Below are 140,491 nucleotides of genomic sequence, written 5' to 3'. Positions count from 1 at the left end.
TGGCTATGGTCTTCAAGGCTTGATCTCATACAATGAGGACCATTGCTAGAAGGGAAGAATAGCTTACAGTTTGGTTTTTTTCCAGCTAAGCCTCTCTGTGTTAAGATTAAAGCCTAACTTTATGGGTTGGAGTAAAGTTAAAATTTTAGTATGTAGAACTATATACATTTAGTATATAGGACTAGCCTTAGCCAAAGTCTTGTCAATGAGTCTTGTAAAACACTCAAATTTAGAATGAATAGTAGAGAGGAACTATTTCCGCACCACTGTTGTCCACTAGCCACGTGTTAACCACATTCCTAGTGCAAGTTTTACCAAAAGACACGTCCCAGTAGCAGATGTATTCATAAGGAGTTTGCTTCCTCATCCTAATCTGCTAGGCCTGACAAGATCCAAGTCTTGCAGTCGCTGCTTTCTATAACCCAACTTTAACTACAAACATAACCACAACCCTAGCCACAGGCTTAATAATAATAAACAACTTATCCAAACAAGAAGAAAAATCATACTTTCCTATTGGTGGTAGTCCAGTCCACAGGCATTTCAGTATCTGTAAATCAAACTAGCTCTTCAATTGAATCTTGGCTTAATTACATAGCCCAGAGCTTCCTCTCCTCTTTAGTTCTCCCTTGAACTTAGAGTAACAAAGAAACCATTCTCGCACATGCCCCACATCTGATCCTCTGTAACTGAACCTTGCACCACTAAATTGAGATCTTCAGCCTGTTTTCCGTAACTCTCATCCCCTTTCCAGTCTTAATCTTGGGTGTAAATAATTGTTCAAGAGACATAAAAATCAGTTTAGCTACTGAAATGGACTTGCCATGACTAGCCTTAAGGCATTTTCTCTTTTCAGTATGAATCTCCGTCCCACTCTGGACATGACACATTCATGACAAAGCTGGTCCTGCTTTCAGTAATTGTAACCCTATGGAGTACCCTAGCCTTTCTTCACAAGTGTTCCACAAGTCTGAAACTAAAGGAAAAACAAGCAGGATCCAGCAAATGTCCTAGCAATTTGACCCTTCCAGTCCAGAGCCTTACGTCTAAGCCCATCCTGAACTTAGACTTGCCTAGGGCTGGGGAGATGCCTGTTACAGCAAGAAGAATTTAATTTCAGCATTGGTCCTTATTCCCACTAAGAGCGCCTTGTATTTTACTTTGACCTTCAGTTGCCTGCTCTTTGCAACCCTGACTCCAGCACCAATTCTAGCTGTAAAGATAACAGTAGCCCGGAAATATCTACCTGGACAAGAAAAAGAACATGTAAGCTATTCTGCCCTTCTCTTGATCACATTTGCTTTCCATATCAGTGGACCATGCAGAAATGAGCCTTGCCTCCACTGCTGCATATGTTCTTGCCTTATCTCTGTTCTGGCTCCTCTTTTCCTGCCCTACAAGTGACACCACGGTTGCTGCCCCACCTTTGAGTTTGGTCTTTGGCCAAAGACACTGTGTGGGAGAATGGTGGGTTTAGTCTTCCAAATACAGCAGCTGTTGCAGGAAGACACCCCAGATGAACTGCTTCCAGGCCTCCTGGACATCCTTTTGTTTCAGGAAGAAGACATGAACAATGGGTTCCTGGGAGTCTCGGTGTTAAAGTTGTGTTAAAGATACCTGAAGCTATTGTCCAAACTCTCTACTTCTGGGTAATGAGAGTGGGAAATGAGTATGAATGCATCCAGGCATTTGCTTTCCTCGAGTTCTTGGAAAATACTGTTGCTTTTCATGGGATCCGGTCCAGCCAGCACCAGGCTGGGGGCAGGCAGAGCTGCATCAGCCTCCAGATGTGCTGCAGCCTCCATGGCTCACCAGCTGAGCCAGCCAGACGAGGAGAGAGCTGCCAGCTCTTCAGGGAGGGGGCAAGCGAATCCCTACAGTGGAAGAATAGCTGTTGCGCTCTGCCATCACTCTTCAAAGTGCAAATACAGTGACACACAGTCGCCAGTCAGCCAGGGTGTAACTTCATTATCAGCAGCTATAGGACATGTTAGATTAACATTGTATCTGTTACAAATAAGCAAAACTGTAGTTAAATTATTTCTGATCAGATTTTACACATCACCATAGAGCATCCCCAGTTCTTGCGTGGTTTCTCAGGTCCTAGCAATGCTCCTTGATGTTGGATCCTGATCTCTCCTTAGTTTTCTTCTCCACTTGTCTCTCCTCAGCAATCACTCTTTACAAGCTCCTATGTGCTATGCAAAACTGCTTTTTTACATCCAGAGGTTTTATCACATCTGTTATGGATATCTCACATTGACTCGGCATTTCTTTTAACTTTCTACAGTCTCCAAACTGCCTCTATCCAGTTTACATTCTTAATGAGCTACATTAAATACAAGCAAGACCTTTTCTGTGACAAAGTCAGCTTTTTCTCAGGTCCTTGCATAGCAGTTTATCTGGCCAGGATGTTTTGGGACCCACAATACTATCTGAATAACAATGCCTCCCCTTGCAGCTTGTGATGTCCTGCTAAAACCTGTTTAGGAATCTCCAAGAACAGACTGTCCTGCAGACCTTGGTGCATTAGCAAGACAGAATTACAGACCCACATGTCTGCTTCAAGCGTGGGAGTACACTTGGAGGGGGCCTTTCGGGTTTGTTTTTTGTGCAAGGATTCTATTTACATGCACCAAAGCTGCATGCAGTACAGCCCAGTGCATTGTAAGTGGGAATGATTAGATGATTAAATTTAAAAGCACATTGTAGGTCTGATTTAAAAAGGTATTGTAGACTCACACGGTAATATCCTCAGACCTGCTCCAGTAAGCCCTACCCAGACCAATACAAATATAAGCCATTCTCCATCCTGATAATGCTGCTACTTTAGGACAGCAGGCAATACACCTACCTCCTCCATCTTCCACACTTCACATTTTGAACCTTCCCTAATCCATTCGCAAGAGGGGAGCAGCAGCCCTCTCATCCCTCCTGTGAACAGCAGCAGTTTTCTCTGCTTCTCGTTCTAACTGTCCATGTCCCTGCTGTCCAGCCCCTGTTACCTCACGCCAACCCACAGGCAAATGAGCCCTGCTCACACCTGAACCAAACTTTAGTCCTCACACACAGGTCTTACCATAGTCCTTGCAACTTTCAGATCTGGCTTGCAATTTTCACATCAAAATTTGGACCCTACTGTCAGTAACCCTAAACCCTGCTCAACCTAAAAGCTAAAGTTAAACCTTCCAACCCATAGGCTATTCATATTGCCTTCTCCTTACCATAAATCAAACTCTTCACTGGCTGCTTTCCTTAATACTAAGTCTCAGCCTAGCCCTAATCCCAGTGCAAGCAGTAATCCTGTTACCCTGGCATGATCTGGTGCTGGCTTTATGCCAAATGACTGTGAATCTTTTTGGAGCCTGGTGCTTAATTTTTTTTTTTTTTAAGTGCATTGTAGGTTATTGTATTCAGCATCATTTCTTTTCTTTTGTTTCCAATTCTCTTATTGATGCTAACGAGTAAATAAAGAACACATGTAGCCTAGGCTAGCACTCAGGTATGATCATGGCAGGCACTAAGTGTTGGGGTGTTTTATCATTCAAGGTCAACAGAACTAGAATTTGGGGGTAGAATTAGGTATCAAAGGAGGGCAGAAAGGTTTGGTTTTAACACTGGTTGTACAGGTGTCTCTGGGCAATGCTGAGGGTATCAGAACATTCAGATTCGGAGTTAGAGATTGGTTTTGCTGCTGGATCCCACAGAACCTGCAGGGGTGGTCCAGAAAGGGCTCTCCCTGCAAAGACACTGCCCACACCAGCACCCGGTGCTCTCCTGTGAGTAACGAAGGGATCTCCTGTTTCCTTCCTTTGGTCTAGCTTGGGGGGCAGTTTGGTCAGAGACGTGCTGTGCCTGGCATACCCCAGGGCACTGGGGTGGACCGTTGGGACCGGTGGCAGCGAGCAGCGTATGGATTGAGAACCCGCTACAAATCCCACTGCAGTGTTTCTATTGCAGAAGCGTGTCTGAGAGCAGACAAGGTGAACACCTCCTTCGAGAGACAGGGTAACCAAGATTTTAACTCACAGAGAATTAATGTTTATGCCGTGGTGGTGTCACCAGAGAAATGCAGGCTCTAATAGTCTTACTCCCAGAAGGGCTGGAGGGAGTTAAGGTACAAGTGCCTCCTTCGTCATCCCTGCTAATTTAAGTGAGCACCTGAAACTCACATACCATGCCAGCAGACCTGAGCCAGCATAACAGGTTCTACTTGGTTTCCATAGCATCTTGTTTAACCTAAAAAACAACAGAACCTGAAATTTTCTTGATGTGGCAAGAGGCTAATTTTGCTGAACCAAAGGGCCTGCGGATAAGCAGGGGTCCCATGACAAAGATAAAGTGGCATTTGCAATGATGGAGGTCCTTAAAAATGGTCCCCGTCTCTGCTGGGATTTGTGTAAGAAAAAAATTATACAAACATATTAACATGATACCTTCAAAAACTGAATGTAAGTCTTGTTGAAACATGTCATATTGGCAAGCCTAGAAAATGAATTAACCGGTTATGTACAGCTAGCAGCAATTTATTTACCACAATTTACAACATAGGCCTGTGTGAAGGCTGAATTCATCATGGTGGGCTTAAAGGGAGACTGCATACATCTCACGAGCAGTTGGCTTTTTCTGAGCGGTGACGAAATAGAGGATTTAAAAGGCAACTTCCGTTTGTTCACTTTTTTTTAAATTTTAATATTTGTATTTCCGAATCTCTCAGCGGCTGATGGAGAGAGGGTAGAAGGGCTGTGCTGTGTGGCTGCGTTTCAGCCATGTGCGGGTGTGTGGCTGCGTCTCAGCCTGAGACATTACATACAGTGTCTAATCCCGTAAACCATAAAATCTCATGTGAATAGTGCCATTGATGAAGATTGCAGGTAAGGGCTGCTTGTGTGAATGACTGCTTGAAGGACGCAGCCCTTTAATTTCAGTCTGTAGGAAACTTTCCTAGCTGTGTTTTGTGTAAAAACACCTAAAAATCAGATCCTAATAACATTCCTGGCAGACGTGCTGCTGTGGTGTGGAAGGTATTGCTGATATTTAGCTGACTGCTATGACCATGAAAAACGATGAACGGATTAAGGCCCTGGCTAGGGTCCCAGCGGAGCTGATCGGTTGCACCGGGAGCAGAAGCCGCTCCCAAATGTTGGTGAGGCTGAACTCTGGGTCTGGGGATAGAAGACAGAGACGGTGCCTGAAAACACTGTGAACCGCAGTGAAGCTGATCTTCCAGTCTTAGTCTTATGCCCAAAGGAGAAGGAGGTGGGAGGCGGGGAAGGGGGAAAGACTGTAGTTAATAAACTTGTGTTAATGACATGAGTCATTCCTCCAGTGTCTGCAAAGAAGCAGTTAATTTATCTGCCAGGAATAAATTAACAGTGTAACTGCTTTGCCAGTCTAATTACCTTGCAAGCTGAAAGGAAATGAAGGCTTGTTGTTCCTTAATAGCTTTTTCTTCAATGAACTGCTTCAAACATTTGCACTAAAAATAATGGAGATGAGGAGGTGTGCATGGAGCGAGATTTGTGTTTTGCTCTAAGTAGCAGGGTTTGTTCACTCTTACAGCAACTGGAGGGAGGAAAGTTTTACACCCTAACCTAACCAGATACATTAGATATATGTGGCAGACAAATGTCTCAAGGTAAGATAGTTGGAGAGAGAGTCTTCTTCCTTGCCAAGGCTGCTCTGTTCCATACAGGGAAGATTTCACTCTCCTAAATATTTAACACAAATATGAACTATTGAACATTCAAGCCAACAGATATATAGTCTTTTTTTTTTTTTTTTATATACCATTCAATATTCTCTTCTACGCAAGACATAAGCAGAGAGGTAATTCACTTCACATAATCATTTGGACTCATTCCAATATAGTACTAAATTTTTCATCATTAAACACTTTTTTGAGTGCGCCTAAGGAATGGAATTTTAAAAACAATATATTCCTGAGAAAGTGAATTTGATGGTTCCAGATATCCAAACCTCAAATTCTGTGTCTATTTGCTCTTCTTGGGAAGTTTCAAATAATGCCACAAGTGTGGTTGTGGGCACTAGCTGTGGAATACGTCACTGGCTATAGCATATGTGATTTGATTGGAGGAAAATTGACAGGTAGTCATTTATCACACAATAACTATTCCTAGGCACTTCTCTGGGCAGAATCAAACACTTTAGTATGATTATAAAGACCTGTGAATGATGAGTGATTATAAAGACCTCTGTAGGCAAGTGTTGTGGGATTTAATATTTTAAGCTGAAAATCTCACAGGATGAAAATGTCACAGAACTAAAATGTTGCAACGTACGTAAAGGAGAGATGAGCTTATTTGGAGGCAATAGTTGAGGAAGAAAGAATCAAGGAACTCACACTGGGAATATTTGTACCTGCAACTCCCCACTCAAAACCAGTATTTACTGTGAACAGGCTTTCAGAGACTGTCTAATGTGGCAGTTGGCTGGATTAAGTGCCAATTATTCATTACTTAGTCACCGAAATGTCTGACAGTGCATCAGTTTCTTAGCAATTGTACAGCTGGTTAGGAAAAAAAATAATCAATAGAACACCTACTCAGCAGAATTTATTGATTTTTGTCAAAATTAAAATGTTATGTGGAGATGGTTCTGATTCAGTGGAAGCCACAAACAGATATTTTCTCCCAGGACCGCTGTGCTTGATGACAGGAGTTGTTGCTGCTCCTCTGCCATAGGCTGCCTCCCGGGGTGAGCTCCTGGCCAAATGCTCCCTAATGCCCATCCTGCAACATCAATCCTGGCAAATCAAAGGGGTGGATGGGGAATAACAGGCTTGATTGTTTAAATTTGGTTTAAATGAATGAGGGGTGCTCAGGTAGGAAAATCCTGGGCAACAATAACCTTTTCCACCTGTACGGCTGGGTCTGGAGAGGACACCCAGAAGCCTGACTTGCCTGTGACACTTGGGTCCCCATGAATCGGGTTTCCTCTTGTCCTTCTTTTGACTCCAGACAGCTTGTTTTCCTGGTTCCTCTGGCAGGTATCCAGCGGTAGGGCTTGCGGGTTTCCAACCCTGACAGGTCTGGGGCATGGGGCCAAGCAGAGGCTCTTTGGTGGTGTTTCATGGAGATATTAAGTATTTTTATACTGACAGAGTTTTGAATTCTGCTGGGGATAAAACTGTTGTGAAACACTGAAGCTGTCTGCACAGAGGAGCTTCATCTCTTAAGATGCCTCTGACTGCTTCAAAATTACAATGATGTTTTGACTGAAAGTATGTGAAAAAGCAGGCTTAAAAAGTGCTGAAGACTGAGATACGAAGGTGGTTCTTGTGCAAAATGGGCAATTCTACTAGCTGACGTGGGGTTGCAAGAAACTGAAAGGATGGTGAAATGAGTTTGGAAACTCTCTTCAGGGAGAAATAGTTTCAGCAGGCTTTTGGAAATCTTATGGACATTTAGAGTAGCCTCTATCACCTCCCTTCTTCCCTTGTTATGTCTCCAAAGTAGAAATAGTAGAAGAAGATTTGGTATGCAGTAATCTTCACAAAACCTGCATGAAGACTGTACTTTGGGGCAAAGAATTCAATGGAAGCAGTAGAACACTAATTTGCCACAAAATGGCTGGAAATATAGTCATGGTACTTCTCTGTATTGCTTTCTTACTGAAGAGTCTGTTTGAAATATGGAGCCTTCCTATGTCATGGTAGCGAGGCAATGGGTCTCCCACATTGTGGTCCTATAGGGTCAAGATGCTGCTCAGGAAAGCTGCCCAGTTTCTTGTGTGTCTGTGAAGCATACGGATTCTATATGAAGACAGTGGTATGTCACAAATAAGGTATTTTGCAGATCTTAAACTTTTGTCAGAAAACAATAAGGCCAACAGAAGATTATTTTATCCTCAAGTCTTTTACTGGTGGCACTAATTCAGAAGATTAGATATTAAAATTTTGAAATGCAGATTTAACTGACTGCAAAATTTATGAGTTTTGGGGTAAAATTACTTGGATCTTGTAAAGAATTGCAGAAAGAACTATGTAACTGAGTGTTTACTTAAGACTGTTTTCAGTCTGTTTAAAACCATTAAAAGCTGTCACCTAAGAAAACACGTTAGTCTCATAATTGTGTATTTTCAGTAAAATTGTGGTCTTATTAAATATGTTTTGCTTTCATTAAATTCTCTTTCCAATTCTTGATTTATGTTCCTATGAAATGGGTTTTTGTATACTTTCTAAAACAATGGTTTTTGATTTCGAATCGGTTGGCCAGGAGAGAGTAAGGAATTACAGGAATAGTAAGAGGGTTTTGATGGAGAAGAAATTTGTCTGCTTTTTTTTTTATTAGAGAACCAAAACTGCCCAAGAAAGCAGGGGACTTTGCTTTGTAGTTAGAATTTCAACAACAATGTTCTTGTGCATTGGTTTTTAGCTTCCTGGCAAATCTTACATTGGTTAGATAAGACCCAAAGTATCTCCTGTTGATTTTGAATTTGCTAGAGATTTTTATAATCATCCCTACATTGGGTGAGAGAGGGAGAAGAAGTTGGAGTGCTAGAGAGTTAAATTATAACTGAGTATGATTGATTATATCTGTATTTTTTTCTCTTTGTTTAGAATGTGTTTTTCTCTTAGCATAGTTTGTCTTATGTGTCAAGATGTCAGGAAGATGTTTGTGTAGTAGTTATAAATCTTATTTTAAGCCTAGAAAAGGAGATGAGTAAGTAATACAAAATCTGTCTTTACTTTTTATATACTTTCTCAGTTACTGAGGACTTCCATACAAGGTTAGATCTTTTCATACCTCCAGGGTACATTGGTGTGTTATACTTTTAACCTTGCTATGTGTCTCTAGTACAGGAGTAGGTGTTCAGTAGTTCATATGCACAAACATTTTGAAGATTGCAAGTATTAGACATTCTACTCATCTGTGGAGCTGCTTTTTGTGTATATTCAGCACCTTGTTTCTTAAAAGACAGGAATAGTCACAGCCTCCAGAGTGTAACAGGAGAACCACTGAATTGACTGCTTGGTGTCACTGAAATCCAGGGTTTCTGAATACAAGCAGGAATGAAGATATGTCTGCATGTGTGTGTGTATTTTATTTTTATTTACTAGAATCTGAAGATCTCTGGATAGATATACTGGGTTCATAAAGTGGTATATTTATGGGGCGAATCATTAAATTTTGGATGCCAGAAAAAATATTCTTTCTTTGGCTGCAGCTTCACACAAGTTAAAATGAATATATAGGCTTGAAAGAGAGTAGAGACTGACATGTAGGTCTCTTACTAGGCATGACATAGAAGCAAAAAGCCCAGGGTGAGTTTCTATGACTCCCTTGTGATGACCTCCAAGAGCTATCACTGTTGCGTGCAGGCAGAATTCTGTCACCAAAAGACATTTGCCACTAAACCAGGGCAAAGAAGCTCTGGAGAACCTCATCTGGGTGTTGTGCTGGGAGCTGAGCAGTATCTCCTCATCCTTATTGGAAGAGGAGGTTGTCCTCCAGGCAACAGCAAGGGATCTCCATGAGCTCTGCAGTAGCTCCCTTCCATCAGGAGATACTGCCGGAGGAAACCTTTGTATCTGCTTTAAGAGAAGGGCCAAGATGTACATCAACTGATCAGTGCTCTTGGGAGAATGGGGCAAGTAAACCAAAAATTGAATGAAACTAGAAGATAATGTTAATAAAGTTGATCAAAACTCAGTTATTCATTACTACTATCTACAATATTAGTGGCATGGCACCTGGCACACTGGTTTTAACAAGTGTGCTGTCCAGAAACTTTCATTATCTGGTGGACACAAGTGTTGTTATAATAGAGAGTTCTTCAGCCTACTAGGTGGTCATAAGAAAGTTTAGTGCTGAAACTAGAAGAATTATACCAGAAACAAAATGCATAAGGCCATTGAAAATGCTTACATAAGCATGAGTCGTTATTCAGTTATAAAAAGCCTTTAATTTAGTAAAATATCTGCTGTTTAGGAAAGGCTGGAATTCATATAAAGGTTTCTTTGGGATTTAAAAATCTATTAAAAAGACTTGTGAATAATTACTTGCAGTAAATGTTACTGACCTGAACTCATAACGCTTAATGTTCCTAATAACAGGTCTTAAAATCCAGATTCTTCTACTTTCAAATGTCCGTAATATCCTGAGAAAGAAAGTCTTAGATTAAGACTTTGTTGGATTAAGATAATCCAATACATGTTTAGAATCTGCATAACTCTTAGATAAGAGGTCCGCTGTGTTCTTCCAGAAAAGCACTGAAGAAATAAATAAAAAACGTTGAAAATGAATGATGCATTTTGGAAGACAGAAATAATTTGGAGTCTCGCTTTTTCATGACCTCTGAAAAATGGATTTGCTTGTCTTCTTTTGGCTTTTCCTTTCTTCTTGTAGCATCATTCCTTCTTTGCTCATAGAATCAATGTTGCGGTGCAAAGATGGGTGCGGGGTATTTGTGTGTCTTTAGCTCAGAACATGGACAACAGCTGTTGTGGTGCATGGAGAGAGCAGAGCAGGAGAACTGGCTGCAAGGGCTCAGACATACCCTGGGATGGAGGGCTGCCACTGCCAACCAGGCTTCATGAGTATGTGGCTCTTCCTCTGTAACACAGAGAGGGGAAAATGAAAGACAAACCTCATAGAAAAAGATTGTAGTGCTAACTGCCAATGCGATTGTCCTGCATGAGGAGCGCAGCATTACACAGAGGTCCTCGGTGCAGCGAGCATGGGGAAGGTCCTTCACACGTAGATGGCAGGTGACAGGTCAACAAAGAGGCTATATCTGCACCTCATAGGCAAGCGAGTTGACCGACTCGTACACACAGCTGAACAAACGACAGAGCTGCACGACGGGTCGGCTTTGCAGAGTCTGTTTGGGCCCATCTGAGCTCAGTGGGAGAAGGTACTTCCATGCACTGAGGGTGTGTGATCAGCCACTGCTTATTTTCAGGAGCATCCCTTGCTCCACTCTTTTGTTGTGTGAGAGTGGTAGTTACGGGTTAAAGATCTATCTTCAGTGTGATCTGTCTTCTCTGAAGGCACGTGTCTTTCTTTAGTGTGAGGAGCCCCAGTCTTGGATAAAACCAAGAAAATCTGTCTTCTAAAGAAAAAGCTATTAAGCCATAGCCGAGGATAACAGACTTTACCCATGAAATTATTGTATTACACTATGCATCAAGTTGTGTACCTGTACCCCAGGTAAAGAAATCTTCTGTGAAGAGGAGAACTTCTGAGAAGTTAATGTTAGTGGCTATGTAAATATAATATACTTTATTGCAAAAGCCAGTTCAGCACTTCATGAAGTGTGTTGCGCTAGAGTGTGACGGTACACCAATTCACTCGGACATGGCATGGAAACTTCTGCGCAAAAGACATAACAAGGCCCTCTGGAAATGTTCATCTCACAGCCTATAAATAGGTGAGGCTCTCAGCCCATAACAAGTTACTACGTTACTGGCACTTTCTGAGCAGGGAGGGAAGTGGTAAAATGAGGGTTTCATGACTTGGTCATGGAACTGGAAAGAGAAAAACATTGTTTTCAGAGCTGGGGCAAAGAACTGAGCAAGTGTTCAGAAGAGACATGAGGAGGAGGACTCCTTCAGAAGACCTGGAGTGGAGGCTCCATGGACATTGTCCGAAGGCTTGTGCTTGAAGGCTGAAGAGCCTGGCTGGGTGAAAGACAGAGAAGGGTTTTACTTCTCTAGAAAGGTTCTCTGACTTTCTCTCACAGACAGCACCAGAAGGCCAGGTGCCCACTACTTGTTAAGACACCAAGTCTTTTGAATTTGATCAAACAACAGTTTACATTGCCAAGTATCTGAAACACCATTAATTCCACACCAAAATGAGCTTTAAATTTACTTTCATCTCTAAAATTACTATAGCCTATGTAAAGGACTATGTAAATAACTTGTGGTTATGCTTAAATGCTGGAGCTTCTGGGATCTAGGGGTGACTTTAATCCCATTTTTCATGACTTAAATATTGACTAAACAGAGTATATTCCTGGCCTGCAGGCTGATTGTAAAACAAGACCAATTTGAAATACTGATGATGTGTCTTTGGTCTCCATGGATCATGACCATGAGTATGATGGTAGCATTCCCCCCAACATGGCTGCTCCTGCTTGTGTTGGAAGAAATGCTCTGCATTACCTTCCTGAGCAGAGGAATGACTTTGCATGGATCAGTTTAGGGGCATGGACACAAGGCTTATCAGCACATGCAGAAAATATTTCTTTATGGCTGATGGGGTACTGTCAGATGTAAGAGAGGAGGAAAACAGAATAGATTAGAAAAAATAATTATAATATAGCTTCTACAATAAAAACTGAATAGGTTTTTAGAGAGAACAACAAAAATTAGCATTGTAAAAGTGGCAAACAGCAATTGTTCTCTCTGCAGTCATTCACATAAATCTCTTGACTATGACAGCAAATTCAATAACATTTTATACCCATTTCTGAAGCAGCCTAGCTATTTAGAGTGAGAGCTTCATTCACTGTGAATGACAGGATCCTCTTTCAATTTAGAAAACAATTACAGATCATGGCTACTGATGCCTTAAAACCCTGGAAGTATCCAAATGTTTCCAAAGTTTATGTTGGGTAGGTAGAAAAGAACAGTGTGCTCTCTAAATGAATATTTTCAAGACATCAGTGAAACAGCATTATGAATATCTAAAAACGTAACAAATGCACTACAAACAGATGATTTGGGCTTTACTGATGTACCTCTGCTTGCAGTTGCTGCAGGTAATGTTATTATTTAGACCATTTTGTCTGCACAGTAGTAGACAATCAGAAGCAATACTTGCTTCCAGCTGCCTTTCTAGATCATAGGTAGCTTAAATCAGGGGACAAATATACTCCTGAAATTGATATGGCAAAAACTTTTGATTGCTTTTCTGCAGATCCTAAGAAAAAATTTGGGAATCATTCTGTCCGCTCTCCAAGCATGAAAATGTTGAAGTACACCCTAATAAGATGTTTATCTCTCTAACCTGCAGTGAACAGGATCTTAAAATATTTTACAGCTCCTATAATTTATTTCTGCGCATTAGGTAAGGCTACAATAATTAAACTTTGTTTATTAAGGATGATGAAGAGACTCTTTCAGTAATTGCATAATGCTTCTCTTTAACAGCATACCAAATGTTTTCTGATAGCCTTAAAATAAAAATAGTCACATCTTGACTGCAATATGTTGGAAGAACTGCTATAAATACATTAGACCATTAAAAAACAGATGATAAATATTTTGGTTATAAGTGTACCCATGCAAAAACACACCATTGCCCAGTAAGATACAAACACATTTTGTGTGATAGTCTGTAGCAGCTCTGAAATACCTGACCTCCTTCTGATTTCAGAAAACAATTGTCTTTTAGTTTAATTCAACCACTTTCTCTGGAAAACTAGTGTAGAGTTCGGGCAATTTTACTGTTTACTAGTGCTTACAGACTTGACAGAAGGTTGGACACTGTGTTTGTGTGAGGGATATTATGTACTGAGAGACCAATGAGCATGTGTTTACATGCTGTGGGAGTATTGATTTTGGAAATGGTATAATCTTCTATCTGTAAAAGCTCATTTTCTTGGTTACTCAATAAAGTCTATAAATACTACATTCATATCTACTCCTGATTTAACAGCTGAAAGACTACTTCCCTTGGGTAAACTGACCTGGAAATACTGTGGAAAACTGACAAATAATGATTGTACTGAGGCTAACTTCGAACTAAGTTATACTGCATGTCTAAGGAATGGATTTTTTAAAAATCTAAAACGTATAAATGTTACTTCAAGTAAGAGATAATTGTATTTGAGTGCGTAAAATGTGCACTTGCCAGAAAAGTACCTGACCTGTTGAGAAACGTTTTCCTAAAATCCCTCTTAAGTTAAACTTTGTCAATGAAAAAGACTTTTGCAAAGAGGAATGAATAGTTTATTCTGTCTGGAGGTGGATATGACAAGAAAGACGTCTCACCTCACAGCAAGGTTAGGCAATGGGAAAAGCTTTCCAATGGTAAATCTAGTGAAGTAGTGGAGCAGTTTACCTGTGAAGTCCATCAAAGTTTCTAGAATTCCAGCTGTGTAGTGCAGATTAGACAAGTATCAGGAATTAAATGCATGTACTGGGTTTAACTCTGGAGGAGAGCTGGTAAATTATTTCCTGGGTTCCTTTTAGCTTTGTTTTCTTTTTTGTCGTGTCCCCCCCCACCCCACCCCACCCGCCCCCCGCCCCCAATAGGTTGGTCTTTAGTCCTTTTCAAAAAAAGAGTGAGCCTTCATAGACATCACTGAAAAGTCTGTGCCACTTGGGTTACAGCCCTGAGGTTTCTGTATCACTAGCAATGAGTCAGCTATTAAACCATGCGCTGAGGCACCTCAGGGACCCGGTGCTGGTCAAGGCCTTTGTTTGTGGACGTGCTTTCCTCTCACTCTCAGACTGAGCGTGGCAATCCCCAAATGTGGGCTTTCCTCTGCGGCCCGACTATGGAGTCAAAGCAACTCTAACTCCAGAGCAACCCCCTGGAGGCAAATTGGACAATCACTACTGGCTTACTCCCAGGGAAAGTAGATTCATAAAACCAGCCTCTAATGGCCATCTGGATTAGAGGTGGGCCAGACTAACCAAGATTAATTCAGCGACCTCTTAAATATCAACATAAATACGTATGCCACAGAGTTACATGGAGTCTGACATGCCCTTCTTAAAGCAAGTTGTCTCCGTGTGATTTTCATTTCCAGCAGAGAAGTGCCCGTGGCTGACAGTCAATGTCTCGTATTGAGATGTTCACCATCTTTGGCAAGATGTCATTCTTAGAGTCATGGCCTTCCACCTCAGGACCAGGTTTTAATCCATTGCAAAAAAAGATGGGGGAACCGGGGCAAGCACATTAATTTTGAGTGGCCTATAATTTTCTCAGGTCATACCTAGTAGCTGCCTTTGGCAATCAGGTAACTCACTTGGTTTCTATGTGTTTGCTAAAGGTTTTGAGATTGCTTTGAACTTTTTTAAACAATGATATCTTGATGTTCCTCAGACTTTGTTTTAGTGCTTGGTGCAATTTATGTTGCATTCAACCAGTGACAACTGCAAGATTGTTTTTGTTCCTTTACACTGTAAGTTAATTCCCAATAACACTACTTATAATAATAACTAGCTTGCAAAGACAGAAAAAGAACAATCTCTTTGAAAACACCAGAATAAGTGAGAATGAATGAAAGTTTACTGATTGATTTATAAATGGGGAAATTAAAGTTAATTTATAATGGTTTATTTAATCTCTAACCATAGGCAGTAAATTTCTAATGAGAACAAATATGCATATTAATATAAAAGTTAAAAAATGCAGTACAGATGTGTAGAGATTTGTTGGTCGACCAGTCTGGCCTTTTTAACCAGTGGCTCAAAACTAGTAACAAAATAAGGATGCTATACAATGTTACAGCTGTAGGACTTTTAATGCTGGCGGGGGAGTGCTAAAAGAGATGAAGGAAGAAGTTGCTTTTTCCTTCAAACTGGCTGCAGGCTGTAGTGTGGGTAACACAAGGACTTCGGCAACTGCTGCCAGTGCGGTCTTAATGGGAGGCTATGCTGAAGCAGAAATTCAATTCAGTTTGGGTTTATATTGTATTTTCTCTCCCTCCTGAACATTCACACTGGAATCTGGCACTGCGCCTGAGGGGACAGACTCTGTCCGAAGGACTGAAGATACGTATAGGGATCAACCAGATAAAATATAGGATGCAGAAACAATTCACGGAAAATTAGCTATTTGAACCACAGCCACATCAAGCCTTTCCCCTTCTTATAGGCAACTGTAAATCTATAAAGATTAAACTATCCTTCCCTTCTAGACTTTTGCCAAGACGTTACACAAAACTTCCTGATCAGCATTTTTCTTGATGCTTTTTGCAAAGCCTGGTGTTATAACTCATCTTTATTTAAGCCTGGCATGGTGCCAGAAGAATTGCACCTCAGTCATTTCAGGAGGCGATGTCTGACTCTTGCCCGGTGCAAAAGGAAAACTTCCAGAAACATTTATTTGCAATGACTGGATAGTTAGTTCCTTGAGACTGCAGCCCTCTCCCACTGGAGAACGCGGAGCCTGCTTCCTCCCGGTGCCTCCGGGAGGGCACACCATCCCAAAGGTGCGGGCAGGGGGGGCGGAGGTGTGTGGCACTGGGTCCCGCAGCATTAACCCAGGGTGCTGGCCGCCCTGCAAGGGAGGGCGTAAGGCATGACTGGAGCAGATGGCAAAGCCCAGCTTCTCCTGCTCCGCGCCTCTGCACCTCCTGCAGGTATACCGGCATTCTTTGGTATCCTTAAAATCAAAGGGAGCTGCTGAAAAGTCTGCCTAGGTCTTTCTGAAATCCTCATCAGCAGTCCTTGCAGGACAGGTGAGATTGATAGGTGGGTATGCCCCTAGTCTCATCTTTTTTTGATCAATACAATTGCATCAGAGGCTGCTGGTGCCCGGAGGAGGGGAGCTGGGTGCAGTACAGCACACACTCACGCATCTGAATGAGCTGTGTGACCAGAATACAACAGCGCGGTGTGTTTGGGATACACAAACCCATAGAAACAAAGACTAACGGTGTTGAAAAGGATCTAATTGTTGAGAAGTACAAGCCAAACAGCTCTGCAGCTTTTTGGAGGTTATGTTTTCAAGCCCTTATGTTTTATGAGTGATGCTTAGGCACGGCAGAAGTGGCCAGGATGTGAAAAGAACAAACAGTTCAATGTCAAGAGCAAATCATGTGGCTGCAAGTCAGCCTGCTCGCTCGCCGCACTAAAGGTGCAGCCAAGTTACGGCTGGAAATTCCCACTGAGGACATTAAATTGGAAACTGTTTTGTGCTGAAAACAGCGGGGCGTGGGGGAGACGGCCATCCGTCTACTACAGCAGGGAAACTCCTGTGCTCTCAAGACAGTTTCAAGAAGCCGGAAAATCAGATTTCAGGAGGAAGGTGAAGCAGCAAAGGTACCTCGGGACTTCGCTGCAGTCCACTGAAAACCTTGAGTTGGAGCCAGCTCTTGACCGTGCCGCCCTGCCGCGCCTGCCTCCAGGCTTCCCCCGGCAGCAGCTGCTCTCCCGTTCAGGCACCCCAGTCCTGCCGGCTGTGCCCGCTGCTCCGCCGCCTCCGGTCAGCCGCCCGCATGCAGGGGACAGTCACAGCGGGTCCCGGTCAGGCAAAATCAGCAAGTCTGATTTTGCTGCCGAAGCCTGATTCGCGCAGGCACACGCTGGCAGAAGAAAGCCCAAAAGGCCTAGGGAGGGTTTTTTTCTGTAGTAGTACTCTCGCCCTTCTTGTCGCTTAATTTTGGCAAAGGTATCCCCTGCGCTTGCTTTCGCAGAGGATTGACGATATGTAGCAATCCCTTTTTGACGTTATGCTGTTCTCGGGGCAGTAGGACTCGCCTCTGCTTTCTCTCCCTGTTTAACAGTTAATGATCTGGAAAAAGAAACAAGGGGTAAGGTGACATTGGCAGTGCTGCCGCTCCCGGGAGAGACGGGTGCTCTGTGGGAGCTCATGCCCTATCTGAATGTCGGTGGCCAGTCGTGCCACACGGTGTGTGTGCCGGGGAGGCACATCTCTCCCTAGGGCCACCTAACCAAGGTCTGCGCTGGCCCCGCAGCACCCTGGCAGCTTGGCTGGGACAGCTCAGGGATGGTGGGGTGCTGGCGCAACCCAACTGGCAGGGCACAGGCTGGACATCCTGGGCAGAAGGGGCTGCAGCCAGAGAAGAAGGCAGAGGGACCTCTATGAGTGGGTAGCAAATTGGGAACAGAGTTCAGGTGGTGCCAAATGTGGGGGGAGATGCAAAGGGAATTTGAACTATGCATGTTGTAAATGTAAGCCTGTAAGAGCAGCCACACTGAGAGGTCAGCATTGCCCCAGGTGGCCCCGAACCAGGGTCAACACCTTTGTATTAGTTGTGGCCAAACTTTTCTTCCAGGAATGTGTCCTGTTGCAGTAATGGGCTGGTAAAACCACAGCGCACTGTTAGGAGGTTTCATAAGCCTGCATTGCATGCTCAGAAAAGACAAAGGCTAATAAGATACCATGGCCACTGTCTGAGCAGGGACTGAAAACACTCCAACCAGGAAGGTATCGTCTTGTTGGCAGCACTGCGCGTGTTTGACACAGCCCAGCCTGCCAGCCCATTTAGTGGCAGTGGTCACAACACCAGTGTATATATGCTCCCCCTTTCCTGTGGTCACAAATGCCCTTTTTGCCATAGCAACTGCTTTAAATGAAAGTCAAAATGTTTTCATGGTGGGAGCTCATGGTAGGGACAGCAAAAGCTAATGGTTGTTTCCTGACAAATACACATGCGTGTGTGACACATTGTGTGTGTGTACGTGTGTGTGTGGGCATCATCATGTTGCAAGGAAGGGGCTGGTGCCCCAGGGCCCCGTGGGGGTGTTTGCCCTTCAGCAGGGCTCTTGAGTGCGGGGCTCGTCCTGGAGCCCCCCAGGAGGAAACTCCAGCCCAAAAAGGGTAGGTGCGTCTGCACGTTTCCAGCCTTTGCCGTGCGAGCTTTAGCATGTCTCGCCTCACAGAGCAGCCCCATTGTTCACTATGGAGGTATGGCTTCCACAAACAGCACGTCTGCACACGCTGGCCTGGGCTCGAGGCACGAGAGAGGCAGACAAAAGATTTTGAAGGCTGAAACAGTAGAGGCTGGTGATGGAGAGAGCAGCCCTCATGCAGGACACAGGCAGAGGCAGCTTTCCTGTGAAAATGGCCTTTTCCTGCCAGTGGTGCAGCAGCACGTGTGGCAATGGGTGTGTTGAGGACCTCAAGAAAGCAGCAAATGGTGACTGTTGAACTCGCTGCAGCAGCTAGTAATTACCAATGAAGTGCTAATTCAAATGAAATTAAGATATGCTTGACGTAGTTGCTTGGTGAAGTTGCTTTCCATTTCATGGAGAGTCAAAGCTGCCTCAGCACCTGCAGGGAGAGCTGTCAGAAGCATGCTGGGTCTAGCAGCGAAACTCAAATCTGGAACTGGGGTGCAAGAGGAAAGTCTTACAGTGTGGTATCAGGGGTTCAAGACAGCATCTCTCTTGCCCAAAACAAATGTCAAAACTTTCAAACTCAGGAGCCTAAACCTGAGGTCTAAAATCCAAGCTTTAGCATGTGAAAAGGGACCTGACTGAATTTTTAGGAAGAGTAGCTAGTAGCTCCTAATGGATTTATTTAATTACTCACTTTTCTATATCTATGCTGTCACCTTAAAGCTGGTGTTCCCTAAAAGCAGCCTGTTCTCATTGCACCTCTTATCCTTGAGACTGGAATGGGAAGGCAGTACTGGCAACTGCAGAACATCTTCTTTAAAGACCATTGCTGGACCAGGATTGACTTTATTCGCCATCCTGGACTTTGAGAAGATGCATTTTCAGAGAGAAAACTGTGTATGTTCATGAGATATAAACAGCCAGTTGCTGTTTTAAAATTGGCAATATGTCACAGCTGCTAAGGATCAAGAATGTCAACAATACAGTAAGGTGATGGGAGCAAGGGACTTTGCCTCCTACCCTGGATAAAAATACGGTAATCATAGTCATAATATTCTGATTCTTCGGTTTGTAGCTGGAAACAGAATCAGAGGTGGCAAGGAAGCATATTTCAGTTTTACACTCTCAAAAATATTTCCAGTATATTTATATCTTTTCGTTGGGTGAACTGGTGGAAGATTAAATGCTTTATTTCTTCCCTGAATCCAAGTAAATGTGAAGCATTGATTTAAGAATAAATAAGCATTAATGCCTTTAGTCATTGTCACTTTAAAACTCACAGTGGCAGTGCTATTCAGAGAAGGTGAACAATGTATTTTGTTGGCTTTTCAGTTGCACAGCAGAGAAGATGAAGCTCTTCCTGCTCAAATTCTTGATGGTGCACTGCAAAATGATATGATAATTACATTACACCAAGTGCACGTTCACAAAGTCAGCAGCTCAGTTTTGCTTAGCTTGCAGTGTGCAGTGGGTGCTTAGGGATGCTTTTCCATTCGCCAGTGGAATGGGATGTTTTGCATGGCAGCCTGGCTTTGGGACATTAATCTGGAGATAATCAGAAGATATCTGCATGGTATTTTCAGTTAGACCACCTCCTTCTGCTCCTTCAGCCTCATCATATGTGTATGCTCTCAATACTAGTATTTCTGTTTTGGTGTCGGTCTTTTCTGTTCTCGGTTTGTTTCTGTGAAGAAACTGCATTCTACTGCATTTTTTCGGAAGGATGATCAAAAAGCGCAGGTCCCCAGGCTTCAGAAGCATAAAAATGTTGTTGGTTCAGGTGCTTCACTTGAGAAAGGTGAAACCACAGCAATTCAGGCTTCTCGATTTCCCTGCATCCTATCATGTGAGACACCTTAGGTCAGGTTACTTGATCTGGAAGGGCAAAACGCTTGCACAACCGATCATGTGCAGGAGAATGCGATGAGGACTGCCCGGGCACAAGGATGCACGGGCTGGTATGTCTGCACCCCTGCAGCCCCGGGGAAGGACCTGGGGCTCAGTGCTGAGCGATGCTGCAGTGGGGCACAGAGAGGCTGAGACGCAGCGCTGCTGCCGGGGGTACCGGCGGTGCTGGAAGAGGAGTACAGAGCTGCACCCGTCAGGCAGGTCCGATCCCTGAACGAGGAGCTGAGCGGGCCTGGGGGATTCGGTGTCACATTCGGAGTAAAAATTTCCTTACAGCACGTGTGGTACGTGCTAAGCGATGAGCTCTTTGCTTGCTAAGCGGAGTAATTCATTCCAAATAATCATCATCCCAGTTCAGGAATAGGGTCCGTGGAGGCTGCTGGGAACTGGCTGCATCCTCACCACCTATGCCAGCAGGTTTCCTCATGTGAGTAGTGCCTGGTAGTTTTGGTGAAGGATGTGGGCAAGGCAGGCTGATCAGAGCAGCTCGTTGGAAACCATTGAAACCTTTAGGAAAGGAATTGCCCTGCCTATGAGCCGGCCACGGAGGAGGCAGGGAGTAACTGTTGCTTAAAATACAGCTCCAAAATGCAGGAACCTGTTCTAGGTTCACTTTTCATGCTCCTTAGGACATGCCTACAGGGCATGGCTTATTCTGCTATGGCCTGTCAGGGAAGGTAAAGTGGTACAAGCTCATTAATGTGCGTACAGTATAAAGCAAGCAAGGTTTGCAAAGAAAAGTAATAGCCCTTGTTAGGCCCAACAAGGGCCAACAAGGCCTTGTTAGAGCCAGCGAGTAATAGCCCAGAGCAACCAGTGCACTGGAAAAAACAGAGAAGATTTCAGGTACTTGGGCCTTTTTCCCCGTTGTCGGCTCCTTACACAACCACAGATACAGACATGGTTACTACAACACTGTGTAGGTGCTCCGTAATACATAGCTGTTCCCGTGTGGAAAAGGAAATACACACAAACTTATGTAAAACAGGTAACAAGCCCTGCAGCGGGTCAGTGGGTTGTTGTATTCCCCCCCGCCCCCCCCCCCCCCCCCCCAATAAATCACACTAACTAAAACAACTAAACCCTTCCCAAGTCAGTTTGGATTTAAATCAGTCTTTAAATCCATTAAGTTCATTCTGCTACATATTACTAACACGTGACACTGCAAACAAGTCCAGGTTCCCTGTCTCCACTCCTGCGCAACAGACAAGAGCGGAAGCTTTTTCATTAAAATGTAAAGCTGATCATTTCTTTTGCTGACACACCAATTTACACAAGGCGGTTACACCTGGATACTTGGTGACAAGCAAGATCTGAAGGTTCCTTCAAGGCTCCCAGCTGCCGTGACATGAGGTCAAGGCAGGCTGGAAAGTCCAAGCAGCCACTCGGAAAACTAATGAGTTTCTGCACAGTTGTGAGCAATACGTTCATACATTTGCTTTCCTGATGCTTCTTGTATATTCAATGTTTTATGCCATGTCTGGGCTTCATACTATCTAAAAGGTCCATATTGCCAGTTCATTGATATGCCATAGGAATTGCAAAGGATGAACCTGAAGCGTTTTGATGACTGGCAGAGGGAGAGGAATATGTCTTCTCAATGGTTTTGGTAGCACAATCAGTGATGAAACAGCTAAAAAACTCATTATCCAAATGGTTGTCCACAATTTGGTGACCAAGCAACCCATTGAAATGCTTGAGGCAATTCACGCTTTCCAAACACCATTGATTTCGTCTGGCTGCCAACTTTGGGAATAAATGCTGTAGCAGTTTGCACTTATTTCAAGTTTTCATAGCCATAGATCTAGAGACATGGATCCAAAACCAAAACCAAGCCCTTAAATTTTGGAGGACTGGGGATCCTGAGCTCCATAGAGTATTGATGAAAGAGTTTAAAATCCTGGATGTCATTCAGCCATGCTTGTTAACACAGCCTGTACCTTTGTTCTGGGTGGCTATTTTCTAGTCTGTTTTTTTTTTATTTATTTTTTTTTCTTTCTTCCAACCGACTTGCAAGGAAATCTTTTAGACCTACAATAGCCTTGCAGTGGTATTGGCTTTGAATCGAATCAAGTTTCTCTAGGCATTTGAAATAATAAGGAGGTCATTAAATGTGAGTTTTGTATTGGGCTAAGCAAACTTGAGTAAGAATTGGTTACAGAGAATGCAACAAACGTCTAAGTAAGAACACACTTCAAATGTGGGAGGAAAAAAGTCCTGGCTTTTAAAGTGGTTGTATAGACAATAGTTCCTTTAGGACACTCAACTGAAAAGTTGCTTATTTGATCTCCTAAGAAGATGTAAGATCTCTCAGCACAAAATGCTGAGCCATTAGGACTTTTGGATTAGGAAGGAATAATTTCTGTTCTGAGAGTAAGGGAATACTGCAGCTGAAATTTTTATTCTACAAAGGCATATAAAGGGCTAGCAGCAGAACATTGTGCTACTGTACTGGCAAGATGACAAGAATTGAAAGTGGCAAACATTAAATAAATAGGTGGAAGTGCAATTACTTTGAATAAATTGCTTTTTCTCTGTTTTTCTTTCACTATTTTTCTCACTTTCTTTCATTATTGCTGTTAAGTACTAATTACGCTACAATTTGTATTACAATCTGTAAGAATAATTGGTCCTGTTTTAAAGCACATCCTGTAAAGGGACCATTTTACAAGGCGTTGACAGGAGATTGCTAAAGCTGTTCTCATTTGGTGTCCAATACATCTCTGGTAAGATGCAGCACTGATTTCAAGAACGGGCTTCTGAGGTTTTGATTATTTGTGCAGGATAACCATCCTGATGAAATTTTGTCCCATATTAAAAACCAAAGGACAGGACTGCATCATTAATGCCTGAAGTTATGCACAATAAAACAATTTCAACCTTTACCTGACCTCTGATAGTTTTAATGCCACATTTCCTATAAAACAATGAAAGCTAAGAGCAAGGATACGGATATACAAAAAGAATGACTTCTGCTTTAAAGGTTCATTCCTGTCTACCCTCCTCTGAGGTTCAAAACTACTCACAGGGCAATGTTTTGTTTTGTTTTTTTAAGGGGGGAGAGAGAGGCAGAGCAACACACGGTCAAATATTAACTGGAGTAACAGAAACCAGTTGTGCATGCTGAAGAAAGGCTGCAGGCATAAATTTCTCTAATGTCTCCTGGCTTTGGCTGCAGGGGAGAAGGAAGGCTCCTCTTCTTGGAGGGTTTCTGGTGACTGGGCAGCCCCTGAGCCAGGTGGGGGGAAACTCCACTGCTTCTGCCCCTTTGTGAGAAAGTGGAGAGTGTGGGACCTCCGGCAGGCCTGGCATTAGGAAAAAGTGAAGAAGGGAAACAAATAAGCACCTGTTTAACCCCAAGCCATGCTATGGTGAATAAACCCAACCCAAACGCCCAAGGACATGATAAGGAGAAATTATTTAGCTGCTTAAACCAATGCGAGGGTCCTAGATAATAAACAGAGGAACTGGAATTGCTCATTTATGAGCATAAATTCAATAGAGATGGCATTGCTGGAACTTGATGGGAAATTTCTGGTGACTGAAGTCTTTAAATCACTGGTTATAATTTCTTAAGAAAGGTTTAGTGGACAGAAGGGGATGAGAAATGGCACACTATGACCAAAAAAAAAAAAAGGGCATGATTTATTTACTAGTGACAAATGGCAAAGAAATGATCTCATGGATTGATTTTGCACTGCGAAAAGTGCAAAATGGAGTATGAGTTGCTGTCTGTGAGAGCAGCCATTTTTATGGAGGAACAGATGAGTGGCTCCTTCAGTTACTATCTATAATGTATAGGAGGAAAAAGAAAGTTGCATTTTTGTGGGAGACGTTAATCCAAATGACATATGCTGGCAGTACCACGTTGCCAGCCCTGAAGCATCTTCAGAATTAGTAATAACATCCTTAATTTTCTTGCTTAAAAAGGATTGCACCAGATACCAGGGAAACTAGACCAGACTTTTGCCTCAGCAGAGGGGAGTAACCACAGTACTAATAATTAGCAGTACAATAAATAAATAAAAATGTTCATAACTTGATTACATTTGTTGGAGGCAAACAAAATGCAAATCAGTAGCTTTAGCTGATACAATTTCACAAAGTGGAAAACAATTCTGCACTAAGCCAGTTGGGGGGAAAATGTGAATGATAATTGGAAAACATCTAAGAATATTTTACAGGTTGCCTAATAAGCCATAACTGGGAAAAAATAAGGGTACATTAGTTTCAAGAAAAACAACATCCTGTCTGAGAGGGAGCTGTTAAAACAATAATCCTCCTCTGAATGAATACATAATAAATAGAAGAATGAGGAAGCTGAGAGTGACAAATACAAGACAGAAACTTCTAACTGGAAAAGCTGATACAGCTCTTTCCAATAGGGTAAGATACTGAACACTTGAGATAAGGTAAGATATTAAACACTTGAGCCCTAAGCTTTCTTAAGAATAAAAATCGACCTTCCCTTCTCAGCCCAGCTGTGTTCCTGGTCACCTACCGGTGCCATTGGTGAAACAAAAGCTTTGTCACTAACAGCAGAGAAAGGACTTAAAAGATATTTACAGGTACAAAGCAGGGATCTTATAGCTGTGTCATACAACTGTGAGATATCTTCCCCTCTGGTAATAATTTGGGAGAATGCTAAATTGCAGCTAAAGGTTTGAAAATGCTTAACTTCCCTCCAGGAAACTGAGGGGGGCTGAGAGGCTGTCGTGAGCGTTGGCGTGGCCACTGGGGAAGCCCCAAGGAAGGAGGGGAGGACAGTAACGTGTTAGACCTGCTAGCGTTTCAATGGACACAACCAATCATAAGTCTGTTGGGTCTTAGTGACAGGAAAAATAATAGAAACTGTGATGGGGGTACCGGACTGGTAACGCTTTGAAGACAATACAGTAAGTCTCAACAGACTGATAGAAAAATGCTTCCCATCAAACCAGCCTGGGAGCTTTGTAACGTCATTATAAGAGGTGGCTGATAAAAATAATGTTGTTATCATATATTTAGAGCTGTAGAGTGATTTTTTTTCTTGGATGGGACTTGATACTTGTGTAGAAAGTGGGGGTGATACAAAGTCAGCATAGAACACTGAAGTAAATATGGCCAGCAGAATAGTAAGAAAAATTATTTATTGCAAAGTGATGCAAGTGCAGTCTCTGGGTATTGGCCTTGCCCTTGTAACATTTCATCAGGCTCCTGGAAGGCAACCTCAAGTCTGATGGCTGATCAAGCTTTCAGAAGGGGTGAAATGAGTACAGACCTAAGTAACTTCTGAAAAAGATCAGCTTGAAAACTATATCTTCAGTTTCTCTGTGCAGCTGCTCTCCCTTGGTAAAGCGGAGGAAACCAGTGCCTCCTACCTATTGGTAAAGGTTAATATATTGAAAAATAGAAAAATATTACGGATGTTATAAGAGTGGTATATGGGTAAGGACCTGACAATGTCAGCGTTATAGAAACAGTTGGATATCTCCAAAGGCTATTCATGAATAATGAAACTCATTTTCAGATTACATCTTCATGTTCAGAGAGTTCATAATTTTTCAGGACTGTTTCTTGCAATGTTCTTTAATGGTAATTACATTAGGTTAGTGCTTGCAGCAGGTCCTAGAAAAAAGAATTAAAAATGGAATAGATCAACAGAATAATTAAGTGGTGTTTAGTCTTCCTGTCCCCCACCCATCCACTGTGCTAACTGATATTTAAGGCAGTGACATAAATTTCAGACTGTAAGAACTGGAGTTTGAGATGAGTTAAATTCTTGTATCTTAAATAAGATTGAAATACGCTCTAAAATGGCTTCAAAGTGTTGTTACTTCAATAGCACATTCACTCTGGTAATACTAGACTGCACGGAAATGTGACATTTGTTTAGTGAGTTTGCTCACGAAAGCCACAGGCAATGTTTTAGGGAATGTCTGTGCTTTCAGAGTGAAGAATGGCAAGAGAAGGAAGTTTTGGACACCTTTGTTAGGCAAGCATGCACATTACTGTGTTTACTGATGTTTCTTCTTGACAACAGCACATCGTTCCATTTACAGCAAGTAGAACCAGTTTTCTTCTCACTTTTGAAAGGTTTCCTCCACCATCTCTGGTCTATCAATGAATTCCATGTTTATTAGCCAAGTTTGCCAGGAAATCTTGTTTTTAAATGGAATAAATTTAGTGGCAATGAAGTGTCAAACTGGAAGAGCAGGAGTCAGAGGTGCTCAACATGAAGAGCGCAAAGGTAGCACAGAGAAAAGCAATAGTTCCCTGAAGTTCCTCTATGCTGTAACTTGTCTTAGGGTCTCACTCTTAAAGAAGAAAGGGAAATAATTATCTTCTTTATTTTCAGTTAGGGTGCTAGTTCAGTGCAGGTTCAGCTGAAGTCTGTTTTTGACCAGGTTCAAAGCACGTTAGATCAAGTCCTAATCCTTCAGCACTCCAATTTGGTCTTGCTGAGATGATGGAACTGGGGCAGCGCACCTCCCTTTCATCAGGCTGTTTGCAAAAGTAACTGTGCTTGAAGAGCAAATGCGTTAGAACGTTTTGCTGACTTGCTTGCAAAAATAATTTTCTCCTTTGGTATTCCATTTCAACTCTCTCTATTTTTTAAGGCACACTACAAGTTCCCCACCACCATCCTTTCCTCTTGTAGCATGTACTAGAAAAAGGAGAATTTGATTTTCAAGGAAAACATGCCAGGTGGGAGAAATACACTTGGCACCTGCAATGTCTGACTATATATTCTGGGGACAAAACAAAACAAAGAGTATTTTTGTCTAAGAATAGTGTGTTTCACTGAGTTCCTCCCTGGGGAGGGATACTAGGAGTTATAATCTCCTCTCCCTTTGGCTGAAGATCAGCATGCCCCGCTTGCTTGCTGTGTGAGGGAGTCCCTCCTGCCAGGATGTGCTGCACTCCGGCTGGGCTGCCCTCAAGTGAGAAGGTCTCGTGGTAAAGGTGCGCAGCAGTGTTGGCTACAACACCGAGTGAATGTTTTTTGGCTTTGAGGGTGATTCTGTCAGCTGGACGCCTTCGGTCCCAGATCAAACAAGCATGAGCAGAGCTGGGTCCTTATTACCCTCTGAGGATGTTTAGGCACATTCCCCAGGGCAGACCTCATGCCTTGGGATGTGTTACTGCCTCGACTGCATAGTCAGTGTTTCACACAGCCCTTGTGGCTTTTTCATATGTTCCTCACACTCACTGTGTGCATGCTAACTGTGGGTGCTTTGAACCTTGTGATTGATGCAAGCTTCAAGTCTGGGATGGGAAATGAAGAAACGCAAAGTTATCAAGTCCTTGGAAGCCAAGAAGTCGAATAATTATTGTCATTACTATGCTTGAAAATTGTAAGTACAGATGTATTAAGAAACAGTCCTGAGAAATGCCCCTCTCCTAAACGTATTAGCTTTCCTATAGGCCAGCGCTTGTGGAGGGGCACCAGGTCTGCCCTTTTGTCTCCCCAAAGACAGCCTTTGCCCTGGTGTAATGGGCAGACATCTCAGGGGCAGCTTTTCCTCCTAAACACGTTCTCTGACTTGTTGTGTAACCAAGCTGATGGAACACAACACCTTCCCACCACCACTCACCTGCACAGCAGGCAAGCTGCTGTCCCTGGGAGCGGGCAGATTGACCCAGAGCCGATGCCTCTCTCTCAAAGTCTTTTTGAGGTATTCCGTTCTCTCCCTGAGCCAGGCTGTATTGGCAAATTGGCAGTGTGGTTGTGTAGCACAGGGGGACGGTCACAAATACTACCTGAAATGGAAGACCCAGAATAAAAGTGTAGCTTACAGCTCAGTTCAACAATGTGGACAACCCTCCGCCTGTTGCATTCCTGACCAGGGCTGCAATTTCGTTGCTTGTGTGTTTAAATACTGTGAAGTTAGACGTCTTCTTCTATAAAAGAAATGACATTGTTTATATGCTATATGAAAAAAGCATAGCACAAACTTTGCAACACACTTGTGCTTTCCCCCCCGTTTTTTTGAGTTAGTAACTGCCAAAGTGCTGTCACTACAATATCTTTTTAAAGTAGTAACATCTTCCCTGTTTAAGTGATGCCATTTTCCTTCATGGTTTATCCTGTCCACTCCTCTGGGGGTAAGCCTTAATTTTAAGCATTAAACAATATTTTACATTCTGTATATGAACAAGAAAGTAACATAATGGCCCCTCCCTCTAGCCTCAGTTGCAGTGACCATCTGGAGCCTTCCCTGTTCAACTTTGGATGAACTTCAGCTGAAGTATGAGAGCCAGTTTGGCTCCATACAAGCTGTTCCAAGTGTCATTGTTGCTATTAGCAGTTTGTCTTAGTGACAAGGCTGCATTTTGACTATTGAAGGTTTGGTTTTAGTGATTCAGCGTGTTTCCATTGTTCACAATTGAGAGATCATTCAGGCTCTTACATTTCCAGTGCTGTGGATACAAAGCAAAAAGGCAGCCCTTGCTCACAATAGCTTATTATCCTGGGGCAGTTTTTTTGTTGTTGTTTTTATGGGGGTTTTTGGATAGATGCACAATAGATGCAAGGTCTTTTGAGGAGCAGGTTCTTTTCTTGATATCCTTGCACAGTGTTTATCGCAACAGGGCTCTGTTTGCTTGTAGCCTTCAAAGCAAGCCAGCTGTGGAATAGAGTAAGGACCCAAACCCCATGTTTTTGTTAAGGCTGGCTGCAGCTCCTCAGCCTGTATCTAAGGCTGGCTGCAGCTCCTCAGCCTGTATCTAGCTGTTGTCAATACGCAATTCATCAGGGCAGAGGTGAGACTTACAGAGGCCACACAGGAGAAGCTGGATTTTATTGTCCTCTAAGTCCATTGGCAACAACAGTTTGGAAAATTATTGCAGTGAGGGTAAAGTTATGGGAATAAGTAGTTATTCGAAGGACACATTTTTTGTTTCTGATGACATGAAGCTGTGAGTTACTGTCAAAACAGCAGAGAGTGGAACTCTACAGGAAAAACTGGAGAGCACTGATAATTTGAATAGCAGTAACAAGAAGTGGTGCAGGGTCATGAACCTAGAGGCTTAATAATGAGCTCTCAGCTCATACCAGAAATGCTTATCCTTTGAAAGCAATGGAGACAGAGAAAGCCCCGAGTGCACTGGTTAATCACAAATTGGCTTTGAGCTACCGTTGTGGTGTAATGTGGCTGAGTAAAAGACAAGCGTGATTCCAGAGTGTTCTGCAGAGAAGTTTTTCAGGAGTGGTGGGGAAATATTAATGCTGTTGCGCTTGTAAAACTGCACCTGGAATTGTCTTTACAATACTCATCATCCATGTTGGAAGACAGATGGATTCAGCTGGAGCAGGTGCAGCAAATGGCTACAGGGATTAGCACAGGGCACTCTAATATACGGGAGTAAACTGGAAGAGCTTGACTTATTCATCCTAGCAGAATAAAGGCTAAGGAAGAATGCAACTGTGCTCTATAAATACAAGAGTGAATTAAACACAAGGAGTGAGAAGGCATATTTAAACAAAAGAACAATACTGCCTTGAGCAAATAGGTGTGTGTGGCTTGGCTGTGATTAAAGTTTCTAACAAAATGTTCTGGAATATTAATAGAAGAAAGAAACCAAAACACTCTTTAGATAGATTTTAATAAATTTATGGAGATGACTGTATGAAATAGTTACCTACGAAGAGAAATCAAGCCCACAAGGTCCCTTTTGCAGTGTGTTCCTAGGCTTCCTGAAGTATATTGTTAGTAACATGTTTTCCTTTTGATCTTTGTTAAGAACATATTAGTGCCAGGCACTATGTGTGCCTGAATAGCACTCATTTTTGGGACTAAAAGCTTGCAAATGCAAGTCTTAAACCCTCTGGTCTTGGACTAAATCAAGCAGACTCTCTAGTTCAGAGAGGTACAATTCACAAAGTTATCCCCCTTCGAAGATTTCAACTTAGGAACATGAAGTTGGGGCCCCTCCTTCACCAGAATACTACTTCTTCCTCATCCCCGTGTCCTTTATCTCTTCAATTTTCTTCTCCTAAGTCTCTGGCTTCTTGAATGAGTTACCAGCTTCCATGACACTTAATCCTTCCCCTCTTACATGTGTTTTCTACCTCCTGGTGTTTCACAGCCTGCTTAGACAACCTTTCTGTGCTTCCCTGTGTCTCTTCCCAAGCTGAAACATCCCCTCTAGGATGGCCCAATGAAGTGCCTAGTGCTTTTAGTCCATACACTGCAGTGCGGGAGCTTGTTTCCCCGTTGGGATTAGTGTTGGCAAACAGCGGTTGCAAGCCAGCAGCTGTCCCAATTCACAGTACAGTGCAGGTGGGTGCCCAGTTGCTGCCAGCCAGTACTGACCACCTACCACCTCTGCTCGTGCTCCCTTATCGCTGCATCTTTTAGACCTGCCTGCAGCAGCCTTTCAGCCAGTCTCTCCTCCCCTGTAGCTCTAACCTCTTTTCCTCTCCCATCACTATGTACCCTCCCATGAAGAGGGGCATCTAAACCAGGAGTCTCCGTTGCTGCCCTCGGGTGTCTGAGCTGGCACCCGTGACAGCAACCTGTCCATCATACGTCACGATCGGTGCGGCAAGGCAGGCCACACAAATCCATTCACCAACCAACACAGTGACATAAAAAAACAGTACCTCTAGCTAAAAAAAAAATTCAGTTCCCAGCGCTTTGAAGTCCATTTCATGGCATATTGTGCTGCAACATTTGTTTGCAGCTCTCAACAGCACTTACACCCTTATTGTACCGGTACCAGACCATAGCCCAGGCTATAAAAAGGGACACAGGACCAGGCAAAGCCGCCTGGCTAGGTTCCTGCTGCTTCCTCTGAATGCCCTGCACTGCTGAGCTAAAGACAGCTTTTATTGCTGTTCAACAGCGAGCATGGGAGGATGCCCATGCTGGGTGGGAAAAATCTTCCTCCTGTTTACAAAAAAAAAAGGTTAGCTTGGAATCCTTTAATTACATCTGGACATTAGTCAAGCAAAGGTGTGGTGAGCTAATTAAGACGATGGTGAGTGTTTTTGATTCCCTGCCTCTTTCTAACATTCCTGTAATTGCATATCTTCTGCTTTATTTGAGAGAAACATACTGAAAAATAATAAACTTAAATAAACCTTTTTTGCTCCTCTTTTTTTCTTGTTTCCTGCTCTCTCTAGTGGCATTGTGGGCACCAGTTTAACATGAAGTATGACTGCCGTATAACCCTAGCAATGATTTTTAGACACGCTGTGCACACCTCTTCATCCTTTTCCAGTTGGTAATCTCCTGTACGAGTCCAGTGGCATTGCTCTCAGTATTCTGTGGGGCAGAGCTGAAGGGGGGGCCCCTGCGACGCCCCAGGTAGGCTACAAAGCCTATTCCCCATAGCAGCTTTCCAGACAGATTAGTTCCTAGGTGAATCATGAAAGTGATGACAAAGTGACTAGCACTATGTAAGGAAAAGCTACAATGACATCATAGTAACTATTATGTGCCTGATGCCTGAAAACTGAGAAATGCAGGAATAGAGAAGTAGCAGCAGTCAGGTTAAAGTTAACTTTGAATTTCTCCTTACTATGAGTCTGTTAAGGAGGGGGAGGGAAAAACACATATATGCAAACTGCACAAACGGCAACATCGGATTGCAGTTGTATTAAAAAAACATCTTACAGCAAAAGCTCTTAAAAATTTTCTTCTCAAAAGTAACTTTTCCACTATACAGTGTTCTTCAGTTTCTCTTTACCTGAAGAAAAAATTTTGCACCACCAAACATTTAAGCAGATTTAAGCTCATATGCTAAAGCTCCAGCTTTTGTTTCATTCAGGAAACACTGAAGTTATCTGGACTCACTGTGTGCTAAGGTTACACCTACCCCCTGCTGTGGCTATGCTGCAATGCCATAAAACTTTCAACTCTATCATTTCAGCAAATTGTTTTTCAAGGCAGCTGTACAAAATGTTTGTATAGGCAGGGGTTTTTTTTCCTTTTTTTTTTTTTTTTTTTTTTTTCTCCCCTTTTTTTTTAATCTCTAGACCTTCCCGCTCCCTGGAATTCCTCTACTTCTGTAACAAGGGGTTTTGAGGATCTAATTATCCGTCATAGAAACTTTACTGTTTATAGCTCTGGAGCCATGACTTGGCACTGGTAGCAGCTGCACAAAGCTCTGCTTAGAGACACCCCTCACAACTGCTGTATCTACAGGTAAGCTAGGGTGTTAAGCTACTTCACGAATTGCTGAGGGGCCCAGAGTCAGCTACTTCAAAGTGGTTTTCTAATATGAAGACAGCAGAAGTCTCTTAGATACCCTCTTGCAAAGCTTGAGGCACTCTTGCTTACATCCTGAAGCTGCCTGACCACGCTGGTTCCCAAGCTCTCACCTCTAGCTTGGTGAAATTCCAGCCTTAGTTAAGAGGAGGGCAGAAAGAGCATCAGGTATATGGTCCCCCAAAAAGCAAAACAGCTGGGAGTAGGAGCAGGGCAGAAGCCTTGTTGGGCCTGTCTTGAACCTAGTAAGCCAGAAATTTAAGTATCTGCCTAGGAGTTTTGTTTTCAAGTCTTTACAACCTTTTCAAAGATGGGTCTCAACTACTAACATAAAGTTATAAATGCCATGCAGAATCGATGTCCACTTGTCTGGTTTGTACCTCCTCTATTGTTTATTTCACTGCATAGTTATTCTACGCTCAGGAATCTACCAACAGAAGAAACTCTGAAGGACCTGCGTCAGAACAGTCAGTTGCTCTGATCATCTGAATGCTCATTTAAAGGATGCTGGAGACTGGAATCAGAGTCCTGCTTTAAAAAAAAGTAGTGCAGGTGTAAGGACAATTCCCCTTAATCTACCCCTCCTCTAGCTGCTTAGGAAACATGGAGTGGGTACCTTTGCTTTGATCCAGTTTTTCCATCAGATTTCTCTTAACGTCAGGGGAAATTTTAAGAGAAAGATTGCCAAGCATAAGCAGGGATCTTCCTGTGGGCCAGAAGTCAGTCCAGATTAATCTCCAAGGGAGAGCGAAATTCTCTGCTCCTTCTCTTCTGTGAGTAACACTCCAAGGCTCTTCGTGTCCCTCCAGGAATGCTCTCCATAGTCAGGATTTTATCTCAAACTCTGGGCAAAATACACGGACCTTTACTTTTAGAAACAGCAAGTGGTAGGTCTGGGTTCGGGATGTGACTGCAAGTCAAAGAGCAGGTATTCCAAGTACATATCCAGGTATTCCAACTTGGATAATGGATAACCTCACTGAGAGCTCTGGTCAGCAAGCTGCTGTAAGACAAGATGCGCATAGTGCCAGTATGATTAGAGCACACCTAAATTATTGAACGAGACAACGGTGAAAATAGCCTGTTAGGATCTCCACTTCATCATCACCCACTAACAGAAAAAGCAACTTCCTTGAAGACTGTTCTATGAAAAAAAACCCATATAGCATCAGACTAGAAACAAGCTGTGCCTTGATTTTCAATATTTAAATTAAAAAAATTCATTTTACTTTTAGAATTTTAGTTGTGCCATTTTTAATTGTGTACCATTTTAATCGTGTGGGAAAGGTTTTGGAATAGTTCGCCTCGGCGTGTAGAAAATTCACCAATTCATTTGCAATTTTTAGTAATAAGGTGATTTTTTTTATATAGGTGACAGTACAGTCTAAAGACAACATGTAATTGAGGAAGATTCTGTATGTTACCATATCAGACTACATCTCACTCACTTTCCCCACCCTACACTTTTTACATCTGTGTACGCTGTAGACTATGACTGAAAGCGAACGTGATGCAAAAACAAATCTACAAACTTAATCTTTCATACTTTTTCAACTTTCGAAAAATGGAAAATACAACATTCAAAACAGGTTATTTGTTGTTTAGTAGGTCTTCCAGTCTACCAACATTATGGTTTGGAAATTTGTTTCAAATTACTATTCTGTTGCATGACTGTCCACGAAGGAATGGGTGGTATTACTCTTATGAGAGTTACACTGAAGAAGATAATTTCTTACTTAGTAAGTATTCATTTTAAGTGTTGATTATAAAGAACAGTGATGAAGGAAGAAGAAAATAACTACTCAAGGACTACTAGGCACCTTTCCCCAGAAGAAATCTGGAATTCATTATTCTTAAAATGGATGTAACCAGAGTAATCTGCATGATTTGTAGATCTGGAGGTTATTTCACTTCCTGCATCAGTTTACTAGAAGTAAGGATTTTTTATTTATTTTTTTTTAAATGAACTATCTATATGTTACTCCTTTGTTTCCTTTTGTATTTACCTGTTGGTAAACAGATCCTTGATACCTTTGTTCCATTACAGCTTGTCTGATTGTTGCCATTACAAAAGTCTACACTCCAGAAGGAAACAAAGCCCTTCAGCAGCCATGCAATTTTCACATGGAAGTTCAGGTTAGTTCTTTAATGGGCCAGATACCTTCTACACCCTCTGGGGAAGGAAGAAAGCAGCTCCACAGGCATAAGATACGTAATTTCAACTTAGTGTTTTTAATATCAGTTAGAAATGGTTCTTAATAACACAGACATGTTTACTTAATCATTCACTTTGCCTTAATTATACAGCAACAAGCTGTCGTGATTCCATCCTGCGTAACTGCATATGGCCTTCTTAAAATGGATTGTTATTTTTGCAAAATAGAATTAACTGCAGGAATACATTTTTAGACCAACCCCACAGCCTTCTTGCTTTAACTGACTAGCAAGTCCTGTGTTATGAGAAAGAAGCAGATTTCTGATGCTGAAAGACACCATGATCGTGCCTCTTCACTTCTTCTAGCTGGATCATTGGGAATTTTACTTGGTTTTCAAACCATTTGGCTACAGTGAGAAGCTGCTTCTCCTGGAATGAACGTCCAATGAACTGAAGCCCAACTGGCAAGCCTCTCTCTGAAAGAGCTGTAGGAACATTTATGGCTGGCAGTCCTGAAAGAAAAAAAGATACACATGCAAAGAATTACTATTAAACAAATCCAATTGGAGTGATTTTTGTAACAATTCTAAGAGAAACAGAAAAAAAATTACGCGGAGGAAAAAGACTAGCTAAAATAATTTGAGTCAATGAACTAAGGATACTGCTAGGTGATCACCTATCTAATTACAGTGATTTAAGGAGTCAGCATCCTCTGAAAAGATAAACAACTCTCCCTAAAAAGAGACTTCAGTCTCTGGAACTTGAATGGATTCATCTTATCTGCAGCCCGCACGCAGCTCCAAGGTGCCCCACTTTAAAATCTAGTCTTACATTTTAAAGCATTTAATAAATAAACTATCCTTATACCTGCTTATCATTGTAAGACTTACAACACAGGGGTGAAATATTTTGATTCCTGAAGAGAATGGACATTAAAAATGACTAGGCAGGGGAAAACATAGTTGAATTCCTGTCCGTACTCACCAGCCATGTTTGCAGCCTGTGTCAGGATGTCATCTTGCGTGCTGCGGGTTCTGTTGTCTTCTTTGATGAATTCCATATATGGTACTGCATCACTCAGAGTGGTAGGAGTGAGTAAAATATCAACACCACTCCTGAAAACCTTCACAAAGTCATTGGCAATGAGACGTCTGACTTTCTGTGCCTTGATAAAGTAATTCTCATAGTTCCTAAAACGAAATATGGACATGAGGGCCTGACACTTTAATTTCAAAAATACAGAACTTTATTTCTTAATTACTGTAAAAAAGACAAGGCCAGTATTTCTTCTGGTTAAAAGACTAACACTGGTACTTGAGTTTTTGATATACTGGAAGCTTAGTCATCAAACATGGTGTTTATGCTCTCATAGCAACGAAGATGTCAGCGAAGGAAGAGGTGAGAGCATACTGCTGAAGAAAGGTGAAGGGAAAACAAAACCCTAGTTTACAATAATTAACTAAAAATCAAAACAACACTTTTATGACTGTTCTGAAACTAACCAGTGTATTAAATTTCACTGCAGGGCAGCACAGCAAAGCCTAGAAACAATACAGAACTAAGCAGGCCTGGAAAATAGGCATTAATCGTTTAGGATTCAACCCAGCAAGATACTTAAAGCATGTGAAAAAACTCTCATCATCTATGGAGGACTCAAAATGGACTTAAAATTATGTATGTGTTTGTAGTATGTTTCTCTGTAGAATACTATAAAGACCTTATATTTCTGTAACCTTTTTTTCCTCAGGTAAACATGTGGTCTATGGATTTGTAAACAGTTTTAACACAACCCTGAAGCAGAAACAAATTAGTCAACTTTATGTCTACTGTTCCTTTTAACTTCATATGCAGAACTGGTAAATGTGGAATCCTTAAATTCAGAGAAGTTCAGTTTCAAAAGTAATTACCGTGTAAACCCACAGTTATTAAAAAAAAGGGGGGGATGGAGGTATTAAAAACTGCTACATGCCAAAATGTTTGTAGATAAACCAACTGAAACTGCCCCAAAGCCACTTTGTTAGAGTAATCTAAAGATTTAAGTTTCTGAAAAACTGCAGTGAAAATGGTTATAATCAATAATAGACTGCAGATTCAAGTTAAGAATTTATGTCATGGGAATTACCCCTTTTTCTACAATCATTTCTGAAATCATCCTAAGTGTTAATTTCAGAAAGTCCCTAAGCACCACATCTACACATCTTTTAAATACCTCCACAGGTGGTGACTCAACCACTTCCCTGGGCAGCCTGTTCCAATGCTTGACAACCCTTTCAGTGAAGAAATTTTTCCTAATATCCAACCTAAACCTCCCCTGGTGCAACTTGAGGCCATTTCCTCTTGTCCTATCACTAGTTACTTGTGGGAAGAGACCGACCCCCACCTCACTACAACCTCCTTTCAGGTAGTTGTAGAGAGCGACCAGGTCTCCCCTCAGCCTCCTCTTCTCCAGGCTGAACAACCCCAGTTCCCTCAGCCGCTCCTCGTAGGACTTGTGCTCTAGACCCTTCACCAACTTGGTTGCCCTTCTCTGGACACGCTCCAGCACCTCCATGTCTTTCTTGTAGCGAGGGGTCCAAAACTGAACACAGCATTCGAGGTGCAGCCTCACCAGTACCGAGTACAGGGGGACAATCACCTCCCTGCTCCTGCTGGCCACACTATTTCTGATACAGGCCAGGATGTCGTTGGCCTTCTTGGCCACCTGGGCACACTGCTGGCTCATATTCAGCCGGCTGTTGACCAACACCCCCAGGTCCTTTTCTGCTGGGCATCTTTCCAGCCACTCTTCCCCAAACCTGTAGCGCTGCATGGGGTTGTTGTGACCCAAGTGCAGGACCCGGCACTTGGCCTTGTTGAACCTCATTCAGTTGGCCTTGGCCCATGGATCCAGCCTGTCCAGATCCCTCTGTAGAGCCTCCCTACCCTCGAGCAGATCAACACCTCTGCTCAACCTGGTGTCACCTGCAAACTTACTGAGGGTGCACTCGATCCCCTCATCCAGGTCATTGACAAAGATATTAAACAGAACTTCTGAAAAATCACCTAGTTATTTTACAGATTCTGAAAGCAAGTTAAAAATAATCTGCAAAATGAAAAATTTGCAGGAGACACAGATGGTTTTTCTCTACTATTTATTCTAAGAATGCTTTCTGAGCCCTAGGTTTTGTTCTTCAAAAGTAATTTACTGTGGACAGGAACAGGACTCTCTGTTTAATCTTAATGGAAGCCAATTGTATATTCCTTCACAGAAGGCTGAACTACATGAATTTTAAGGCAGCATTAGGAAAGCTGATCTGGAGAATTGTAACCAGAAGGAGCACACTTGGCAGTAATATCGGCATTCCACAAAAGCTGGTTGTTACATACTGACTGACAACATTCCTGTCTCTGAGAGCAACTAGAAGTCACATCTGATGAATACTCTTACTGACAGAGCTCTTTCTGTAGTGCACTTGCTTCAAGACTGATTACACGACTAATATTTCTGTTAGTATCTGAACAAATCAAGATAGAGAAAAACAGCACTTTTACTAACATAAACTAGGACTGTTGCATTAGGACTGAAAACTAAGAAAAAAAGTCAAATTGATCCATCCACCAGCTTCTCTACATGAGCCGGATAAAAACTTGTCTTCTGTAAAGATACCAGTTCAGTACCTTTGCCAATGCCTTCCTCTCCCTGTATACTGAGGCAAAGAGCTGTAGTTAATTTAATTGCCCTATCTTCTGGTTTTCTCTAGAAGACCTCACTAGAATGTACCAGCAGCTTTTCTATGCGGTTTTAATGAGATTAACAGCTACAGAACTTTTAACACTACAACAGTAATGGCTTCAGTATGATTTCAATGTCATACCATAGGATAGTTGTTTTGCTTAATTTAACTAATGGGTGCCAATAATACTCTGGTAGAGGGGGGAAAAAAATCACCAAGTTGTCTTACTTATTTAATTCAGGAGGCTCACTGGTAAGACTAAGGGAAAACACTTTCATCCACTATTAACAGTTCACTCGGTATTATATAGCTAAAGCAATAATAAGAATACAAGTAGCTACCAGGGTAAGGACAAATTTTTTTTCATGCCATGATGAACAGTTAATCACCATTTGCTTAAGGAATTGCTAACTTGGCAAATTTGAGTTTCAAGATGTTCTGCTTACTGTTTCAACAAGAAATAGTTTCCTGATAGAATTCTTCCTCTTACAACATCATTAAAGCCTTCTCGTCGTGTTGCAGCATACATACTTTCTGTGGACTTGTTCATGTTGGAACGGTGTCCTGAAAAGAAAAAGCAATTTGGAAATTAATATTTTTTGTAATCCCTAAGATTTAACAGCATAAGTTAATGTTATACATAGTAATACAAATAGGCCACCAATTGCTGGAGTCTGACATGTTACTGTTCTGGGAAAAACAACACAGCATATTCTTGTTTAATTATAGAATATTAAACAGATTTTAAGCCCAGACACTCACATGTCTAGAAGTGAAATATACAAAATATGTACTTATTTAGACATTTTTATTTGGTCAGGGTTTTTACTCTATTCCATCTTGGAGAAACAACGCTGAGTATTCAACCATATCTATTAAAACTAATACTTTTTAATCGCATCCAGCAATGTTTCTGTTGTCTGACAAAAAGGTTTTTTCAAAGTGCTTACCATATTCCAGTCCATCAAACCTGGCCATATTTGATGCCACTTCTGCTGTGCACAGCACATGATAGCAGACAATTGAGTAACGAGTGTGTGGTAGACTCACTTCAATTACTTTAGCACCTGCATTCTTAAAGAGGTCAGCAGCCTTTGACCAGAGTGCCAGAATTTCACTAGAAAGCCCTGGTGCATGATATTCCTTAGAGAAAAACAAGAAGGGGAGTGATTTTACATACTGTTTTACTTCTAGTGACAACCACAGTGCAAATACTCCTGTCTAAAAATACACTGAAACTATTACCTCACCATCATACGACTTAAAGTACTTATTAAAGCTTCTTGCATCTACTAACTACTATACAATCAAGCAGTATTAAATTAACAGGACTCAGCCTTCTTACGAATATTATGTTCATATCAGTAGGATAAACCCACATACCACAGACCATGGAATTTCAGCAATTTCTTATGGAGAAATTGCCCAGTTATCCACTTATTTGTCTATTCATGGAAACTATACTGCACTGCTCTGCAGTTCGTGGGTAGAAACTCTTCAGGTCTAAATCCTAATACTGGGGCTACTGTGAGTAGGAAAGGTAAAAAGAAATTATGGCCACAGCCTATCAGTGGCAATTGGCATGAAACAAACAAAACAACCTGTCAAAGAAGAACTACAATCAAGAGGTTGGGAGGAGACTTAGAAAAGCTACATTCCTGTTTAAGAGCTAAGTTAAAGATATTCTATTAAAACTCTCTGTTTTTGAAGATACTTGCTTTAGTTCTAACCCACAATATCAGGGTCATAATACTGTCTGATTTCTGAGTAGCTATGACCCATGTTTAATATATGCATGTATCTGTTTAGGATAATCTGTAGCAGTAGAAAACAATTTCCCAAAGGATATGAATAATTAACAAATACCACTATTTTAGATTTATCAAAATCTAAACAGTAGGCAACTAGTTAATTTTCTAGGCACACTTTTTCGGCATTTCACAGATCTTGAATAATTAATTGGTCAGTGGACATCTGTTTACCAAATTAAATCTTTTGGTATACCTGTTCTAGCACAGGTTCAAATACTGATAATCAAACCAATAAGTGTTATACGCATTGTCTCTTTGAAGGAAGAGCCTTTGCTAAATTATAATAGGCAATTAAAAATAGGCTGAAGTCCCAAATGTTGTGCCTAAATGACAAGTAACCTTATAGTTACAAACACGATTGAATTGCATGCATCAGAAGCCAGATTACAGTTGTCTTTAATACCTATTAGAGTTCTGCGAATCACAGCTCCTTGTGCCCCTCAATTGCCTTTAAAATTCTGCTTCATATTAACACAGTGCCATTTAGACAAGTATCTCAAAGCACTGCACAAACCAGTACTAACCTCATCGTATGAGAAGGCACTAAAAGCAACTTGCTTGAGACTATTCAGGTGACTGATGAAAGAGCAACAGAGAGAACCAAGAATTGAAGTTCCCTGTTTCCCCTGGAACTTCCCAACAGTGCTTCCCACAACGACAACAAAATATTTGAGATGAAGCATTAGCATATGCTCACTCCCAGTCACCTGCACAGGCAACAGAGCACATACTGCTCTTTTCCAGGAGCTGCTTGTACTATTTTTGCTGTTTTAAATCATGAGAGATGGGGAGGTGATGGGCAAAACACAAATATTTTTTGGTAGTTGTCGTATTTGCTGTTCCTGTCCAGAATTGTTGACAGGATTTAAATGTTACCTTCGGAATTCCTATCGAGAACTTGCTGACATCAGGCAAATTGGGTAGTTCAAATGGCTTAAAGTTGTCCTGAATTGTGGTAGAGTCTTTAGGATCATGTCCAGCAAGTGAACCTGAAATATGACATAACATATGAAGAACAGGAAAATGTACATTGGGTAGCCAGAATTCAATTTGTTTTGAGACAATGTTGTAAACAGAGATATGTTGTATACAAAGACATACGAAGTAGTAATACCTAACACAACTGCTGCGTCATCCACACATCTGGTTAGGATTCCAGGCACATCCATGGAGTTCACTAGAGGAATGAGACCATGGCGAGAGATCAGTCCATACGTTGGCTTTAAACCTACTACACCACAGTGAGCAGCAGGGTTTCGGGTAGATCCTCCTGTGTCTGACCCTAAAGCTCTATGATTTCAAAAGGATTATCATTAGTACAATAATTCAGAACATTTCAAATAATAAAAATGTATGGTTTTAAGATGCAAGGATTTAAAAATGTGTGAATTCTTCCAGATTAGAAGTCATAATGGCACAGCCTAAATTTCAGTCTGCTCCCTCTGACGGCTATTTTTTATATGTTCCTTTCTTTTTCTTAGGTCCTCTGAATTAGGCATCAGGAGAACCCAGTTCTCTCCACAAAGCAGAAGTACATAGGTAGAATTTAGGCCCTCCAAATACAGCCCTGAATATCTACTTCCGCCTTCTCTGTTGGTCTGTTCCAATTCTGTGGACTCTGAAAGATATGTCTCGTGATTTACAGTATGATTTTCAGACATTGGTATCTTATTCAGTAGCCAATACACTATGAAGCAGCATTTTCCAGTATACAAATAAATAGCAACACAGCACACATTTTGCCCCTAACAATAAGGCATACTTTTCAAAGTCTAGGATGTTTTTGCTGTTTCCAAACCTACAAAGCATAGCATCAGAACTCCCAGTTTAGAGTAGCTTAGGTGCATTTTTAGAACACAGTATTTTTTTTTTAAGTTGACTTCTTTTTTTTATTCTTTCACGCGTGAAACCTTTTTCTTTCTAAACTAAACTTTTTATTTCAAAAATTGTAATGGAATTGGAAATGCATATTGAAATGAAACCTGCTCTCCTCTTGTTTTTAATAACTTTAAGTCAAGCACCATTTAAAAAATAAGACAGCTTTCATCCAAATCTTTGCCAAAAATAAATTAAGCTTCAGAGAGAGGTATAATTTTTATTGAAGTGGGTATGTGACGTTTCCCATGGGCATCTGTTTCTGAGATGGCTGAACCAATTAAATTACTTTGCTGAAGTGGAATTTTTTCAAAGCTTTTGTGTTGATACAAAACATCTTCAATTTTGTAGCATTTCTGTACATCCAAATCTCAAATTGAAAAGACAAAGACTGGCAGCATTCCTGATGCTTGAAAGAAACTAATAGAGTGGATATACAATAGGTTGTAGGCAATAAAATAGCTGGACGAAAAGTATGCCCAATCTGATAAAGTGCTGAGCAGTGCAAAATGGGAGTTCAGCCCACCCAGCAACATAAGAGAAGGTGCCAGACCACATCAGTATCAGGCCATTGTGGCTCAGGACAACACCAGCAGTCCTTGGGAAGGGCTGCACTGAGCTCAGTTTCAACAGTATTAAAATGTTGAGTATACTACATCCTAGCAAAGGGCAACGAGATGAAGAGAGGTATCATTAAACAAAAAATGATCATAAAATAAATTGGGTTTTGTATATAAAAACATAATGTTTTTTAAAAGAAGCTGTAATCAACAATAGCAAAAATATTTTAACAGTAAAATTGACACTTATAATATAGTCTATGGGTAAACAAGGACAGAGTAACTAAAGAGCATTCTTAAACATCTTCCAGTTAAGAGCACAACTGAAATTATCTTCTATAAAATGTGCTGCACTATGTAGCTCTAAAACCTGCATAAAATGAAAGTTGTAAAGTTTTAAGAATAAGATTTCTTTTAACAGTTGGACGAGGAAGATAGTTTAGACAACTGATTTGTTAGTGTGTTGCTATTACATGCAGATAATAATTGTCGTAAAAAAAAAATAAATTCTGGCTTGTTTAAAATCCTTTTTAAAAAACAAAGCAAAACAAACCCCAAAAACCTAAAACTGTCTTCTAACTTTTTAAACCAGACAAGACTGTAAGTATCTGTGCATCCTTTTGTTAAGTCAGGGATTTGAAAGCTTTTAGATGCAAAGTCTCATGTATTATTACATAACCCTACTATGAAAACAAAGGAGGGGAGGAAAGATTACTATACTGTTACAAATTAAGGGATCTCCTCATCTGCTGACTTACATTTTCAGCATATGTTTGTGTAATGCCTTTAGTGAGCAAAAGGATGTGTCTGTCACAAACCCCATGTTAATTTTAAGAGAGTACGTGGGAATAACAATAAAACTGTAGTTCCTTTCCTGCCATTATCATTTCATTTCATGCAGTGCAAAGTGGTCATATTAGTACAGTCAAAATGAATAAGCCTAAATTTGCCTACATGGATTCATTCTGCCTTCATGATATGCCACAGATAAACTAGGGATGCTGAAATAAATTCTTACATGCTGGTGCAAGTAATCCTCCCATTTCAAATTAGATTATGAGAAAATTATAAAATTAAAACCTTGCAACATATTTTGAGACATTTAATAAAAAACAATTTTAAAAAGCCTCTTACGCAAAACATGTGAAAGATGACACAGCAGCCGCGCTGCCTCCTGAGCTCCCTCCCGTTATTACCCAGTTAGCATCTTTGTCCTCAGAATGGGATTTTGGGACAGATTTTTCCTTGTACTGTCTTGAATAACTCCAGGGATTTCTGACTGGTCCAAATACCCCATCTGTACTCCCAGATCTAAGATAATCAGACAGAACAAATACAGACAGAAGTGACAGATGACACACTGCATTTACCAAGTTTTTTTTCTTTATCCAATTCCTCATCCTTCATACTAGCAAAATCATTTTCCACACAAAAAGACTGGTGTACATATATCCTTGTGCAGTCAACTTCAACAATGTTATACAGAATTGTAAAGTTTATAGGCCTTCATCTCTTTCTGACACAGAATCTGAACTTGTACCTCTATCTAACTTCCGCTAATACCACTGAAAAGAATGTAATCACAAAAACATAAAACTGATTTACACTACATAACAGTAAAGCTGCACAACTGCTTCAAGACAAAGGTCTTCTGGTCTCCTAACCCTGCATTTGGAAAAGGCAAAAGAAGAAGACTGCAGCCTTGCGGAAACCCATGCTGCTGGGGCTGGTGCAGAAAAAGCCCTGCAATAGCAGGAACAAGCACTTCTCTGTAAATAACACGCTATTACTCACTCTGTAGCCCTCTCCTGAAGCCACAGTTTGCTGGTTCAGAGCACTAGACTGCCTTCTCAGGAAACTGTTTTCAGTCAGCTTGTGGTCAGCTAAGTGTGAACTGCCACCAGAAGGAGGGGATGGGGGTACTTTCCTCCTTCCTCACAACCTCCACCCCACGTTCCCCCTGACTCCAGGGTGCCGGTGTTATTAGCAAAATCATCAGACAGAGCGGGCATTTGACACAGCAGTTGAAAACTAACCTTATTGAGACATCGTTACTTTTGAGCTGGATCAGCTCCCTGATCAAGCTCACAGTGCAGCCGTGTTGGCGCTAGCACTGAGACCATGCAAATACACAGACCAGAGATGAGAGGCCAGGGGTGGGACAAGACTTTTTAAGAGAATCCTGTGCTTTAATGAGCTTAAACCACTTGTAACACTGCATAATCAGTTTTTTCTGTGCTTTTTCCCTGCTTTTCCTCTGAAGAGCGTCTCTTTGACACAGAAATTACTTTATCCAAAACAATACAGTCAAGGTATTTCCACTCCGTCCATGTGAATTCCCAATCAAACCTCTGTCTTCGGTTTAGGTAAAACAAAAACAAAACGAAATCACAACACTTATTGTTTCTCATAGGTAACTAAAATCCCAGACATTCCTTTCCAGACCCCGCAGTTGTGGTGACAGAGACTCCCATCCATAACGGCCCAATGTTGTTCCCTGCTATAGCTTGGCTGCCTTCACTTATTTGCTGGAGAATCAATTTGTGAGAGCATTTTCCAACGTGCTCCTGACAAAAAGTCACTAACATTAGCTTAGGCAATTTAAAGTGTTGCTCTAGATTAGCCTGTTTGCAGCAAATCAGGGAATACTCATACAAATTACTCCAGTGGCTGACTGGCAGAGGTAGCAACTGCCATCGGGGGCCTGATAATGAGCTAAGGCCAAAAACCACCAGTAAGAAGAAAGAAAAAGGCAGCAATTAACTGGTGGTATAACCAATTCTACTAATACACTACTGGATCTGGAAGAAGTCTGCTTGTCCTTGTCCTTCTGCAAAGGCTTCCTCCCCCTCAAACACAACTATAATCAAACACTATGTTCATAAAACTCAGCATTTATATAATTTACACAATAATATAAATGCTCAGTGAGAAATTTACACAACTCAATATACTCTTCATGGGCAAGCATTCATTATTGTCTAACCTCACAGAAAGAGGAGTTAAGGATTACAGGTAGGTTAGAACAGATGGTGTGTATTCCATTTAATGTGCAATCACACATTAAAAATAATAAACCTCACTCACCCCATTGCAAATTCATCTAGGTTTGTTTTTCCTAGAAGCACAGCTCCCTGATCCAGTAATTTCTGAACTACTGTAGCATTGTAAGGAGAAACATAACCTGAAAGCAATCAGAACAATTAAAAGAGTGATTGGTGGGATACAGCTGATTTTTCTACGTAGCTACTCTGAACACTTCAAAGTTGTCATTATTTGTGCGTAAGAATTGTCAGTTCACAGTGCCAAAGTTTTGCTTCAAGATAACATGAGTAATTTTCAAAATTCAGCGAAAGCAAACCAAATGCTGTACTGTTTGCAATGTCTTTTTTTTTTTTCTCCACAACTTACCATCCAGTAATTATGAATTATACATTTCTAGAGTGTGGACTTCACACAAACAAGTTACCACAAGGGTAGCAAATTACTGCATTCAGCCAATTTGCAGGAACTGTCTAAAATTAGAAGAAATAAGAAACAGCTCTTTACAGAAAAGTGCTAAGCTATCTTGAATTATCTCCCATGGCCACGAGATAAAGGAGCATATGGTTAACCACAAGCTGAAATACTAACTGGCTATCCTGTGTGCACTCTTCACCACTTAGACCTTAGAAAAACTAGGATGAGACCCATGACACTTGCATGAAATCCTAGGTAGCAACCAATTCCTTTTGTGAATATTGACAGGGGTTCCTCTACCTCCACCCTCAATCACAATGGATCTGAGAATGTGCTTTAAGGAAAAGCATTTCAGGTAGTACCACATATTTCAAAATGGCAAAATCATATTTTGTTTCTTCTGCTATTAAAAAAAACCATAATCAGATTAGGGTTCTGCTAATTTACTTGAGCTATCTTCCAGAAAACTTTTCAGTTTTACTTTGTGCAGAATAAAACAGATAAAAGAAATGTTTTCTACTTTTCCTTTTACTATGAAAACATTCTAATGCCTTGAAAATGTTCATGGCATGTTAATAGAAACAATGAGCTTAGGAAAACTCAAAAAATTAAAAAAGCCTTACAGAACATGTCTGTATATCAGGAATACAGAGAAAAGAATTGTTAATGTTTACTCTTCCTACAGCCGTATGAAAAAACTACTTAAGTCAACAATTGTCAACAGGACATAAAAAAAAAAAAGACTGTCTTTGGATTTTGCTAGAGAACAGCAGCAAACAGTACTGACTGCTCTCCTGTAGACCTAAAAGTAACGTGAAGCAATATGTGAACTATAGAACAATTCTTTTTTAGTGTATGGGCTATAATAAACACTGTGTTGTCAAAAGCATGTATCTATATGAATAAGGTAGATAATGTGCTTACACAAGAAAAAGATGCATTTGTAATACCAGATGACCTTGGCAGAAGAAATTAGATAAACATATTTTCTCAAATGAGTTCAGATCATTTTCTGAAAACGTTTAGATTTCTGTAAGACTCTACTCCATAAACCCTCTAAAGAGAAAAGCAAGAGCTCTGAAATGAGATCTGATTTTACTTTAAAAGCTCTACTGTACCTTTTAGCATGTTTGATGCACATGTTGTCTCAATGCCAGCTGTATTAAAGTTGTCCTTTACTGCAATAGGAATTCCATCTAAAACACCTAGTGGCTGACCTGCATTAGGAATTATTGCAAAGACAAGAGCGATTAAAGCAAAGCGTGCTACATGTAGCGTTTTCTTCATCAATTACAATTTATTTTACATGTCCCTTCAGGTATTCATTGGAAGCAAAACTGCTATCCACTTAGCATTTGATGATTGCCAGTTACATTTTCAAGAACGATCTGCCATTCTAACTCGAGCATTGAGCATTCTGCCCAGACCAGACTTGACCCTGCAGAGCAGAGCTCTGCAAACATGTCTAAGCCCATGAGACAGGCAGCTGCTTTCATATAGGTTAGCGATCCCAAAGGAGTGCTTACCTCTTCCAATGTGACCATGTGATGCTTATTTCAGGCATAGGTGCTGCCTAAATCCACTCCATCCCTAGGCTGGGAGCTATAAATTCTGCCTACCTCACATACACAACAGATATGATCTAAAAAAACTACTGAAGCAGAGAAAGTCTTCCCTATGTGATTGATTATCCACCATCCAGCAAAAAAAAAAAAAAAAAAAAAATTTAAAATGCTTATGTCAGAAAGCAAAACACTCTGGCTAGCAATTTTCTTAAGCGGTCAAGAGGACATCAAGTGTCACCCAGGAAGGAAAAAAAGTACCCTACCATGTGAAAATTTCCCTTTTCTGTCTTTCAGGAAATGGAAAGGAAAATGAGGATAGTCAGTTTCTAAATGCTGCGGATGACAGGATTTAATGCTGTTTTGTTCACCAACTCATAACTGCAATTAACAGAGTTGCTTTGTTTTCACTTGCTTTCTTAGTTTAAAACTTGAAGGTTTTAAACACAGCTGGATGTTTGTCCACCTCAGTCACCAGGCCCGCAGAAGACCACTGCACCTCCCTGCGCACGGTGACTGTTGGCTACCCAATTAAAATAAGCTGCTGAGGGAAAGAAGAAGCAACCAGTAGCGGTGCTGTTCAAGAAGCACAGAGCCTATTTAATCTGCAGCGCCGGCCTAGTTTGGTCCAGGTTTTGCTTTTGATTTTCGAACTGAACACGCTACCGAGTGCCAAGGATGTACCCGAGAGCACACACCCACTGAAGCCGCAGCCGCAGCCCTCATCCCCTCGTAGTCAAACGCGCAGCGCGTCCACCTGCTTCAGACGGAAAAGTTGCTTCACCTGACACAAAGAGCTCCTCCCCAACAGCTTTTTAAGGACTAATATCAAGTGGGAGCAAACATACCTCTTCGGTATCTTTTCTCCGATTCTTCCGCCTGCTTCAGAGCGGTTTCTTCCGCTACGGTAACGTAAGCGTTAAGAAACTTGGTGCTTTTGATGAGGGAAAGGCACCTCTGGCAGAGCTCCGTCGGAGTGACCTGTCCCTCCTTCAAGGCTGCCGAAACCTGAAAGCGCAATCCCCCTTTCCAGGCGGCCAGGTGACAGAGCCCGCTTCGGGCCGTGAAGGGGGTAAAGCCCGGTCCCCGCGGCCGCGTCGGGAAAGAGCCCGCGGGAAGGGCTCCCCCGGGCCCCGCCGCGCCTGATCCCCCGCCGCCCCGGGGAGGGGGAACGCGAGGGGATCACCGCGGCGGGACCGCTCGGCCCGGTCACCCTGCGAGCCCGCCCCGCCGCCGCCACCCCGCTCCTTGGGGGCTCGGCGCCACTCACCTCGCGGAGGGAGGCGCGCAGCATAGCGGCCCGCTCGCCGCCGCCGCCGCCGCTACACGCCCGCCGCCGCCACCCTTCTCCCGACGCGGCGGCTGGGCGCCGCCATCTTGCCGCAACACCGAGCGGCACCATTGGCAGGGCCGCCAAGAAGGCGGCCGCCCATTGGCCGCGGGTGCCGCCGGGGCGAGGGAGGAGGGTAGGCAGGCAGGCGGGCCGGCCGGCCGGCGCCGGGCCTCCGGGACTGAAAGCAAGAGGCGAGGCGGGAGCGCCGCGTCCCAGCCCGATCCCGCGGGGCGCCGGCTGCGCGGCCCGGCCCGGCTCGGCTCCCCCGGCCATGCTGTCGCGGGGGGCGGCGAGCGGTGGGGCGCTGCGCGGGGCGGTGCGGGCGGGCGGGCAGCCGCCGGTCCGCGGCCTCCGCGCCTCTCCGCGGGCGCGGTGCGCCATGCCCTCCTGGGTCATAGACCGGTACGGCCGCAACGACGTGCTGCGCTTCACCAGGGACATGGTGTTCCCCACCATACACTTCCCGAACGAGGTCATCATTAAGGTTCACGCCGCAAGCCTGAACCCCATCGACCTTAGCATGAGAAGTAAGTGCCGAGCCCGAGCGGCCGGGGCCGGGCCGGCGTGATGGCAGGCAGGGGTTGGCCTGAGCCCTGTGGGAAACCGCCTCTCCGAAACTTATATTTTTTCACGTTCTTGGGGAAGAACAGTACAAAAAGCCATTGCTTTTCTGAAGACGAGAGTGCGGGGGTAAGCTTTTAATCCCAGTGACTGATTGCTGTCCTCCGTCGGCTTGCGGCTCCCCAGTCAGCTTAATTCCATTAGCAGCATAACCGAGGTGGGGTTTATTTCGTGGCCTTCTCCCCCGTCCCCACCGTCTGGGTGGTGGCACTCCCTTGGCCAAGAGACTTGCCCTTCCAAGGAGCAGCGTTCCCCCGAGAGGTGCTGGATTCTCTTACCCCCTTTGAGGTGAACGGGGCTGAAGGTCAAAGTTGCCGCAAAGTCGGCACGTGCGACCTAATCCAAACCATGTCGTTCCTTCTTCCTGAACTGGCTTCTGGGTACCTGCTGTCATCTTGCCCGGGAAGTCTGTATCTTTCTTTCACTGACCAACTCTTTATTTGACACATTTTAATCAGGTTTTTTTTCCTCGGTTTCAAGATTCAGAACCCATGGAGGAAGTTGTGGTAGTAGAAGACCTTACATTTCAGGTGGAGAAGTGATCTTGCCTATCAAATCAGATTCAGTAGCACATGCAGAGATATCTGTAGGAAGCCTGCCTACAGAGTTGTAATTTGTGTTTGGGGTCTCTAATAAATTAATTAAAAAAATAATCTTTGTATATGGTTGTGGGTTTGATTATGGGACACTTGCTGTCTGAGGATTGCTGTTGAATGACCCACTTGAACTGCTGGGCTGCAACTAGTACTTTGAGTCAGTGTAAAAGTATTTGGAAGAAAATACATTTTCATCCTACTTTTGAGGTGCCTGCTTTTGTGTCTGTTTCTTTTCTTTTCAGTATCAAAACACTTTCTAGCATAACAGGGCACCTAGGCAGACTTGTCCAAAGACTCAAAAGGGCATACACGCCCAAATGCAAACTCTTTTTTAGGATGAGCAGAGTTATTAGATGGGTAATTCTGAGGGTTCACAGCATTTAGCTGTTGCTTACTGAATAGAAGCTCAGGTTACTCATCTTAGGAGGTGTGCCTTAATATTTTTTACAGTGATGTTCATGTTGCTTTTTACAGTACTTTATTTGAAAAGACAAATGGAAAGCTTGGAGTTCTTTTGGATTTGTAACTACATGATGCTGTTGGAAAATGGAGCGTTTCCAGGGGACTTCTTAGAATTTCTGATAGTGTTATCACATACTAAATATTTTTATAATGGAGAGCCATTTCATGGACAAATAAGCCAGAATAAGATTTACTCTTTCTTTCTAAAATGTGTGAAAGTATAAAATATTGAAGATTTTTTGCATGCTTAAGTTATAACAGAAATGAGGCACATTAGGTACAGACAATGCTTTCTAATTGGAATTGTCCAGTTTATAAATGAAAACTCATTATGGTATGTCATGGTTATTTTCATGTTTTGCAGGTGGTTATGGTGCAACTGCATTAAATATGAAGCGGGATCCCCTGAAACTCAAAACCATGGAGACTGAATTTCCACTAACACTTGGTCGAGATGTCTCTGGTGTTGTTATGGAATGCGGACTGAGTGTGTCTTATTTCAAACCTGGAGATGAGGTGATACCACCAATCTCTTTTGTTCTAAAATATATAGTTAAAATATACTGTGAGATGTTCAGCTTTTGTTTCCCTCTTCAAAAATTTTTTGGTTTTATGTTGTTGCACTCTGAATGAGAGCTATCTGGCAGTAAATTCCTAGAATGCTTTCTTCCCTACTGTTTTTTCTCTGAAAAACATGGTCTTTCTCAGACTTGCTTCTGCAAGTTTCCCTTCTGTTTTTTAACTTTTGATCCATTTCAGTGGTAGCAAGAGAGGGATTTATTTATTTATAAGTGCACTCTCGAGATGCTGCTTCATTTTTGACTGAAGATAGAATTCTAACAGAAAGGTATTAGTTGGTCTTTTTTCTTCAATAACTTAGGATAGGAGCTCTTGCACAACCCAAGAACCTCTTTGTGATTCCCCATATAAATACTGGTATTGTTTGCTTTCACCTTCACTAGTTGCTTTCACATTTCACCAGTTTTAGTATAGCAAATTCTGATTCCTCCCAGCCCCATCCCCTCCAGTCTGGGCTTTCCTGGCATGGAAATAGTTTGAGTTTTTTGAAAAATTATGTCTTATACACACAGTATGGCACAATTTACTTACAAAGCTCTGCAGTCCTTCATTTAGTCAGTCTTGTGATTTTTTGTGTGTAAAGAGTAAGCTAAACTGGTTTCTGATAAGCAATAGTGAAGACATTCTGCAAATTGGAAAAAAAATTTCTTCAATGAAGAAAACTTTTCTGTGTAGGTACAGTCATGTGCAAAGTCACAAGAATTGATAGTTGCTTTCTGTTTGGTTTTAGGTGTGGGCAGCAATTCCTCCATGGAAACAGGGCACTCTGTCAGAATTTGTGGTGGCTAGTGGAAACGAGGTAAACTTTAAAAAATGTGGCTAACAGGCAAAACCCCAAAATCGTAAAGACTGGCTTTTTTTTTTTCTTTGGTGTCTAAGTAACTGTTTCTTGGTGCTTGGATTGATTTAGACTCCAGCTAGTTACGAAAACAGTTGAAAATGTGGAATACACGATCTGCAATTCAGGAAAGCTTGTTTAAATATTTCATAGGATCTGCTGTGTGACTTAGATATGATTGCTTTTATTTCAGGTGTCTTTTAAGCCAAAGTGTCTCAGTCACACAGAAGCTGCCTCCTTACCATATGTAGGTCTCACAGCCTGGTCTGCAGTTAACCAAGTTGGAGGACTGAACCAAAGTAATTGCAGTGGGAAAAGGTAAGTAAATAGTTCTGGTGCTAAAACTTAGTGTTCCATTTTTATACTGATGAGCTGCTTCTAAGACAAGTCCAACAGTGATGAAGACTGTTACACCATGACATTCACAAAGACCAGCTGGCTTGAAGGTGCTACATTCGATCAACACAGCTGCTGAGAGAGGCTTCTTTAGAGGGAGGCTCAGATGAGGACCCTAACTGAAGTGTACCTAATCACTTGCTGCTCGCTTCCTCTATATAGTGACTATATAGAGGTAGTCCAATATATATCTAATGTATAGGACTATATAGAGAATTTAAGGATTGTATCTCTAGGAATTTATAGGGACTTTGCCTTTCTGCCTGCTAGGACAGCTATCCAAATGTAACATCCTCTTTCTGAGTTACTTTGGCAACTCACAAAAGGCCTTCTCAGCCACAGAGGTGTGGTTCACGCAGTTCCTGCATGTGTGGGCCATTTGGAACTGACTGGTTTTCCAGCTTTTAGAAAAAAATGAGCAGGTGACTGGGTGTCATCTGACCCATAGGCCAGAACTTTGATGAGGTCAGGAATGCAGAAGAGAAGAGGAAAACGTGCAAGACGAGCAGCCAAATCAAAGAGAAAAATTGGCTTTGTTTATCAACCTGTTAATCTGACAATGGCAGATGGAGGACAGAAGAGAAAAAATGCATTGAAAGATTGGAGCAGATACCATTTTTCTCCTGATAATTGAAATTTGCTGTTACTTTGGCCTTTGGATGTTTGTGTAAAGAGATAGCAAAATGTTCAGAATGGAGAGAAGGACAAAAGTAAAAAAACTGGAATTGAAAAATAATCATTAAAATTACTATGCTGCACCAAAAATTTAGGTCATAAAGTAGTTATTGGGCAGTAGGAGTCTAGAGGCCTGACCTCCTCTTATCTTGGGTGTTACTGTTGTAATGCAACACATGGCAAAAGACACTAGATGTATTGAAATTCTTCACCCACATCTTTAGAAGATAATTGAGTGAGTGGTTGTTCGTGTGTCGTGGTAAATTTCATCATGACAGTATAAAGTAATTGCTTGTTCTAAAGATAATGTTTTGAGAAAATGAAATTGCGAAATTTAAAGCAATTTCAAAGAGATGTCATTGAAATTAACTTCTAGCTAGCGGTAAAATTCTAGATATGTTGCCTTCCTTTTTATTTTTCAGTATTTAGACTTTTTTATTATCTTAACTTTTACATGTAAATAGAATTAACCTAAAGATATGTTGATAAGCTAGCCTTTTTTTAAAGTATCTTTCCAATCTTCAGGTAAGTGTTTAGATTGTTAAAAGTGGAATTCAAACTGCATTTATATCATGTCTTTATATTTAACATTTACTTTTATGTTCCAAATATTTAATTACTCTGTCAGCAAAAACATTTTAATGTACTTATAAAGTCGTCATGTTTCCCAGCTAGAAGTTTTGAACTGTAAAAACAGCAGAGAATGACTTACGTGATGGTAGATTTTTTTTCCCTGAGAAATTTCTTGTAGGAAAATACATAAATGGCCTTGAAGGGGCTGTGTGAAAGTATATTCCATGAACTTTACGTTACTCTCTCAAGGCAATAATTTCAAAAACAAGAATTTACATAATGTTTCTTAATTTCTTGAAATAATTTAATATGTTTGGTAAGAAGTTGCCTACATATGTGATTTTATGTTGGTGGTTTTTTCTCCTGTAGGTGTATGTAAATAGCTATGTAGAAGGGTCTATATATACCCAAGAGTGTGTCTTATTTTGAAAGAGCAGCTGAATTGCTTCATGAAACCTACTTCACTGATACTTTATTGCAGTGTTAAGACATCTTAGAAACAGTGAGATTTTTCTAATGGTGTGTATTGTTTTCTTGGCCTCTTTAAAGTGGAAGGGTGGGCTAACCAGAAATACTCGCTAACAGTCCAACATCTGACTGTATGTTGATCTGACAGGAGTATCTACTGCATCTGCACACACTTTCACAAATTTTGTTTTTACAAGTTACCTGAAGTGTGCTTACATTGTTAACGATATCTCCTGCTTCACTATAACTCCAGTCATTTCTCCATAATTTTTATCCTATACCACCATAATTTATGTCAATATTCTTGCACAAGCTAAAAGTGAACATTCTTGTTATCCAGAATGTTCAGAACGACTCTGTTGTTTTGGAGTTCTCTGTGGATAAAACCTGGAGAGCTGCTTATATGTGCCAGTGTCCAGTTTTAGTAGAAAGGGGATATGCTTGTTCAACAATAGCTGTTAAATATCTTGCTTGCTGTATTCACAAAAAGCATGATAAAACCAAACCTGACAATTTGAGAAGTTCTTGAAAATGTTTATGTTAATATTAAGTAAAGGTCTTTTACGTAAATACAGAGTCAATATTTTATATGTTTCAGTATGCTGGGGAGAGATGCCGGATTCTGTTACTGTAAGCTATTAAACATACACTCCTGGTTTATATTGTTACAATGAAAATTTGAATAATATAATACCCCAAGAAAATATTTTTTTTCAAAGTCTGTGTGTTACTTCATCGTTTTATCTGTTAAGAAGTACAAAGTGAGTGTAGGTTGTAAAACTCCTTGATAGGGTAAATGCTTCTTGGTACAGGAATAGATCTATTAGGGATATCTTCTTGGCATAATCAAATGGAATTTAATTTTATATACATAAAAAGTTGATATATTTATTCAGTAACTATAATAATTTTTATTTGGCATGCAGCTGAGTCACTGAAAATTGCTAGTTGTTTATAATCTGGAGAAAATGTTAGTCCTTGATCTGTACACCCACTCCCCACCCCCTGTGTCTTTTGCAGGGGGGGGCACAGCTGAAACAGGTCCTGGCTCCCTGATGCTAGTTTCTGACCACACCATAGTTCCAAGCAGGGCCCAGGGAGAAGGGTAAACTCTCAAATCCCATGGTATGCTCATCTGGAGAGATCTGCTGACTCTCTGATCATTTGAACCGCTAGAGCCTCATGTGGGGCTTGGTGAATGCTGGCTTGAATTATGTGCCTTTGTCAGAAGGGAGCAAAGCATGGGGTATGAACTTTTGTTTTGTTCTTTTGAGAGAATTGGGTTCTCTTGGATCTCTGTTCAGGTCGAATAATTTGTTTGTTCCCTCGTGCACATGCTTGTATGTTAGTTTACTCCTGAGCTCACCTTTGCAGTGAAACAGGTAGTTTCTCTGGTATGTTTTCTCCAGGCTGTGTTTTCATGAGACAATGCAAACAAAACTCTGCCCACTTTAGCACTTTCCACGATCTGTGGTCCTTCAGTACCATCCTAACAGGTCCTGCGCCTTCAAATGCTTCCCTGCTGCTTTGTGTTGTGCAAAACAATGTGTCTTGCTGTCCTCAGTGCTGTAAAAATGCTCATCTGTTGAGCTGTGCCACATGGATCTCCTGTGCAGACGGTTTGTCTCTGAAGTGAAGAGCTTTCTTGAAGTCACAGTGTGTGGAGAGAGTTTAAATAATTAGAAGGTTTGGTAGAAAATAGCCCATGTAACATAGGAAGAAAACAAATCTGGAAAGTATTTCTACTGAAGAATCTCAAGGGCTTTTATTGAAGGGGAAAATAAAAGTCCTAGCCAAGCACCTCCTCAAAACCGAAAATGTTACTTAAATCCTTGAGCAAACTGTATGTTTCAAAATGACATCTTTCTCCAAAATTTGTAGTGGAAGAAATGCCCTTTAAGCAAGGAGTAAGATTGGAAAGGCAGTTGGACAAGGTTTTTTTTGAAAGGATTTAATTGTGACTGTCCTTTGTAAGGATAAAGATGGGCTTAACCCAGTATCTTGAGTGCAGCGTCCCTGAGCCTTTTCAAGTATAATAAAATCTAAATATGAATGTTGCTTCAGGCATCTGTCGTTAGAAGCATGGTTCTGAGGATAAGTACTTTTTGGCAAATTTAAAAGCTGCAGGCATTGTGGTTTCAAATTCTTAATCTGAATTATGCAGCTTGGATCAGTGAAATAAGAGGGACCGGAATCTGATCAGTTACAAAAGAGGAAGCATTTTAAAATGGATACTGTGACCAAAGCCAAGTCTCTTAGGTTACTTCAAAGAATTTTTGTAAACTGAGACTCCAAATTGTATAGTACAATTTTGCACTGTAAAAAGCAATTTCCTTCAACATCCAGCACAGTGAGATTTAAAACAGGAACATCACCAGCTTCTGAAGGTACTGAAATTTTTCTGGCAAACAGAAGTTCTGAGAAACATGATGTTCCCCAATCCTATGCCAAGGCTTCATCTTGGATCTTACTTTTGTCATAGAATTAGCAAATGGGTCCAAAGTCCAAGCACTGTTTGTAACTTCAGCAGCAGGGCTTTCTTACTAATTCACTTTCTGAAGATTAGTTATTTAATAAAATATCCAGATGAAATTTTTGAACAGTGATTAGGCTGCTAGCAGTAAGATTCTCACACAACTACACTTGCATTCATTTTTATGAAATTTAGCGTACTGTGTTCAGTTAAAATGAACTCTCATTTGTTAATAATTTGGTAATATACTCATTCATTTTCTTGCCTGTGTGCCATTTTCCACAATCTGGCATTTACAGGGTCTTATTGAGATGTACTGAACTAGAAAAATTCTACTGTCTTTTTTTCTAAAGAAAAAGGCAGTTATCTTAATTTATTAGAACTTGAACTAGTTTTTGGTGAGGCTACTTAATTCTATTTTTGTCTTTTAGATAAATATTTACATAAATATTTAGATAGATAAATAAATAGATGCAATATGGGAACATTATGTTCCATATATTCTGAAGTTCCCAGTCTCCCTAAATAATGTGATACTAATAATGTGTTATCTTAGATAACACCAATTTGTGTAAGATGTTGGTGAATCAGATTTTTTTTCTTTAGGAGATACAACAGTGGAGTCTGGGAGACAGAAAGACTTAACTGATTTTGTCCCAAACTAAGCAATTATGTTTGGGAAAGTGAGGACAGGGACAGGGGGTTTGGGTGATACATGTTACTGCCTGACAGCTCCACTGCCTGGATTTAGTGGAAAGAACGTATGAGGAGGTCTCTTTGGCTGTGCTGAGGTAATGCTCTTGGCACAGGAAGCATGATCAGCAATGTTAAGTCACATTATTGGCTACCTGAAGAGTTAACCACTAAGTAACATTGAATGACAAATACAATCTTTTGCTTAAAATAATTTGGTGTTGGAGATGTATAAGAAGCATCAGAATACATAGTTACTATAGAGTTTATTTAAAGAACTATTTAATATATTTTAATTTTCTCTTACAGAGTATTAATATTAGGAGCTTCAGGAGGAGTTGGTACATTTGCTGTACAGGTAATATAAACCGGCATGCCCAGGATGCATCTTCAAACTATTCAATAAGAAAAAAAAATAAATTAAGGGAACTGAGGGAAGGAACTGTGAAATAGCAAGCTACTGATCAATCTGTCTGATTGATCTGATTGATATTTCCAGAAGTGAAGTATATTCAGATTTCTTGCTTTCCATTTGTTACGTTGTATTAGTTTAAAGTAGGAAGCAGGGACTTTCAAAGAAAGGAGTTATGAGTGTACGTAGTGAAAGATGGCATTTCACAGTTTAGGTGCAGGAAATCTCTAACTGGTGTAACTTGAAATATGTAGCCTGTTTTCATTATTTTTCAGTCAGCTCCGCTCCGTAAATATGAAAACAACTTGGTGTATGAGTAGAAAAACTGATGGAGAATGTATCGTCTACTATAAGTGTTGTAGGTGGTCAAATGATATGAGAGGCATCAGGCTTTTATGTGCAGTGTATGTAAAGCACAGTGGCTTAGATTAACTTTCCCTCACTGTCTTTGCCCTGCTGCCCTTTTGTCTGTCTTCATTCCAGAAGCTCTAAACTTTGGAGAGTCATCGTGCTCTGTTATTGATCGGTTAATTGTGGAACATCATCTTTTCATGCTCTCACTTAATTGGGGGGGTTTGATTCTAATTGGTGTCATCTCATGCTGAAACATCCTTCTCTTGAGAATAAGAAAAAATATAGAAGTTGGGTGATCGCATCGCTGCATTCCATGTTACTAGACCACAAGCACAGTGGTTTTAAAGAGGCTTACAGGAGAATTTTTAGTGGTATGCTATTTGCCTGATCCATTATAAAGCAGGTGGCTAAATTAGATCAGTAAGAAAGGCTGACTAGCCACTGACGAGTTGCGACTTCTACCTGATTAATCCTGAGTAAACTACATTAATTAATCCAGAATAAATTTAAAAAAAGATTACTGTGAATGAAAAATGAGATTACAAAAGAGCTAAATAACTAGCAAAAATCCTTTACTTTGCTATAACTTTTGGAGTAGAAGACAACCTGCTGTTCTCTCTGTGGTAAATCAGAGATGACTTCCTTCTTTTTCTTGTTATTCATATTTAAGCTATTTACAGTGAGATAGATATATGAAATACTTATTGAGCAGGTAGGAATATAAAATATTTTCATTTTTAATTTAAAAATATTTAATGCTTGATCTGGTGACAGTTTTGTAGATTGGTAACTTGGATAATACCTCTTGGTATACATTTAGCTGGCAGATGCAGATGGCAAACTGAGTATTTTATTTGAAGCCTTGTTTATCCTGAGACCTGACATCTGTAAGTGGCATTAAAAAAACATCCTCCTTCCTCCACACCAACTCTTCCCTCCCCAAAACCTCCTTAAATATTGATAAATTCTAACCACTGTTTGTCTGTGAGATGTGTGACAAGGTATTCTGGGTTGGAACACAGTGTCCCCACTCCCTACTAAAGGTGCTCATTTATTATATAAATATAATGAGACTTTGTTAAATTTTAAACTTTGGACTTCTTTTTTTATATACTTGTTTTTAGCTACTGAAGGCCTGGGGTGCTGACGTGACAGCAGTTTGTTCTCATGATGCCAGCACACTGATGAAAAAGCTTGGAGCGGATGATGTGATTGATTACAGATCTGGAAATCTGGAAGAGCAACTTAAAACATTACCCTTGTACGTTTTTGTTTTGCTTAATACTGAGATGAAGGAGTTGGTGATCAGACCTTCTGCCTTTTGATTGCTTGACTCCAGTCTATCAGAACTCTCTCTCCCCCCCCCCCCCCCCCCCGCCCAATTTCTAAAGCGTTACTTTGTAAAGCAAATTTATTTTTGAAGGCAGTTTGCCAAGTGAGTATCCCAAGCACAGATTTCATTGTAAGACTAAGCCAGTTAATTGGGCTTGTGGAGGCAAGCTTGCTTTCACATGCTTCTCTTCAATGACTGTGATTTGAACAGTTTTGTCAGCTTCCATCCAAGGACCTTGGAGCATTTACAAAGCATGAATAAATTAAAATAAGTCTCAGAAATCCTTTGTGAGGTTAGTAAATAGTAAAATTGATCTTCTAGAGGGAAGGACAATGTCATGAAGCAGTTAAGTGACTTGCCTGAAGGTCTTTAGCCACTGTGCAACTCAACTGGGAGTAAATTTCTCTTCTGTAATGTTGGGTACAGCTTGCTCTGATAAACAATCACACTTATCTTGTTACAGCAGTTATGTTTAAACTAGCATAGGGGTTTTCTCTAGAAATGAAGTCCTTTTTGCTTTTGTAGTCTTTCCAACTGTTTAAACTTAGTCTGCTGTGACTTGTATTTGAACATGATATTTACACTGCTCTTTTTAACTAGATTGAGTTAACTTTATGGGAAGGAAAATAGAAGCTGTTCAGTCTATGAAAGAATCTTACTGATAACTGTCCTAAGAATGCATGTGCCCTTTAACTATGGTGTGATTGTCAGCAGGCCTGAGGTCAACTGTGAGGGTACCGGCTCTGTCTGTACGGGCAGGACATGCAGCAGCTAACTTCACAGTTTGCAAGCAGTGCTAAATTTGCCTTTGTGCAATTCAGCATCTTAAATGCTAAACACCCATTCTAGCAAGTGACCCTTTTTAGGAGATACCACCAGCACTGTCCTAGGGTGCAGTTTTACGGTACAGCTAAGCTGATCAGTCAGGTATACTGAGAGGGATGTTCCTACTTCCCTTCCCTTTTCAGTTGTACTCACTTAGACCCCATAGTGAGCTAGTTTTTCCTGGAGCATTAGTTTTCATAATTTTAATTTCTCTTGTTGGCAGCTAACTGTTAGGTCGACTGAGCTTTAACATGAAGTCACATCCTTGGAAGACAGGCAGGAAAACTGTCTTTCCAGAGATAAGAACTTTTCTATTTAATTTGGATGAAGTATTTTTCCTCTTATTTGTAGGTTATTTAGATTAGATGTATGTATATATACATATCTGTTGCAATCTGGAGAATGCTGGAAATTTACAGATGAAAATAAGAATGAGCTGTGCATCTAACAGAATAGGTGGATAGCTCTCTGTTGCCTGTTCAGCCTTTACAGGCTGACATGCTGGGATAATGAGAAGGAATGCTGAAACTGTGGCTTGTTGCCAGAGGCTGCATATTCCATGGGGGGAAGGTTTTAGACCCTTTGCATTGTCGAATAGGTAGATGCGAAGAAAAGAGCTGTCAGTAGAGGTAAAATGGCCCCAAAACAAATAAGGAGGTCAAAAAAGACTTTTACAAGTAAAGCTGAGAATTGGCTCACAGAAAAGATGTGAAGAGATAAGGGTTAGCAGAATGATTTGTTTACGTATAACTTGTTTATGTAACTTTGGCCACTGGAACTGACTTTCACATGAGTACAGCATGTGCAGGAGATGTTCCTACTCAGGGTGTGAGTCCAGACTAGTTTTTACATGCACGTACCATATTTTTCAATGCTAGGACCAGACCTACTGGAACACCAGTAGTCTCAGTGGGAAGGCTGAAGAGATAGAGCTCTAGAAGGCTTTAAGCAAGTAGAGAATGTAGTTGTGCATCTAAGAGTCTGCTTTTTGGAGTTTAAGTGCAGTTTAAGTTACCTAAATAGCCTGTGTCTCCTGTGCAGTGAATGGGCAATAACCTGTAAACTTAACTCCCATTGTACAGTAAAGCTGGGATTTAGCTGAAGTCTTGGGCACTTTCTTGCCACTGTCTTGCAGGCAGATTATTTTATTGCATTGTATTGACATGTAAAAATGTAAACTATAGCCAGTTTCTTATATGAATTAGCCTAATTATGATTAAAGTATTTTTCCCATGTTGTGATTTTAAACCTGCTCTTTGCATGTCTGCAGATTTGATTTCATCCTAGATAATGTTGGTGGATCCACTGAGAAGTGGGCTCTAGATCTCCTGAAGAAATGGTCAGGAGCAACGTATGTTACCTTAGTGACACCTTTCCTGATCAATATGGACAAACTTGGAGTGGCTGATGGCATGTTACAAACAGGAGTCACCGTTGGTTCCAAAACTGTAAAGGTATTTAACAAAATCCTATATACTTTAATATTATGTAGTACTCTAGTGGCTTCCTTTGTGGCTTGGATGCTAGTCATGTGGCTCATCTAGAGGCATCTGTTGTATTTTCCTCTTACATCATTAAGTGTACTTCACATGCATTTTTATTCTTTCCTTCTTTCTTGCACTTGAAAAAAAAAAAAATGTTGGGGTGGTGCTGATTGGTGTATGTGGTAGTGTGGGGTGCTTTGAAGTTTTGATTCCTTATTGTGCTTTTCATTGTGGCCTTTTCCATGTGGCCTCCCCAGTGAGTCCTGCTGACAGCTAGTGTTTCATAGTAAACAGAGCAAATCCCTGCCTCATTGAAGTGAGGGTAATTTTGCTACTTGCTTTAGGCTGGTCAGGCTTTCTCTCAAAACATTGTTCCATGACTGATTCTCTTCATCCTATTCCAGCACCAGAGAGTAATAAAAGTGGTTGAGGGTGGCTAGAAAGTCTTTCATCTCTTTCATGTTCATGTGTCTGGATGGTGATACTGATTTTTCTAGTTTTCTTAACTGGATCTTAAAACATTCTGCCAGTGGCCCCATCAGTAAGGCTTTTTAGAACTTTTCTCTTTCTTCTCTCGACATGTGTACTTGCTCTCCAAATGAATGCTTTTCAAGCAGTTGCTATGGTATTCCTGTGATGGCACGGTTGAATGAGATTCTAAGTCCTGCATCAATACTTTCAAAGGAAAGCTCAAAAACAAAATGAAAAGGCTGTGAAGAAATAATGTAATATTATTTCTCAGTGTTCATGTTTCCATGATGAGGAACATTGTATGCCATGTATTAAAAATTGCCTCTCTCTGGCAGATGATGGCTCTTACTCCTGTAGTGACTTACTCAGAGGAGGTGCTCTTGACCTGTGCTTGTGAGATGTTCCCAAGATGGTTTTTGTGTGAGCTGCCATCTGTCATTGGACGGTGATGACTTTGGCAGATGTGATGGTGGAAAATTTAATCACTTACACTAAGGTGGAAGTTTCTAAATGTCACATTGCTGAGTTTATTTCACCCCCATACAGCACTATTTCTCTCTTATGTAACAAATAATGCTGTTTCTAGCTGCAGAGACAAGGTGGTTGTTTTTCTCAACTAGCTGACTTGTGCAATTGGACACAAAATTCACCCTGATCCTATTGTGGTAATACCACGTCCTTGTCTGTACATTTAATCCACATGCTTAGGTGACTTTTTTTCAGACACTAGCATATAATTTCCATGTCTTTTCCTTAAGTTACTTCTTTAGTGCTTCTAACATTAATTTTAGTTCCCATTTTCAGTTTCCTCTCATGACTTTTTAATATATTTGTGATCTTTCTTGCAGCATCTCTTTAAAGGAGTCCATTATCGGTGGGCATTTTTTATGCCAAGTGGACGAAGTTTGGATGAAATAGCAGAACTAGTTGATTCTGGAAAGGTATGTCAGTAATGGTTATTTGGGTATTTGTGCTGAAAAAGGTGCTGCTTTGACTCAAAAATGCTGTAGTTTACAATTAGGGAATAAAATGTTATGAGAGTAACAGTGAGGAAACCTAGTTAAGAATTGACTTGCTCCAGTTTCTGACTTCTGCCTTTTGCATGGAATTTAGGAGTTCATAATCCTTAAGACTGTTCTGCCTTCTCCCTCTCCACCGTACCTGTTTTTAAAAACACAAAGCTTACTAAGTTATGAGGAAAGAATGTCCAGTGATTGTTTATTTTTGCCAGCGGGAATCATTTAGCATGAACTCTGGTGTTGAAAATTACATATTTTAAGAGGCCTCATTTGGTTCATTTGGTCAGAATGAACATGACTGTGTGTATCTGCATATGCAAAATTGCTTAGCCTGGATGATCAGGAGTCCTGCCCATAATGTGCACAGAACTAGAATATTCAGGTTATTGCAGGTCATAGATGATCTGCATTGGCAGACTGGTGACAAGAATCTTGTGTTTCATTGTTTCAGTGCTTCAGAGTATAATGTTTGTGCTAATTCAGCTCAGTGACTTGGAATATCGTGAGCATACATAAGCTTTCGGGGAATCTCTTAGTGGACTTGGAGGAAAGGCATGAAGTGACAGATTGACTACTGCTTTTCTGATCTTTTCAGGTTTACGAGCTTGTTACAAAATGTGTGTTGAGAGTGAGCAGTTGATTGCCTGTTTATTGGACTGTGTGGTGCTATAGGTTCTGGCAATGTCCTCTTTTGGATAATTTCATGTTGCCAAAATTCCCACAGTAGAGAATATGGACAACTGCTGTTAATCTTTCTATGTGGTACCTAAGCAGAAGAGGAAGTAGAGTCTGCCATGACTGCTGGTAATTCCAGTATGTGAACTGTCAGACCATCTTGTGGTCAAAATTTGTGCGTATGAGTAAAGCTTAGATCTCAAACTTTGAGTGCTGATCTCCTTTTTTGCTATGCATTATGTTCCGGAGTTTGGCGAAGAGTAAATAAATTGCTGTTGTACTTAAGGCCTGATTACTTCTATTCACCACTTCAGTGCTGCTGATCAGAATAAAAATCTTCCTGAATTCAGCCACTCCTATTCCTGTGCTATGACCAGTGTGCTGCTGACACAGCCAGTAGAAAGTCTGTGTTTCCTAGAAGGTTACCTACTCATAAACAGAGGCTGGAGCAGCAAATAAGCTGTGGTGAAGTATGTTCCTGGCTACAGCTTTGCACCACCCTGCTTTGCATTATGGCCAGTGCTGTAGGCATTATCCCATGGTCAAGAAAGAAATCCTAGAAGATGCTTCTCATCCTGTGATTGCATCCAGTCACACTACTAAATTATAATTGTCTAAGAAACAGAAATGCCCTTGTCTTTGTTCTTACCATTTGTCCTGATTCTTGGCCAGTCACAACTTGTTTTGTGCTCTGCTCCTACCTTGTATGCAAAACAAATGCAGAATATGCCCATGAAAGCCTCTTGGGAAACACCTGTTTATGCAACAGAGATGAGGCTTAATCGGTGTTCTCTGCCTAATAATCTGGACAGGTGAATTGTAATGCCATTTAAAATGTACGTCGTACATATATGAATGTCTTGATGTACTTTTGGTTGTAAGATGATCATGAGGACAAAGATGTTTGCTTGGTCTTTTATTCTCTGTGCAAAAACAGGTCATAATGTCAGACTGTTTATCTGCATAGTCATTATTCTAGCAGCATTTTACTCTATTTTGTAAAATGTTGTAAACACCTGTGCTATCATCAGTATTTTATAAGACCCAGATGTGTTCCATTTAGACATGTTAATAAGACTATGACCTTTATTGTCTAGACACAAGAGTTCTCTTAAATGGGCAGATCATTCATTCAGAAGAGTAGGTATTTAAAAAAAAGGCAGTAAAGAATTACTGGAGGAAATCTACCATAATTTCCTATAACTAAGTGAAAAGAAATGTTTATGTTTGAATAGGAGAGAATAAATGAGAATTAAAAAAAACACCACAAAGCAATAAAAGTGTAGCAAAAAGATTTGGGGAAGCCAGCAAAGTGAGCTCATGTAGTTGAACTTCTTAGTTTTGAGTGAATACAGTTTTGAGTAATGCAGATTTAGTTATTTTGAAATTTCAGTGAATCCTCTTTTCTGTTACATACATCTTAATTTTGAGATTGTATGAAGTGTGAATGGGAGAGCAATTGGAGAGCTCCTGAAAATGAGAAGCTTTTTTCAGGAAAGTATATATCATGAGGCAGGATTTAAATGAAGGAAATTAAAAAGAGCTGATGGTTTAAAGGGAGGATGATACAGTAAGTGAAGCTTTGAAGAGCATACCCCTGAAGCAGTTACAGATCACATTGATTTGTCAGTGTTTTTTCCTTTAGTCCTTTTGCACCAACACAGATTTTTAGTTCTGATGAGTTCATCATCTTCCTTTGTGAAAGTAAAAGGATTCTCAATCCTTTAGTGAGTGAAGAATAAGCAAAAAAGACATTCTGTTTAAAGATACTTGTTTTTCACACGGATGATCTTTGCTGCAAGGAATAGAGATTTGCAGAACATCAGCTATGAGGAGGGGTTCTTTCAACAGCCTTTTATAATGGGGAGGAGAAGGAGAGGATTTGATGAGCTGGTAGTGCAAGGAAGGAGAGTAATTTTCCTTTTGTAATTTACCTGCACGGCAGCTCACTTCTGGGGATTGTAAAACCAGTTTCAGTTTATGAGCTGTTTTCTCTGCCTTGCAGCCGCACATCTTGCAAAGAGGCTATTGTGAGACTGAGGGGCTGGGAGGCTGCTGCAACAGTAGTGGGCATGGAGGAAAAACAATTATTTCCTTGCCAAACTTTAGAGATACTGGCTACTTTCTAAACTGCTTAGAAGTCCCTGTTGTGGGTTGAACTCTGCTAGTTAATTACGAGCCAGTATGGACTGGCTTAACGTGGGCTCCACCAAATGAGTTGATGAAGCGTATGTCAGAAGCTGGGGATCTCTTTCCATGGCAGAATGTTTCTGGTGAATTACAAGGTTCTCATCTAAAGAGAACTGAACTCAATAGAGCCTTTAGTTCAGGACACAGATCTGCTGGCAGACGGTTTGCTGAAGCATTGTCACTGGTCTCTGCTGCCAGCATCGTCACCGAAAAGCTTGTTAGGAATTAGTTTGATGTATTTGTGGTCAGTGTTGCGCATTTAACATTGACAGTCTTGGGTTTTGCTGCTTGCTTAAGTTTTCTCTCTTTTCTATGGATGTGCCATTTAGTCCTTGGTGAAAATATATAACTACATAAGCTTATAGAAAGCCTCTAACTTATAATTGAGCACTTTGCCTTTTACAAAGCCTGATGGAGGAAGGCAGACTCAAAAGACTCCTTAGTGTTGTATGGGGGAGCACTAAGTATGTTGTATGTTCCTGCTGGAGCATGATAGGAGGTGGGTTAACATGCAGCCCTACAGAAATTTGAAATTTTCATTTTAATTTTAATGCAGAGCCATTTAAATGCAGTGCAGGGGTGTGTGTGCAGTATTTCTGGTGACTTAATACTCTTTCCTTCAGAGCAGAGTTGCATCAGATGGGCTGATGGGTGAAAGTTGATTTTGCAGAAGGAAGGCTAAAGGACAAGTAGAGTCTCCAATCATGAAATGAATAGATCATTCTCTGTGTTGTTTGCTTTCTAGATAAATATTACAGCACAGGCACATATAAGAAAAAGCAACTGCATGCTTATATTAATGTAATTTGTGTGTAGTGTTGGTTATACATTTTGCTGAAGACACTAGATGCTTTGGACTTAGCACTGGCTGTTGTGGTTTGGAGGACAGGATGCTGACTGTTCTTTGGCCCTGCTGCTGTCTTCCTGAGCAATGCTGTACAAATCACCTAGCCTTTTGCTACCATAATTTCTCTCACTACTAATGAGGGCTAATGCCCTTTATCCACCTTTGGTGATTTGCTCTGAGATACCCTGTTAATAAGTGGAATTCACTTGGTTTGTATTGCTAGTCTTTGCTATCCAGGAAGTATATGACACAAATGGATGTGGTTATCCACTTTGATGTTACTTGGGTTTTGAGTTGTTTGGATGGCCATGAAGATGGCTTACATTCCTCCTGCTAGCATTACATAGGTTATCACAGCTTCTTGACTCTCTATTGTAACGGTGTGTATTGATCTGCTTCCAATTCATCTTGTTACAGTTCTGCAAGTAACTTTTTCCCCTGGCCCTTATTGCACGATTGTTCCAGACTTCTCTCATCTATATGAATACCGAACAGCTAGTGTAACATATGGAGTTCTTGAACGTTCTCCAAATCTGGCATCTCTAGATGTGGCCTTCTCTGCAGTAATTCCAGTCTTTGTTTTTATGGCTGTGCTAAGGTATCTTAAGGTACCTGAGGTGACTTGCCCTTGGGTGGTGCCTGCTTGACAGTCTCCATCTGAAAAAGGACACAAGGGTAGCAATTCTCTACTTAAATGTCTAAATTGACTAGAGATCAGTTCTTCTCCCCACTTTCTTTAGTCACTCACACTCGTTCCGATGACCATCTTTCTCCATGCTAAATTGCAAAGCTTGCACTTTTTTTTTTTTTTTTTTTAAATGTTGTGTTTTCTTGTTGCAGTGCTTGTGCTTGCCAGGTTAGTTTGCTAGAGCCCAGAGGTGTTGATCAAGGAGAGGTTGCCAAAAGCTCTGTTCAGTCCTTCCTGTTCCAAAATGAACCTCTATCTGCATTTTGTCATGGCCACCAAAAAAACCACTGTGATTTTTATGAAAACACGTCTGCTCTTCCTCTTCCAGGATATGGTAGCTTGCTTATGCTCTTTATGAAAGTGCTGTGTAATTACACCATGAAGTGTCTGCGGAGAAGACTAATGGAAATTTTGCATACTGTGGAGAGATAGGGTTTGAATATGTAAATTCACATGAACCACAGTAAGGTCTGGAAAAATTTCATCATCTACCAGGTATTTAATCAAATGTGTTGCCTCAGCCTGATGTAATTGCATATTCTGTAGAAAGGCAGTCCTAGTGTTCTGAGCTCTAGTCCCCTAGTGTAGGAGGGAATTATGTCCAGCACAGCAGTGAAATGTGGGGTCAACAAGACAGCTCTTGTCTGTTGTGAGTTTAATTTGCTGAGACCTGGGGAGATGCAGGTCACGCAGGACTATTCTTCTAATCTATACATAAAATATGTATAATATGCTTTCATATATAAATATATATATACTCATATATATATATATGTATGTACTAAAGTTTGTCCTGTCTTAATTATATGGTAGCGTTTCCCCAAGTTGCTTTAATTACCAGCATAAATATCAGGACAGCTACCATGAATGCTACTGTTAGGGGATTCTAGAAAAGAGAGTTGCTCTTTCCTTTAGTTAATAGTTTTTCAGCATGGTTCAGTAGGTAACTAAACCCAGGATCGTCCTCGTTTCTACTGATTTAAGCTTGGGCTACGCTGGCATACACTACAATTCTGGGCTTGTTGCAGTTTCTTTCTGCTCTTCATTGTGTTCTGTAGAAGCTGTTCTGCCAGGGCCAATTAATGAACTAGAGGGTTTTTTTAAGCCTCTTCTACACTCAGAACCATACCCTGATAGCCTGCTTAACTGGGATTTATCTTCTAGCATTTTAGTAATTGTAGATGATACTTGAGTTCCTGTGGGCTGGTGTTAGAGGCTTGATATGAAAGAATGTACCTTGGCTTGAAAAACAAACAAAACCTGGGAATACAGTTGTTGGTGACTGTGGGAGTAGACCCCAGGACACATGCCTTCCATTGCCATGTCTTAACCACTGCAACCGCCATTCTTTTTATGGGTGTATGAGACTGGATCGTTGGATCATTTTTACTTCTGTTGGGCATTTGGGACAGAAATATCATGTACCTGATATCCTTTAATGTGCTCTTGGATGAAAGTGTATATTCTTTGAAATACAAGTTAACCAAAAACATAGTACTGCATAGCTGCAAAGCTACCCATACAATGTGTGACCAGAACCAGCTGTTCCAGAAAGTAAAACTTCAGTCTTTGTCCTCAGTGAGGGTTGACCCTAGAACCCGATGTTAGCAAGCAGTATGAAGCTCAGCATACATTGTTGCATGCCATTTTAAGGGGAAGGGAGGATGAAGAAAGGGGTAGGATTAAGACCTAAAGAACACGGAACTTGAGTACAGCAGAGAGATGTGCAGCTAAAGGGAAGAAGTGACAGAAACAGCAGTGTCCCAAACCAGCATTTTTTCCATGAGATGACAATAAAGTACTGAATGGATAACTAAATGTTTAGTTACAGGACAGGGACCGTTCTTTGTAATGATTCTTGTTGACATTGAAGGGAGACTCACTGAAGGCCAAAGGGGAGCATCAAGCCTTGCATTTGTGCCCCTATACTGCATTTGGGCATGGCGGTAATTTCTCGAGGAAGACAGCCTTTATCTTCTAACTCAGCTAGCCAAAATGGCGAGCAGGTCTTTTCCATTACAGCAAGCCCGTGTAAGGATTTTGATGCCTGGTGGAGCACATCACAGCTTCTGCTCCATGCACACCCATGTGTCTTTTCCAAAGCGTGTACACAAGTCATGAGAGACTCAAGGCTACTGACCAAGGCATCAGTCGGGTATGTATGTGCACTGGGAGGTGGGCACTCAGCAAAGCAAGGCTGCCCTGCAGTTCTGACACGGCCATCCTTTACAAACCTGGGGGAGAGCCAATGCACTGTCATTGCCCTTGGAGTGAGGCGACTTTTTTTCTTTTCCGCTTTGAACTAGGCTTGCTCTGAGCGCCTCAGAGGTTTGGTTCGTCTCTGTCTGGAAAATTTCAAGGCTCTAGCTCTCCCTCCAGCGGCAGGAAGCAGCTCCACATGCTCTGGAGTGACTTGTTGCTAATAGGAGGGCCAAAACCATCTTCATTCCCTTCATGTTCTCGCTTGTCCTCTCCTGATAAATTCAGACTGTGTCCTTTCTACCACAGAAATGGGGACCTCCGAGGGTGGGCTTGAATTTGCCATTAGCGGGAGCATGTTCCTGCTGACCAGTCAACTCCTGCCAGTGCCTGTTCACTGCCTGTTGCGTTCAGACCCGGATTGGCTGGGATACCACTTCTGTGCTCTGTGTAGGATAGCCTTAATCAGCATCAGCAATTACTCTTTCTATTTTTCCAAACACATGAGTTCATTTCAAGAGACCTGAGATTCATTTCTATAGTATGTACTGCATTGGAGAGAATGAAGAGGAAGAAAATACTTTTCAGGCCCAATCTGTTTTCAGATAAACATTTCAATGCATGTGTGTGTAATCCTTTCTCTCCCAGACTTTAGTTTAATCCCTTTTCCCTGAACAAATAGGTGTCCTCTGGCAAGGAACTGATGTGTGGCTGTAAATAGGCAGTGTTTTTATTATCCAGTTAATCTCCATTTATTATTACACATTCAACAAACAGCAGACGCTCCCCTACTTGTTTGTCTGTTCACAGGAAGAAATTTTATCTTAGTCAGTGGATTATGGTAAAGGCTGAGTGAATCACTGTGCTGCAACACGGTCAGCCCTTTCAGGGTTATTCAAACAATGGGGCTGACCAGCCAGCCAGATAAAATGTTTAATGCTCTAGATTGTCAAGATCATCAATTTAGTATTCATGTCTCTCTATAGCACTGCCTAAAGCCGGCGTTTAAACGGAGCTAGAGGTTACATCAATGTAGCAGATGGGCTTTGAGTGTGTGGTGGCTGCAATACACACTGTGTTTTGAACTGTGAGGTTGAATTCAGGGTTCCTCTGAATCCCTGTGTCACCAGTTTTCAAACGCGATGCTTTTAACTTTACCTAATAGGCTGAGGACCTAACATACCTAATTCTGTCAGGGTTATAAGCTGCAGCCTACAACAAATGACTGCAGGTAGCAGAACATTGAAGTGTCTTGTACATTTTTTCTCAGTTGCTGCACGTGTCTGAAATTAACTTCTGCCTTTCCCTGGAATCCCTTGTGCTCCTGCACTACTTTATTCCCTCAATACCTTTCCCCTCCTCGCAGCCTCTTGCGCTGCTATGGTCATCTGTGTGCATGCTCCAGCAGGATGAGTTTCTGTATTGTTTTTTTCGTAATGGAAGCACAGCTTTGTATGTAACTGCCATTAATAATAAGTACTTGTACAAGTAAGGTTACTGAGTTGTTTTTTCCCAAGCTTCTGCTATGAAAGCAAGGGTTGGTCTTTCTCAAAACAGTCACTACTGATCAGCAGCATGTTCCTCCTACTGATAGTTACAGCAGCTGCAGTTTACTCGGATGCTCAGTTTACCCAAAGCCATTGTCTCATTCAGTGTTTTTGCTGCCCTGGGTCCATGTCCGTGACTTTGCCGATGCCTGAGACGACATCTCTGTTCCGTGCTGGATGCTGACCAAACATAGCTTTGTCTTGAACTTGATGGTTCGTGCCCCATGTTTCTTCCCCAGTTGAGCAGCAGAAAGTGCTACATGGTATCTTTGTGGCTCCCCTGCTGTGTGTTACTACTCTCTTTGCTAGAGGTTTGTTTACAGAGATTGGCCTGGCAGAACAAGGGGAAGACCTGCAGCATGGCAAGTTCGAGGCACTTTGTGAATATATTTGCGCAGTTGCACTCATCGTGATTTGGCTGCTAATCCTGACATTTTTCTTTGGAGGGGGTTCACTCATTCCTACTTTTTTGCCATGTAAAGTTTCACACTACTGATAAGTTTGCCTTGACAAAATAAAAAGGATAATCTAGTGACAAGATTAGGAGATAGTCGTGTAGTAGTTAGATTGATGTCTTGGATTACTGTTATCATAGAAGCAAAAACAGTAGTTATTTTAGTGCAAGGATTGGACTTCAATGTAAGGTACTGGGTATGAATAAAGAGAAAATTAAGAAGCTGAGAAGAGGACCTACATGAGCACAGACAACTACCAGATTGCATTTGTTTTGCTGTTGGGTAGGGTGCTGAGTGGTCAGTTCTGCTTGGAAAATGTGTGCATATGAAAACCTTTCTTTGGTAGTGCTGCACGTTCATCTCCTAACCAATATGTCTGAATACATATCCTTTGCCTTCTGGTAAAAGTAAGCAAGCCTTTGGCTGGCAAATTGTTTGTGTCCTTAGCTGTTGTACTTCTTTTCTATTTAGAGAGATGCATGTCCTGCCAGGAGAGGGCAGTTACCAGTTCTGGAGTACTCGAGATATTGTGTGTGCTAGTAGTAGCTGTGAGGAAAAAGCCTGAAGCTATTTTTTTTCATTGACACAAATAACAAAGATCTTTGTCTAGCACAGTAAGTAGGACGTTTGGATCTTTGTTACTTCAAATCTTCATTACTGCAAGAGCTACCTGCAGACTCCTCTACTGTTAGTTTTCCTCTGATAAGAGGGTTAGGATCAGTTCATCAATGCAAGAATATTGGGCTGGTGTTAGGGGATCCAAGGTAAGAGAGACCAACCTCAGGGTAGGCAAGATCTTTGGGAAGAGGTGTATGAGGTACTTTTGTACACAGATCTTATTTTGGCCTTTGGAAGGCTGACTCAGAACTCGATTATAGAAAAAGTCTCTTCCCTTGGACCAGCAGTGACAAGCAATTTCCAGAACCAGCTGGGATTTCTTCTGCCTGTCAGTACACTATGCTGTCTGAAGAAAATGCTCATAGGTTTTTCAGGCTCCTTAGTTAATAATGGGGATAGTGAATAGGGTAGTTTCACCTTCATTATTAGAAATTAGTCTGAAACAATCCAGAAGGCTACTCTACAAAATTAATGCCAAAAATAGCAGCCACTGTAAGCTGGGCTTAATGATGTATGCCTGTTGGAATACACTTGAAAACTCAGCCACTGTGTATCTAAATGATTCAGCAACAAATGTTTGTGGATTTTTTTTTTTTTGTACTTCATTTGTGGCCAAGTCTTTTAAGGGTACTGAGGCATGTACTGATGCAGATAAGCAACAGATTAATAGGTATCTTTAAAATATCTGACCTTTTAAAAATTCTTGGGTTTAATAAGAAAACCAGTAGAGAAACACGAGAAAAAAAAATTTTCTTCCTTTTCCTCAGTGTATCATTGTGGACAACAAGAAGTTGAACCACAGTGTCAGCTTTTAAACATGACTTTATTGTTAAGAGTCCCAGGTGAGGGCTCCAAACTGTGTTAGTGAAGATGTTTCAAAACTTGGCCAAACAGCAGCAGAAAACCTTCTTGCATGCATAGGGGTCCCTGAAAAAGTTAAAAGCTAGTGACTACGTTATCTGGCAACTTCTGCCCTCAATACTGTAAAGAAACCTCCCCCCTTTCTTCATACAGTTTTGAAGTGTGAAGGTCATACATTATTTCTAATATAGTGACACTTTTTCTTTATTCTGTAGATTCAACCAGTTATTGATCAAGTCTTCCCTTTTTCTGAAGTTCCAAAGGCCTTTCTGAAATTGGAAGGAGGACATGCACGTGGAAAAACAGTGATCGATGTAATTGGTAAAAAATAAAGTACCTCTAATCATTATTCTGCCCGCAGTCAGTCCTTTACTGGTAAATTACACTTGAACATGAACTGGTATGTAGCAACTGTTTCTTCTTTAAAAGCTCAAAAGCTCACAGAGGATGTGTAATTTAAAAAAAAAAAAAAAAAGTCTTGTTTTAGAAAAGCCTCTTTGATTCCTTCATACTCTGCCTGTTAATAACTGTTAATACGCAGACAAGAAATACTAATGCCCCTTAGGTATTTCTACCTGAAAACCATGTTAAGAATGTAGTTGTGACTTTCGCAGAACACCCTTCACTCTTGCGATAAGAGGAACAGCTGGCACCATTTTCAGTTTGTAGAACTTGGAGCTTTTATTTTCCAGATGTTTTAGCCAAGTCCTGAAATGGTGAGGCATGCTTTTATCTAATTGTCCATATGAAACTTGTGCTGTTCTTTTTTTCCTTGGCCTTTCCTAGTTCTGTTCACCTTTATTAATATATGTTATTACTCAAGCTAGTTCGTTCTCAGAACCTGTAAACTTTTCCTGTATTAAGTGGTCACATTGCTGTCTCAAGACTGGTACTTTAATCTTGATATGGCAAATCTCTCATAGCATAACTAATCCAAGTAGAAGCATGGAACAAAATCAATCTGTAACTAATAATTATTCTAATTGCCTAACTCCTGGCACAGATTCAGCTGACTACAGTGTTTATGCAGGTAGGCTAGACACAGTTTTTGTCAGTAATCAAGAGACCATGTTAGTGCCATGCCCCCTGTCACTGCTAGTGGGGATGAAGTGCTTGAGGGGTATGTGTCTGTTTTTAAACTTACCATTTTGCTGGAGATAGGCTATAGCGTGACTTCCTCTGCAATTACACAGATGGATTGAAGGAAAGTGGTAACTTCTTTATTGAGAGCTGCACATTTACTGTGGTGCAGCTACAGTGATGGAAAAACCATGTCATGCAGTGCTTCCACCAGGGGACAGAAGCAGCAGCCTTGTGAACTGTGGCCACACGTACAAATGCACTGAACACATGCTTGTACAGGAGAAGCATCCATTCCTCAGAGCCTGCAGCTATTCCACACCACATATTCATTCCTCATTAGCTAGCTGTTGCAGAGAATTATGGACAGAGAAGGGCACAAGACAGACGGCAAAACTAACCGTAAAATGTCAGCTTTCTACCTTTAAAAATAATTTCAATAAAGAGTTACCTAACTTAAATTTATTTGTAAAATGCTATATTATATATAGCAAGAGCACATCACTATGACAAAGTACCGCTGTTTGGAACCAATAACAACACATTTTCTATGAAGAACTATAAGCAGCACATTTCAGAGCAACAAAACTTCAGTACGTCTGTACAAAAGGAGGAGAATTAGTAAGGCACTTCCTCTAGGGTGGTAACAATAAAAGCACCAGTATCCTTTGAGGCAATACAACAGTAATGAAAATGTTAATTTTAAACAGACTTACTATGCAAGACAAAGGCCTGGATGCTCCTAGGAGCAGCTTGTAATAACACTGGTCTAAGCCAGAACAAAACACAGCAGCATAGTACAAGACTTCGTTTGTATTTTACCTTTTTGCCAACGTTATTAAGGAAAACTAACAAAACCAGCTTAAGTGCAGGGCAACAGAAGAACCTCCTGCAGTCATTAGTATGTCTTACTTGTCACAAGCTCTTCACTAAACCAGTAACACTTACTTTGAATGGGCACAGCCCTTGTGACTAGGCATGTATCCAGGCTTGGCTATGCCCCTTACTAGAGCAGCGTGATGCTTCTGCCCAGCAGCAACCGAGAGCCAGCAGCCCACCGTGGACATTGCTCTCCAACATCACCAGAAATACTTGGGAGTCTGGCATTCTCCACGGTAAGGCCAAGAGGGAGTGGCTGAAAAACTTAGTAACCACAATGCTTAGGTGCTGTTGCAGTCATCTTTAGTGATGCTTTCCCTAAGAATTCTTGTTTCCTACGTGATTTTGGAGTTCTGGAAGACTATACTTACTGGAACTGTTTTATAAGGTAAAAATCTGACTTGGCAAATAAGTAAAATACCCATAAGTATCAAAAAGTTAGGCAGCCTAGAAAATGGGCAAGTTCTTCACATTCCGATGCATCCTGTTGCCAGCACTTTTTTTCTAACAAACTTTTACTAATTTACATCATCTCTACATGAGAAAAATCTAGAATTTTTTCTTAATTTAGGACTTACTGTATTAGCATACTAACTCTATTTGCAGCCACATGTTATAAAACTCTTTGGATGTGCTGTGTGCTAGCAGTCTTTAAACTTTCAGTAAACATAAGTTTGTTCCAGTGAAACAAATATATTAATTTCCAGTAGTGAATATTTCTCTATACTACAGCCCATAGGTCCAAGTTGCTATACTCACATACACACTATACTCCTGTCCTTTATAAAATAAGCTTTAGTTATTTTTTTTAGCCCTTCTCTCAGTTAAAAAAAAAACCTTTTAAAAATAATTTTAAATTACGCCTATTGGTTAACTATTCACTGACACAACAGTAACTCCATGGGGTCTCTCTCACCTTTAGTTCTTCCACTCTAGCCCGAGGTATACTACCACTCTCTATATCACATTAAGTTGTGATGATTTAAAAAAAAAAAAAAAAAAGGTTGAGAGATACTCAAGCTTTTATAGGGAGAATAATCTTAGATAGAGAGGTAAAATCATTCTGTTGCTTGTTCTTTTTAAAATTCCAAAGAAAAGACAAAGCTGTCATTGTTGATCCTGTATCCTTCAGAGATGGCAGTACCAATTCTAGTGTCGGGAATAGTGGCTAATTCGAATGTCATCTTTGCTTGTTTGGGTTTATACAACTAGTGGTTCCCAACACTGCGTTAACTTTTCTTCGTTCACTGTGTTGACAACAACATGGTCACGATCATATTGTGCGCCCCCTGTAAAGAAAAATTTCAAAGAGTGTAGATTATCTTTGAAATAAGAGACATGTACTCTAGGTTTCAGGGCAAATCCAGTAAGTGCTGGTGTAGACAGTTTCTCTTCTCCCCAAGGCATCAAAAAGACAAACTCATTTTCATCACTGCCTGCTTTTGGAATTAATTTTGAAACAAGGGAGTCTGCCTGCTCCTCTCCACCCCTTCAGTAATTCAGTACCTCAGCTCTTTCAGCCTGGATGGGAAAGGAAGTAAACACTGCAATACAGTCGAGTGTAGCTCCTTTAAGACTGTCACTTCCCAAAAGTCAAACTTGGCTGTTTAGTTTCCCCTCAACAGTTGTCAGTTGTCACTTTGCTCCAAAAATGATGTTTACATGATGAAATAAGTCCTGCTGCTAACAGACAATACAAGCATGACCACACCAGAGACAAGGTCTGGTACTCATTTACTCTTCGCTATTATAATCCTGTATTTTGACCAGCTGCATCACAAGTCACCATACACAGAATATCACCCAATGTTCAGCTGTTTCCACTGGCAGCTGAACGTACCTGAATGCAGAATACAACCCCTTTCTTGGAGGGGCTTAATTTACTCACATGATGCAATTCCAAACATGTTCCCATAGAAGACCACCATTAGTATTCTGACTTACGAAACTTGGAAGCAAAGAAACATTAGACTACAGCTGAAAGTCAGGACTGACTTTTTTCTCAGATCTAGTACATACTGCAGCAGTGTAGGACACGTGCATCTCTTGTAGTACAACACACCTGCAACAGCAGGTAGTACTCCCAGTGAAAGCAGCCATCTGAGCCAACCGTTTGTATTATACAGAGCACCAGGACACTCCTACAGACACCATCTTTTATTCTGCAGCCCTATAGCCTCACCCTCCCCGAATGAGCAAAAGGCAAGCCTGGCAGCTGAAAGCTTGACGACTGTTAACAAATACGGATTCTAGCAGATCTCAGGAAAAAAATATGCTAGGCACCTGGAGTCCTGCATGGGCAGGCACATTCAAGAGCAGCTCTCTTGTACTAAGCAAATGCCATCTCAAGCACCTTAGCTGTTCTCTGTTTCAGGAATCTGGAGGAGGCTCTGTGGTGCCACTGTCCCAAATCAGAAAGGTCTCTGAGCAGGTTAACACCAACATGATTTCTCTCCTTGCCATCACCACGCAATTACAAAAAAGCAGTAAAGATACACAGCAGAAACATTTGCAGATTTCTTCAGAAAGAGGGGAAAAAGAAGGGAATACCAGATCAAATACTCCCACAGGAAAAAAAGCCTAAGCAGCAGTTACAAAAAAAATAACAATAGCTACATAGCTCAGTTATCACTGCAAGTGCAAAAGCTATTTTGTAAGCCGTGTCTGATAGAATGTAAACATGTTATAATGGGAACAGATGGGATATTTTTCAGTGGAAAAAGAGACTATTTACTTTGGCAGAGCAGTGTTCTGGACAAAGATTTGTGCTATGCCAGTATATCCACAAGGTGGCATTGGTAACTGCACAGTTGAACAACTGCATTCATTTGCAGAAGAATTAATTAACACTCAACTTGTGTCAAGAATGGATCAACAGAATTGGCGGAAACAGGTAAACTTCCTACTAGGCCTTCTCAAATAAAAGCTAAATGTACGTACTCTTTCATATTTACCATACAGATTTACTTCTTTTTAAACTAAGAGTGCATCTATACTTTCATCACCAGACCTGTCCACTGTTAAGTTCTTCAATTAGAAATGCAGGATGCATAATTGCTTTTAACATGATTAACTGAAGACAAGGCAGTGTAATAGTATTTCTGCTTGTTTGGTGCAATTCGGAACTGACTTTAGAAAAAGGTATGCAGAGTCACTGTGATTAAAGACTCTCCAGTGAACTGGAGTCTTTTTGATAAGTTTATAATTAATCATCACTAGCTTTCTGTGGCAGTAAAGAGAATTATTTGTGCCAGTGTTGTATTATGGTCAGGCATTAGGTAACCCTTTCCTCACAGTTCTGATAGTGCTGTCCTTTTTAGTTCTAAAGTGCTGACTGACTTTTTTTTGTTTTGTTGGTAATTGTTGTAATTAATGTCACAGCATCAATGCAAAATTAATTTTAAAATGGCTAAAAAAACCCCCCAACAGCTATAGAAAATGATTACTCTCCCCCCACTGAAAATGCAGAGTTATGTCAGAACATCTGATTATGCTAATTTTGCTAATCCTTCCATTTGCTGCTTTTGCAGACTTTCTATGAATCTATGAAAACAAAGTTCAGAAACAGTATCTACATGAATTAAATTGCTGTGACAAAAGTGACTGTAAAACACAGATAAGTGCGCACAGACCTTAGGCTGCTATGACAGAATCTCATGTTCACAATAAAGGTATAGCCGTTAATAAACAAATGAAAAAACTTTTTGCATCTAATCACATCAGTGTAGAAGCCTGCCTTTGCTTTCCTAATATCCTTTGGCTATTGCATCTACAACTACTATGTAAGAAAATTTGCTCTATACAAATTACAGATAATGAGAAGCTAGGTTTTTCTTGCTTCAGCATTTTAAATTATATTCACGTCATGCAGTGCCACGTAAAATTAACTGAGGATATCTACAGTGAGTGGACACTGGGAATACAAGATAAGCAAGTACTGTGAGTTACTAAACTCTATGTAGGAAAAATTAAATTAAGTCCTAGGGCCTGTATAATTCAGGAGGTCAGACTAGCTAATCATGTGTTTTTTGATTCTAGATTAAAGTACCTATAACACCATCCTTAATTTATAGGCACGTTTAGTGCCTATCCTACTGTAAATACCATGTAATTAAGACACAATGTAATGAGATAACACATTTGCTTACCTTTGATATCTAAAACCAGCTTGGGTTTCATCTTGCTATAAATCCTGCCATCAGGACTAATACGCCAATATTGTTTGTCCTCATTCCGCTCAAATGACAGACCAAGTTTAGAGCCAGGAGTTATAAGATTTCCAACAATTGTCAAGCAGCAATCCTCTGCCATCTGTATCATCAGAAAGGCAATAGCAATTATTCAAACGGCCTTACTTCTAGTATCCACTGTTTTTTAATCAGATAGGAGAGATGTCAGCAGATGAGAATAGGATCTAGGAACTACTTTCCCTAAAGGAATGCATTTTTGCCCCAAACTCAAGACTACTTATTTTTGTTATGGTTTCTGCTGACACTGTCCACTACAACATTAAAATAACCATGCTGTATCAGATCAAAAAGTAAGATTAGCACCTGCTTCTAGCAGTCGTCAATAACAGGTGCCATGGAAGATTACATTCACTCTGCTCTTGTATGCAGTATGTTCCTGGTAATCTCTCCCAGTCTACAGCTATTTCCAGCCCAGAGACTTTTCCAGAGCAGGTACCTTTAATACTCTCATGGTTTCTGTCCCGTATGTGAATTTATTAGTCACTACCCACTATAATCAATGTAACACTTTTACATGACTACCCTTCTGTATCATAACGCTTCTGTGGCAAGCAGTTCCAAATCTTAACTACTACTATAAAAAAAAAAAAATTAAAAAAATATCTGATAACCAACTACTAGTTTTATTTGATGTTTTCCTCCCCACCCCTTCCCTTCCCTTATTTTAAGTGATGTCCTGTCCACGCTATATTTGCAGAGACTTCAATCATATCACCCCTCAAACTGCCCCCCATTGCAGGCTAAAAAGTCCTGGCTATTTTGTCTCTTCCTTGTATAGATGCCCTCTGTCTCCACTGTGCATCCTTTTTTGTTCTTTAGTCATTTCTAGTTCTGCAATAACCTTTTGAGATAAATCACATAACTGCACAGTGTCGAGTGTATGAATTTCACAGTTTATCACAACAATATTTTCTTCTTTGTTCTATATTCTTTTCCTAGTCACTTGTATTACTTGATTTCAAAACTCTGCAAATTTTTTTATGGTTAAAAAAAAACTGGCAAAAATCAAGCTCACGTGAAAAGAATATTAAGGCTGTACTAGTAGTATGTTACAGTTAATTATTCTGCATGAACAGTGATTTTCAATAGATCACCATAAGCCACCTTGTAACTTCTGAATGGACTTCATAAACAAACATCCATCTGCCATTGTTGATATGGCTCTAAATTATTAAATATACAGTTCTGAAGAAGTAGTACTCTTACTATCATAACCTAGACTTGAAGTAAGTCGATTTAGTTCTGCAGTTCTGAACTTCTCATCTGTATCTAAAAATGTTCTCAAGTGGAACTTGGAAGACTCAAAGCTTACACATTAGGTCACAAGGCCACTACTTCACCCAGCTCCAAGGAACTCATGAAGAATAAGGAGACCTGAATTCGCATCTGCTGTTCATATCTGTTTCTGAGAAAATGAGCAGAATGACTTTCATATCCTGCTTACTGGTTATCCCACCTACCTAAAACAACCCTTCCTTGAAAACCTTAGGCATACCTCAAGGCACTGTGACTCAGTGAGATGACCTAAGCTTACAGGAAGAAAGGCACAAGTTCTTCCAATGACCTATGTCTGCCTATGTGCACGTACCTACCCACCCACGAGCTTAATTTTTCTATTTAAAATGTGGTGAAAAACAATTTTTTGTGCAAAAGACATTTACTGCCATTCAAAAGAAAGATGGCAGAGCTTGGAGAGTTTGGTCATTTGAGATCAATGTTGCCAGCTTGCCCTCCGCACTAAGCTACCTGATTGCTATACAGCACGAACTGTGTATTTTCTGCGCACAGAAAAACTGCTTTATGAGATACAGAGACAGGGACAAAACCCAAGAGCATTTATCCAAAGCCATATAATACCACACTGTCTCGATATGAATACTTTCAGTAAAATGTTTGAGAGGCACTGTCAAGAGAGAAGTCTCTTGTATGTGATATTAAAGCTTTTAGCTTACTTTGCATCATTTTGCTGTCTGCATAAATCCCTTTTACTACAGCATGTGTCCTGTAAACATGTCCAAACAATGCCTTAGCTTATTAACAGTAAGATTCTTCCCTCCAGCATAGATGACATAGTTATAAATGGCTCCTTTGAAGTTGTACAATCCTATAGAAAAAGTTCACATGATTCTTTGCAGTCAAGCTGTTTAACAGTATTAAAGTAAGTTAATTTTCTTTGGCCAGCATCCCTACCTAAGACTGTTCATGCTTAAACATTATGAACTGCGCATACCTCTGCTCACCTCAATGACAATTTGCACATGGTTAGTTTTATAGACTGTGAGAAAAGTAGGACTTAATTTGGAAACTTGTACAAAAGAAAGGAAAAGGGATGAATTTGACAAATACAGGGATAACCAGAAAAAAAATGAAACAAAAAAACAAGAGTAGGATTTTATCTTTAAGCTTCCCTGAATGCAGAAGAGGATATAACCTACATTACACTAATCGACCCTACCACAAGGTATGCATAGGTCAAAATATTATCAGGAATGGTCTGCATTTTAGAAAGCGTCCCCAGCTTTGACACTTCTGTGATTATTTCTACTGTGGAGAAGTAGGGCATGAAAGCAGAAGGAGCTCATGAAAAGCAAGACAATGATCTTCTGGTGTTGATTGTACTTATGAGACTACTATTATTTAGGGGAAAAGTAAATCATAACTAAGATCTCTCAAAATTTCAATTACATCAAAAAAGGTACCATACAACTAGTTCATATCACCTGAAAAATCCAGAGTTCAATAAAACAAAACAAACCAAACCCCTACAAAAAGATCATATTACATCTGGAACAGAATAAGCCTATAAAATAAATTGAGATGATACAGTAGGAATTGAATTCAGAAAGCCCTGCTATTGGAAAAGAAAAGAGAAAATTCACATTGAACTTGAACCTCACCCAGCATCTTATGAATCCATCCTGATAAACCCAGATTTGATCATCTGAGTCTGCATCTTCTGCAACCTGTATTCTGAGAAGATTCAGATTGTCTAAGTTTCCATCAGCTGACATGAATTTTCCTGTTTCCTTGTTTCGAAGCCTGAAGTACACACGTTTCTGCAGAAAACAACAGAACTCTTCAACCACAGTCTCAGTGCAGAAACACATCCTGCTCTTGTTAACTTCAGAGCAATTACTGCTCAGTGCTGAACCCTGTGCCTCCCTGTTTCTTTCAGAAAGCTTAACTTTTCTATTTTAGAACTTAATTCTAAAGTCCATAAATGTCTAGGACAAGCTAAGCTTTGAGAACTTGCCATTCTGCATGGAAAGTTTTAGGCTTTCCTATGCAGTGAGATCAGCACACAGTGGAAAGCTAAGAATTTCTAATTCAGAGCAGCACTAAACTTCTCTCTGCTAACTTCTTGTATAGATACTCTTAGCTTTCATTAAGGGAGCACTTGTGCAGCGCTGCTTATTTCACTGGCAGCAAGTATTACACTGCACATTCATGCTGTGGCTTGTTACATATTAACATTTCTGTTTAGACAAGCTCTCAGCCAGGGCAGCCAAAATGCATTATTCCCAACTCTGCTTCAGGCTATACAAAGACAACATTATGACAGCAAGCAAATGCATTTGGTTACAGGTACAAGTAATCTGTGAATTAGAAAAAGTTGTTTCCTTAATAAAATATGGCTCAGCTAGAACCTCAGATGTTAAACCTCACAGGACTGCTGCAGCATTGGACCAAATCACATAGTCCTTATTTCGAGAACAAAATTAAAAGGACACCACGAGAATAAGTTTTGCATTAGATTTGCAAATTATTCTGCCAAGTAATAAGCAAAGGACCTTCGCCCCCTAAATCAACACAGTATCACTACTAATTGAAGTATCTGAATTTGTTGACCAATTTTCTTGTTGTTCCAAAAATAATGCAGATAGTACAGACATACGCCAGTGACCAGTTTGGGCACTAATTATAAAACAGCTTAAAATAATTTATATATAGTAGTTATAGCCATTATTTGTTAAAATAATGTAGCTAATCCTTATATGCTGTCTTCTGTACTTTGGTTTAAAGTATATGCTTAATGAACAGTTTAAGCAGTAGAACTGCAAAGCCTTGTAGCATAATCAAATAGCTTTTATTACAAGCAAAACTGTAGAGCGATTTCTTTCCATGATTGCCATTGCTGAAATGTGACATGCATCAAGACTGTAACATTGGTTTCAGCTGTATAATATCCCCACAACCCCATTACAAAATATAAATTAGTACTTGACAATCTCATGTCAGAGCCTACTCACCTGCAGTAAAGGTCTCAGAGAACCTATCTGACAATAGCCACTCACTTTATACCAATCTGGAATTTCATTTGGTGATAATAACGTCTGACGCCCCCTGTAATTACTATGCTCATAAATTATCCATCTATAAGAAAAAAAGAAAAAAAATAAATAATGCTTTTACTGCCAAAACCTGCTTTGGAATCAATAAATGGGTTTAATAGAAATCTGTCCCACAAAGTAGTAGTGTTTCGCTTTGGAAAGCAAATGACCTTCTTTTTAACAGGTCTTCAAAAATAATAAAATCACGTCCTGATTTAGATCAACCGCACTAAGATGACTACACTGGAGTTCACATTTTAAAGTCCTGTCATTTAAAAATTACAAGCTGAATGAAACAAAGCATTTTCTTGCCTTAAAGGGAGAATCCAACATTTAAATATCATCTGTTTCAGCAGGTACAGTGACTCCTCAAGGAGCATATATGAATATGCTACATATGCTGTATATGCTAGATTGCTGCATTTCCAGAACCAGTAGTTCTGTGTATCTTAATTTGGACAGGCCTGACCCACACAGGAAAGAACTACTAGGGATGCAGATTGCAACGAGTGAATACTGGAATTGCAACAGGGTGAAGTTCTTTAGGGTATTTTGATAGAAGATTTATTTCAGAACACCTTTCTTCTTTCCAAATACCAGGGTGGGGGTGGGGGCTGGGGGGGAGGAAAAAGACAGAGAGATAGAGAGAGAGAGAAAAAGCACGTAGAAAAATTTTAGCATTCCTTAGCACACATCCAACCATGCTTATAACCACATTGAGAGCAACCTGTCAGAACCTGACTTCTGCTTCTCTACTATTGGCACAAGCAGTGAATTACAACTAGACTTTGAAATAGACTGCAATACAGTACAATTTGTTGAGTTTTCTGACACCGATTTGCTGGGACTGTCCAATAGCCATAGGTTTTTGAGTACATGAACACTCAATATGCACATTTTGCTCTTACCTCCTTTCCTCTGACTGATTTATCAGTAGACGTCTACATCCAGAAGAAGCACACTCACCTTAATTTTGGTCCTTTTTCACAGTCTAATACACATCTACCCCCAAGTATGAAATTAAAAGAATTATAAATGGATGTCTCTTAGCAAAGGAAGAGAAGACAAAACCCCGTTCAATAAGGGAGGCAGTAGGGGCAAGGACACTCTGAAACCTGTATTTTGACACATTTCAGCAGCTGACACTGCTATATGAAATTAGAATTTTCATATCATACTCTATACATTTCCAGTGATCAACCAGAAAAACCATATATATTCACTGGACAGGAAACACGCACAATTCACGACTCTATTACCTTGAATCATGGTAACCATGTTCTTGGCAAAGAAGTAACTTGATGTTTGACTTCATGTTATGGAAAGTGAGACCCAACTATACTGTGGTTATGTATGGTGAAAGATACTGAAATCTCAGGAGACTTAAGAATACAGAGCATGTACCTTTTCTTATGACTTTTAGGTTTCAAACTTCAGTTCAGTGTGCTAAGGAAACCCGTTGACCAGCTTATCCAGATGGGGAAAATGGTTTGTTCTATAGATCTGGTATTAGCTATCCACTTGAGGGCAGTCTTAAGCTATCCAACTGCATCTCTATAGCACACAGCTTGGAAATTTACCTCTTCGAAATAACACATTTAAATGCAATGCAACAGTAACCTGAATCTATCATTAAAAAAATAAGTCACATTCTTCAAGTTAGAAAAAACCTTAACATATATTTGGGGCAAGTATCTTAGAGGTAGAGGTTAACAACAAACAACACAAAAAGAGAAATTTAACAGATCTGCTGAAACACTGGAAGATAGCACAGTAGTTTTCAAAATGCTTCCAGACAGTTTTTAAACTTCATCACAGACTTTTTTTTTTATATGATCTTCAAAAGGAAATTTAGAGAACACAACTCTTAAAAAAAGCTAACAGATTTAACCACTAGGTTTACAACCAAGAGTCTGATCCATTTCCTGAAGTAAAAGGGATTATTAGTAATGCCAGAAGGGGCCAGATCATGATCTGAGTGTACCACTGTGCCTATAACATCCAGGTAAAAGGATGAACGTGAAGACTTAGTAAAACATTTTGAACTTATGATACAGATCACAAACTGAATGATTTTTTTTATGACTGAGACCTAAACCAAGAGCACAGTATTTGGTTTTAAGGATGCTATGCAAGCTGGCTTTTATAATACAGCATGAGAGAAGACACCAGTTTCCTTGTGAGCTTTATTCAAATTCATTTCAACTTCTAGCACAGGGCACCAGTCAGTGGTAACATGTTGTTGAAACAGGATGTGAAAAGATTCTGTAAGAAGAAATCACATTAATGCACTGCACACAATATAATATTCTAATTTTATAGTCCTTGGTTTCTAACACCTGTAATTTTTCTGTTGGATAAGTAGATCATTCTAAAGAATCAAAAAGTAATTTTAAACTTACATGCCACCAAGTACTTGAACTGAAGCTATTCGAGGATTGTATCCCAGGAACTGGAGATTTAAGATTTCTGTACTGAATTCGATTTTCTTTCCTTGGAAACCCACCTTTTCAAAAAGAGCTATGCATGGCTCGGACAGCTCCTGCAAAAGGAAGATGAGCACTTTTATAGCATGTTAGAACTCCAGATGGTGACTGTGAACATCATTACTCCACACAGCCTTTTTATTTCAGAGGTTTCTTCTTGATTGTTTAAGATCAAAGACCCTGAATAATGTTTTTGCTCTGCAACAGGTTACTTAAAGTAATAAAAAGCCCTTACACAAAACACGCAAGGGATCTTCTTGCATGGAACATAAAACTTCCTTATCTTAAGGCACACACAAATGTGTCTGGTTGATTCATGCATAATATCTTGTTTTAAAAAAAAAATTTAATTAATGCCATATCCCTCTACCATTGCACTAAACCCCACTCATGGTAGGAATTTTCATCTTCAGACCTGAACACACGTAAAGTAATATTGATTTCTACAACTTCAAATGATGACAGCCTTGTCAGCACTGCTTATCACTTACTGCTCTGATTTTTAACTCTTATAGTAGGTTATGGCAACATCAATCTCTGACTAGGCAAAAGCTTCAAGATTCATACTTCTGAGGTGCAGTTCATGACTCAAGCAAAAACTGTAACATCCAAATCCTCCAAACTGCTGTGGGGAGATGTTTCTTCTCCCTGTCTGTCAAAACACTTCTGGAGTCAAATGGATTCTGCTGACATGAAGCTCCCTGCATCACTGAATCCACTTAAAGCGTCTTCTAGATAATGAACCTTGGACTCTTTTCTGTGTGGCAAGGTACCTGTAGTGGACTGGAAATAACCTCTCACAATTAAGGCCTTCCCCTGTAAGCTGGTAGGTAAGGTTTTGAAATCCCTCAGGATAAAGTAAATTAAGCCCAAGTGTCCTGATGTTACAGTTTATGCTCATAGGCAGAAATGACCCTGCCACTCCCTTTCTCACAAGTCTTCCAGCAATGACTGCATAAAACCAATGCCATAGCCAGAAGAGCTCCTTCCTGCTGGCATGTGTTTGGCATGGGTGAAACACATCAACTGGATTGGGATGTCTCAACAGACTCCAGTCTGGCCTCAAGCATGGAAACAGGTCCTCCAAGGCAGAGGTGGCTCTGTATACACATGGCAGCGGATATCCATGCTTTCGTGTGACTGTTAGGTAAGACATGTCAACCAACTTCTAGACAGTGCTTAAGTTCCTCTTTAATCTTCCTTTAGATGTTTAAGGGCCCAGATGACAATGTTGCACGAGTGTCACCATTTCTCTGCAGCAGTCCAGGTTATCACGCAGCAGCTAAGCTATGCTTCCTGACCACATGCATGCTGCTAGGCTGCGGAAAATGCTAGGAGAGGCCTTTCAGCTTACTCCAAAATCATAGTACACTCATTCCCAGCATGAAAGGTTAACACCAGTTAGACTGTCATGCGTCATGACAGGTAAAGAGCCCAACAGGAACAGTTGCACCATGATGATGTCGTGGTGTCTCTGACCCCTCAGCCCTTTTACAGACCTGCACCTGTGCTCTGAGACACGCGACTGGTTAGGCAGCAGCCCTTAAGCCACATGCAGTGCTTCAGAAATAATCTACTTACAAAGAAAACACAGACGGAAAAGGAAATCCTCTGATTTTCTGCCACACCTTCCACTATGGGCATTTTTTAGATTCAGCAGCAACACTGTTATATAGAATGTTCCCCACACAGAGAAGTGCAAGCTCAGCTCATGAGTTTTCTTTGTATTTCCCATGTACTGCACAGTATGGAACTGGTGCTCCTGTGTATCTACATTTAGTTATTTCACAGAGTTGCTCATTAAAAAGACGTATTTTCAGCATGACTGTTCAAGCATTAGCCACATTCACAGTTGTTTTTACAGTATGTTCAGGAAAAAGAACATGTAGCAAATTCAGGAAGGAAAAATGCTGTTTTCTGTCTGCAGCACAACCATGTGGAGCATGTAAAGCAAGCACAATCAAGGAGAAATACAGTGGTATAAAAATCCTTGAGCTTATGAACAAAAGCCCTTCTAACTTTCACTCCCAAGTTTATCAAATATCCCTTTCATTTCCTTTTTTTTATGGTCCCTTAGAAATGGAACCCTGCAAAGGGGAGTTAAACTAGGTAAGTGTAGTAATGTTACATATTAAAATAGCAAAGGTCCTTCTTGTATAGAAATGTCACAGAAAAATCAGAGGGAAAGTTATGGCACCAGCAGATGGTAGGGAGGAATTAAGATTGGCACTGCCAAAAAAAAAAGTCCCCACATAAAACTGACAGGTGAAACCAGTATCTAGAATAATAAGGTTCAAGCTTTTGTAAAGTTATGAAAAATTAACAATATAATATGATCATTTCCACCTAACTTCTTACTCTCTGTATTCTGGTTTGCTAATACACTGCTGAGCGAAGCAACCCATTCTCCTCTTCTCTGCAGGTAGGAAGCCTCCGAAGAAGGAAGCAGCAGCGCATGACTTGCACACAGGTGCAGCTCTGTGCTACTGTCTGAAGTGTGATAAGTTGTAGGGCTAGAACAAGTTTCAGAAGTTACAAGAACTTAAAGAGCCACAAAACTGGCATTTGGCTGTTTTAACACAACAGTCTCTGTCACAAATAATAAATCTTCCAAAAGCAAGCTGATCCTTCCACACCGAAACAAGCATTTTAAACCCAAGAACTCGATACTCACATGTACAAAAGAACCTATTTTAATTCATGATCACCCACCAAGCTTGACTAGAAACACTTCTATTGTTTTTAATAGGACGTGTCTACTGGACAGCCAGAGTTCAGAAAGCAGACGTACTTAACTGCAGATGTTTGTTTACACTGTACATCAAAATGCTCCAGAGACATGAAAGAGGATGACACATTTTAGTTCTCCTTCCTCAACTGCTACATCACTGACAGGTTAGCAAAATTACAGTGGAGTACAATGAAGTTGCCAAATTCAAAGAGAGTCAATAGTGTACTCCTCCTTTTTTAAAATGAGTACCATCTCTTCACATTGCTGTAAGTTCCTGGATTCTTGACCACATTTTGTTGGTAATTACTTTGATCTTAAAAGATACTTGCAGATTCCCTAAGTAATCCATCATAATGATTGGTTGTAGGCTTGAGGAAACTGGTTCCTGGCCACTGATGAGTTACAAAATATGTAAACGTTGGTTAGTTTGTATCCACCACGCATAACACCACCACTGTCTGATTCTGCCAGATGGTATTGGGTGTTACTTTACTTTATCTAAAGGGTGCATTATTTTGTGATTAACTCAAATTGCATTTCCCTGATGATAGCAATAGTGGTTTATAATTACATGTATTTCATGCAAAGTTGCTTAGTGAAGTCTGGTTTTTTAATATGCATAAAAAACAAGGGCCACAGTACAGATATTTCTTCATACTGTCCTACTGACATTTCTCAACCCACTCTAAGTGGTCTCTCTTACTGGGAAATAAAGAGTCTAGCTGACACATCCTTGACTCTTTTTACAGATGTCCTTTTATAAGCTGTTATTAAGAACAGTGATCTCAGGCAGCTGTTTCTGACATGTCCTCTCCTTCGCAAAAACAGCACAGAGGCAAAAAGAACTGACTGTAGCTAGGACATTTAACTGCTACTGCATAAAAAACCAACAACAACAAAAAACCCCTCCTCTGTTGTCTGTGCATCCCTAGCATTTTTATTGTTGCAAAAAATGGGGAGGTCAGAGTCATCAGTGTACTGTACTTTACAATATTTCTAATAGCTTTACTTACAATATTTATAATCCGTAAAGATTTTAGAACTACTTGGGGTGAACAACCCATCGCCATCAGGTCAGGATAGAGTCCTTCTTCTAACACGTACTGGTTACCGGAGAATTCCTCCTGGTCATACACTATGCAGCTGCACAAAGGAGAAGAAATTGCCTCTTAAGAATTCTGCGCAAGTAAAACGATGCTAGTGTGTCTCAGTCTTTAGCAAGACCTACCAACACAAACATTATTTACACTGTTTTGTCCTGACAAGCTAGAGACTGATGTGCAAACTGCAAAGCATTTTTCTCTGTAAGTCCCCATATATGAAACCACTTCAGGTGCTATAAAGCTGATTGGTTTTTTAAAACTTTTACCATTTTAGTGATTTTGCAATATTCATTCAATATAACTTACCTGCCATCTAAAATTTTTGAAGACTTCACAGCAAATGTATCAATACATCTTGTGTTTTTTTCAAATATTTGGCAGTTACCCTTGAATTCAGGCTCTGAAAATAACTGGACCTTTAAAAAGTTACAAACATATTTAAAAACAATTCAAGTCTCTACCATTACTTCTATAATTAGATTAAAACATACTTAAACCACCCAGGCTTCCTCAGTTACATATTTTTTTTGTTACCTCTTCAGCGTTGCAATCTTTGTTCAAGACAGCAAAGTAACAATACCAAAAATGACTTCTGGCTGTAAATCACTCAGTAACATACCGTCCTGGTTTCAGCTGGGATAGAGTTAATTTTTTTTCCTAGTAGCTGGTACAGTGCTGTGTTTTGGGCTCTGTATGAGAAGAATGTTGATAACCACTGATGTTTTCAGTTGTTGCTAAGTAGTGTTTAGACTAAGTCAAGGATTTTTCAGCTTCTCATGCTCAGCCAGCAAGAAAGCTGGGGGGGCCCCAAGAAGTTGGGAGGGGACACAGCCAGGGCAGCTGACCCAAACTGGCCAGCGCGGTATTCCATACCGTGTGATATCATGCCCAGTATATAAACTGGGGGGAGTGGGGGCCTGGGAGGGATCGCTGCTCAGGAACTACCTGGGCATCAGTCAGCGGGTGGTGAGCAACTGCATTGTGCATCACTTGTTTTGTATATTCCAAATCCTTTATTATTATTATTATTGTCATTTTATTATTGTTATTATTATCATTACTAGTTTCTTCCTTTCTATTAAACTGTTCTTATCTCAATGCACAAGTTTTACTATTTTTTTTCGATTCTCTACCCCATCCTACTGGGTGGGGGGCAAGTGAGCTGCATGGTGCTTAGTTACCAGCTGGGGTTAAACCACGACACATACAAAATAATTCGCTAACAAAGATAGCTCCTTGGACTATCTGCTGGAGAAGATTTTTAAATTCCCACAGAATGACCAGAACAGGCGCATCTTTAGTAAAGGGCCATAAATGTTCTGTTTTAGATTACTCATCCATTTAATCTCCAAAATCCATACTCTTCCCACTAAATGAAAACTGACTCTCAGAACATGAATGGCGCATAATCTTGGCAAACTACTCAGCATGCCAACAGGCATGGTATATATTCCCAGGGTAGATAGGCTTTATGTGGCTGTTAAACTATAGTTATAGTCATGTCAGTTGTTCTTTCTCTGCTCAGAGGATAAGAGAAGATACGTCACCCAGAGTCTTTTGTCCTTGTTAAAAAGAAAGAAGTTTTGAAGCAACAAACCTGCTAATTTGGTTAGAGGATAATTAATCCTGATCACACAGAAGTCATTCACATTATCACATGCCTACCAGCCTTATTCACTCTTAACAGAGATACGAGTGTGGGCATGTACAGCGTTCTCCAAACAGGAACGTGCTGACGAGGGATGCAGTTCACTACAAGCCATTACTTCTTTGTTTCCTTAGGATAAGGTCTTAATACGTGCATAATACATAGATGCAAATAATTTTTCATGTACATAGCTGAAAATAAGCAGCCTCGAGATTTTTATTCCATAGTTTATACATTATCCCTATGCAGGAGATTCTAGTGAGGCATGCTACTAATCAAGAATGCAAAATGAGACAGCTAAGACTTTTCTCCCTAGTTTTTAGTTCCACGACATACTCACCATTTTGACTGAAACGAAAATAAAAGTAACTTTGTACAGGGACAAACACAAAAAGATTCAGAATTATGAAAGGATGAAAAAAGCCGCCTATTTGCCTTGCTGTCAAAACTGTGTATTAGTACTTGCACATAGGAGGCAGTCCAATGTAAAAATGTTAACTCACTGAACAGACAAGTTCTCCCTGCCATTTCCTTCTCTTAGTTACTGACAAAGATGGCATTAACTTTTAAGCACAACTCAGCAGTATTTGTGAGTGAACACGATTCCCTTAAAGTGCAACCACGATTAGCAGAACTGTTAACCAAAAACCTAGGTTCAAAAGGAATTAAGTCACAACTGTACCATGAACAAAATCATCTAACTTGTAGAGCCCTTGCCTCAGTAACAGAATCTAGGTACCTGCACCTCTGCATAGAGGGCTGTGGGCTCCAGCTCCTCAAAACAATCACTGATACCCCAAAACAGCTCACTTGCTGAACCAAAACATTGCCTGTGCCCTGAGAAAGTTCTGGCGGCAGCTGTGTCCCACCTTCCTTGGGCCTTAATGTGCCTTACTTAAGAGGTCTGGAAAGCAGCCTTCCTTCATCTGCAGTTCTCACTCTTTGTCTGACTGCTCAACCATCTATGCAAATACCTGGGTGTTATGCCAGACAAAAAGCCATTTCTTTATTTATACATTACAGACACTGCACAGTATGTTTCTTGAACTTAGAGGAGCATCTTACCTTGACTTTACCCCTTTCGCTTCCAACAATATCCTGAAAAAGTTTTTAGGGGAAAAAAAAAAGGAAAAAAAAAAAGGAAAAAAAATTTAAACAGTGATAAAATAACAAACATAACAAAAGTTTACTATTAATCATTGTTTAAAGAACGTAAATAAACTGAATTTGATAGAAAAAGTATAGCCCCAAATACTTGAGAAACTTGGAAAACAAGTATAAAATGAACTCCTTACCATAACAATGGGTTGAACTGAAGATATTTTGCAATTTTTCCCCCCCCATGCCTCAAAGCTGGGATATAGCCCTTTAGCCAGTATATACTGCTCCCCCGTAAACTCAGGATTCTCATAAGCCACCCACCTAAGAGAGACAGAAAAAGAGGGCAATGGATAAAAGTCACACTACTTTTCCAAAATACAGATGTACATACTCATTACTGTCTTAATGTAAGAACAAATAAAAAATTTCTCCCCTCAAGTGCCAAACTGTGATGCTATTAAAACCCTAAACAAACCTGTACATCTGATATTCCAAGACGCATGTAAATTTTGCTTACATTCACTCTACTATGTCAAAATGAATCAGAGTGAATTAGCTAAAGCAGACCACAAGTTCAAATACATCATCTGCTAAATATCCTAAAAGCTGTCTCCAGTAAGAATATTTTGAGATGTTTCACAATTCTATTATTTTATCTAGATCAAGTTCTTCTCTAGAAGAACAGACAGATACCAGCATACAATTTTTTGGGTAAAACTAACTTTCAGAGTCATCCGGGCAGTAAAGATAGGAATACTGATTTTTAATGTTGCCTGTACCTACAGTTCATTTGTGTTTAAGCAAACACACACCCCAACAGAAAGCTGAGCTGCAGCAACAGGCATATATGCTAATGAGAGCAGGCTGTTCCCTGCTAGAAATCACAGACATCAGCAGGAAGAACATCCTTGAAAGTTAAGCATTAAAACCATCACAAATTTGACCAGATTAATGCATTTTAATTCAAAGCTGTTATTATAACTACTGAGTCAGATCTCATGCCTGACACAGGCCACAAACTCAGATTTCTGCATCAAGCCCATAACTTCTGTCTCAGTCAGATTATGCCTTTTTGAAAGACATTGAAATTTTGAGATACACATTTGAAGTATTAGAAAAGCAACCCAATCACTACATGTATCTCTCCCGTGTTCAATTACTCCTGCAGTGCTTTATTTCTAGTCTGAAGTATCCGCTGTCAGCTAGTCTTGCTATGCATAGTCTACTACATTCGATAAACCTTCTATTATAGTTTTCTTCTAACCCTGGCTCCATACTGAAAGCCCAGATAGTGCATTCCCACGTTGGCACTACCTTTGGTTTTGTGATAACTTGCATAATGTCTGTTGCCTTTCACTGCTAGACTTCCCAAACTTTCCCATAATTACATTCTGGCTCTTTTTTAAACTCATCCTTGTTTTTTGTTTGTTTGTTTGAGTGCCAATATTAGAACTGGCCGCAGTAACAGCTGAGTTTCATTCATTATATTTAAGCAGGGATCAGGACACCTTGCTGGTTCCTGGTTCTACAAGATAATCTTCTACTCATAGTCAATGGGCTTTTAATTTTAGCCAATGCGTTGCATAACAAGTGTACACTAGGTTATGCCAAAACCCACTTTCAGTGCAGTCTTCTCACAGAGTTTCAACACCAACAAAAAATTTCACATCATAAAGCAGTAAAATGATATGGAACTTATAATTTGCAGTGGAGGCTAAGTCTCACCATGTAAATTCACCATAAAATGATCTATGTGTGTTGAGCAACTGGATCCTATTAAGCTGCAGTTTTATTCCAAGAACAAATACCAGAGTCTCTGCAGATTTAAGAAGCGGGATAACTTCAAACTGAAATAAAGCTGCATCAACATGTATGTGCTGATAGTATGAACTTTGTATTACTTCTCCATGGCAAACATTCATATAGTGATTCACATTTATCACTATTCACATCTCTTCGTTTGTCTCGCATATAATCAATTATTCTAACTTGTTATGCACTAATTACTTAAGGCATATTTCAAGGCATATTTCAAAATCACCTCACAGTAATTCATCAAAGAGACATCGGTATGTACAATAAATTCAGCAGACAGTTCAAATGTCTCAGGTGTGTCTATACCTGTATGCCACATATACCGAAAGCTGTGAAAATGATGTTTCCTTAACCAATTGGTTCAGCAGATGTTCATTAGATTTTTCAATGCACAAATGCCAGGGTACAACTACAGTGCATGACAGTTTAACTTGATCGACATTTATGCAAACAAGTGTTTCTGATATTAAGTGAATGATAAAACATGCCAGATGCCTCCTAAGAATCTCTCCATAGCAGTTTGTAGATGGGGGAAACAAAGTAAGCCTGAATACAGAAGTAATCAATGTATCTCACTTGCACATGTTTATGTTGAAATCAATGGGATTTAAATAAGTATCACTCTCCCATCCAAGTCAGCCCATGCAGTTCGAGAGTTTCTAGAGTCAGGGCTTATTGGTGAAATACTTATGCTTTTCCACTTTATTCAGAAGCCTATACAAGCTGCTGAGAGTAGTAATAACAACATAAATGACAGGCAGCTAAATTCAGTACCAGGTAAAACTGTCAGATCTCAAAACTATCCCTAGGAAGGAACACTGCCTTAATCCAACTTCTGACTTAACAGAAAGGCCTGGAGAGCAAGACATCACCTCCGTATCTGAGCAAAAGAGTCACATCCCAGCTGCCAGGCACCACAGAAAACCAAGTACTCCTCTGCAGCACGGCCACAACCCCACCCCACAGGGAGCGCATTCTCCTAACACAACAGTTTTTGTAACCCCCAGCCTTACAAATTGCCTAAGTTACGCTGAGCAACAGCCTCATCCAAGGTTGCTGGCAGTGTGGTCCTGGAGACCTTCACTCCCCTGTACCATCCATGCCCCTGGAACCAGAGATGTAGGCAAAAGCTTTGTTTATATATTGTTAGTACTATTACATACACAGTACCTTTCCCAAAAGCCTTCTATAAATGATATCTAGAAAGCACAGCTCCAAACAGGGTCTGGAAGAACAGCCAAGAAAAGAACTCAGACACAGATAACTTGCCAAAAATCAGCTTTGCCCATGGTTAGCCCAGGATTCATCTTACCTAACTTTACCTTTTAAAGCATTGGCCATTTCTCATCACATATGCTCTTTCTAATGTTAGCTGAGAGGGGTAATCCCCCTTTTGCATTGCTCAGACTCATTTTAGGATAGGACAGATTACCTGAGTCCTGGAAGGACCTTCTCTCTCAGCTACAGAAGAAATGGCAACACCTTCATTAAACTAAATGCCACCATTGTAAAAAGTAAGCTTTCAGGCACAGAAGCACTCCTTCAGGTCTGAAATAAGAACCCACAATCTTTAAAGCTTAAATACTACATGGAGACAATGGGTTTAAATTGGCCTATACATGCTAATCGGATAGACCAGGAGGGGCCAGGAAGTTAACTGGCACTTGCAATTTTATAGCATGATTAACAGAGAGGATGAGGTAATAAAATCTTGTTTATAGGAAAGAGAGAAATCAGGTTCTTTATCATACCCCTTCATGCCTGTGATTCCTAGCATCCCAGGGACCTGTGAATTTTAATTTCATGACTTCTTGAAAGGTTTTTTGGAACATCAGGTCAGCTCAGTTCAGAGATGGAGGGAAATGGAAGCTGTCTGAAATGTTCTCCCATGGGGTACCCAAGGGCTCTTGCCCGTTTCAGCTCCCAGTGGAGGTTTGTTCTTGAACTGCGTGTCTCTTCAGTTTCACTCATGTTACCTTCCCCAGTGCATCCAGATTAAATTTACTACATTCTGGCTCCTGTATATGAACTACTCATCACCTAATGATTTCCTTAATATCACTATCCATATGTACACTAGAAGCAGCCAAATCTGCACTGTAGACTAATTACTTGAAAATTAGGGGAAAACCAGGCTGATTAGAGGACCACAGTAAAACAAACGCCTACGTAAAAAAAACAAATCTGGAAAATTTCTTCCACCAAGTTCAAAAAGGATCATCTAAAAGACAGGGGCTTTTTCAGTATTTTTGGCAAAATTGCGGTGTGTTTATGGATAAAGAAAAGACACATTTCAAACATGCAATTCCTGTGATTTTGATCACTATTAAATATAAGCTTGAAGAGTTATTAAGCAGAGAGGAAATCAAAATTGTACAACAGTTGACTTTAGTACTTGCTTAAACTTGTAAAGGGTGTTACCTGCTGCTAGTAAATACTTCCATTTTCTGCCACTTAACATTCTGCCAATTTGGAAGTAAAGATCAAACCCTACTTAAAAGAAGAAAGGCCTGTCCTATTTTCAGGCAGTCTGGATTGCTTTCTTCTGCCCCAATGGCAGAATAATAAAATATCCTGGATTTTATGCTTGGCCAGTCTCTGAAGAATGCTCAAGAGCAAAACATTTTCATTTTTAAAGAAGTCAATCCTCATCACCTTAGGATATTTTTTTTTCAGGATGTCTTTACAATGGATTTAGCAAAGACGTTAAAATATTGCTTGGACACATTCTTCAGAAACACAGTAGCTGAAAACTTTAATGCAGCTAGCACTCAATCACCCCAAAATGGAATATTCACTCCCCAAATGCAGAGCTGGGCTGCCTTCAGCATACAATTTAGAGACACAGTTTAGCTTAGAACTTGCTCAGTAGTATCTGCGCACTGCAGCGTCAGGCTTTCTTTTCTTTGATATACCCTTTAAATTACAGAGCAATCAAATTAATTGTGCGAGAAATACAAATCATCTGTCACCTGTTACTAGTGTAACTGCTTACCCCAGATACCTGTAGTTAAAAAATTGCTATGAAAGGTTCAGGGCGGCTTACATTTTTTACTTTTTTTTTTTTTTTAAATGAAATATTTTCGATATGATACCTGGAAGATTACTTCAAAATATTATGACAAGCTTTTACTGAATCTGTCACAGTCCACAATGACATCACCTACATTACAGTCTACTCAGGAAATTGCTCAATGGATTATTCATTGCTCTATGACTTATTTCTTGGAAGGAATGATAAGAAAATTTTCTACCTGAACAGTTACTTAACACTTAAAATAAAGCATTTTATTACCAAGCATGACCTAACGTGACTCATTCAAGCTTTCTGACACATTAGCATTTAGTAAGAACACCACCACAAAATCCCCAAACACTCACAACCTCTTTGGAAACAAAAGGGTCGTACAAGACTGTTACGAGCTGGGTGCTAGTCACCCCTTATGAACAATGCACCTAAAGTTTTAAAAAGCTTATTGATACAAATTACATCTTTAAGAGACTACAAGGTGAGACTACAGGAGCAATAGCAGAAACTGTGGGACAAGAGTTTCGTTTGTAATGACTTCTAGCTGCCTTTACCATCAGAGTATTAGATTCTTAACTACTAGAATACTCAAACTCAGGTATGACTCCTATCTCGGCTGCAACAGACACATTTACTAGAACACTACAAAGGGCATGATAGGCAACCCACAACTGGTTTCCCAGCCTTCAGAGGTGAATTTCCCATGAATCTCCCTTGCATATTACAGAAGACAAAAGGGCACAGTGGCTTCAAACGTCACGAGGCAGAAAAAAACGTGCTGTCGCACCATATTCATATACAAATTAAAAGCATTCCTCTGGAATGCACTGAGCTTGATTCTGCAATCTTTATCCAGACAAAACTTGTAGAGGTATCTCACAGATAACACAGAGAAAGATTTAGGGTGTGGCTGGGTAAGGCAGAGCTTTCAGCATGTCACCTGCATACCAGGCAGGGAGAAAGTGTATGTCTCATACTCTTTTGATTGTACTACTGTAAGTAATTTTGTATATTTGGAGACATGATTGCTAATAGTCATTTGTATTTCCAAAATACTTTGACACAGTCTGCAAGGCTGTGAAACTCAATCTGTGATCGACGTACTAAATTAATCAAACAGCGAATTCTATGAACTTATCAACTTCATGTGACAACACACATGGCACAAAGAATAAGAGTTGTTAATGGCCATACCAATGCAAAGTTTTGGGAACCACTGCGTTAAAAAAAAAAAAAAAAAAACCACAACAATGAAAACAATGCCACAGTACTAAAACACTATTAGCCTATAGGATTCGCTGCAAAACCAACGTTACTTTTCAGAACAGTTGAAGTCTCAATACCAGAATGTATTAGTGAGCATGGTAAGAGTCATCTCCACTATACACACAACTGAAAGAAAGAGCAAGGAATTTGCCTCTGGTCAAACACAAGAAGCCTGGAAATTAGTTTCAAAACTGGAAATTCATTCCATAACAATTTTTGCTGTTGAAACACTTTAAGAAAATACAGCCACAAGAACAAGCTATTTCTTTCTACTTCTCTGATTAAATATCATGTCATACTTTGTGTATCAGTAAGTCAACACTTCCTGGGACCATCTGATCTTATAATGAGAAGAAAACCGATTTACTGTACATATTCACAAAAACTTTACTTTTCACATTCTACAGTCAAGGGCAGAAAATTTTATCTGAAGACTTCACACAGACATTAGAAGTCACTGCTGAAAAACATCTGCAAATACTATGGATTTCTAAAAAGAATAGCACATTTAAATTAAACAGCGATTAAAAATATCACTTACACGCCACTTAGCACATTTACAGACTGTGTCCTCAGCCCGTATCCGGTGTCTTTCAAATTGGAAATAATTCCTAACACATTAATATTGGAACCCTTCGATCCAAAGTCTTTTTCACTGTACATTATCATGTGGGAGCTTGTGAAGTCCTGTTAAAACAAAAAGAGAAGCATCATAAGGAAAATACAACATGATGTCTCAGTGCACTCAGGAGATGCCTACTACATGTTCTTGGAACTTACACCAACAATTGGTCGCAGCGACTGCAACTCTTCATCATAGCCACCCCAGTCTGTCCAATCCCGATACGCTCCTTCTTCCAGCAAGTATTGATGGCCTTCAAACCCAGGCTTCTCATAAGCAACCCAACTAAACAACAACAACAACAATAGAGTTTGCATGTGAAAATGGACAACTGCCACTCCGTGTTGTTATGGAGCAGATACAAGTGTGAAATTTGTTCTTTTGCTGTGAATATTTGCACATTTAACCCATGCATCTATCTAAACCCAGAAACTAGGAAAACAGATAAAAGAAACAGGTACTGAATTTGTCCACTGGAATTTCCAGCCTATGGAGCTACAACTGCAGGTGAAGGGGTAATACTGGTGTTTTCCCACACTTACAGTCCTCCCAGTACTTTCATGGATCCCACTGATGTAAGTGGAAGTCTTGTCTTTTCTTCTGATTCCTTGTCATCAAGCATAAAGATCTCTGATTCTATTTCCACATGTCTCCCTTCAAAGAAAGGCTTCTCATAAATGATCACCTGTAGCAGAAATGAAGTAAAAGAAAAGTTGCAGAGAGCATGATAAATTCTGAAAACAGACAGTTTCTTTTGCATGGGCATATGGAGGGAGAAGACAATTATGAAACTAATTAGTGGGATCTCTCTATTCTCCTCAAGAAGTCTTTACCTTGGAGGTGGAACATGACGGCTTGCATGTTCATTACCCATCTGCATTACCCAGCTAGCTGTTAATACTGTCATATATGTATGTGATGGATGCATAAACATGACCGAAATTGCAGTTTCATGGTGTGGTCACATATGGTAGGACCAGCCACTAAACCGTAAGTAGTTGGTACGTGATCAAGATATATTTACCTACCCACGTGTAGTTCATGTGTTATAAAATACCTTTGGACCATCAAATAAATACTGACTTTTACCTTTGGCTCTCCTCCGAATTCAACTTTGCGACCACCCTGTTAAAAACAAAAACAAACAAACAAAAAAACTTGTCTGTACTCAGAGTCATCAACTCTTCACAAAAAGACAGAATAAAGATGAAGCCTTCCTTGAAGAACACAAGTGAAAATAAGAAGGCAGATTAAAGGTAGAAACAGATGCTATCAGACATTGAAAGCTCAAGAACTTTATAGACTAAAAAGTTGGGTTTTTTCTTTTGTTTTTTTTTGGTTTTTTTTAAGAGTTACATTTTTATCAGTCTTGAAAAAAATCTACCCACCTTAGCACGTTACTTCTAACACAAAAACATAGGTCACAAAACTTGCAAGTAACAACAGTATTTTACCATTTTCAAGGGCCTCATGGACCTAATGTAGGCTTCCTTCTTCTCCCAGAATGCTAAATTAGGATATTCACCAGGCTCCAACATTAAAGGGACTCCCTGGAAACCAGGTTCTTCATAAATTAGCCATCTAAAGGGGGCGGGGGGAAGGAAAGCAAAAGTTAAAAACCCTGGAACGTTTCTGAAGAGTAAAGAACAAGACAATATGCTTACTTTACAAAATACATCAGGGTACCCTTAATAAAGCTTTGTTTCTTTACCATCAAAATTGCCAACTACAAGCTGGCATACTAGCAAACTTCTGTGCCTGTGCAGGAACCACCAATAATGCATGTGTTTTGTTTGAACAGGCTAAAAAAAAAAATAAAAAATCAGTACAATGAACAGACAATTAAGAATTTGACTCTCTTATCTGAAGGCAACCCAAGTTTTAGACTGAGGTTTCAAGACTTAAGGTTACTCTGGGTTACTCTTAGAATAGTTTTAAAATATGAAGAACCAATTTTCACGAAGTTGAAAGATGTTTACTAACCTAGACTTGGGACTTGTTGCAAAATCTATTCAACAGAAAATTCTAAACTTGTGTTATTTACTAACAGGTAGAAAAACCTGACAACTCCTTAGAAATCTACTTCCTCATGGTTTGTTATCTGCTAATAAATCTGCTTTGAAAGATACAACTTTCAAAGTTCCTGATTGGGACAGTAACAGTAGTTTTTCAAAGATTTTTCAAGAAAATCTTAGCCAGTAATCACTGGAAACAAAGAAACATACTGCTGATCTCTGCGTAAGGATGGCAATGTATTTCTTCCAGTTTAAATTTAGTGATCTCTCAGAAGTGCAGAATGGAGCAGTATATAACACAAACTAAACTGAACACTTTACGCAGCCAACCTTTTAATCATGTAAGGATCATAATGTATAAATCTGGTGACACCAGAAAAATGTTCAAATAATCCATCACTCCGTCATGCTTAAAAGGCAGTCTCCAAGCTGATGTAAACTGGCACAAGTTGTATAAATTCATTGCAGGCATACGGTTTCAAGAAACAAACAGCGAGCTTTAGTTTTATCGCTGTCTATAGCTGAATGTTTGATATGTTGTGTGTCCTGTAGTTGCACTGCTCAGTAAGCCCTCAACTTATGGCTGGTCGCACGTGGTGTTCCCCAGGGCTCAGTACTGGGGCTAGTTCTGTTTCATATCTTTGTCAATGACCTGGATGAGGGGATCGAGTGCACCCTCAGTAAGTTTGCGGGTGACACCAGGTTGAGCAGAGGTGTTGATCTGCTCGAGGGTAGGGAGGCTCTACAGAGGGATCTGGACAGGCTGGATCGATGGGCCAAGGCCAACTGAATAAGGTTCAACAAGGCCAAGTGCCGGGTCCTGCACTCGGGTCACAACAACCCCATGCAGCGCTACAGGTTTGGAGAAGAGTGGCTGGAAAGATGCCCAGCAGAAAAGGACCTGGGGGTGTTGGTCAACAGCCGGCTGAATATGAGCCAGCAGTGTGCCCAGGTGGCCAAGAAGGCCAACGACATCCTGGCCTGTATCAGAAATAGTGTGGCCAGTAGGAGCAGGGAGGTGATTGTCCCCCTGTACTCGGTACTGGTGAGGCTGCACCTCGAATGCTGTGTTCAGTTTTGGACCCCTCGCTACAAGAAAGAAATGGAGGTGCTGGAGCGTGTCCAGAGAAGGGCAACCAAGTTGGTGAAGGGTCTAGAGCACAAGTCCTACGAGGAGCGGCTGAGGGAACTGGGGTTGTTCAGCCTGGAGAAGAGGAGGCTGAGGGGAGACCTGGTCGCTCTCTACAACTACCTGAAAGGAGGTTGTAGTGACGTGGGGGTCGGTCTCTTCCCACAAGTAACTAGTGATAGGACAAGAGGAAATGGCCTCAAGTTGCACCAGGGGAGGTTTAGGTTGGATATTAGGAAAAATTTCTTCACTGAAAGGGTTGTCAGGCATTGGAACAGGCTGCCCAGGGAAGTGGTTGAGTCCCCGCCCCTGGAGGTATTTAAAAGACGTGCAGATGTGGCACTTAGGGACAGGGTTTAGTGGTGGACTTTGCAGTGTTAGGTTAACGGTCGGACTCAAATGGTCGGACTGGATGATCTTAAAGGTCTTTTCCAGCCTAAACAATTCTATGGTTCTAACATCACTGCAAGAATTTAAACACAGGGAAGACCAAAGAGAGAGAGTACAATCAGAAGATAAAGGTGCATTGACTCATTTTTGTTGGCAGCTTTTAGTAAACAACAATTAAGCACAAACACTGGGAAACTTCAATAAGATACAACCACACCCACATGCCAAGGTGACTCAGAATCAGAACCTCCCTCAACTGCCAATATAGTGAACTACGCCATGCCTGTAAACTAGGAAAGAAAAAACCCTGCAACATGCAAAAAACCAGCAACAATTTACTGCATTTCTCATGCAAGCAATTGGCAGAAGCAACTTCTTTCTACACTGGACTAATAAACTGACATCTGAGAAAGATTATTTTTCAACTGTCTATTTTGCTTCCTAGTGCAAATATTAGTCTGCCTTCCCTCAAGGGATCCAAATGCAACAGAGAGGAATTAAGACTGTTAGAGTTTACACGGATTTAGTGCAAAAACTACTGTCACACTGATGGAAAATAAGGACCAGTCTGAAGTCTGAGAGATGTGCACTTCCCTTCCTCTGCTTCCTTTCCAAAAATTTTGTAATTTCACTATTCATAGAATCCTTTTAAATGAGGGACAGAAATAAAGTGGAGTGGTAGATTAAGTCATTTAATAATCAACCTCCAAATAATGTATCTGATTTCATTACTCTTGGCAGACATGTAATTTGGATTAAGCTTGCAGTTTAACAGAAATAACATCCTGTCAGAGAACCAACTACTTGGATATCTTAAAATTTCCCTGTATACCAGAGTGCTTAATTTTTTCTACAAATCAGCATGTAAAGATTTAATCAGATAAAATACCCTTTACCTACCAACTAAAATGTCCCATCTATCACGTAGCATATTTGAATACATCTTTGCAGTGGCATTTATCACTTGTCTTTAGTTGGGCAGTTTCTGATAGTTAAACAGACCATTTGCAGCCAGGCAAATGCTATCAGTGCCCAAACAAAACATGACCAACAGGTAATGACCAAGGTCTGCACACCCTGTAAAATGTTCTGCAGGACCCAACATCACTGGAAGTGGTTCCACTCTATCACTTTTTCTGAAAACAGCCTCCCTCTTCTGCATACTTTTCCCAATACCATTTTGAGGCATGTTTTCCGTACTGATTTACAAATTATTAAAGTTATCAAAACTACCATTGGTACAGTGTCTGGATTGTCCCTTAGAGGTCTCCTTTCTCATAGAAGCTTGCTTAGTTCATGACATACATTACACACCTAACTCAGATGGCCAGATATTTTCAAGTGACATAACATACATGTCCTAAACATCACCATAAAAACACTGATTAAAATGCACTGTGAAATACATTAATGCTTTCCAAAGTCCACACATGACACTAACTCTTACTTTGTAACATAAGGGCTTGAAATTTTTCTTCTTTTAGTACAATAATTTCAAGTTTAGAGGAAAGCAAGTAGGAAATGTGGTCTTATCGTAACAGTTCATCCCTCCACTCTCACTTACGCTAAGTTTGCCTGAATGAGAAAGAGCAGGAGAGGCAAACTCATTCCTTTGCTACAAATATACAAGCGTTACTGTGTCTTTACTACACGCAAGCAGAAGAAAAACTGGCTCTCACAGAATATTTTAAGAGGTCAGCCTCTCCAAGGGTGAAACATTACAATAATGTACTAATGCTACTGTCAACAAATACTACCAAAATATAGGACTAGAATAAATATAGCCTGCTTGCATGTCTGATAGGTATAAACAATGGTTTAAAACAAATTCCTTTCATAGAAGTACACATTCATACAGAACTATGCACTTACGTGCCCCAGTGTACTTTAATAGAACAAGTCTTCTGAGTGGTGCCAAATACCCCTGTTTCTTCAGTGTCGTCAAAAAAGGAAGTCACGATTCCTAACCCTTCAGGTTCTGTATACAAATCAATTCGGCAAACCCTGTAATCCTGAAAAATTAAGATTGCCATAATCACTTAATCTGTGCTGCAAGTTCTGTAATTAATGTGGATAACTAAATCAGTTTTGAAACACCTGTTTATTTTAAATTGTTTCCCCCCCTTGTCAATTACTACTGTTATTAGATGCCTATAATAAAAGTATAAGTAGGCCAGTTTGGCTGTCTGTTGGGACCAAGTCAGTCAATCTCTAATCAGCATTTACATTGTTTACTTTCTGCCATCTAGGCAGGAATGCATCTTCTTTCATCAGTTAACATCTCCTGTAGCAAATTAAATCCTAAGATTACACCAAGCAAGCCATTCTTGAAGAGAACTGCAATTTAAACAAGAATTGTAGTTACAAGCAACATATATTCCTCCTTTTTCTTTTCCTAGTCAAATAACTTTATAGCTTATGCTTGCTTTGGTAACCTGCAAAGCTAACTACTTAATGGTAGGTTAAAAGTGCATGTAGGAACACTGTTCCACCATGTGTGAAACTCCCTGAAGTTTGTGCATACAGGGCTATTTTTTAAGTAGCAAACAAGGTTTGGTGTTTGACACTAAAGTTTCTGCTGAGTGTAAATTTGGTTTATATTTAGAAAAAAGAAAGACGAAAAAGCCACACACATCTTTTGAAAATACGAGTCTGTGGAATTACTGATGCTTTTATGGGATGTTTTTCCTGAGAGATTGACCAGGCTAAAAAGCATATGCAGTACATAGCATTTTGGAGGCTACTCTAATAAGAAACATTAAGTTTTCTTCCTGCCCTATCCTTCCAGCAGTTGTTACCATAATTCCCATTGTGCAGAAGCCCCCACATTTATTTTGTGATTAAACAAGAAATTCAACATGGAAGATTGTTTCCTGCATTTACAACTTAGGTTGCACTTGTGTCCTAATACAACAATCACACTTTGTATCAGTATAAACATCACCACACTTTAAGAACTAGACAAAATTTTCCTTACTTAGATTACTTGCCTTAACAACATGTCTTATTGAACCAATCACTGCAGGCTTTAGAGATTTGCATTCATTTTGCTCTTCAGAAGTACCTGCACCCCAAATATCTGGGAGTTCCAGCTCTCCTTCTTCCAGAGGAATAGAGGGACCTTCAAAATTTGGTTTCTCATAGAGTATCCAGCTTAAAATAAAAAATTCTAATTTTTAATGGTGCTTTAGCAAGTGTGACTTGCAAAAATCATGCTCCCATTTAACAAATCCTTTCATAATCATTTTGAGACCCTTCCCGCCACCCCAATACAGCTTATACACCCAACACTGCTGATGCAAGCCATTTCTGGTCTCTGTGATACTTTTAAAAGCAATGATAAAACCAAAGATGCCTACTGCTGACTTCGTAATTTCATCAAAAACTCCTCCACCTTTTTAAATTGATGATTTGGGGCAGCAAGACTACTGTCCGTGAATACCAGATTTTTGCATGAGATACTAATCAGAACCAATTTGCAGGTCAGAAAATGTTGACACTGCAGACTGCTGTGTCATGTATAAACAGACAAGCTACTCGGATCTTGTGAAGAGCAGCCTGGAGTTCCACAGGGGCTGGTATAGATGTGCCAAAGGATAGTAAGACTGCTCAGAAGACAAGCACAACTTTATTTTTAATGGCAGGTTTAAAAATTTAACTAGATAAAAACTATATCCATCTGCAAACACAAAACCCTCCCCTGGAACTCTCAGTTGAAGGGGTGGGGGGAAACAGTCCCCTAGTCCATGCTGGAAAAGACAACCTGGTTCACAGATCAAAAGATTTTCATTCCAGTTTTCTGAAGGTAAACAGCAATCAGTGTGCTTCCCAGTACCTCCTACTGCAGCTAGTCCTTGTTTCTGCAGCTTACTATCAGATCATTACTTTTGAGAACCTGCTATTTGACTGTATTACAGCCTGGCCACAATTTAACTTGCCATGCTATCCACAACGGCTGTTCTGTTAATGCTATGAAGAATGTAGGAGATGAACTTCTTGTGAATTACTTTTAAGCAATCTAGCTTTTAGAGAAAAATTCCCTCTGGACTTATCAGAGAAACAGACAATTACATCTACAGTACCACCTTATACTTTTGGACATAGAATTAATCTTCTGCATCCAAACCCACGTCAGACCTGGCTTTAAAATCCTTTGCTAGCCTTTTAGCCCAATCCAAATACTATGCAAAAAAACATAAAGAGGAGAGGACTCAAGGGGCAGCATAGCTGGACAGAATCTGTCATTTCTATGCCTGGTGAAATGTTGCACCCCTCCAGATGGTAACATGCACTCAATTTGTCAGCAAAATAAGTTTCCCAACCCAGAACTTCCTGTTGCAGAGGTAAAATGCCACACTTCTTGCTCATAGCTGTCTACAATACATTGCCATTTGCAAGGCAGACTTACTGTGAATTACATGCTGGTTCCATTTCAAAAGATTTTTGGATAGACCAATGATAAAGAGTAAAAATTAATCTCTTACCATCCTCTGATGACTTTAATTAAAATTGTTGGTGACAGAACCCAAGAACTGCAATCCAGAACATCATGGAAAACTTCAATACCATTTTTTTGATAGTCTGATTCACAGTATATCACCAGCTGTGTTAAAAAACAAAAACAAAAAACCAAACACCAACAACATGTAATTCTATCTTGCTATGCTTTAAATATAGAGAGGAACAGTAAAGATAATAAAATTTATTCTTACCTTGCCAGGTCTGGGATTGATTTTACTTTGCCCATTTCTTGAAAGTGCCTAGTAGACAGCAGGGAGAGAAAAGTCACAAAAGAAAAAAAAATCCAAACCAAAAACGTGTTCAATAAAGATGCTCAGCTATAAAAAAAGAGCTAGTAAAACAAAACAAAAATTAGTCTGAATAGCGAAAAGCTGATAACACTTCAACCATACCTAATTACTGCTTCAATTCCTTCTTCCTCCAGAAGAGCAATATCTTGCCAAAAATGTACAAATTTACACTTTTTTTTTTTTTTTTTAAACATCTCACTGAAGCCAACTAACCTCAGACTTGAAATGCTTTAAAATCCTACTGATCAGCTTCCTATATATTCCAGGAGTTTCATACCAAGACACTACTTAAAAAACTGGTATTAATAAAGTACATGCTCTACAGTGATAAAGATATTAATTAAAATTTAAATGTCTCGTAACCATAAAGCATGAAATAATTTTGAAGGAATATATGAAAAGACTGAGGAGGCAGGATGGCATATACTTGAATGAACTAACTAGCATAATCAATTTTGTGCTGAACACCTTGTGACAAGATATGTTCCTTCAAAAAGCGTGAGACTCTGCAATAAGTGATGGACTAAAAATGCCAAGAACAAATAAAACACATTGAGGTATACAAAATCTAAAACAATGTTGAAGACAGTGGTAAATTATATGATACAGAACATACGGGAAAGTTGTGGTTGCACCACGTCATCTTAAAACAAATACAGAAAGCGTTGCAATTATGTGTTTGGTTTCCTAGCAAGGACAGGAGTGCTCATTCTGAGACAGGGTCCCACTCTTCTAGGAACTATTCATACAAACAAAAAAACCCAAACAGATCCTGCCCCTAAACAGGTTGCAGCCTAAGATAACCAGCAACATGTGCAAGGAACTAATGAAAACATGTTAGCTGGCACACAGGGCAGGCAATGGTCTCAGGACAGAGTTCCTAACCACCGTCAGTTTTTTGTCGGCATCATCAAGACACGTTGAAGCATGACTGGTTTTTTTAGCCTGTGCTTCAATTCCAGTTAGAACTTGCCCTGTGTTTTAAGGAATGCCAAAGTCATTGTTTTGGGCTGCCCTTACTCTTTTCCTTCACATTACCCATTAGCCATTGCATCATCATTTTCTTAGTCAGTGGAAGATGCACAGTAGGTACACATCATACGTTAAACCACGACAAAACATTTTTGGTTCCTGTCTAACTTAAGCAAGACGATTCAGAGCCAGCAACAGTGCTGCAGAAGTCCTGGAACCCTTTGGAGCCCAATGGGTTTCTCTCAAGAGCAGTCTTACATGTGCACATACCCCCTTGCTCTATCAGGCCTCCATACTCTACTGAAAAATTGAAACCCACTCAGGAACAACAGTTTAAGTAGCAAAAAGAATCAGTACTAGTCATTTAGCTTTAAACTCAGGTTTTGAAATCCACGCAGGACCATCCAGACTAAGAAAGCCTTTTTAACTGGCAGCGTATGTCTACACCACTGCAAATAACCCCCCTAATTTTCATCCCCACACTAATTTAAAAACTTCCCATGAGAGAAAAATCTACAACCTCAAAATTGCCAAGTACCATGGATGACTTCCTTCTGCAAGGTGAAGAAGAAAGGAGTAATTTCTACTACTCCCCCACTCCTTTTAGTAGAACTGTAACAGCAGATAACCATTAGCTTTAGAAAAGTATTTCTCAAACTTCTCATATGCTGCTTCAATTCCACAGGTCACATTAATGCAGCTATTAAACTCTGGAGAACATATTTCTTCCCACGGTTCTTAGATCTCCTGATTCTAATTTTCCCCTCTGGTAACAGTAAGGGCCCACATCAACAGAAATAGCAGATAATACAGGACATTGGTTCATCGTTCTAAAAATAGAAATTACAAAGTTCTCCCACATTAGGATAAAGTTGCCTTGAAGTGAAAACTTAGGTCTACCTTCACTTGGGTTGAGAAGATGCTCACAATCAGGCAAAGGGACAGCCCTCCACTGTAGGAGCACTTCTAATAATCACTACTATCCAGTTCTTAAAGTATTCCTAAAGAATATGCATTTTCTATCAAATGCATGGGAATACTGGGAACAAAAACAGAGGGCTAACAAAAAGTTTGCCCTGTTACTCATTTAACAGGGCAATGGCTGAATGTCTTGCTGGAAGAGAAGAGAGATTACTGTCAACAGAAGAAGCAGGCACAAGTTTTCTAAAGTTCACAGAAAGCATTCTACTAATTTACAAGAAAAAATAAAGTTAGTATGAGATTTGTTTCAAAATAATACAAAATCAAGTATGAAGACATATACAAACATACACTTTCAATTCATATTTGTGAAGAGTCTCAAAATAAGGGCACCAGGAAGAAACATAATCATGTTAATAGATGCCATCTCATTTTTATGTGTAGCCAACATCAGATGAAATTGGTGCCATACCTACATTCACATCTACGTATTTGTAATCTATGTATGCCCCTAAGAGGGGAAACAAAACGAAACAACGTATGCACATCATCTATAGAAAATAGAAAAGCTGGGTAACTTTCCAGGCAGGTTTTAGACAACACAATACTTACATCCACATCTAATAAACCAGCAGGAACATTTGATTCATATCTGCTTGGCCCTAACCAGCTGGAAAAACTTTTCTCAGGGTTCCCATAGTTGGGCATTTGTAAACTCAGTTCTTTTTTTGCACTATCTGCTTGCATGTACTTCTCCACAAAACTTGGAAACTTCATATCTGAAAGAGACTGAATTGCAAAACCAAAATTAACAGTCATTCAGCAGGTAGACAAAATTTTACATGGTTACATTTCATGAAAGATCTTTATTACCTCAGATTTTTGAGGCATGCCAAATGGCACAGAAGCATCCTGTTGTAAAGGAGGCATCCCTGAGGAGTCAGTTGTAAAAGCTGTTGTGGTGTTATTTACTGAGGTGACAGAAGGATTAAAAAACTTTTCTTTAGATGCAGAAGACAGCAAGCTTGAGAAGAGGGAGCTTTTTTCAAGCCGGGATCTCTTAATTTCACCATCTGTACCATCAATGTTCTCTTTTCCATTTATTTCCTGAGTAAAGGCAGGTTCCTCTCTATTACATGATTGCAGCGCTTTGAATATGATACTTTGCTCTGTTGATGCACGCTTGGGCCTGACCCTGGCTATCGTTTCCAGGCTTTGCATTTTAATTTGTTGGGCTGGTAACAGATCCTGTGTTTTTTCCCTCCTCAGTCCCAAACCAAAAGTAAATACACTAGGATCAAATACTTTCTCTAAATTGTCTTCATGAATGGGAGGCATTGCAAAGTGGGGCGCTGGGGACTTGGGAAGTTTTGACCTCTTCTTTTTCTGGGGTAAACAAACTGAGCTGTCCAAGTTTTTTATTGTTTCAGCAAACTTCTTCATGTCGGATGGGGAATCAAAAATGCTATCATCTTCAGCAGATCCATTACAGGTTTTGCCTGGGCTCTCCTGTGTATTGATGTTGTGCTCTGATATCAATATACTATCTTGACTGCTATCATCATACTGCAGTGCTGCAAAGCTCAAATCTCCAGGCTTTGCCTTTTTATCTCCATTTTCCATCTTCTTAAATTCTGATCTAGAAACCTGATGAGATGGTAGAGAATATTTTTCATCATTGCAAGGTGATAACACCTCTGTGTTTGGCAGCATATTTTCTTCATTTCTGTGGAATTCTGAGCTTGTGTTATTTCTTTGGTAGGAAGTATCTTGAGCATTTTCACTTTTACTGGGCAAGTGCAAAGACAGTTTAAAAGGTGAACTTTCTTTTTTAGCTGTGGTTAATTCTGGATCGGGTTGCTTCAGAGAGACACTACCAGCATCAATTTTGCTGCTTTGGTTAAAAAGGGATATTGCAGCTTTTACTTTAAGTTCTGTTGTCTTCCCAATATCCTCATAAAAGGCAGAGCCTTCTTCATTTTTGCCTTTTAATTCTGCAGTACTTTCTTTATCTGGTGTGCCATTCTCAAATAACTTCTGGCGACTGCTTTGCTTATTTAACGTTTTATCAGGCTGTTCGCTTTCCTTAGGTTGTTTTCCAAATTTCAGCTTTGCTCTGCCAACAAATGTGCTTGGTACAGTACTATTTTTTGAAGCAGGGATGTCAGCAGGCCTCTGGCTCTGGTTAGCGCATTTATTTTCAAACAAGGAAATTTTGTTGGCGATGTTGCTGTTAGTTTTATTAACTGGTTTTTCAAGAGTATCCTGCTCACTTTCTAAACTGTCTTGATTTGTAGGTGCTTTAAAATTCAGCTCTACATTCTTTGGCTTGGCTGGACTACAGGAGACAAAGTGATACAGAGTTACATCTTTGATTAATCTTGAGAAGACTTGTAACAATTTTAAAAACAATAATATGTAGCATTATAATGACATTTTCCATAGTCATATTCAGTTTAAATTTTGGTATTTCAAAAGGAATTAACTAAAAAAGGAGTAACTATATGAATGACAAAAAAAAAATCAGACACTAAGTAAGGAGAATACATTTCAAACATATACATAGTTCTCTAACGCTCTGTAAAACAAAAAACACAACAGCCTACAGCATCTGCAATCAAGGCAGAGAACTTAACTACTTATGACTGACAGACATTAAAATTTCATAGTGAATAGGCAGAATGAATTATACGAATGCAATTCCCTACAGAGTTTAGGAAACAAATCCCAATTCATTAAGGTGATAATGAGTTGGTTAACATTTGAATATACCTCTCCAACAAGTTTTAAAGACATCTGCCCAGATTCTTGGCAGCCCTTACACTGCAGAAGCAACCTTAAATCCAGTGAAAGACCTCTTCTGGCCTCATTAGTGCTGGTGGAAAAGCTAACTGCCCCCAGTCACTGCATCACCACTTGGCTAAGCAAATACCACATGTGAGGACTCTCCCATTTTCTTCAGGTAAAGTCAGCTAACAATTCAAATTGTGTAAACTAACACTGCTGATTTTACAAGAATTGAATCAGGAAACACAGAAATCTCTCCATCAGAGTGGATAGAGAAGCACATACAAGTACATAGCACATAGTACTCATGTACTATGGCAGAAGGCTGATGACATGCAAGTGAGGGTTTTAAGCCTCCTTCCTCCGAATACCTACACCCAGGAAAAAATTATCTGACCATGTCACTTGCTACTGCAGAAACTGTACAAACAGCTGTGACGATGCAGGGCACATCTTCAAAATTTATCAGTAAGATATAAGGAGTGTCAAGGAGCCCACTATCACCTCAAAGGCAAACCTGTTCTCCAAAGAGGAATCTGGAGACACTCAGCAGGGGGAGAACAGGCAGAAACTGCACTACATGAAAATTGATGATGGTGGTAAATAAAAGAAACTAGCTTGCAGCAACAATCTCCAGGGCCTCAAATGCTCTATGAATCAATGGATGATTCTGGTATTTGAGTGCTTTCTTCTTTTTTACCCACACAAACTGTTCACTGAGCTCTCAGACAGCTCTTTAGCCCAAGAAAGAAGCGTGAGGTACAAGTGAGTTAACACGAGCAACCCAAAACCTGGTATCACTCCTTTCTCCTCTTCCTCAAGAGATCCATCCCAAGTACAAACGTAAACCCTACTAAAGCAAGACTCTCCATTGTACAAGCTTCTTTTCTTGGGAAAAGCATGAGGAGAAAACTTACTGAAATAACACAAGGAACCCAAAATCAGCTGCCTAAGAATCTATATAGAAAGCAACCGTTAAAAATCACCATATCTTTTCGGAGAATAATTCCCAACAGTGCTCACTGTAACTACTAGCCTGCTCACATTGGTTCACAACTGAAAGGCTCTTATGAAGAACATGTCATCAAATAAAAAAGGAAACAGTAAACTTAAAAATGACTGGCCATACTTCAGATAGGTGCTAATAAAACACACCTGGAAAATTTAAGTCTAGAAATGGAAAAAAATTATTCCTGAAATGGGGAAGGCAGGGAGGGAACTACCACGCAGCATAAGATTAAATCTATTTAGACACTACTTTTCATTTGCAGTATGACTGTTTTTCCTAAACTTTTCAAAGTTAAATTATTCTATGATTGTTCTTTCTGGAAAATTAATATAAGTTGCAAAGGACCTCTAAAGGTCAGGTAGTCCAACTTCCTGCTCAAAACAGGGACAAGCTTCAAAGTTAGATCAAGCTGTTGAAAGCTCTGGCTGATCAAGTTCCAAGCATCTCCAAGGGTCAAGATTTTACAACCTTACTAGGGAAGCATTGCAGCAGGTCAGCCGCTGTCACTGTGAATTATTTTTGCCTTGGATCCCACTGAAACTTCACTGTTGCAACTTGCTACCATGGCCATTGTCCTTTCACTGCACGCCTCAGGGAAGAATCTGGCTCTGCCTTCTCTATAATACCTCTATAGGTAGCAAGAGATGATTGAGTTCTACCCATATCCTTCTCTTCTCTCAGTTGAAGTCAAGGTGCTTCAGCTTCTCCTCATACATGGTATGCTCCAGTGGATCACCTTCTTAATGGCTCACCACTGGGCACATTCCAATTTGTAAGCATCTCTCTCGTACCAGGATAAGAGAGTTGGAAGAGGGCAGAGGGGTACGACTCAATATAAAGCCCCAGATGCAGCCTCATGAGCACCGAGTACCTTCTCCTTTGGCCTGCTGGCTATGCTCCTGCCAACGTATCCCGGTACAGGCTTAGCCTTCATCTGCTACAAGGATGCACAACTGATACATGCTGAATTTGCTGTTCACCAGAACCCTTTGTGTCCTTTTCTGATCAGAAAAAGGTACTTATCCTCTCCTACCTGTGTTTTCAAGAGGTACCACTAATGGCCTAGTTATCTTAACAGATTCATTTCCATACCATCCTTTTGTCAGCCTGTCACTTGCACTACTACATGCATTTCAACGTAACAACACATATATTCCTAATAATATCCATCTGTCCCTGTATGCCTCGATGCAAGCAAGTTTAATGGTTAATACTGACAGTTATCAGCCACACCTAAAACCTGTTTTAAATCAACAGCTAACACCTCAAAGGTATAGTTTCAAGCTTTGCAAATTTACATAGAAACAACCACTGCAGCACTTTGTATTTTACATTCTGCTGTATTTCTGCACAGCAGCAGCAACAGAAAAGCAGCTGAGACCAAAGAGCAATAGAAAGCTCAGCCCTGAAGCTCCATCCACTACAGCTGGCCTCCTCTAATCTTTCCATTACACCTTCTTCCACACCAAGAAATGCTGATTTTAAATACAGCCAAAAGATGTGCCTTATTGCAATAACTGCGTTTCTAAGCTTGTTTAAAAGGAAGAGATGTTGATTGTGTATCCTCTAACCCTCCCCTCCAGTATGGGGGAAAAGCATTGAAAGATGGATTCACTTAACAGTGCGAACGCTTTCTTACAAACAACCCAGCGTGGCTGATTCCTACTACCCACTGCTGATCTGCAATGTCAGGAACAAGCAGGCACAAGAGAAATACTGATGTCCTCCTCTTTGGTTACACCTTGCAGCTAACTTGTGGAAGTAAGCAGTTAAACCTCTCCCAATATAGTCATAAATGGAAGATGAGTCACATAGTTGAAGCATACTGTCCAAACGACCATGTCAAGCATGTAATTGATGCCAAAAAACATTGATGCCAAGACATCAGATTGAGGTGAGCAAAGAAAAATGGCATGTTAACAGAGCAGAATAATTCAACAAGTGGGCATAAATGCAAAGGCAACTACAAACCCATGTCTGAACATCAAATATGACAACTGAAGCCAAGTTTTCTGCTAAGCACACCAAAGTAACTACTGCCTGAGGTTTTATTTGCTGATTAAGATGTACCATGAGCCTCAGTTTAGTCTCAAACCTGATTGCTTCTAGCTTTTGAAAAGGAAACTTAAGTACCCTGTGACTTCTGAGATGTCCGATACACGACATAAAAGGAAAAAGACAGAAACTATCATTACTTGCAGGGAACCAGCAAAACCAACTTCTTTTAAAATTGTTTCTAAAGCAACTTGATTCCCAGAATTAGCACAATGTCATTAGTAAGAAACATTATGCATTTTTAAGTGAAAACTACTTTGATTATATGAAATCCATCTTATAGGAGGCAAAGGAGTCTGTGAGTAAATGAGTATTTTTCAACCTGAAAGGGATTCATGTGAAGTATCTAACAATAATTTTTTAATTTTTGAAATTGGAACAGTTATCCATTTTCTAGTTCAAAGCAATAACAAGAGAACAAAAAGACACCTTCTTTTAGTAATGGCACCACCTTTTCCTTTCCCATTTTACAGCAGCTTAATCCATATCCAGGTTTATAGTTCATGTGTTCTGATGAATGACTACAAATTATACCAGGTAATCTGACCATATCAATTTGTCTGGCTAAAGAAACTGTCTGGTACTGCACAGTGACACCTATCAGATGCATCAGGAACCTTGCACGCAACACAGCGGTCCCCACCCAGGGCTAAAGTTCTTATAGCGGCAGATAAGGCCAAGACACAGAGCGCCACACACCCCACAGAATCAGGTGAAATAGAACAGGCTGTTCATTCATTAAAATTTAATCTGTCATAAAGGATACTTGTCTATTACTTTGTGAGTATAGCAGAAGGTAATTCATTGTACAGCAAGCCAAGGAGATACCCAGAACAATGAAATCCAGCTATGCAAGCATTTATAAGTTCATCACCACTAAATGACAGTGACACAAAGAGAAAAATATGAAAGCTGTCTTTCCTTTGAAGTTGTGAAAATACAAAACTTCAGAGTTTAGGATTTGTGATCCATACTGCCAGATGGCAAAGCATCACCACGTACAAAACCACCACAATTTAACTTTCAGTACTAGGTGTTTTTAATTCAGTTATGAATTAACAAATCAGATGTAGAGTATTACAAATCAATCAATTGTTCCTAATGCTCCTACACTTCTCAGATGTGGGAAGCATAATTGGAAACATAGGTGTTTCTTAAGCCATAATGTTAAACTTTCATATCCCTATAACACAACTGAATGACAATTCTGAACACTTGGTGTACCTCAGGTGGACCTATAGGATTCCATGTAGTCTGACACCTATAAGCAAATGTAACAGAATGAGGAAAGCAATAGCACATAGTACATAGCCATGACAATCAAACAACAGAAATGACGAATGTTAACAGAACGATTCACTGTAGAAGGGAAAGCAACAGAATCCAGGAAATCAGTCCCTGGATTCATACTAGTGATTACAGTGAAAGTTATAAATACATCCACTTCTTTCAAATCCCAAGGAAAGCACTGATCACCTCTGTTTGAAAGATGACAATTTCTTTGTGTGTAAAACCAAACCTGCAAACTAATATATGCATAATTCTGCAAATGCCTGATGTTATTCACATGCATAAAAATTTACATGATTCATACTGCACATACTTACGCAAGCAACCATACATATTCAAATTTCTGGAGTGTGATTTATCATGTCATTTGAAGGATCAAGTTCTACATTGCATCCTACGTTTCTTCATAAAATAATAGCACAACTTATGTTGCTTCGAAGAACAACTTGAACACATTCCTTATTCAAAGATTTTTCACATAAAAAAATCTTCGACCACATCCTCAGTTCATTACAGATAGCAAAACCATATTAAGGTCAATGACAGACGAGCTCATCTGTGCAACAACGGGGGCACTGATGATGATGACAGAGCAGCTTTTATGTATGTTAAATTATTCCATATAATGGAATTGACATACAAAGAAATTCCCTATCCATAAAAAAAAAAAAGGAAAAAAGAATTATTTTTCTAACACATGTAAACTACAGTGCTTGTTAAGTGGCAACTGTAATTATAGTATTTTTTTTAAAAGGGCAGTTCTTAACTGAATATAATCTAGATAGATAACTGATACATAGCTATAGAGTTCCTGTAGAATCCTAAACACAGATACAGGCAAAAGTACAGCTACAAGGGTAAGGTAAACTAGTTTGTTACTTACAGGCTAATCTTTGTCATGACTGTTCTGGAAGCATCCAAACTCTTCAGCTTCGAGCTGTCTAAATCAGAATTTGTCTGTCTCTCAGCTGACGTACACAAGTCTCCATTTTTAATCCCATCAGTACGCAAGAAAGCTCTTCCATCCGAACCATTACCGTGCTTTACTGCCTTGGTCTCATTTCTGCTTTCAGCAAACACCAAGGCAGTGTCTTCTGTCTTATCGCCCAAAGAAACTTTGGGAGACTCCAAGCTGTCTTCCCCAAAAGCCACAGGTATAGTTCCCTTTTCCACTGAAGTTCTTTTTGTCACTGGATTACTCTCTGGTGATGCTAAAGGTTGCTTTTTTGAGGAATAATCTTTAACCTGACCCTTCAAACCAGTAGGGGAAACGGGGACAGCATCTGACTGACTCTTTTTATATGATCTTCTCCTTGCAGGGGTTGTGTTTGAGATCTGCTGCTTGCCTTTGTCAGCTTCAGTTTTAGATGCCCCTTTGTGAGCAGATCCAACTTTTAGGTCCTGATTATTACCTGGGGAAGACGAATTCCTTTCAGGAGTCTGTTGAGGAGACTTCGCCTTTCTTTCCGAGTTTATTACCTTGTCTGAAAACACCTCAGAAGGGACATCATCCTCAAAAACAGATTCTTCTCTTGCAGTACTCTCAGTCTGGTTTCTCTCTCCATTTGGAATGTCACTAGACGACTGAGATTTTCTCCTTTTTCCAGATCTTTTATTAGCAGATTTTTTATCCATTGTGTCCGAGTCACTACAATTTTCTTCTGATGTAACAGTCACAGGTTCATTAAGGAGTTCGTCTGTTTTTCTTAGATAGATATCAACTGTTAACACTCTAGCAGAATGTGTGTGTTCACTCCCCGCAGATTCCAACTCGTATGGCAAATCCTTTGATTTTGCATGCCCGGGCTCCTCAGACACCCACGTGTTCACAAGCTGCTTGTGGCTTAAGATACTCTTTTCTAAGTCTTCACTAGACAAATTTCTCAAGCTTTTTATGAAATCTGGAGTTGTGGAATTATTTATATCTGTGATGGATTCTTTCTCCAGTTCCAGGGTTTCCACATTCAGACTACTCTCAAAGAAAGAGTTTTTAATGGTTTCGCTGCTGCTGCTCCAATCTGCTGACCACTCACTGTCAGAAGAGACTCCCCTACTACTCCATTCTGAAATGGTATCACGATACAGCGGTCCTACTTCCCCACTGAAATTATATTCCTGCGTCTCAGAAACATCACTTACGTTTCTCACTTGCTTCTGTACTTGAGGAGCTTCGTGTCCTTCCTTTATGTGCCTACAGTATATCGGTTGCGCTCTGTGAGGAGAAATTGACCTCTCCCCTTTCCGATGTGAAGTATGTTCTAGTGAACTTTTGACATTTTTCCTTCTCCCCGTACCAAACAAATTTCCAAGTCTTTCCAAAACTGGTTTCTTTTTATTCTCTTCTCTGGAAGAATCTGGAAATTGTGAGGTGGACTATGAAAACAAACAAACATTTGGTTAATGTCAAAATTGTTTCTATAATACATTTGTTTGTATCAGCACCACCTATAAATCAAAACGATACAGTGAGTGGGAACAGAACAGCTTACCGAACAATACTAGCTCTCAAAAAAGAACAAGAAAAACAAAAACCTCAAAAAACAATTAAAATCCCAAGATCCTTCTGTTTGTTTACAAGTATGCTCATCTTGCCTTATAAAACCAGCATTACACGTCCCAAACCTCAAACTTCTGCACAATTAGTTTATGTCACGCGAAATAACGCGGGAAAGCATCCTGTGCCTGCAAGACCGGGGACAAACCGCTTAGTCAAAATTTTCCTTGTGAAAACAAGAGTGGGGAGTTCAACCTTCCTTTCCATGCCGGCTGAGTTAGTTTTGACACTTGTGCTGGTAGAGAATAGTTTCAAAGGCTTAAACTGTATTACAATTCATACATTTCTCATTAATGAACTCCAATAAATACTTGGCTGGTGTTTTGGGGTAGAAACCCCAGAACTATAACAGCCAATGCATCATTCAATGAGCATTACTGGGTCAAATACTGCCCCGGATTACTCGTGGTGAAGTTTTCCCTTACAACTTCTAATTAACATGGTAAACAGGAAACACGCAACAGCATTACCGAGTACACATGCATATTTGCATTTTAATATGTTAGCACTTTTTACATGCCGGTACGATGAATACTTGTTTTGAGATGTCTATGTCAAAACACCGGGAGTGTTTCCTACTTCGGCGGACCAGACCTCCCGAGGAGACCGGGTCGCTCTCGGCAGCCCGGAGGCTGCTTCGGCTCGTTTTAAACTTGGGTGTGTTTTTTCTCCCGCAGACGCGGCGACCGCCTGCCAGCCTCCCGCCGCCGCCTCCGCCGCCGCCGATGGCGGGCCGGGCCGCGCTGAGGCACCCGCGCCCTCCGCGCAGCCCCGCGGCCGCCCTCGCCCCACCGCGGGGTCGGCACGGTCCCCCCCGCCGCCGCTTCCTTCCCCGCGGGGACGGCTACGGAGTGCTGCCGGGCCGCGACCACCTCACCGCCCGCCGCCCCGCGGAGCCGCCGCCGCCGCCGCCGCCCCCGGCCCACGCGTTACCGGCAGGGAGAAGCCCCCGTCCCCCGTCCCCCGCTCCGCAGCTGCCGCCGTCCTCCCCCGCCCCAGAACGGGACGAGCGGGAGGAAGGCGCCGCGGCGGACTCTGCCCACCCCCGGCCGCACCGCATTCCTCGCACGGCTCCGCAGGTGCGGCCGCCTCGCCCCGCCGCCCTCGCCGAGCGAGGGGCTCCGACACTCACCGCCCGGCTCGACTCGGCCCGGCCCGGCCCGGCGGTCCCTGCGCGGAGCTGCCCCACACGCACCGCGCCGCTACCCGCGCAGCTGCCCCGGCGCCAGCTGTCTGGGCGCTGCGCCTCGGCCCGCCCCCGCAGCGCGCCTCAGTCCGCCCCCGAGCCCCCGCCCCGGCCGCGGGCAGCGGCTCTACCTGGCCGGGCCGCCTCCCTCGGCCGCGGAGGGAGGGGCGGCGGCGGCGGCGGCGGCGGCGGCGGCGAGGGCTGAGGGGCAGCGGAAAGCGCGGGAGAGCGGGCGCCCTCGGCGGCGGGCGAGGCCTTGGAGGGAGGGTGCGGCGGAGGGCGAGTGGGCGCCGCATCCCGTGCGTGCCCCGGCGGCTTCCTTGTTATCGAGGGCAAAACGCCGCCCCGGGCGAAACCGACGAACTTTTTGATGTTGAGGGAAAAGCGCCAAGGGTTGAACGAAGGCGGCTCACGCCGCCGCGGCGCGCGGCTGGCTGCAGCGAGGGCCGCCCGCCGTCAACCGCCGCCCGCCCCGGGAGGGAGCCAGCGCCCTGCCTCCGCCAGGGCCAGAGGAAGGGGCGGCGCGGCCTCCCCCCGACCCCGGCCGCACGGGGGTGGGGGGGGGTGCCGAGCCCCAGCACGGGCCCGGGAGCGGGCGTCGCTCACCGCAGCCCCGCGGCGGGACCCGCCCGGGCAGGCGTGCTGGGGCCGGCAGTCGCCGGGGCGGCTGGGGCCCTCCCTGGTGGGAGATCTCGGTTCCAAGCCCCGCGGGGCGGAGAACCCGCATTTCCCACCTGGCAGCAGCGGGGCCGGCGGGCGCGGCCGCCTGCCCCTGGGCTGCGGGGGGCCGAGGCGGCCTCATGGCCCCGGCCCCGGCCGGGGCGGCGTGAGAATGACTCCGCGGCCTAATGGTGCCGGCGCTCTCCTCCGGCGCTCAATTAGTATTTAATGTTTAATGAATGCTAAACTAGTCCTCTTCTAATTAACGCTTAATTACTTCTGTGAAGAGGAACAGCTTCAACAGGAAGGACCACGCAAGTCTCACTTCGGCGCTTCAGAGGGCCGGGCGCGGGGGCGGGACAGACACCAGGTCAACCCGCCTGCGGCTGGCCCGGCGTCTGGCCCCCTGGCTACCGAAGAAAATAAGTGCCTTTTTTACGCGCTCTCTTCCTCCTCCGGGAGGAAAAGGGTTAAGTTCGTTATTTTTTTGCTTCGTCAACAGGCCAGCTTTTGGCCTCTGTTCTAAAGCTGCCCCTAAGAGGCGTTGTGAAACGTGGTCTGGGCTCCAGGAGAGCCCCCGAGAGCCCGCTCACTTACTGCCAGTGAAACACGTGAAAAATACGGAAAACCTAGACTGGGGAATACGTAGAGTTAGCTTACCATACTGCAACCAAACAGAAATCCATGGGAACCCTTGTCTTTGTCTACCTTCCTTACGTGTGTTGCTTATGCAACTGTACCACCAACGACGGCCTGTGTCCACACACAGAGTGATCCTCCCTCACGGCTTTCAAATAGGCAAGTCTATGATTATGACCTTGAGCTTAAGTTTTTGGGTTGTTGGGGGTTTGTGGGTTTTTTTATTCTTTACAGATAGAGAAATAATCTGCAAATGAGAAAATCTGATGTGTTTTTCCCTCCCTTCACCGACTTTCAACCAGTAGGAAAAAAACAATTAAACAAAGAGCAACATTTAGGGATGCGTTGAGTTCATACAGCTCAGACAGTTAAAGTGCTTTAGTGATAACAAAAACAACTATACGTTTCCCTATCAGATGTAAAAATCATGAGTAATGCAGCCCAATTAGTATCTAATTTCTTGATTCTACGTATGTATTGCCAGTACTAAGTAATTATAGGGAAGGGATAAGGAGACAGTAATGAACGTTACTAGCTAAAAAAAGCAAAAATACAAAATTTTCAGGAACACTTAAAGCAAGCCAGTAAGGAATGAGTGACACTAATTTCTCTGAAAATTCGTAAGAACTACCAGTATGAGCAGGATGCCTATATTGTTCATATTAAAAACTGGTGAAACTCCAAAATAGGGGAAATTTAACTTCATTATGATGTCAATCTGCATATTAACATTTGGATGTAAAATAGCTGTCAGTCCTCTAAATTAGTTGGGATTACATTATCAACCTGACAGTCGTTATTACACTTGCAGTCAAGCTTTGGGTTTGCAAGATTACGCTTGGAAAAAATTAGCTATTTGAACTGTGGATCTGGATTTCTCTCTTCCCAGCAGCTGATTTTCATAAAGTCCATGGGAACTTAATTATCTTTGAGACGTCTCCCCCTTTCAAATGTAGCTTAAACTGTCCAACAAGTTCAAAAGGTGTTGGATGGAAGGGAGGAGGGACAGCCAGCCAGTCGTCACATAAGCCTTGTTTCCTCAGGGAACGAGGCTAAAGATTTTTTCTTGATCTTGAAATAGCTGCCCTATGTAAACTGTTTTGAAGTAATTTCTTCATACAAAGTACCTTAATTATATACAGCTCTTTCAAAACACATAAAAGGCCAGGTACTTGCCCTGAAGAGCTTGTATTTTTAACTTAGATAAATGTAGGTGAGCCAGTATTGCCAGTGCAAGAGGGCACAGAGACGGAGCTTCTCAAGAGGCTCTAAAGTGGGGCCCAGCCTGACAGAGCACAGCACAGGAATGCTTGATTTCCAGAGCACAGCACTGAAATGTTTGATTTTCAGAAAGCAAGAAGTATCCTTGCTCTACAGATCAGGCTTCTCCAACGTGCTTCTGCTCAAGCACTCTTACCCTTGAGACATTAGCTGTTTCAGAAATCCCTGATCAAAGGCGTTGGCAACTTAAAAAAACCAGAGGACTTGCCTATCCATTCCTCGGACAGCATGGAGGAAGCCGTTTCAAGTACACTGCGTGAATCTTTAAAGCGGTGTCTAATCTGAAAGCAAAACGCCGCCTTCTTAACCAAGAAATGTAAATCTTGTTTGTATTTATATTCATACCTGTTTATGTTAGCATTAAAATATTTCCTCTGTTTTTGGCTGGGGTTTTTTCTCATTAGGTAACGTAAGCTGCCACAGCCAAACCCCTAATTTAACAATGTAATTAAACATGTGCTTTGCTGGTCTCCAGTGGAGAGAAAGCATAAGCAACTGTGATTTGTTGAATCAGAACTTCAGGCTGTGTCTCAAGGGATCAATTGGATGTTATTTTCTTAGATTAGGTCATCTGAGTCAGTTGAACATGACTGAAAACACTTCTCAGCGCACATTATAGAAAAAAGTAGTATTTTTACTAGTCATTAGCAACTTTGTGGTAACTAATAGGCGGTAATATGTAGTGTGGACGGTTCTGTAATTTAAACATTTATTTGCTAGCATATATTCACCTTCAGAGGGGAAAAAAAGCAACAAACAATATTTAGTGAAGAGTAAGTTTGAGCTTTATCATTCACTAGAAGGTCATAAATAATTGGATTTCAAGTAACATGGAAACCTCTGAGACCCTTCTACCTTGAACAATTCTTATAATGTAGGACCCTTCTAAGGTCACTCTGGAACACCAGTAACTTTGGGCATCTTTAGATCACAGAACCGTAATTCTCACAACCATGAGAAACAGAAAGCCTCAGAGTTCTAGCAGTCATGTGATATCCCAAAAAGTGCATTAGCCAAAAACATTTAAATAAATAAACTACTACTCTTCAGGCTCTAGCATTCTGCAGCGACTGAGACTCAAATATTCAGCACTAGCAGTGCCAGGCTTCGTTAAGCTGAAAATTCACCTGGAGTATTGCTGGCACAATGTGCTGTAAAATTATTAGTAGGAAAACTAGAAGGAAGGATGTGCAAATCAAAGCTAAGAGAGGAAAGTCTGAGAAGCACAAGACCCACTCAAGTCCCTATTTCAAGTCCTAGAGAGAGAAGATTTCATACTGCTTCTCCTACAGGTGAGTGCCCTAACTACTGGCAGAGAGAGAGGGGGGGAGTTGTAGACGGAAATAAAGGCTTGCTGCTTTTGCTTCTGTTTTTATTTAAAAAGCATGGGAAAAAATTATACAAAGCATTTGACCTGAAACAGGGTTTTTTGTGATTCACTGGGGGGAAAAAAAGCAATTATATTTCAAGTTAACCTAAATAATTTCTGAACTTAACCAGTTACCTTGCCGTCAGTCAACTACATTTGAATTACTTCAATTCACTATAATAATTTTTCCTTGTTTATGCTGACCCTTCACAAAGCCACAAAAGAGGGGTTACTATTATGAAAAGTACGACCGACGTTACATTAACCCACACAGTGCCGCCTTCGGAATACCAAGAGTTTGGCATATGCACATTAAACTTTTTTAGCATTTCTTTTAAATATCTCAGATTCCAGGTTCACAGTGTCCTCTTCAGAGGCAGAGAAAGAAATACACTTTAAGTTTAACAGGTCCACTCGAGCACGGAATTTACTCCCTGCTTCTTCCAGCCCTTTGCCTGTTACACTTACAGAGGATAGAAACAGCAAAGGCTGGATTTTAAAAAAACTCAGCTTTACCTGAGCTCTGTATAAAGGGAATGTAGCTATCTAGATTGGGGAATTTACCTGAATAACCAAGGAGCAATAAATGTAAGATTGTTGAGCAGAGTCAAGTGAAACAATCATAGGTTTTCTTAATAGTCATATTTTTCCACACACTGTTTATATTTTCTATTTTCTACTAAGAATATTTTTGCAAAGCAGTTCATGTCTTCAAGAGAACAGGACCTATGTGCTTCCAATTTATTTTTTCACTGTAAAACTAAATTTTTAGTTCAAATGTACACCGAAAATTGACCATTTTGCAACAGCATATAGACTAATGAGAATACTGAGCCTGCATGTTTAACTGAATTTTTGAAAAGAAATAATCAGTTCAAGAAGCACAGATAGAAGTGTAAATCACAGATAAAAGTGTAAATCCCATATTATTTCTTAGGTGCCAAACACAGAGATTTAGATATTGGATGTATCAAAAAACCCCAGCAAAACTGAAAGAAGCAAATAATGCAAAATCAAATAAATAGAAATCTTTCGAAAAAGCTCAGGAAAGACAAGCATAAATAAAAATTGAACAGATCCTTACATGAGTATTTAGGAAAGGAGGTTGATAAAAAAAGAACAGGCATGTCAGAAAAGGCATGCCTGCTCCCATCTCCTCTTCCCCAGAGCTAGTTATTTCCATATACTAAAGTCTTTACCCCCTCCCCTTCTGTCAACAGCAGCATCTGTCAGTTAAAGAGACGCTCTATAAAACTAATGGAGATCTGTTGATTTTATAAGTTTAAAATATTAATCGTGTATTAACCCAAAGATTTCTGGTGGGGTTTAAAGAGGGGGGGGAAAAAAGATACTAATGTTTGCCTTACCATGATGATGATAATTCTTTTTGCTGTTTACAGAAGAATAAACAAACTATGGTGTGTGAGATGCAGTCCTGTGTGTCATTAACCAAACCCTTTTTCTTAGCAATCCTCCCACGCTTTAACCCCTTCTTTCTTCTGGCAGCACTCAGTTAAAAACAAGCAAAAAAGGAAGTAGTATCTGACTTGAGCCTTTCCAACTGATAAGTCATTTGGCACACAAATTATAACTATGAAAGGGACTCAATTAGAGGATAGGAGAAAGGGCTGCAGAAGGGTGGCAGCAAGTCCTTCAGTGAGCACCTCTACAGAAGCAGAGAACCTGTTGCAAAGAACTCTGAAGTTAGTGTTGGGCAAATGCCTTACGTGCATTAATTAACATGCAATACTAGAACGTAGATATGCAACAGTAGGAAAAAATACACCACACACGTTGGTTCTCACAAACTTGATTACTGTTTTCTGATCCACGTTTAAGATGGCTAAAGAAAAAAAATATCCTCGTGCCTTTATTCAGCAAGAGATTGATTTATGCAGGCATCCTTGGTTCTTTGGCTTCCTGAGTTGGTATATTAAATCTGTATTTTTCTAGCAAGTCGTGGAAAAATGATACTAAAAAGCAATTTGAAAAAGCAGAACACAAGCAGCACCAAAAGTAGGAACGGGGATCGTTCAACACTGAAGAACTGAGAGAATATTTAAACTCTCCTGAACTTGGAAGACTTCCAGAAATAAAATTGTATGCAAAAAATAGCATTAACATATATTATTGTACTTGTAACTCTTTGTGTTTCAGTGTAAGACAAAGGAGAAAGTTTGATATGAGTTAGCCTCACATCTTTGCCTTTGGGATTTCGAGTCTTGCTGGGTCAGAGCTGTATCACTAGGTAATCTACTCAGTGTAAAGATTCAGCGAGACATCACGTCTTTTGAAGCAAAGAGCAAAAATAAACATATATTATCTGTGTTTTGTTCTAAGAGACAGGAACTTGAAAGTACTGTTTGTGTTGAGTAATAGAGGATAAATGACAAAACCATTTTGGAGGGAAATAGAGGGGCTTGGAAGTCTTTTAGGTCTACCTAACCAGAAGCCACAACTAATAAATGTAATACCTTTCCTTTTTCCAATTCTGAACGCAATTCAGAATGATAAAGAATCTGTTACATAAGTGGTTCTGCATTTACTAGGTCTCTTTCTTCTAGGTTTGTAGGTCTCTTCTGTTTTGTGAGAGCGTACAGTGTCCTGTCACTAACTCTAAATGGTGTATATTGGAAGTATAGATTTAACATAAGTTGTCTAATTGAGGTCTATAGCTCACTGTAACACTTCCCAATTCCTTTTAGTTTAAGTATTTATGTATAATTACTGGAGATAAGAAATAGGATTCTTTTGCTGCACATCTAAAAGTGTCTGTATAACACACTAAGCTATGAATCTCTGGAAATCAGCTCTTTCTTAGGCACCATCAGTCGTGATCTCTTCCCCTTGCTTTCACGCAAAACTGTTGCTGTCAATAGGAGCTCCACAGTCTTCAAAGTATATGAAATTTGAAAAAGTCTTGCAGCATTTCAGAGCACATACAAGAATTTCATAAAAGCATCAGTAAATTCCCAGAGCAACCCAAAAATCAGGTACTATGACAAAGACTGATAGTTTTCACTAATACTACTGAGCTTACAGTCAAACACAAACTGCTGGTTAGGTCAGCTAAAAATGCACAAGTGACAACTCATTGTGTTTTCCATTCTGCATTGTTCTCACCTAAGAAAAAACATTTTAAGTAGCAATCTGGATTTACTTCTTTGCTAAGCACTTAGATACAGTAAAACTGATATATATTCCCAGAAGAGGAATTATGCACACTGAAAACACCTTTGAAATCAGACTGTGGAAATTGTATTAAAACTGTCAGACTCATTGTAATCCTTGGATCTCATTCCAGATACTGTAATCCGTCTCCTCAAGACTATTTATACATTTTTACATTAAATGATTATGGGACAAAGAGGAAATAATCCTAAGGAGCCACATATATTATTAGTCTTTGCCAAACACGGCACTGATGTGGCTACTCTGTGCTGGCTAACTGAGCTGGCTCCTCCTGGGCTAGCTTGGGCATCTCTACATGATTCTGCATGTAGCTCAAGAGCAAGGCAGGATTTCCAATATGCTCCTGTGCCCAGTCTTTCTTGTTAGCTAGCTGTACGTGCTCAGCAGATGAAGGATGTAAATTGCCTCACTCTCTGCTTGCACTAGGTAGGAAACCTAGGTCCTTACCTGCAATTTTAATTCAGTCTAGGGAAAATATGCCTAGGAGTTAGTTTAACTAACTAAAGCACCTAAGTGTTTTAGTCCTTCAGCAGCTCTAGTTCTAGATACCTAAAAGTAACTTGTTAATGTAATTTGAAATTTAGAAAACTAGGGTTCTTTCCATTGGGTAAAGCAGATATAGTCTGAAACTATAAATGGAAAAACTAAAAGCCTTTTGCTGGCAACACGAGGACTTTCCCCAGGTCAGGCACAGTAGAAGACAGGCTGTCACAGGCATACAGGGCAAGAGGCAGAAAGCCATCCTTGTGAGCACTGTGTTGTTAATGTGAGACTGTAAAACTGCAAAAGAATAAAGACAGTAAACAAGCTGCAAATTGGACTGCTAATCTGACCAAAGCCAAATTTCATAAACAACAAAGTGAACTGCATGTTTGACATGCTTGCTTTTGGAAGTTGATGTGATGGTCCTGAAACAGGAAAAACTTACTGTATGTTTATGACTCTGAAAACCACTTAGCAGGATGAAAAATGACACTATTCAATCAAAGTGTATTTAAATATGAAATTAACAGAATCCCTCTTCTCCACAGAAATTCTCATTAAATAGATGAAAATCATGCAATGTAACTTCTATTACACATTATGCCAAGGTACCATTTGGTACCTTTAAACAAACAGAACCTTTCAACTGAAACGTGTCTCGAGTCAACCCCCCAACATGAAGGCAGCCAACATATCAGATGCTTTGGAAAATTTGGGCTTGATAGTCCAAAGAGCTTCAAAGAGTCCTTCTGTAAAATGTATAATGAAGTGTTTATACCCCTTGATAACTTCTTTGATGTACAGATTCTTCATCATCTACAGATGAAGAGTATTAAGCACAAGAAACCATTATTACTAAAATACCTTATCCTGACTTTATAAAAATGGCTGGACATCTCATTTTACATTTGAATTACAATGTTATAATTTAGCATTTATTCTAAATAACAGTGTTCACCTAAGGCTTATTATAATAATTATTACAGAGAATTGCCTTGTTATTAATTAGAATAAACTTTGTAAAACCAGAACAGAGAAGATAGGAATGACTCAAGACCCACTGGTTCCCGGCAGTGCAGTGGGCAAAAATTAAATCAAGTGGAATAGTCTTGCAAACTCTTTGCTCTTAATCCCACGATTACATCAGTATCGCCTAATATTTACCATTAAGCAAGAGAAACTTCTAAGAGAAAATGTTTTAATGAAATGCATTTATATTCTTAGGTGTGTTTATTTTATGCTCCAAACAGAGCTAATTAGCATATAAAACATTAAAATAAACAATACATGTCTGTCCAGAGAACAGATACATTATTACTTCTGAAGAAAAAGGGAGATGTATGTTTTCCTGCTATTACAGATACATTATTACAGACATGTTGCATTATCCTACTGTGCACCCCAACTACCAAATGTTAGCTGCTAAAGAGATATAACTACAACAGCATTTAAATCTCACTACTGTTACTGGTGGATAATTGGATGAAAGTTCAAATTCCTACCCGGTATTCTTAAAAAAAATTCAGGTCTTACTTCTAAACATGTATTTTGTTGATTAACAATAATGCAACAGGGAATTGGATCAAACTGGATGAAGCTATACTGTTCAGAAATATCAGCAGTTCCAGTAAATGTCAAGAAATACACAGGATTATTGATTCTGCACTTGAATTTCTGAATAAGACTTTACTTTGGGCAAAGGCCAATCCAACATATTCTAGGATCGGCTTTGGTGTCTGTGGCTTAGAACAAGAGACATTACAAAGGTACTTTTAAAACTAACCCTTAAAAGCATCATGATTAACCAAGCACAGTTTCAACTACAACAGTTCTAGTGTTGGGCTCAAACTATTTGAAATCCTTTCTAAATAAAATATGTTAAAAACACTCCATTAGCAACTCACTTTGCATAAGTGTACTGCATTATTTGTCCATGCTTCAGAATATAGGACGGAGCTGGTCGTCTACCATTAAAACCTGGTAGATGACAACTGCTTCCTGCACATAGAAGGCAGGCGTGTGTCTCCTCTCGCGTTCCTACTCTACCACTTCCCTCCCACGCCTTCTTGGCACCTGGTGGGAAGGGGGTGGGAAGACAAATCTCTGCCACTCTGTATGGTTTTCCTCTAGCTACCTAACCCTTTCGTCTAGAAGTGACTCTTCTTTTGTCTCTGCTGCAACTCAGGCTTTCCAAGCCAGCCGCATGATGAACCTGACAAGTCTCTTCAGTTTCCCAGCTGCGCACAAGGCTCTGAACAGCAGCCAGCAGGAAGCAGGGTGAGCTTCTGTTTCACTGGGCGGCCACTTAGAAAAAAACCCTCACAAACTATACCTTTTGCATGTTTGGAAAGTGGTTTTCTTTTTCAGGTCCAAGAGTAAGAAATTGATCTGATAAAAATTAAGTCTTACATGCCAAATTAAAAACATACCTTCAGCATTCCCAGAAGCAAAACAATCAAAACTCCCCTGGAGAAGAGGGAAGGGGAATATCCAGAATTACCACTGATAAGCCTTCTAAAATCACAAGTTTCTCTAGATTAAATACAAAAAAGTAAACAGATCTTGATGTTCTTTTTATCTAAATCCCGGTTGCTAAACTTTTACAGTGTAGTTTGTTCAGATTTTTCAGACTTTTCAAAAGCTACACTTTTCAGTCCCTATTTTCCTTCTAGACAATCACTCGCTTTTCCAGCAAATACACTCTAGAAATCAAATTGGTAAAATGAAAAGAAAAGAAAAAAAAAGAGGGGAATTGTAAAGATGGGAGAGGAAAAGAGGCTGTATTTTTATTTGCACATCATAAGGTATAATTTAGAGGAAATTACGATGTCAGGTCCCATTATAAAAAAGCAATGTTTGTAGAATAAAACATTATATTCTATTTAAATCTTTAGCTATTATTTGCAACCACAACAAACTCAAAACTTACCTGTTGAAATGTTACCCACTGTGATTTTGAAAACTGTATGAACAATGCTAGTTTGTAGGAATGGTAGATTTCTTTTAGAATCTCTAAATCTTACTCAAACAGTAGTTTAGGTAATTCTTTATTAAAGTGGATCACGCTTTGCTTTTGTAGATCTTGAGCCATGGCAGATCGAGTGCTTGTTTTAAAGGGATGAGTGAAGGAGCATTCCAGCTTATTCACTATAATTCAGTTCTCAAGAGAACAAAACTAGAAAGATGAAGTTTTTCATGACTACGCTTTGCAAACCCATTATTACACTGCAGCTGGAACTACAGAGCAATAAATTACACATATATGTATATATATATACACATTCTTAATTGTCATATGCATTATATAGCGTATAAAGTGGCAAAAGCCTGGTCAGGAGGAATGAACTATTACTAAAAGCTTTGTGTCGCAACCTTCTCAGATCTGAGGGTGCACAGGTGTACTGTGCTTATGCTGAGCCACCTGGTCACGTAGCATGGCAAAATGGAAATAGGGTCACACCCAAGGAGAAAGCACAGCTAGCTGCCAAGGTCCTGAAAACCATTCCAATGCATTGCACAAGTGTGGAAGTGGTACAAGAAAAGAATGATGCAAAAGAGTCTACAGCTCTCCACACAGATCACTGCACAGCAGCCTACCGTGGAGGCCAGAAGCAAACCCCCTGGTGATTCAAAGAACAACTTCACAGGGCTGTACTCACCAAGGGAAAGAGAAGGGAGGAGTATGCCCTTTGGGAAGAAGGCAGTATAGTGCCTGGTGTCATCCTAAGGAATAGTGACATACTAGCATGAGCAACACCAGAGAAATGCTGAAATGCTATGTAGCTAGGTGTTTGGCATGATGATACACAAAGGTGGGGCAGATAAAGGATGGCCACTGATAATATTGGACTGCCTGGTGCACACTCCCGTGTCACCATTACCAGACTCACTACGTAGTGTCCATGCTGGATCATTGACGACAGACCTCCTTAACACTTTGCAATGCATGAATGGTCCACTGCCTTCCCCGAGCAATGCCACACTGAGTATATGGCTATCCACATTATCTCACTCATGCAAAGTGCAGTGTTGTGCCAGTTTGATAGACCTTTTATTTTGTCACTGCTTGGGGGACCGTAGATTATTCAGCAATCCAGCCCTGAAGACCTCAGCACTATCACATTCCTGGACCATTGCTCCTGTGACTGTATTTTAAGCCATCACTAACCCTCTCAAACAGAAACACATTTTCAGCCATTGCATCCTCTAAATTTGTTCACAGTGTTACATGGAGCATGCGAAAACTTAAGATGAAATTCAATTCCAAACATAGCTCAACATGAAGACTATGCAGGATTCAAGTCCAATGTAAAGTTGGATATAGCATTTTTATAAATCTCCAGCACCAAGGTGGATGTGTTGAACTGCTTGGAAGGAGAGTTCTCCAAGTGACATCTGTCTTGAGCTGCCAGCCAAGAGTAAATAAATGTTAAGCTGTCTGATACATGTTACGGTTTGGGTTCTTTTTAAACTGCATGTAAAAAATCCCAACAACCTCCTCAATAAGCTTTGTGAGCACTTGAAAGATGTCTATCAGAATAAGAATTTACTGGTATTCCCACTCTGCCTCAAAATTATTTATATTCTAAAGGGGTGGAGGGAACCTTCTTGACTCAGTACATGCATTGCTATCTTGAATGCCAATGTGTTAAGACTACAAGACAGGTATCTCTTGCACCAATATTCCTGGAGCTATGTTCCTTCTATGAAAATGCTAAGTAACTCCATGCCATCTTCCCTCCTGTCTTTTGTACTTCTCCAAGGCCCATGTTAGCTGTCAGCTGTAGTCCTGTACACCTACAGCTTAAACGCTCTTGTGCTAAACCCCTCACCAAAAAGCAGCAGAAATACAAGAGAGAAAGACGTTTTCAAGGGCTCTCTGAACCAGCCATAAGAACTGGACATAACCTAGATGTTATTTTTAGGAAATAAGAGAGTTGGTGTCTTAAGCCAGGTTGGAGATAGCAAAATGAAACCCTTTTTAAGTTAATACTGAAATGAAACTGGTTCAAATGGGGTAAGAAGAATAATGACCTGGGACTATGGAAAAAAGTAGACTGACAAGGAAATAGCAATGATGCCATCAGTCTAGTCAGCAGAATGGTATTTTATTAAGAGAAGTAATTTTCTTGAGCAATACTCAGAGAGGTTCTGTCATGGATAGCTGAGAACCTCTCTTGTGCTGTAATTAGCCATAAATTTGCAGACTTTTTGGAAGATAAAAGGATGAGCAGGTCTTCAGTGAGCTGCATTACAAAGCCAAATCATAATAACCAGGTAGTTTTATAGTGGACCTGATGTCCAAGCTTTTTGACATTGGGACTTCTCAGAATTTTGGTCTCTGCCTACACAGTAAGTACAACTGTGCATGTATAACTAGCTGCTGGATTCTTCTGTCTTTGTTATTAACAAATGCGGTTGAATTGAGGGCACCTGGCATTTTCTTCTATGAAAGAATCACAGTTTTGTATCCAGAGCATCTCTACTGCAACGCTGCGGATGTTTGCTGTGTCCTGGGAAATCTGGGCAGAATTATGCTTAACCAAAGGTAGATGGATCAATCATGTTAGAAAGAAAATTCTATGATGAGTGGCACATTCTTCTGGGGATGCAGTTACCAGAATTGTAGTTCTTTAACCAGAGACATAAAATAAACCAGACTTACAGTAGAATCCTAGAAAAGCATAAACCTGGTATCAGGTAACTGAAATAACTTAAATGACAGAAACAGCTTATTCTGTCTTCTGAATACTCCTACTTCATTTTTGGGTTTCTTTCCTACATGCTGTGAATTTAATCTATAAACAATTAATTGTTCTTGCTTTGGTGTTTTGGCTTGCTTTGGTTTTTTTGGCTTGCTTTGGTGCAATCTTTTTGATTTCTCTTCTTCAGTATCCCTCGTCCCCTCTTTCTCCTCCTATCGAGGCCTTGACAAAGAACAGATACAGATAAAGCAATGGACGTGCAATATCACAGCCCAAAAGCAAAAGTGCTTGATGTAACACAAATTCATATCACATTTTTTTTTCTTTAAAGCAGACATGATATCTAAGTTCTGTCAGCCTGAGAAGCATGGTCAATAGTGACTTACAACTACGGATGGCTGTCCCAGTGTTCTCATTCAGCATTCCTACAGGTCCAATAGTACCCATGCGCTATTAAAAGTAAATTGCTTGTATGGGGGCTCTGCTACTTCTACAGTTTTTAGTGTCAATGTTGATAAATATTTATATTAAAAGATAGCACCTTAAGTTATTAAAACTCAAAGAATAACAAAAACATAGTTCAGTCCTCCGCTGTTATTTAGTACTGTTCTTTAGGAAGAGCTGGCCTACATGTGGGTTCTTGCTAGCAGGTGGTATTACACAAAGACTATCTGTACATGCTGGGGCCAGTTTTGCTTTCTTTCCATGATTCTGAGCATCCCTTTCTGTCAAACATACTTATGGTGGTCTACACTGTCATTATGTCTCTGTAGACCATGCTCTTAAATATTCTCTCAATGGAAAGCACTATAATTGAAGCTATCTTCCAGTTATTCCCCCTGTACTTTGTGGGTTTTAACATTTTACCATATCATTTCATGTTACTGGTTTATGACACTACTCACCAAATGTGCAGACAAGTAATTTAAGATACAGTGGCTTCTTGGAGCACAAGTGTTTGTGGGAGTCATCACTGTGACTTAAGTGGTCAGCATTTAAATTCTGTCCCAGTTCTGTATTTTCTGGCCTCCATGATGATTTCAGTACTATTTAAATTCTGTTTGCTTCTAATTGGTTGTGGTGGTGTTGTGTTTTTAATTATGAATTGCATATTTATCAACTAAATAATTCTGAAAGAATATTTCAGTATTAATCATCTCAAACTATTGCAAAACATAGCATGACTCAGAGCTAAACAACCTATAAAAACTTTAAAAGTTTCAAGGACAGAGCAAATTAAATATTTGCTAAGTGTCTAAATCCTTTGTCAACCATGTAAGAAATGCTGGCATGGCCAGGACAAAATGAGGCATTCTTTTTCCCTTCCCACATCTCTCCACCCTACTCAACTGGTTTGGTTTGAAAATTTGATTACTTGCCACCCCCACCCCCTGCCATGAATTTCAAAGTAAAGATTTCAGTGTTCTTTTCCTATTATTTTCCTATTCCTTTCTTGCCCAAACCACAGCATGGTTGCAGCCCAAGAATAGGAACAAATAGCGTAGATAGGATAAAAGAAAAAAAGCAACTTAGATAAACTATTACAACATTCTCATATTTTCCTAGACATTTTAAACCACAAGAAGGAATTACTGTGTTGGCCAACACAATAATTTCTTATTAAAATCCTTATTAGAAGCCATACAGACAATGAATAATGTAGCTATTCTGAATGTTGGCAAAGAGCTCTCGTGATCCATGCTTCATCATGTTTATCTTTTTCCATTCTCTCTATACACCGTTCTCTTCAATTCACACAAATACATCAGGACAGCAATCCCAAATCCATGGCTTACAGATAACATCCCCCAAACTTTCTTCCATTCATACATACTTTATCCATACATACATTATCTACACAAATATATCTGTATACATCTATATATATAAATGTAAATAAAATGTATATGTATATTCCACCCTATAAAAATCCCTATTGCTGTATTTTTTGATTGGTCTAAACTGAAGAAATTTATTTCTCCAGATTTCCCATAAATTAGTGCACTAGAGGCACATGACATGTAGGTGACTCTCGTAAGCAGACCTGGCTATTTAAAGAGGTTAAAAGTTATGCTTTAAAATTTAAAACATGGGAGGCTACTCTGTCCTCTGCAGGAATGACAATGGGGAGCAATGTGATTAAAAAGTAGCCCTACCAGATTGAGCACAAGCATGACTAACCGAAAAGGGAGGAAGTGAATGGCAGCTTTTTGTGGGGATTATCAAGAGATTTTGAATCTCTCTGTCTAGTAACAAGGGGGGGGAATTCCTGGTGGGAAAAAAAAAAAAGGAAGAAAAGAAAGAAAAAAGGAAAGGAAAATGATTCAGCTTCCTAAGCCTGGGAAGGAGGTGCAAAGCGCGACCTTTACTTCAGGGGAAACAAGTCCCACTTGGGGGAGGAGGGTGACAGTAGCAATGAACTGTCTGCGCTGAACATGGGCCATCAGTGAGGCCAAAACCCAACTCGAGTGACCCTTGCTGGATTTCCCACACAAGGAATGACAGTGATTTTACCACACAATAGTTACACTGAAGAAGAGAACAAACCCCCAACAGATCAAAGGGCGTTATTTTATACAGAAGTTGAGCGTAAGTGTAGTTAAGCAGAGAGAAACTCTGGCAAGAATTCAGATGTCCAGCACAGCACTGTGCAAGCTTTTCTCCAGGGGTTTTTTTCAGGTAATACAATAAAACTTTGTCCCACTGCAACATTTAATTAGCTGGAAAGGTATAACCTCTTCCAAACAGTTGAGGACCCATCCAGATTTTAAAACAAAACAGAACAAAACCAAGAACAAGCCCAGCCCCCTGCGCTACCTAGGCCCCTCTTAGATGACTACCTTGCTACACCTGCCCTTCGCCTCAAAAGAAAAAAATCTTATAGCATCATGTAATTTCCCCTTCCTTTTTCTCCTTCAGTCTTCGCACAAGGCAGGTTAGGGCTCTCCTGAAATTGGTTGGGTTTTTTCCTCCTTTGAGAAAACCTACACCAGCAAATGTTCTCGGCCCCTGCATGACTCACTTCGTAGGACTTTGGCTACGAGGTTTTGTTTAGCTTTCTGATTCCAAGCTGGAGAATGATGCCTTCTCTTCTTTCGGTCTCAAGTTTTGGGAGGAGATCGGTTAACCACTGGAAGGCCTTATCTCTTAAAAATTGTGGTGAACCTTAAGCCAAAGACTTGTTCTCCCCAGGGCAGGCTCCTCTCACCTATCCACAAACTGATAATTTTGTTGTCTGTTACTTTGGAAAGTGGCTCACCCGTTTTCTCATTCACTTGGTATTGCAAGTTTATCAAATAGCAGTATAAAATGCTTTGTTTCTACCATTTAAATCATTCTGGGAGGTGATTTTGTAACCCCATGGGATCCCAAATAGACTTTAGATTTTGTTATTTCTTGAGAAAATAAAGCACTGTAAGGAGAAGCAGTATGAGGACCTGGGCTGGAAGTCTTGCTAACATTTCTCTGAGCAAGGCAGAAATGAAATTAAAGAAGCAGATGAGGAATCCTAAGCTGAAAATACCCTAGACCTTGATGAGCTATCATCTTGAAACATGAGTTAAAAGAACAGGAGGAATTAGGGATCTGCATATCTGCTGTCTCAGGAATATGGCAAAGGCAGTGATAGAATAAAATCATTTAATCCAGTAATTTGACAGAGAATCAAAATGGGCTTCCACAGCCACACCTGGGTGTAAGAAGTACTCCACCCAGTTTCCTTCGTTAAATATTCATGTCATAGGACTGAATCTTTGTGTGAAAGGCAGTGGCTGTGTTCAGGTAGCAAGTAGGTGTGAGAACTCTTATCTAGATGGAGAATCCTGAGAAACCTTTAGACAGGTACCTGGTTATAGGTCTGAAAATATGACTAATCAACACCTGAATATAAGAGGAGTGACAGCATTAGAGCACACAGACGTGACTTAGAAAAAAACCTCTTTAGACCTATGTCACATGGAATTTTAAAGTCTAGATTTTTTTGTGATCATTATTCCTAGTGCACAGGAAATGTATAAATAATGAAGGATTAAGAACTTTCTTTTCATTCACTCATTTTACTATTAGCAGAAGCCAATTTAAATTTGAAATTGTTCTCTACAGGAATAAATGCCTTTCAGCTTAACTACATGGAAACCTATTACCTTAAAGCCTATTTGTCTTTAACTACATAATTTAAGGTCATTTGAGTTTGCCATATCACAGTTAGGACTCCTTCTCAATTGGTATTAGTATTTTGTCACTATTCAAGCTGTGTGACTCCAAAATATACATTAATCTGTGATTTGGTCCTCAAATGGAATTATTATTTATTCAAAGAGAATGGAATGAATCAAACATTCAGGAAGTTGTTTCTTCATTCATAGTGAGAACACTGGCCACATTGTTTTATTAATAAAACAGTCTTAAAGATACTGAAAAAACAGTCATAAAGTTATGGCCACAGCTATCTACTTTATGTAGTATAAGTTATATGACAGGCCAAATAATCCTCAGTGTGGATCTTCATAGACATTCTAAATATAAACAGGAATCTAATCAAGCTATTTTGCCTTCATTTGCAAACAAACTCAAAGACACCAAATACTACTCCTATTTAGCTCCACTGAGCAAAACTGGATTGTGTAAATGTAATCAGGAATGCAACGCATTATTTGAGAAAAGGAAAAGGAATAAGCTGAGTTTTAGAAGCCCAGAAACAGAGTGCAGAACTGACATCTAGAAATTACTTCTGTTTTTTTTTTTTTTTTTATTTAATAGTGTGTTACCAAACTTCTATTTGCCAAAATACGAAAAGAGAAACGGCTAACCTTCATTTTCATAAAACAATGTTTTGCACATTAAATAGTACAGGACTAGAAGAGTTAAGAAAATTAAATGTATATTTAAATTTGTATGATTTATTAATTTCTCATAAATCTAGTTATCTCCAGTGGTTTAATAAACATATGCTACTTATATACTTGATAAGACCACTTTAAAATCTCTCTTTCATTGTTATGTACCTGACATTTTCATTTGTTCAAATCAGAAGCTTACAATAAAACAAAGTGATAAGTGCCAGACCGCCTTGCAAAAGGGAAAAAAGTGGAAATCTTTGTACAGAACTAGAAGTACATCTGAATCAGCATCAGAGATATTTGGTGAGAAAGCAATATTGATATAGAAGGATGTTGCTTTTTTCCTAAAATGATGTAGTGAGAGGAAATATTTTTGCCTTATAATTTGGGCAACACAACATTTACTCACTAAGCAACACTATCAAACAAATGATTTTAAACATTTTTTTAATTTCCTGCTGTTTTACCACCACTATTTATGAAAGTCAAACAAAAAGAAAGAGAAACAAAGTTGCAATGTGTATCAAGAACAGTTGCTGTGAAGTACAGAAATGGGTTAAGATGAAGATTTGTTAAACAATCCTGGAAGAAGATGAAAGGGGAAAAACAGGGTATAATATGATACAAGTTTATTATACACTAGTTAATTGGGTGGAGAGAAGACTGTTTTTTGATCAAGCAAGGGAAGCATCCAAAAGGACAGAACCTGACGGCTTTAATTACTTCTGGGAATTAATTTTTTTTTTTTTCTGTTGGAAAAGAAATACAAGACAGAGACAGTCCAACAAGTTCTTGGAATATGCTGGGGACAGCTTTTTCTTCAGAAGGTGAAGAAAGCCATTAAGGGAGTGGCTATTTTAGATCTTCTGCTGACTAGTAGGCACAAACTGGCAGAGAGTGGAAGGGAATTTAGGTGAAAGTGAACTCCATCATGTAATGATCACTACTACAAAAAGGAAAGGGAAAGCAGCAAAAAAAACCTACTTTTTTTTTTCTTCCAGAAAACAAAACCAAATGTTAACAAGCTCCAGAGACTGATAAGCAAGGTTTCTTAGAAGACTGTTTAATTAATAAAAGAATGCAGAAGACCTTGTCTGTTTTAGTCATTGTTGGAGTCAGCTCTTAATTATCCAAGGTAAAGGCAATAACCTAAATTAGGCAAAAACAGAGGATAATACAAATTAGGCTGTGTAGACTGGTCTGCAAGACTCTACTTAGTACATTCACCTTTGAAAGGCTTATAAACAGATTTCCATAGCGCGAACAGCAACGGAGCCTGGTGCAAACATCTTCTGTTCTGTTTCATGCACCGTTTTCTACTGCTCTCCCGCAAGAAATGCTGAGGGAAGGCAGGGCTTCATTAAATCCCAACCCCCATAAACCATCTATCATCAGCAGGTGACTCTATATTATTACACACATTAGCAGATTA

The 140,491-nt window shown here is 40.3% G+C and overlaps 3 protein-coding genes across 5 annotated transcripts; 1 reads left to right on the top strand and 2 right to left on the bottom strand.

Annotated features, from left to right (window-relative positions):
• Positions 1 to 34,822: 34,822 nt before the first annotated feature.
• QRSL1 (glutaminyl-tRNA amidotransferase subunit QRSL1) lies at positions 34,823 to 49,149 on the bottom strand. 2 transcript variants are annotated; one of them, XM_049817700.1, is made up of 11 exons: positions 49,019 to 49,149; positions 48,597 to 48,756; positions 47,305 to 47,403; positions 45,815 to 45,911; positions 43,862 to 44,038; positions 41,407 to 41,582; positions 41,169 to 41,281; positions 39,432 to 39,624; positions 38,928 to 39,045; positions 35,753 to 35,958; positions 34,823 to 35,280 (listed from the first exon to the last, which is right to left on the bottom strand). In XM_049817700.1, the coding sequence occupies exons 1-11, from the start codon at positions 49,040 to 49,042 to the stop codon at positions 35,069 to 35,071; spliced, it is 1,575 nt and encodes a 524-aa protein (XP_049673657.1). In that variant the 5' UTR covers positions 49,043 to 49,149; the 3' UTR covers positions 34,823 to 35,068. The 2 variants fall into 2 exon arrangements, with proteins under 2 accessions (XP_049673657.1, XP_049673658.1); XM_049817701.1 differs by lacking the exon at positions 43,862 to 44,038.
• Positions 49,150 to 49,263: 114 nt separating this feature from the next.
• Positions 49,264 to 73,775, top strand: RTN4IP1 (reticulon 4 interacting protein 1). 2 transcript variants are annotated; one of them, XM_049817703.1, is made up of 10 exons: positions 49,529 to 49,608; positions 49,727 to 49,771; positions 51,125 to 51,276; positions 52,070 to 52,138; positions 52,371 to 52,495; positions 57,765 to 57,813; positions 59,346 to 59,482; positions 61,650 to 61,833; positions 63,183 to 63,275; positions 73,649 to 73,775. In XM_049817703.1, the coding sequence occupies exons 3-10, from the start codon at positions 51,151 to 51,153 to the stop codon at positions 73,763 to 73,765; spliced, it is 900 nt and encodes a 299-aa protein (XP_049673660.1). In that variant the 5' UTR covers positions 49,529 to 49,608; positions 49,727 to 49,771; positions 51,125 to 51,150; the 3' UTR covers positions 73,766 to 73,775. The 2 variants fall into 2 exon arrangements, with proteins under 2 accessions (XP_049673659.1, XP_049673660.1); XM_049817702.1 differs by lacking the exon at positions 49,727 to 49,771 and having other exon boundaries at positions 49,264 to 49,608.
• A 2,817-nt stretch (positions 73,776 to 76,592) lies between these two features.
• CRYBG1 (crystallin beta-gamma domain containing 1) lies at positions 76,593 to 118,802 on the bottom strand. The gene is made up of 21 exons (XM_049817698.1): positions 118,036 to 118,802; positions 110,885 to 112,349; positions 110,624 to 110,800; positions 108,020 to 108,067; positions 107,792 to 107,910; positions 106,298 to 106,460; positions 105,180 to 105,319; positions 101,228 to 101,354; positions 100,863 to 100,898; positions 100,316 to 100,458; positions 99,932 to 100,058; positions 99,693 to 99,838; positions 93,237 to 93,363; positions 93,007 to 93,039; positions 90,600 to 90,709; positions 90,204 to 90,333; positions 86,376 to 86,515; positions 83,893 to 84,016; positions 82,540 to 82,698; positions 79,541 to 79,703; positions 76,593 to 76,681 (listed from the first exon to the last, which is right to left on the bottom strand). Exons 1-21 carry the CDS (start codon positions 118,785 to 118,787, stop codon positions 76,593 to 76,595), a joined length of 4,518 nt encoding a protein of 1,505 aa, XP_049673655.1. The 5' UTR covers positions 118,788 to 118,802.
• Between the last annotated feature and the right edge of the window lie 21,689 nt (positions 118,803 to 140,491).

This window comes from Accipiter gentilis, chromosome 15, assembly GCF_929443795.1.
Source record: "Accipiter gentilis chromosome 15, bAccGen1.1, whole genome shotgun sequence".
NCBI classification, from domain to species: domain Eukaryota; kingdom Metazoa; phylum Chordata; class Aves; order Accipitriformes; family Accipitridae; genus Astur; species Astur gentilis.
Note: the sequence above shows the minus strand (reverse complement) of the source record. Positions and strands in the feature narration are given on the sequence as shown.

Coding starts and splice junctions, on each gene's coding strand:
- QRSL1 (XM_049817700.1), bottom strand. CDS start 49,042: ATGCTGCGCGCCTCCCTCCGCGAG. Junction 48,757..49,018: donor TGCGCGCCTCCCTCCGCGAG/GTGAGTGGCGCC, acceptor TTGCGCTTTCAG/GTTTCGGCAGCCTTGAAGGA. Junction 39,625..41,168: donor TCTCGATAGGAATTCCGAAG/GTAACATTTAAA, acceptor TTTTTCTCTAAG/GAATATCATGCACCAGGGCT.
- RTN4IP1 (XM_049817702.1), top strand. CDS start 49,353: ATGCTGTCGCGGGGGGCGGCGAGCGGTGGGGCGCTGCGCGGGGCGGTG. Junction 51,277..52,069: donor ATTTCAAACCTGGAGATGAG/GTGATACCACCA, acceptor GTTTGGTTTTAG/GTGTGGGCAGCAATTCCTCC. Junction 57,814..59,345: donor TTGGTACATTTGCTGTACAG/GTAATATAAACC, acceptor ACTTGTTTTTAG/CTACTGAAGGCCTGGGGTGC.
- CRYBG1 (XM_049817698.1), bottom strand. CDS start 118,787: ATGGATAAAAAATCTGCTAATAAAAGATCTGGAAAAAGGAGAAAATCT. Junction 100,459..100,862: donor AATTCGGAGGAGAGCCAAAG/GTAAAAGTCAGT, acceptor TTTCTGCTACAG/GTGATCATTTATGAGAAGCC. Junction 76,682..79,540: donor GCTGGTTTTAGATATCAAAG/GTAAGCAAATGT, acceptor TTTTCTTTACAG/GGGGCGCACAATATGATCGT.